Below are 144,179 nucleotides of genomic sequence, written 5' to 3' on the forward strand. Positions count from 1 at the left end.
TTGTTCTGCACCAGCCTTGACAATTGCTATTGAGGACCTGCAATCTGCTTTTAAAATTATTCAGATGAATCTGCAGAAATTGAGACTTATACTAAACTCAGATGAAACTAAAATGATGTGCTTTTCTAAATCAAGGAAAACAGAAGATGCTTGTCCAATTGCTACACTAGATGAGAAAGTAATTGAACGAGTATCAGCCTATAAATATCTTGGTTTCCTTTTAGAAGAAAATTTGTCCTTCAAACAGCATATAGAGGGTCTAACAAAAAAACTAAAAGTAAAGTTGGGTTTCTATTATAGAAACAAAGGTTGTTTCTCTTTTAGTACGAGAAAAACACTTATACAAACAACATTTATGTCAATGCTGGATTATGGTGATATTTTATACATGCATGCAAATAAATCTTCTTTGAAAATGCTGGATTCAGTATATCACGCAGCACTAAGATTTGTAAATAATTCCAGTTTCCGTACTCATCATTGTAGCTTGTATGAGAGTGTTGGTTGGCCATCTCTGCACAATCGCAGGCTGGAGCACTGGTATATTTTTCTTTTTAAGGCCATCCTTTGTAAACTGCCTTCTTACTTATGCTCTCTTTTGACTATTAAAGTCACTACCAGGAAATGTAATCTTAGATCATATGGGCAAATCATGTATGAAATCCCACGAATGCAAACTGTCTTCGGTGACAGTGCCTTTAAAGTTTTTTGCACCGTTTTCCTGGTATAAATTGCAAAATCAGCTAAAATTTGACTGTTTACCGACAATGACACAATTTAAACTGAGGATAAAGGACTGTTTGAGTACTAGATGCACATGTGCTGTTACTGAGAGTGGCTGGTGATTGTGTTCAGAGTATGTTAAATTGCCAAAATGTATTCTTTTTTTCTTTTTTTTTTGTCTTGTTTTTGTTAATGTTTGTATATGTACTTTTTAATATGGAACTATTATTCTGCTGTCTTGGCCAGGACTCCCTTGAAAAAGAGATTCTGAATCTCAGTGGGACTATTTCCTGGTAAAATAAAGGTAAAAAAAATATATATATATATATATATACACACACACACAGTGCTGTGAAAAAAGTATCTGCCCTTCCTGATTTCTTCCTAAATTGTTTTTCAAACGAGATATAACACAAAACAAAGGTAGCCTGAGTAATCACAAAATACAGTTTTCATATATATATGAAAATATATATAATTTTATTGAAGCAAAAATGTTATTCACGCTGTGGCAGGGCGGAGGGCGGGGCCGGGTCGTGATACTACACACCGGTCCCGTATTAGGCTAATTATGCCTCCGCCCTGCCACACACGCCTCTATCACCCATGTGAAACATGAACTGCCCCCGAACTTAATAGCTCATTGTACCACCTTTAGCAGCAACAACTACAACTAAATGCTTTCAATAACTGGAGATCATCTCAGGTTACTTGACTGTAACCCTTGTTCCCTGAAAAAGCGTAACGAGATGCTGTACTTGATTCAGCACTTTTGGAATGTATTTAGGAGTGACCAGCTGTGAATATGTGTGCAACACGTCAATTAAATTAACTAGAACCTTTATAGCCTCTGTTGGTGACATCATCAGAATGCGCCAGTACCAGGAGCTATAAATAGATGTGCCACAGGTGCATCATCAGGTATATTTGTGTGAAGAGCAGTCCTGGGACATCCTCAGTGCAGCAATGAAGCACAGCATCTAGTTCTGCTTTTTCAGGGAACAAGGGTTACAGTCAAGTAACCTGAGGTTCCCTGTCAGAAGCTACACCTAATGCTGCGCTTGATTCAGCTCTTTGGGAATGAGAATACCCACGCTGCTGCACTGTGGGTGTCTGGACCACTTACGGTTGTGTAGTTTGGGCTCACAAGAATGCGAAAGGTCTCAGACATGAGCGTGTGAGCCCGGAGTGGCATGAAAATCCAAACTGTCAAAATCTTATGAATGTGTGCGTAGAGGACCAGCCTGCCGAATTACAAACATTCTGCAGAGGGGCAACCCCCATAGCTTATAGAAGAAGCGACTGATCCCTGATGCCTACTGGCGAAGCTTGACCGTGCACCTCACAGGCAAGGGCAATAGCATCCCTCAATGTGACATTGTCAGTTTTGTGGTGACCGCCCCCCCTGTTACGGCCCCCATGACAAATTAATAGTTGCTTTTAACTTTTATAATGGAGGGATACCTAGCACTCAGAATGGTCTCAATAACTTCAAGTGAAAACCCAGTGTCCCTCAGCTGTTACCCTTCAGGGCCCAAACATGAATGTTCCACAGCTCAGGCTGAAATATTGTCCCCTGCGCTTGTGACAGAAGGTCCCTCCTCCAAGGCGAGCTGTTGAGGAGAGATGTTATCTCCGAGAACCATACTCTGTTCAGCCAACTCGGCGCTATCAGTAAGAGGCAAGATCCTTGTTAGCAAACTCTGACTAGAACTCCCGGGAGCAGAGAAACTGGAGGAAACGCATACAGGCGCATTTTGGGCCATGTATGCGCCATCTCAGAAAATCTGCTGTGCTAGTCTATTTAGCTGGCGTGAACGCAGACCTCCTTGGAGATTTATGTAAGAAACTGCCGCTGTGTTGTACACCCGCACCAGGACATAGCAGCCTCTCAGATGCTGGAGGAAGTACTTCAGGGCCAGAAATACAGCCATCAATTCTAGACAGTTGATGTGCCAATCGAGCTGATGACCCTCCCATTCCCCTTGAGCTGGATGACCACTTAAGACCGCTCCCCAGCCCATAAGGGAGATGTCTGTTGTTAACAATCTGCAATGGCAAGACGCACCAAGAGTGGGACCCAAGGTGAGGAACCAGGGTCTGAGCCACATGGGGGGTACGTAGAGAGGGTACGTAGCCCATGGCACGTAACCCTTTTCTGCCTTCGGGGATTGGCCCTTGGATGATATCCCCTGGCTTTGAGCAACAACTAGAGCTCATATGCAAAAGGCCCATAGTGATCACCGAGGACCCAGATGCCATGAGTCCTAACATCCGTTGATCCTGAAGAACAGTATTATCTTGGCCTAGCCTGACTTTGCAGAGTGTATTCTGAATGGCTCGATTCGAGTGGGAGACAGCTGTGTCTGCATTGTGATCGAATTCCATACGATCCCTAAATATGTCGTTCTCTGGGCAGGAGAGAGAACGCTTTTCTTGTCGTTGAGTCTCCACCCCAGAGAAATCAGATGAGCAAAGACAATATTTCTGTGGGTAATGCCAGTTCTTGCGATTGTGCTAGTGTCAGCCAGTCTGACACGATTGTCTTGACAGTTAGCATCTTGAACTTGAGCGCCTTGACTGAGCGGTTCAATCCTCGAAGATCTAAAATCGGACACAATCCCCCATCCTTCTTGGGAACCAGGAAGTATCTGCTGTAATAACCTGACTCTCTCTCTTGAAGGGGAACATGTTCTATGGTCCCTTTGACCATAAGATATTGCAGTTCTTGTGACAGTAAATGTGCTTGTTCTGGTTTCACGGTAGTGGGAAACATGCCGTTGAAATACGGAGGATGACGAACAAATTTATTTCTGTAGCCCTCTTCTACTGTCTTTAGGACCCACATAGTAATACCCGGCTGTAGCTTCCAAGCTGCCAGGTTCCCTGAAATTGTTACCAATTTTGATAATTCCCATTGAGGGGATGTCGGATGTTCCATGTCCTGGGCGACAACAGGAAGCAATGGAACACCCAACATTTCGATGGAAACCGCTGTCCCCCGAAACATCAGGAACAGTGGGGATGGAGAGGTTTCTTGGGGGTGTCGGGAAGGAGCAGGTAGATAATTTCCTTCCCCTGTCCCGAGGGTTTCTACCCCCACAAGTCTGGGCGCAAGACCATCAGGACTTCTTCTTTTTGGAAATAATGGTCCTGAGGTCTTGCTTTGAAGGCTGCTGAGGGTGATAAAGCGATCCCCAATCTTTACGATGGGGAGAGCGACTCACCACACTTTGTTTTTGTGCCTCCCTTCTAGAAGGACCGGGGCGAGGCTGGGTGGCCGACAGCCCCTCTCCCTGAGTGCAGCGAGGAAGGAATTGTACAAAGGCTTCCTGTGTTTTTTCTCTTCTACCTGTGGCATCATCGTATACCCCCGTGCTTAGCTCCCACGATAGTCGAATATGTCGACGTCGAAGGCACAAATATATGGGAAGTATAGGGTTTCCCCCATGAATGAGATAACTCGTGGAGTTCTTGTGCCAGAGCGCGCTTCGAGAACACGTGAGGGACCAACTGCTTGACCGTAGATATGATGATGTTTTTGTGGAATTCTGTGTTTGATTTACCCCAGATTCAAATCATCAGTCCATAAAACATTCTCCCAAAAGGTTTGAGGATCATCAAGTTGTTTTGGTAAAATTTAGACAAGCCTTAATGTGCTTCTGGGTTAGCAGTGATTTTCGTCAGATGGGCTGGTTTGAGTATTTCTGATTTTTCACGCACAACAGTCTCTAGAATTTACTCTGAATGATGCCAAAAACAAAAAAAACATCCAGTGAGTGGCAGTTCTGTGGATGGAAATGACGTTTTGATGAGAGAGGTCAACAGAGACTGGTGCAAATGGACAAAGTCTATGGTATCTCAGATAACAGCTCAACAATTGTGTTGAGATGAATAGCATCTCAGAATGCTATTCTAAGATGCAGGTAGGTGCTGATTAGGCAACAAGAGGGGGATCTACACAATATGAGGCAGGTAGTTTTAATGAATGTGTGTGTATATATATATATATATATATATATATATATATGTATGTAGCAGTGCTGATGTAGGACCATATAGCTCGATTGTGATATTGCTTACATACAAGTACATTTTCAAAAATTAGGAAAAAATTTGTATGGTCATAAAAAACACATTTGTGTATGGAACTACTTTCTTATGCCACAGATCAGAAACTGCCATTGCTGGTTCAAAACAAATGAAGTGTCCAAGCCTCACAAAAACATCAGTTTCGGACTACTAGTTTCATAGTTTGGACTGTTTCTAACACATTATTGGAGAAAAAATTATGTTTGTGTGTGTGTGTGTGTGTGTGTGTGTGTGAGAGAGAGAGAGAGAGAGAGAGAGAGAGAGAGAAAGATAGAGATGGAGCGTGTGTGATCACCTGTTGATGATGATGTAGTGTTAGTCAGCTTTTTGGTGAAATGCATCCTATTTTCTCAGTGGAAAAATAGCCTTCCGAGAGGGGGCATTCCTCCTTTCACGGTAGCTAGTGCGCAAGAGTCTTTCACTATTGAAACTGCAATGTTCTCCACAATTTTGAATAGTATTTTCTCTCCAGTGTGGAAACTCTGGTAAGAGGTAAGCACCTTGAGTTTGTGTAATTAATCAGTCTGTTGTGTCTCTCAGCTATAATGGGCCTTAATGCTGAAGCTGTTTGTTTAAAACTGTTTAAAGCTATTCCCTAGCTTTATTAGTGTAGTAGTAATACGAGCGATCACGGAGTGCTGCTGTATGTAAACGCTGACTGATGCTGACTCAATTCACATCACCAACTGGCTCATATTACACACAAAAATGGTCTTTTGCCTCCACTTGCTGGCTAAAATATGTAATGTATAAACAAAATATAAAGAGACAGATGGCTCTTAACACATTTGCACTGCTCTTAAACTTCAGTTTAGAATGGCACAAACACAATCAAAGTGATGTACATAGTGAACCATCAGTACTCATGGAACATCTCTCGTCCAATCAGATTCGAGGACTGGAACAAACTGTGGTGTGTGTGTGTGTGTGTGTGTGTGTGTGTGTATATCTTATGGAAGGAAATTGGTACTTTAATCCACCAAACTGGCATTCAACTGATCACAATGTATTTTCATGACATTAATAACATGAAGAATTACTATTACAATTTGAAAATAAATGTTCAGAACTTCAGGCATTCCAGCTGTGAGTTTGTCCAGATACTCAGGTGACATTTCACCCCACACTTCCTGTAGCACTTGCCATAGATGTAGATGTCTTGTCGGGCACTTCTCACGTACGTTATAGTCTAGCTGATCTCACAAAAGCTCAATGGTGTCAATATCTATAACACTCTTTTCCAATTATCTGTTGTCCGATGTCTGTGTTTCTTTTCCCATTCTAACATTTCTTTTTGTTTTTCTGTTTCAAATGTGGCTTTTTCTTTGCAATTCTTCCCATAAGGCCTGCACCCCAGAGCCTTATCTTTATCTGAAACTAGTGTTGAGCAGGTAGAATTCAATGAAGCTGTCAGCTGAGGACATGTGAGGTGTCTGTTTCTCAAACAATAGAATCTGATATGCATCCACATGCTTCCACATCTCTTTCTGTCCTTGTTAGAGCCAGTTGTCCTTTGTCTGTGAAGACTGTAGTGTACACCTTTGTGTGAAATCTTAAGTTTTTTGGCAATTTCAAGCATTGTATATCATTCATTCCTCAAAACAATGATTGATTAATGAGTTTCTAGAGAAAGTTGTTCCTTTTTTTCACATTTTTGAACTAATACTGTGGCAACTCAAAAACAAATAAAATGCTAAGCTTCATTTAATGAACCAAACAGCTTTCAGCAGTGTTTGATATAATGGCAAGTGATATTATATAACTAAATTAGATATTTAGCGTGATTACTCAAGGATAAGGTATTGGTGTGATGGCTGTTGGAAATGGGGCCTATCTAGATTTTATAATCTTCTATTTTTTATTTTTTTAAAGTGATTGTGCATTATTAAATAAGTAATGGTCCTGACTATACTTTGTGATCAGTTGAATGCCACTTTGGTGAATTAAAGTATAAATTTTCTTCTGTACAAATCTGTACATTATGTGTGTGCATGTGTATATATATATATATATATATATATATATATATATATATATATATATATATATATACATGCTTAGTGCAGAGTGATAAATGCTGTACTTGGGTGGAAGCGAGAGATGGGGCACTGAGCAGATATAATTTCCGCTATTGGGATGACTTCAGAAATAGGCAAGCCAGATCAGCTTCCGCTACCCATATGCTTTCTCTGTTTCTGCCTTATATGGTCAGCTGCATTTTATGTTTGTTTTTATTCTTTAGAATGTTTTTACTTCCTAAGGCTGACATACAGCTGTAATACCTTTTGTAATATTTTGTAGTTTATGTGAAAATAGTAAGTTTAGACATCATATTTAATTTCAACAAAGGTTGTTGAGGATTAGTCATACAATATGTTAAGTGGGTTGCTCTGTGATAAATGTGAACTAGGACCTTAAGGCTGTATGACCCATTGGATGGACTGTACTTCTTTCACTCACAGCCTTGATTTTGTTTTTGTTAAAAAGTATAGTTCAACAAAAATGTAAATTTTGTCTTCAACTATATTTGTGTTCCAAACCTGTAAGAATTGAGAAATATGAGGAAAGGAGATAATAGACAATATGTTAGTCCCGGTCACCATTTTCAAAAAAGAAAGATAGTCATACATGTGTGCAGCAACATGTGGTGAGTAAATGAGTTTTCTATTGTGGGTCTTAAATATGGCATATACCTTAACAAAGGCCCATTGTCTATACCTGGAGTTTTTTGTAGTAATTAATGAGAAAAAACATGTTAAAAGTGCAAATGCATTTGGAAAACATGCTGGGGATTTTGCTGTTTAACAGGATAAACAAGAAAAAATATGAAAAGGAATGCCGTTAGCCAACACCCAGTGAAATAAATCATAAAACAAGCCCATTATAATCGATCCAGTCTTTTATTTTATATATATATATATATATATATATATATATATTTAAAAAAATTATAATAATCACACACCATAAAAATTACATGTACAAAACTATAAGATTTTAAATTGATTTATGTACAGTTACAAAAGAAATGGCAAAATAAAAAGTGACTGAACAACTCAAAATAACAGGCCTATTATCTGTGCTCCCAAGTGGGACTGCTTGCCGCTGTATGTTTTTGGTCCTTTGAGTCCTTTGAGTTTCAGTTCCCACTGGTTGGATGGGTCGTGACTGATACTGCAAAGCCGGAGGAAGGCAGAATGATGGAAGTGCATAAGCACAAACATCCCGTTTACTTTGTCCCATGTGAATTTTCTCTCACTGGTGCAGTTTTCATGATTGAATGGGTGGAGGAGGATGAATATCTGCAGGAAACAGAGAAACATGATCAGGTCCCTTGGCAAAAAGGTGTTAAGCTTCTGGAAATCCAAGAAAAACCCCAACCCCTACTGAAACACTGCGTCAAATTGAAAGGAGTTCAATACCGAAAGCATGTCTCGAGATCCTTGCGTTTTGTTGCACTCAGTATAGCGTACTGTTTGAATAGCCCCTGTAGACTGGAACAATCAGGTTCTGGAAGTAAAATCCCATTCATTTTCCTACATAGGGTAATTGAGTTTTAACAATAACTTACAAAACTTCAACGACAGATGTAATGTGAGCTCCGAGGTTGTTAATCAATGGTTTATGCTTCAGATAAGTCTGGGTTATTTCAACAATTTCAAATAAAAATCTTGTTCAATATTGGAATGTATGGTGAAAACTACACTAAATATGATCCTGAAGGAAAACAATACACCAATCAGAGAATTGTGGTTGAAAAAGCTATTTAAAGGAGCCCAGCAGCGACGCCCACTCCCATTAAGCACTGTGAAAGACATAATCAATCTGTCTCTCTACACTATCAAACTACTTGTATATTTGCAAATATCAGAATAATCATAAAAAAAAAAAAAAATAATCTAAATATATTGTTTCTATACTTATCAACAACTTTTATACTATACAATTAATGGTGTCATGCTTTTCCATTTTTAATATGAGTAGATCATTTGCAATCAGAGTTTGTAATGTTCTGATTCATGGAGCTGGTTTGTTTGGTTCATGGCTTAGTACTAATGACGATTTTATGAAATCACTTTTGAAGAAATTAATGGGATAAATACTTCTGCAATCAAGATGGCTGAAAAAGTGGGCTCTCTATTAAAGCACTAGGCTCAGATACATGCTGTTACTGCGATGGGTACTATCTGGAATTGTTACTACTATATTGGTTTTATCGAGTAATCAGTGCCGATAGTTGCTCTTTGGAACTACCGGTTATCTATAAAATGTATGCCAATAGATTCCAATATATATTTTTTCTTTTAGGAAAAAACTAAGAAAATACTTTTTTTTTTTTTACTTTCTATAAATTAATATTAAAAACGATAGTTATTGTTATCGGCAAAATCCACAATCAGTCGACCTCTAGTCACTACCATAGATAGAAAAGTAATTATGGTATTACATATATATGGTACTACCATTTCAAAAAATGCTGTGGTATTGCCTGTACTCGGCACCAGTATACGGTTTTGTGGAGTTGCTCACAGGTGAGATAACACACAATATGTAGACTGAAGCCTTCAAAGAGCAGAGGGAACAAATAAAATTGGCTTTCATAAGTGATGATTGTAACATCTAACATTACATTGATCTAATATGCATTAAGGAACAAAAGGAATCAACAACAGCACTGGCATTCTCTCAAATCTAGTTTCCGAACACTTTGGTTGGAAGAACAGCTGATATAAATGTTAATTTGTTGGCAGGAGCAACAAATTATTTTGCCAAACATTGGGAAGCTTGAGAGACCACAAGAGCTGCCAGGATTAGACAACATCTCTGCCAGTCACTCGACCTCCAGTGAAAGTGATCCATTTCCGGTCTCATCTGTTTCCTGCCCGTTTGCCTGTTTCAAGCCACACTTAGTTACATCTAACACAATTTTAAACCAAGTGCCATCTGTAAACAAATTATGCTAGAGCTTTACTCAGAACTAGTTTAAATTGTATTATCCATATTTGCTGTTATTTTAAACTAACTGGTTCCACAGTGATTTGTAGTGGATATAAAAAATCAGCTCTTCTCAAGTTCACACAGGTTTCCTGTCAGAGTAACAACATATGTAGCTCAGCACACTAAAGGTGCACTTATTTATTTTTTCCTCATTAAAATAGGTTTACTCAAATAAATGTATAGTAATTTTGAAACATATGTATACAATCATGAGCACTCTCATGAGATGAAGACTCCAGTCATAGGCTATCAGTAACCTTATAAAAAGCTGTTTAATTCTACATCGGGTGGGCCCCTAATAAGGGCTGCCATGATAGCTGAATATTACTCCCTTTATCTCAGTTGTTGCCCTGTTTTGGACACTTTTACTCTTGGATAAGATTAATTATGGCTGACTGTGAAGAGTGAATTCCTACAATGTCATCATACCCAAACACTATTGATTTTGAATTAAGCAACATCCACGTAACTATTTGTCATTATGAGTCCAAGATGACAAAACCACAAAAGTTGGTGAGTGCACCTTTAACAATGGACATTTGTTTGATGACCAGAATGTCTCAAAATATAATGTCTCCAAATACTTTTTGGATTGTCCCTGTAATAAGTGCACTGTAAGTCGCTTTGGATAAAAGCGTCTGCCAAATGCATAAATGTAAATGTAAATGTACTTTTTAAAACAACAGATGAATGGTTCAGAATTAAAGAAAAAATCCGTGTTCAATACAAGTTAAGCTCAATCGACAGCATTTGAGACATAATGTTGATTACCACACAAAATAATTTTGACTCGTTCCTCGTTTTCTTAAAAAAAAAAAAGGAAAAATCTGGGTTACAAGTGAGGCACTTACAAAGGATGCAAATGGGACCAATCTGTAAATGTTAAAATACTCTTCCAAAAGTATATCCACAAGATGTAAACAAAATTTGTGTTAAAGGGATAGTCACTAATGAAAATTCTCTTCAGCTCTTTTTTCAGCTCTTCAGCTCTGTAGGTCCTCACAATCCAAAATTTTAAAGCTCCAAAATCCACATAAAGGGAGCATAAATGTAATCCATTCGACTCATTCACTAACATTGTATGGACCTACAGAGCTGAGATATTCGTCTTAAAGACTTTGTTTGTGTTCTGCAGAAGAAAGAAAGACATATACATCTAGGATGGCCTGAGGGTGAGTAAATGATGAACTAACCCTTTAACATGATTTTAGTGTTATAAAATCACATACAAATCTTTTCTGTATGAAGATATAGTCAACATTACAACTTTGTTGACATGACGATGTACTCAAAAAACCCTAAAACCTTGAGACGACTGTAACATTTACGATTTAAACAACTTGAACTTTTCTGTTAAAACTGAGTATTATTTGAGAGAAAAAAAAAATTGTGAACAGATAACCAGTTTTCTGATTTGTGTTCTGTTGAAATCTGAAATTCTCAAAAATTGGCAACAGGCCTCTGATGGGATGCAATGATGCTGCAAGTCAGAATTAGAATACTGTAATTACGAGATTTTTTTCAGGCTTTGTGAAATAAGGTACTTAAAGTGCACTTCTGCTATCGGTATACAAAACAAATGCCTCTTGAAATGTTATTTAATAAAATGCTTTTCAGATATTTAAACACATTACGTGGGGCCACTGCTTATGACGCTTCACAGATGAGGCACACGTGACCTGGCTTGCAGAAAAAAACTTAAATAGAAGTTTCAGAGAGATAAGATGGTAAAGTTGCCAGATAAAAAATAAAATAAAAATGTGAACAGATAACAAGTTTTCTGATTTGTGTTCTGTTGAAATCTGAAATTCTCAAAAATTTGAAACAGGCCACTAATGGGATGCAATGATGCTGCTAGTCAGAATTAGAATACTGTATTTACAAGATGGCGTCTCAGATATTTTTTTCAGGCTATTCACATCCTCGGACCTTGGATGTTTTTCATTTCTATGGTAACACTAATAACACGAAAATGGCTTCATTGTTCATAACGACAACAAATGTATCACTACATTAATTAAATAATTGCACTTTATATGCAGCATTCCTTTAAATTTTTAAGAACAAAAAAGCATAATATGGCATAATAAAATAGCATATCAAACAGAAATATGCCTTTGTGACAGCGGGGGGCGTGGTCGAACTTTCGTCTGGAGAGAGAGAAAGCGGTAATGGTGCTTACACCTGAGCCAGATTCCCTGTGTCCTCCTTGCCCTCCCAAACCTGTTGGTTTTTAAGTCAATATGCACTGGCGTTTACCATCCACAAACAGATGGGCTAAAACCCTAAAAAATATGATCTGTAAGTTTGTCCATGAGGATGCTAGATATTGGGACAAATGACTTGATCCCCTGTTATTCGCAGTGCGAGAGGTCCCTCAAGCCTCCACAGGGTTTTCCCCATTCGAGCTGCTGTACAAGCAATGCCCACACAGCATACTCGGTCATACGGGAAGCCTGGGAGGAGGGTCTTTCAAACAGTAAGAACAAAATTCAATACATTCTTGATCTTAGAGCAAAACTTCACACTTTGGGGCAACTAACACAGGAGAATTTGCTCCAAGCTCAGGAACATCAAAGCCGACTGTATAACAGGGGAACTCGGCTATGGGAATTTTCACCGGGAGACAAAGTGCTCGTATTACTTCCCACATCGAGCTCCAAATTACTCTCTAAGTGGCAAGGGCCCTTTAAGGTCACACATCGCATCTGAGATCGCTTCTGAGATCGCTGCAACAGCCGGGACTCACAGCAAACCCCAAGAATTGTGCAATTGGATGAGTGGAGGTACGTTATCTGGGGTTCCACTTTGGCCAAAGGTAGGTGCGTCCCCAAATTAACAAATCTGTGGCGACCTGCCCGAGACCTAAGACCACAGGTGGCGGAGGGGAAGGAGCGCTCGGTGCTGTACATTAGTCGCAAGTTCTCGTTGAGGGAGACGAAGTACAACACCATTAAAAAGGAGTGTCTTGGGGCCTTCACTCTCTGCTCAGATCACTCTCCACTCCAATGGCTCCACCGCATGAAATATACCAACTTGTGGATCACCTGTTGGTAACTGGCTCTTCAGCCATTTAAGTTCAAGGTGGTCCACAGACTGGGAGCACAGATGGCTGTCGCTGACATCCTGTCCAGAAATGGGGAGCCATGGTCTAGCATTCGTCCGGAGAGAGAAAGCAGTAAGGGTGCATACACCTGAGCCAGATAATGACTAACACCTGTTTCCAATTGCATTGAGCTTGGGGAGAGCGGTATAAAAGAGCAACAATGCCAGAGATGGGTGAGAGAGCTACCAGTCTGAAAGAGACTGTGTGTCTACCCAGAGACTGAATGTGTTTAAGCATTGCTGAAAAGCCATTTGAGTTTATTTTTTATTAAAGTCATACCTTGAGTTGAATAACCCTGTTCCCTGTGTCCTCCTTGCCCACCCAAACCTGAGTCTTACAGCCTTCACTTCCTTTAATTATTGAGGCTGCTGCCATATTGTTTTTCTAGTTCTATGAAGATGTGGACACTTTTTTTTACAAGTCAAATCTCGTAATTACGGTAATTTCGACATGACGTAAACATACCCCTAGAGCTGTTATCCAAACATCGTCCATTCTTTTTGACATAAAGAACCATTAACAGAACTGTCAAAGAACTATAATCATTAAATGGATACAAAAAGCATATCATTAAATGCCTTAAGATTATCAGCACTAACAATCAGGCTTATATCAAAATGGATCTAAATGAATCATCATCAAATGTGATCTATGCCACAATTTATTTATTTTTAGGTTGATCTTGACAAACGAAAATTCATTAGCACAAATTTGGTCTCCAGTGCATTCATACGTTCCAACAAAGTGCGTTCAATTCTGAGACAGACACTGGATGGATCACACCACATGTGGTCTTTGAGATAGATCTGTCTGAAGCCCTGTTGCTCTCAATGACACTGTAGACAAGACAGAAGACACACAAGCAAGATTATCCAAATGCTGCTAAGATCAACACTTTGGGCTTTCCATATAAGTAAAGTTTCTCTTGTTTGTTATTAATCTCAGTCTTTTTCTTCATCTCTCAGACCCCCCAAAAAAGCAGAGTGGTTCCAGTATCTTGTTTGGTGATAAATGAATGTTTTCACTTTTTGACTGTGCAGGCATAAACAGAATATTTAAGGTATATTAGAATTTACACAAACAGAGAAGATGTGCTTGTTGTTGCAGTGAGGAGGCTATTTTGGGTAAAGAAAGAAGACTTCAAAACTACAATCCTATTGAGTCATGTAAACCTAATCCCTCATCTATACAAATGGTTGGCCCCAAAATATCTATTTATAGTTAAAACAGTACGTTTGTTAAAATAACTCAAACTCATTAGTCTCTCCTACTTTTCATACCATATGTTTCCAAATAATAGCACTGTACACAAATATATTTTGCATTTGAAAATGTGCAGGCAAATTGATCTATTAATAAAACTGCATTCTTTTTTTCTTAAACCATATAACAAAATATTTTTTCACTATTGCTGTCCCATTTTTTTTGGATGATAATTCTGTGCATACATCTCATATACTATCAAAATCATCTTATATTCCTAAATTCTTCCAATTTATATTTTTCATGTCTCAAAAACAGGACATCAATCGGCAGTCTTTGTTTAATGTTTATGTTGCACAATACTGACTATTTCACTTTATAAAAGAATAAGAATAAATATATTTATCTATCTATCTATCTATCTATCTATCTATCTATCTATCTATCTATCTATCTATCCATCTATCCATCTATCTATCTATCTATCTATCTATCTATCTATATATATATAGAGAGAGAGAGAGAGAGAGAGAGAGAGAGAGAGAAATCAGCATATTTCATTATGAGTTATAACCACACCTTGTTTCTAATCAACACTATTGATTACGCAATGAAATACAGCCTGACCATTAAATATCAAATCAAGAGGTATTTCAATAGATTTTGTGCAAGCCCAGGGGCAAACGGTGAATGACAGCATAAATCACACAAACTCTTTAATAAAATTAGCAGTTGTCATGCAAATGGTACACTGGGAATTTTCCACCATTTTCATTTTCTAGCACTTTTTAAATGAGAGATACGTGTAAACTTATTTTGTGATCTCACATCCCAATAGTGCCAACCTATTAATTTCTGTGTTACATGTATATTTTACTAATTTTAAAGGGATTGTTCACCCCAAATGAAAATTTTCAAATCATTTACTCCCCCCATGCCATGCCAGATATATATGACTTTCTTTCTTCAGAAGAACACAAATCAATATTTAACCAGTTGATACGCACTCGGGTCAATGACAAATAAGATTTTCAAGATGAAAAAAAAAATATTTTAAGCAAAACAGTTTTAAAATGCATTTTTATGTCCAAAAAAATGTATGGTGTTGATTCATATTGGTTTTACAGCATTTTAGGCAGCATTAATTCATTATTTAACAAGATTTCTGATTTTACCACCCAGAAAATGTCAGGTGGTGCGACCATATATTAATTTAAAATAATATACATTTAATGTACTTAGCACTACTGAGACATGTAAATATTAATCATTGTAGTGTCTAAAATGCATATCACATGGTAAATTCCCTTTCTATTTCTTTATTTATTGCCCTTTTATTCCAAATCATATAAACGGCTGCTTTTCTGTGTGTTCAAACACCCATTTTTCCATAAGGACATTTTATGTCCTTTTGTTTTTAACTGTAAAACTGATTTGTATACGTTATATAAAGGTTTACAGTTATATTTATTACTTAATTTTGCAATTGCAGTGGGAATTAATACATTTAAATGTAAATTTGCTGGTTGCACCACCTGACCATGACCGGTCGCACCACCTGACATTGTGATTAATAATGATTGATATTCACAAAATAAAAAGAAAGATATGTCAATGAATTTTATTCAGGTTTCAATTTTTAATTTTAATCCTCTGACCAATTTATACTGTATCTCAATCATATAATTAAATTTAATTAACAAGAAAGTGCAAAACAATACTGCATGTTATGATAACATTTGATCATCGCTTCTATAAATCTAGAAATTTAAAACATCTCCGTGAACACATTTAAAAAACGAGAACATCTATTATAAAATGTCAATACAAAAAACGAAACTTGGTACATAATACATATACACTAAAAAATGATGGGTTGAAATAACCTAATTTGGGTTGTTTTGCAACCCATGGCTGGGTCAAATATGGACAAACCCAACCGTGGGTTATTTTAACCTAACATGTTGGGTTGTACAACCAACCCAACTCTATGGGTTGATTGTCTAACACATCTTATGGGTAGTGATAATTTTTTGCTGGGTTACAACAACCCAGTTGTAGGTAATGTCTCCCCATCCAGCTTGAAGCACTGCGCTGATCAGCTGTCTCCAGTGTTCACAGACATTTTCAACACCTCACTGGAGACATGTCACGTGCCAGCCTTCTTCAAGTCTTCAAATATCATCCCTGTTCCCAAGAAGTCAAGGACCACAGGACATAACGACTTCAGACCCGTCGCCCTGACCTCTGTGGTGATGAAGTCCTTTGAACGCCTTGTGCTTTCTCACCTCAAAGTCATCACCGACCCCCTCCTGGACCCCCTGAAGTTTGCATACAGAACCAACAGGTCTGTAAACGATGCAGTCAACTTGGCCCTCCACTACATCCTCCAGCACCTGGACTCCGCAGGAACCTACGCCAGGATTCTGTTTGTTGATTTCAGCTCTGCCTTTAACACCATCATCCCGGCTCTGCTCCAGGAGAAGCTCTCCCAGCTAAGTGTGCCTGACTCCACCAGCAGGTGGATCACTGACTTCCTGTCTGACAGGAAGCAGCATGTGAGGCTGGGGAAACACGTCTCCGACTCACAGTCCATTAGCACTGGATCCCCTCAGGGCTGCGTTCTTTCTCCTCTGCTCTTCTCCCTGTACACTAACAGTTGCACCTCCAGTCACCAGTCCGTCAAGCTTCTGAAGTTTGCGGACGACCCCCTCCCTCATCGGACGCATCTCTGATGGTGACGAGTCGGCCTACAGGTGGGAGGTCGACCACCTGGTGACCTGGTGCAACCAAAACAACCTAGAGCTCAACGCTCTAAAGACAGTGGAGATGGTTGTGGACTTCAGGAAGAACTCAGCCTCACCTGCACCTGCCCCCATCACCCTCTGCGACTCCACAATTGACACTGTGGATTCTTTCTGCTTCCTGGGAACTATCATCTCCCAGGACCTCATGTGGGAGCTGAACATCAGCACCCTCATCAAGAAAGCACAACAGAGGATGTACTTCCTGCGGCAGCTGAAGAAATTCAACCTATGTCAATGTCAATGATGGTGCACTTCTACATAGCCATCATCGAGTCCATCCTCACTTCCTCCATCACTATCTGGTACGCTGCTACTACTGCCAAGGACAAGGGCAGACTGCAGCGTGTCATCCGGTCTGCAAAGAAGGTGATTGGCTGCAATCTGCCACCGCTCCAGGACCTGTATGACTCCAGGACCCTGAAGCGTGCTGGAAAGATTGTGGCTGATCTCTCCCACCCTGGCCACAATCTCTTTGAATCATTTCCCTATGGCAGAAGGCTGAGGTCCATCAGGACAAAAACCTCACGCCACAAGAACAGTTTCTTCCCATCCGCCACTTGCCTTATCAACAATGCCCGGTACCCACCCTGACACTCTCCACACTTCACCTCTGGCTCTACATTTCACTGCACTACTGCTCTTTTTATTTTATACTTACTTTTAATTGATACTGCGTGGATATATTTATATTTATATTGCTTATATTTTTATTCTTGTTCATATATTTAGAGACTGTGTGAACGCACCTACAACACCACAACAAATTCCTTGTATGTGTAAAAAACTTACTTGGCAATAAAGCTTTTCTGATTCTGATTCTGATGTGTTTCAAGCTGTTTATAAAGGGTTTGAAAGGACCATATCAGTATTTTCTGCAGTTTTTGTGAATTTATAACTCAGGTGTACATTGCATTTCTGCAGAGAGTATGTCATAGTTTTATATTTCACTACCTTCACTTATTGTAACTATATACAGACAAAAAATAGAAAGCGTTCTTCATAGAGAAAGCATAAGATGTTTAAGATGGACAATGTGCTCTTTAAATTGTCACACATACCATAATAAAATAAAAAAATATATATATACATATGTAGATTGCACCTTTAAACAACTTAAAAGCTTTATATATTTATTAAAATGTATTTAATATATTCAAAAACATGAATTAACATGACTTTTTTTAGTTGGTTTAACTGTAACTCTGGTCGCGACACCTGACATTTCAAACTCAATTAGAATCTAACAGGCATTAACTTGGAAGCCTATACAAATGTTTGACCATGTGCTCAAGGTTATACATAAATTTTTTAAATCAATTACTCAAAAATGTCAAATTATCTAATATTTATGGGTGGGTGACTAATCTTGTTACTGCATCAAAGGGGTCCTCTGGAGTCTTCTGTGTGATGTCAAATGCCGTCACATGGTTTTCTTAAAGGAACGTTGCATAAAATTGCATTTTTATGTCGGTCGCCCTCCCTGACATTAGTAGAAGTCAATTTTTCAGACAAACGTTTTTTAAGTAATAGAATAGTTTTGAAATAGGTCCGATACACTATTTCCCCTCATTTATAAGGAATTTAACATAAAATCATGCCAAAATATTTGATTAAGAATGTTATTGAGAAAATGAACATTTATATCTCAGTTTTGTTCTCTGCTTGTACGTTCGGACGGTCGCACCACGTGACATTTTTGGTCTTTCAAACACCAAAACTCAAAAAATCTATTGAATTTCAATAAAATGAAAAGGGTTTCTTATAAAGGAGATATTGTAGATCCATTTGATGTATGACAAGAATTCATTCAAATTATTTTTAGGAAAATAATGAATTTGGACACAAAAAATACATGTCATGTCATTGACCCACCCCCTTTTTAAGCACAAACCATGAAAATGACATACCTGATCTTAAATGGTTGTATTTACTGGACCCTTTGGAGTATGGACACAGTTGTAGTATTTTGAAATAAGACACTATTGGCTTTATTTCCCAAGTTTTAGAATTAATATACTGTATGTTGTTATTTTTTAAAGTTAGAGAAGCTGAAGTTTATAGAAATAGAAATATTTTGTGCTGAACATGCATTTTAATAATCTAAAAAAAACAATAATAAAAGTACCAAGACAGCCCAGAAATACAATGTTCTCAAAGCCATAAGTCAAAGAAGTTATGTTTCAAATTTGAAGATGATCTAACAAAAACTGAGGTTCCTGCAAGCTTTTTTCTCTGTAAAATCGCTGGAAGTGTACAGAGTAAAATTAAGGCTCCGCCTTTCAGGACGACACAAAATCTGACTGCTCGTGTAAACAATGGAGAATATATCAATATTATCACTTTTATGGATAAAATGTGCTATTGGATGTTTTTCAATGAACACTTGTCATGGACAATTGAGCCAAGTGTGGCGGACTGGATTCATCTGGCAATCGCGTTTTCATAATAAAGATAATAAGTCCCGTTTAGATATGGCATGTTTTCATTTGTACTCAAGGCACAAATAACTAAATTGCTGCTTCTGGAGCATTGCTATTGTGAAACAGAGATCGGATATCAATGTTGAACACTTAGACCTTTGAAAAGTTGTATAATTTGTTAACATTAATTACATTTACAGACAATAAATTATATATTAAATGTAAGCAGAGTGACGTCACCACCGTGTGTGGGGAAATTGCGTATCAACAGGTTAAGTAATTTTTTTACTCAAAATCTCTGTTTTAACTTTTAGATGTGAAATTGTAACTAAACAAGCACCACAAGTGACTTTCAGATGAGTGAAAGTGAAAGTGGAGATTTAGAGGGAAAAAAGGACTGCTTAAATTTTGTTCTGTTTCTCACCCACAGCTTTTATATTGCTTGTGAATACACTATATGGATTTAATCACTGGATTATTGTGGATTACTTGTATGTTTCCTTTATGTGATTTTTGGAGCTAAAAAGTTCTGGCCACCATTCACTTACATTGTATGGACCTATAGAGTTGAGATATTTTTCAAAAAATCTTTGTTTGTGTTCTGCAGAAGAAAGAAAGTCATACACATATGGATGTGAGTAAATTAGAGAATTTTCATTTTTGGGTGAACTATCCCTTTAAATGAGAATAAAATCTCAAATGTGCATTAACTATTTTTACACTTTATACATGTGCTTGAGGTGGATAATTGTTTTTATTCAAAATGAAGAACTGCACATTAAATATGATGGAAACACATTTACCAAATAAACTCCTATTGAATTAATTAGGAATAGAAGATTTTCATAAACAAATGTGTCACTTAATAACGTGTTCATTACTGGACTAACCAGCGGACCAATCATCGCATCTGAAATGTTGCTCTGTTCATCCTTAAATAATGGTGTCTAGAAAATCCAAAGCCGGCATAGAGTAAGTTGAATACTGAATTGAAATGTGCTGAAGAGCAGGCTGGAGGAACGGACACACATAGTGCTTCCAGAACTTATGCAAATGTTTTACATAGTGGCATAGCTATGTCACAAAAGTAAAACTGCAAACCAGGCATTTCAGGCAGTTCAGGAGCAGTGTTTTCTGTGTTTCCCTTTGGCGTGGACTTTGAACTTTGTAACTTTGCAGACCTTTTACATGCACAAACATGATGAAATATTGTCCCTTGCACCTGGGACAGAAGGTCCCTCCTGTCCGGAATTGCCCAAGGTGAGCCATCGAGGAGAGACATTATCTCCGAGAACCATACCCTGTTCGGCCAACGCGGCGTTATCAGTAAGAGGCAAGAACCTTGCTGGTGAACTCTGGCCATGACTCCTGGGAGCAGAGAAACCAGAGGAAACGCATACAGGCGCATTCTGGGCCATGTGCCATCGCGTCCAGATCCAAGGGGGCTAAGTGACTCAAAGAGAAGTAGAGGGTACATTGCGCTGTCTGTTAGCTCTGTAAAATCTCAACCAGATTTGTTCCACTACCTCAGGGTGGAGTTTCCACTCCCCCGTCGGTATTTTCTGTCTGGACAGTAAATCTGCTCCCACATTCAGACATCAAGGGATATAAACTGCTCTGATTGACAGGAGCTTGCCCTGGGCCCAAGGGAGAATCTGCCATGCCACCTGTTGTGCAGGCGTGAACGTAGACTTCCTTGATGGTTTATGTAAGAGACTACTGCTGTATTGTCCACCCGCACAAGGACATGGCAGCCTCTCAAATACTGGAGGAAGTATTTCAGAGCCAGAAATACTGCCATCAACTCAAGGCAGTTGATGTGCCAATCGAGCTGATGACCCTCCCATTCCCCTTGAGCTGGAAGACCACTTAAGACCGCACCCCAGCCCGTCAGGGAGGCGTCTGTTGTTAACAATTTGTGATGACAAGATGCACCTAGTGTGGGACCCAAAGTGAGGAACCGGGGTCTGAACCACATGGAAAGGGTACGACACGTAACCCTTATAGGCGTTCCCTTCCCTTGGCCACCAGACAGACATTTGTCCTCACTTGGGGGTCTCTTGTTCACGTGGCCAATCTTATTGAAGCCTGGCCACCGCATGAGTAACCACCTCGAGTAATTCCTCCGTCAATTTATTATTATGCACGGAATGCTCAGTGGTGGGTAGCCCACAGACTCAAGAGATTCATGGTCCCCCTCAAGAACTGAAGAGGCGCCGGAGCACTTCAGGATCACGGGAGGGACCAGCTGGATCTGGGGAGAGAGAGCGAGCAATAGGGGCGGACCCGTCTCTCGCTCCTCAGCCAGATCCATACGAGAGCCCCACGACGTAAGAGTGGGTGCTGTCTCTCGGAAGTAAGCAAGACAAGTGCGAAGCATTTTGACTGAGAATAGATCACAATGCTCGCACCCGCCCCACCCCAACGCAAGAGCAGCATGCTCTTCTCCCAAACACATAAAACAAAACCGCTTGCTTTGTTTATCAGTCATTCTTTTTCTTCTTTTTTTAAAGAGAAAGAGAAAGGTTTCTGCGCATTGCCTAACAATTCTAACTCCTAACAGAGGAGAGTAGAAAGTTCTGACAGTCAAGAAGCACAAAACACACAGAGTGATCTGAAGACAAAAGATCCGACAATGCACCTATGGTGCATCTTGGCTCTATACATATACAGTACTTAACCATCTAGGTGTTCATTCTTGATTGGTCTTTTTGTCGTTTTTCCTAATTTAAAGATGTTTATCAAGTGTCACAACAACAGCAAAGTGGCTTAGATGCTGCATTTAATTTACTCAAAACCAAAGCCAGAATCTAAACTTAACTAAAAATGTAATGGTATACTCTGCTGCCTTGCAAGCACAGGTATTTCATTCAGGAAATGCAAATGTAGTTCATTTACGATCCTTAATCTAATGTCACGATTAAACATTATGTATAAACTTTTGAATCTGGTCTTGTTGGTGTAATTTCTGTTCTAATGGCACATCTGTGATTAAATGCCAAATAAGCAATCAAAATGGCCAACCTGCATTAGCGTCTGCAGCAGCAAAATGCTCAGTGAGCTTATCGCTATGTCATCAGAGTGGAGAAGTCATTAATCACGTAATTATTTTTTTAATTGGTTAAGAAATGAGACTCGACAAGTCAAAACAAAATGCTAAGGGTGGCGAAAGGGTGCTTAAAAATAATAATGTAATGAGTTTGACTTTTCCTAAAAAAGTTGTCACTTTGAAGCAACACTGAGGGCACTATGTCAGAGAGAGTGGTGTTGGGAAGGTCAGAGCTCATTCGTCATTTAATTTGACCAAAAGTAATTTATGCTTTGTTTAAGACAGACAGTGGAAATCTGCATTCACATTCTAGTCTGTCAATATATCTGGATTAAGAATGAAATATAATCAATATTTACTTTACAGCCAGAAACTATTAGCTACTGATACACCAGTGTTGAGAGAAGCCGGATGATCAGGGAACTGGGACTAGTTGTACATTTTTAACTTTTTACTCTCATGACTATCTATCAGGTTAGTTAAATGTTTTGAAAGCCAATTTATATACCTCCAAAGTCATGGCTACCTAACATGTATCAGGAAAATATGATGATATTAGAATTTTAGTTTGGAGCAAAGAATTCATAAAATGCAGTCTATAAAGCATGTCAAAATGAATGAAGACACCCTCTTCTAATGGTTTGGCTTTTCAACAACAGCCATTCCGATAGGTGCATATAGTTGAGCATACAGTTGTGTAATTCCATTTAAAGTTAAATGGGGTGCCTCTGTGCACAAAGCAAGCTGTCTATAAAAAAATGGTTTATTGAAATGCTGACTGTAAGCCAGATACACTACGTAACATATCTCATACACAACATAAACGGGAACTCAATAGAAATGGGAATAATAAGGAATAAAATATTTTTTGTACCAATTTCAATTCTGCTTAAAAAGTCTAGTTCCTTACCTGTTCCATTCATTTCGAGAAAGAAAAAAAAAAAGAAAGATAATATATTTTTTTATTTTTTATTCGATTTACTTCCCTAAGCAGTCTCTTACCAAATTAGATAATTTAAAATTTTAACAAAAGATTCTTTAAAATGTGATTTACATTTTTATTGGTTCATTTGGAGTTGGACATGAAGAAATTAATGATTTGCAGTTTTTGATTCACTAAAAATTAGTGGCTGACAATAGTCATTCATTCATTTAGCAGCTTATTATTTTTTGTGGTGTACATTCAAAACAAGCAATTCATGAGTTAGTTGTTTGGAAATTGGGCTACACGTTTCACGCTGTGTGTTTTACAGTATTGATTCAAAAGAACCGGCCCACAAAAGTAATTTGTTCAGAATCAGACTACACGGAGTGCGCTCTTTTTCACACTTTAGCATGTTGCAGTCCCGCTGAATGGTAGCTATAGGACTATCTTACACAGTGTTGCATCCACATCAAAGGAAGAAAGCATGTTCCAGAACCAATAATGGAATGGTTTACCAAAGCTAGACTTTTGATGCTCTTGTGTCTGAATGGAAGCCAATCTCTGCAGCCACATTCCAAATTTTAGTGAAGAGCTTTTCACAGAAATATACATAACTATAAAATGTTATGAATGGAAGTATCCCGAGGCTGTCAGTAGATTAAAAATGAATTGTGATGAATCCTATTGTTTGTTGTTAAAGTGTGATATGACTGTTCCCGGCAGCCCCCCACAGTGTTGGTCTGGTTTCAGACACACCATTCTGTTGAATCCCGGTGTTTTCCGTCATCAACTCACGTCATTACAAACATGCATATAATGGGAAAATACAATTCTGTTCGCTACATTAGTGTGTTTTTTTTTATTAATTTGGTGTCATTATGCACACCACCAAAGTGAGCAAAACTTGAACCTTTGTGCTTCGCAAGCCGTAATTCAGCAGTTGTAGATGTCTGGGAGAAGGCGACTATAACTGATTGCTCCCAAACTATCTTTTTTGAGGACACAGCTGGTTGTACGCTCACTCACAGCTTATATAAATGTTAAAGGTTTAGTTCACCCAAAAATGAAAATTCTCTCATCATTTACTCACCCTCATGCCATCCCAGATGTGAATGACTTACTTTCTTCTACTGAACTTAATCGAAGATTTTAGAAGTGTAGGTCCTCAATTTTTGAAGCTCCAAAATAAAATAAATAATAAAAAGTACTCCAGACAACTCTGGTGGTTAAATCCATGTATTCTGAAGCGATTTATAGGTGTGGATGAGAAACAGATCAAAATGTAAGACTATTAAACTTTACATTCTCCCCCATGCTCAGTTAATTTGCATTTTACATTCACTTTCTCAATCTACTTCTGTTTTTGGTGATTCACATCCGCTTTGCATATCGCCCCCTAATGCGCAGGGAGGACAATTTATGACAAATAAAAAAATTACTTAAATAGTCATATGGATTTATATGGATTAATTTTATGCTCCCCTATATGTGGATTTTGGAGTTTCAAAATGTTGGCACCCATTCACTTGCATTGTGAGGATCTACAGAGCTGAAATATTCTTCTAAATATCTTAATTTGGGTTCTGCAGAAGAAAGAAAGTCGTACACATCTGGGATGGAATGAGGGTGAGTAAAACATGAGAGAGTGTTAATTTTTGGGTGAACTATCCCTCTAAGAGCACATTTCCATTGCAATCGAGCTCAGACAACCTCCTACAGGTAGTCTTGGGTTTGGTAAAACAGTCCGCAAAAAAAACTTTCACATTACTTACTTTTCATGCAAACCGTGCTCTGTTTCGGACATTGTGAAAGCCCCTTAAGAAGATGGTCCTGCAGAATCAGATTTCTTGGGACGACGTGAATATGGGACGAGTTTGACCCAGAGCTTGAAACTGGAGTATAAACAACCCAATCCATCCTAATTTTGCCTTTTACTTTGCCCAGTCAAACTGTTAAGTACTCTCATTTCTCAAAGTCATGGACAGCAGTAGGTTTGATTTTATGATCAATAGATGAGTGAAACCAAAATTGTTGGTCAATCAATTTTTCCTTCTCGGCTCCTTTAACTGCCAGACTCTTGATCCGAGTCTTGCTGATTGCATCTGACATTGGCATCAAACACCTTTTTTTAAGGGTAAGGTCACACACACCCTGTCCGCAAATGTCTATAAACTCAATCAATATTTAATCAAATGACTTGCAAGTTAATCAACTGATACATTTTTTTGAGTGCCATTTATTCCCTGACAGCAAACTGTAGAAATAAAACACACCATTTGTAACATCTACATCTTCGCTCACGTGACATCCCTACATATACTGTTTTGTGTTTGTGCACGTAACATTCCCTGGTGCATTTTGTTTGCGTGCAGCATCCTGTTTATTTCCTTTATTTGGCATGCTCTGTCAAACCCTCCCTTCCAGGCAGCAGCAAGCTTGGAAGAGGCATTTTTAGCAACATTTAAGAACCAGCAGTCAATTCATGGGCCTGTTGCACTGCTTCAGAGCAATCCACACATCCACCTGCATGCTTCAGTCATCTAGTCATTACCTTCTAGCATAAATTGAGCACTTCTCTATCATAAACTCTGCATGATGTGTAACCATAATTAAGTTAAAACATTTACTTATACTGGCAATTGTCAAGAATCTGAGCTGATACTGTGGGGCGAAATGCAGATACTGATTTTGCAACCTTCATAGTAATTATTTTTCTTCATGAGTGATCATGAGTTTGGATTGAAGGTCTGGTACATGAAGCTGATGTGCAATCAGACATAAGCTGATAACCTAATTATACTGAGTGCTTTCTAATCTCTGATGCTGCTGTCATTTGTTGCATATGCAAAGTTCACAATTATAAAATGGATAGTTCACCCCAAAATGAAAATAATGTATTCTCCCAAAAGCTCCAAAGCTGTAGAACTTCTTCTGTGGAATGAAAAATAGTGATGTTAGGAAATTGTAGGGACCGACAGTCTCAGTCACCATTCACTTTCATTGCATCTTTTGTTTATGCAATGATAGTAAGTGGTGACTAAGACTGAAAACCTGCCTAGCATCTTATTTTCCAAACAAAGGAAATCTTACAGGTTTGGGGAAACATGAGGATAAATTATTATTTATCTTTTCATTTTTTGGTATAAACTATTTATTTAAAGGAATATTCCATGTTTAATATAGGTTAACCTCAATCAGCAGCAGTTGTGGCATAATATTGATTGCACAAAATAAAATTTGACCGGTCACTCCATTTCTTTAACAAAAAAAGCATAAATTGAGGTTACAGTGAGGCATTTACAATGGAAGTAAGAGGGGAATATCTTTGAAAGGTTTAAAGGCAGAAATGTGACATGTAATTTTATAAAAGCACTTACATTCATAATTTTGTTAAAAGTTGTGTATTATTTGAGCTGTAATATTTAAGGGTTTACAGTGTTACATTGCCATGGCAACAAAGTATAATTAATTGGTGGTGGTGGCGTAGTGGTCTAAAGCACATAACTGGTAATCAGAAGGTTGCTAGTTTGAACCCCACTGCCACCACCATTGTGTCCTTGAGCAAGGCACTTAACTCCAGGTTGCTCCGGGGGGATTGTCCCTGTAATAAATGCACTGTAAGTCACTTTGGATAAAAGCGTCTGCCAAAATGCATAAATGTAAATGTAAAAAAACCAGTTAAACCTTTAATCAATAAAGCTATTTTATCACACACAAATCATGTTAACATGCATATTGTTTGAATCTTGTGGCTATACTTTTGAAACTGAGTATTTCATGGAAAAATGTCTTAATGTAAAGTAGTAAGTGCATACTCACTCTCCAAGCGAAGTGCCATTCTTGAACCCAGACCATCCAGTAAACAATTACCATATTATTGTTGGCTGCAAAACAGATAGACAGTACTGGCCGCAGGGGTGTAAATGGCAATATGTTTCAAAAGCCAGCAATGGAGAAGAAATATGTGATCCATTTCATTCGATGCAGTGGTGGATTGAGTTCTCAAATATGTCCTGGTAGGAAATGTATGGATAATCCTTGGAATAAAGAATGATGGGTGACAAACTCAAGGGAGAAAGTCCAGTAGAGGTTTGGACAAATTATTCCATATTCTTCCCTGTAATCTGATGACCTGGTGCACTCTGGAGGGGGTTGAAAACAGAAAGAGGGAGGCCAACAATAAACAAAATACTCCCATAACCCAAATGAAGTACATATGTCTTAACTGGCACAATTTTTTTTTTTTTGGAGCTCCAAACCAGAATAGAGAATAAGTGCATCTGCCATACTAAACATTACTGGGATGTAAAAGAGCGGCTATTTGCACCAGGCAAGTCTGTAGAATCTATGCCAGCCAACTTGTAAAAAAAATTATAAAAAGTTGTTGCTATGAATATCACGTAGCATCTTATTTCATCTCACACAGCTCTCTTTCTCTCATCCACTATACATTTTTTTTTCCACATTCCACATAGCACATGAATGAGGAAGAATAGGGGGAAAATGCTATTACTCTTTAGGGTTGATGGCTGCCTCTTGAGGGACAGCAAATGGAGTCATCAAATTTTAAAGTCACTCCAGTCTCGTTGAACCTTCTTCTCATCGCTGACCTGCGGGCTAGCCGTATCTGAGGTGGAAAGAAAAATAGCCGTGAGGGATGGGCAGGGTTGTGTTAGTGACAAGAGAGAGTGGTCTTGTAGCTCACTCATAAGCTCAAGGGCAGTGTGCTTTCTGAGGTGAAGAATGGTACACAGGCTGTTGGTGGTAGAAATAGCCTTATGTCTTAAAAGACACAAAAATAGGTGTTTTTGGAGATCATCTATTTTATGTTAGTGTATCAAGTTGACAAAATATATGATGCACATTTTCTTTTAAAAAATCTAGTTTTTCACTTCTGGACCAACATGTTTATGAAATTAAATTAAAAGAAATTGCATTTGTCAAGCCATTTCGTGGGCTCTTTATGTAGGCACAGATATCCACTAAAGGAAATAAGAATCTAAGGCGTTCATGTGTTAGTAAGGGATAATGTATGGTTTATACCATATGGCCATTATATGATGGTCATTATTGCAAAATAAACTCTGACAAGATGATCAGGACCCCAATGTGAAGTGGTAACAACTGGCTGACTGTATATTATTCCACTCATTACATGGCTACTTAGCAAATAAATAAATGATTGGACTTAATATATTGATTGATTTAGAGACTGTGAAGTCATATAAGAGACATGAAACTAGCACAGCCAAGAATAAAATTCGGTCTTCCGTGCAATTATGACACCTGCAGTGTTTAATGAGTACCAGTAAATAACCAAAGATCACAAAATAAGATGACTATTAAAAAATATTATCCTTACAACAATAATAAAAAGTACATGAATTATGTTTGTTGTTTTTATTGTAGGCATAATTTTTGAATCAATGTAAAAATAGGCCTAATAGAACACTTAAACTTGATTTTTTTTTTTTACTTGGTTCAATTATAAAGTAAATTAATATGAACATTCAAAATATTATAGTATTGTGTGCTTATTAATAGTGTGAGTTAAATGGCATTCCATATTCCTGAAAAATATGGAAAGGTCAAATGGAACTGAAATATGAATTTACATTGGACTAAAATAAAAAATAAATAAATAAACTCTGAGATAGCACTTTGCCTCCTTATTTCAAAAGTCCACCACATGCCACTGGAAAACAGTCAGCCTGTTCTCATGAACATGGTTCCTTACACGTATCACTGCAGTTCCACTGTCCACTGTGTGGCACTACAACAAAACCTGCCTTCCTAGCCTAAACCTTAAACCTAAACAGATTGTATCATAAACAGGACTCATAAACTGGGTTATTTGCATCGTAAGATCAACACAGTCCAACACAACACACTTCTAAATGTAGTTGGTTATGTAATAAAAACGTTAAAATATATCGCCTTACAAGTCATGCCCCTATAGTAAAAAAGTTTAGATGTCATAAGATTGAGCTTTGTAATAAAGAGATTAACAGGTGTCTTCCTGACTCATATGCAGCGGCTGGGGAAAAAATGCTGATGCTGATGCCTTTTGATTTACTAGAAGAAAAGGTTTTTATTTTTTCTGATGTCGAGATCTTGTACTAGCTGTTTACAGCTAATCAGGAGTCTATGTGTTGAACATGCGGAAAAGACAATAAATACAACATTTCCAGAACATTCAAAACCCAGATTCCTCTGATGTATTGTGTAATGCACACAGCCATTTCGCATAGCTCTGTGCTATTTATCGAGGAGCTGTTGGTGGGATTCCATTTTTGGATCCTAAGTTTTACAGAAACCCAAGCAAATGGTAATATTTGAATATATGGACTTAATCCATTTAATGATTTAAGGTTGAGGTTCTCTTGAATTCCATCATCATTCAACTAGAAACTGCAATTACCTGACTACGCACGCCCGGCCCTCAATCGGGCTAATCAGCCGAGGAGAGGGATAAGTGCAGCAGGACGCACAAGTTCGAGAGAGAGAGCCACACGCAGCTGCCATGTGTGTATATGTGTTTGTGTCTTTTTGCCTCTTAAAATATTATTTTGACTGTTCAGCCGGTTCCCACCTCCTCCTTTCCCATTTGAACCCTTGTTACATTCCGTAAATCTAAATTCCACAAAGGAAAAGCTCTTTAAAAAAACACTTGGATGTGGCTCACTGAATCAGGTGAATAGCTCTATTCCTGGCAATTACAGGAGTCTATGTATATAGATGCACTCTGAGCTACAATAAAGTGCCCGGGTATTGTTAAAAGTAGACTGTCAAGGGGTTATGTGAAACGTGTTAAATCCCAAAAGTTTTTCCTTTGGATTTTAATGCACATTCTTTCTCATACTTGCTTAAAATTTTGTTTTGCTCTCTGTTGTGACATTTAACTTACCTTCTGGCATTTCTATGCTTGCCCCCTCTTTAGGGGACAGCGAAGGCCGTCTCTTGAGCTCTATACAAGTCCTGGGATGGTGCCTTTGAGTAGGGGATACTATGTCATCTGAGGTCATTGCAGAGTCTGTGACTAGCACCATGGCTGTGGAGTCTTTTAAACTAGGAACAACACCTGAGGCCCCTACTAAACTTGCTCCTGGTGCATCCTGCACCTCCATAATTTTGGAGCTCAAGCGCAGGACCTGCCCCGCTGCTTGCCCCCCATTTGTCTGTGAGCGTACATTCGTCATGGCGGTTCCCTTTGTGGAATCCGCCCCATAATGGCTGTAGACTTTATATCGGATCATTAGAATGATGATGAAAACGAGGACAGAAGCCACAATGATGCCTCCGATGATGATGATCATGGTGCCACCCAGGAAATGGCTGCGCAGAGACTGGCACTGGTTGTATTCTGTCTCCGTGACAAATGTGACGCAGCCCACCTGCCGTGTGGCTGTCAGCGAGGTCAAGCCCTCGTCATAGATGGCCAACACACACAGATCATACTCCCGACCGGATACCAGGTCTCGCACCAGGAAGTCATAACTTGTGGAGGGAATCATTCTGCAAGACAAGAGTTGAAAATTTGCATGCATTCCACAAATAATACATCAACATAATTAAGATTATACTTGTCCAGCAAGTGCATCTATGGCCATGTAATAAAGAAGAAACAGTAAAGAAACATCAATGATCATAATTGTGAAAATTCTTAATATTATATACATTTTGAATAATACATTTGTGCCTTCCTTTATTAGTGTATTACTGAACAAATGAGCACTTTACACTATACTATCAAACCTCTCTTCTACTGTCAGAGGGGATCTATTGCTCATTATGGAATATGTTCAGCAGGCAAATGTGTACCATTTATTAAAATGCTCCATTAACACATTAACTGATGTCAAAATCAATACCCAAGGCTTTAAATTGATTTCCACTGGAATTTACAATGAAATAATTGCACCATAAGTGGAAAGGTCCTTGGACAGCGTGTTTGTGTCTAAAAAGTGCACACTGTACAGTAAGTAATTTAGAGACTGTTACTCTCACATAAATAGCCATTTATACACCTGACCTCACCTCATCAATGGCGTGATTTTAATCCAGCATTCTGGGAATTAAATGTGTATGGAATAATTGATGACAGACCGTTGAATTGTTGAAAAATAATGCACACCCGAGGTCACTGTCGTGACTGCATTACTACCGTGGGTGTGCATTATTTTTCAACTATTCAAAGGGCCGGAGTCAATTATTCCACTTATACCACAGTTGCCACACCTTAAGACATTGTTCAGGGTTTTATCTCAAGACATTCTCTGGTTTTCGTCCCTAAAAACGCTGTTATGAGAGGAACTACTTTCTTTTCTCTATGGATTCAGCGTCTTGCTTTAATACAGTCCAAAACTTTGTTGCTAGGTCGAAAACGTCACTTTAGAACTAGCATGGAGGATAGAGAGGCTTTCGCTGCTTTACTGGAGCACTTACTGGAATAACAAGTTAGTAAGTTTGTGCGTGTGTGAGAGAGTTTGTGTGTGACTATGTGGGACTGAAAGATAGAAACCCAGAATATGAGAGAGATTGCTTCTGGGATTACCTATTTTGTTGTAGCTCTCATCAGAAGTAACCGCTTAAAAATCGCCAAGATGTAAGTTTAAGCATATCTCAGTAGCAGCGAGTATCGCCATATTTCCGTTGTAAACCTTAACAACTTTTTTCAACCCTACTGAGATGCAGGAGTGACGGTTCTGACAAGACAGCTCTGTTTATCTCTTGCGAGTAAGTGTGTGCGAATGCGTATAATATACAGTATGTGTGTCCACGTGTGTGGGAGTGTGTGTGTGAGATGAGGAGGGGAGACTGTTGTATTGATCAAGTGTATCTTGCCTTTTTTGCTCAAGCCTCAAGCCTTTTTTGCTAATTCGAAAATGTTACTTTAGAACTAGCAATGGATGATGCGCTGCTTTTCGGCATAGGAGTAAACTGGTAGTGCATGCACGCGCGTGCGCGCACGTGTGTGTGTGTGTGTGTGTGAGATTGCCTGTGTTTAAAGTGGCTCTCGTCAGGACAACATCGCTTCAAATTGCCAAAAGTGTAAGTTTAAGTCTCAGCAGCAGGGAGTGTTGCCATTCTTGTAAATAGCTATTCTATTGCTAAACAAATATTTACAATCACAGTGAGTCGAGGGGGAGCGCTGACTTTGCTACCAAAGGAGTTTGTGTGAGAGCGAAAGAGAGCGAGAGGGGTAGCCGTGCGTTTACTCAATTGCACGCCTTAAAATGTCTGTCAACCAATCAGAATCAAGCATTCAACAGACCCGTGTTATACGATTTTATAATGTGTGGAGAGAAAGGACAGAGTGATTAAAGATAAAATGACAGGAAAGAGATAGTATCCATTCAAGGCGAGAACTGCTACATGTAAAATGTATCAAATTATCTTTTTAAAGGTTTTTGTTGGCAAATCTACGTTTGAATATGATGACTGTTTGGTACAACATTACAAGAGTACCATTTGGAATCATGAACTAACAATTTTTGTATTTTTTATTTTTATTTGAATCATTCTTTTAATTCTTTTAAAAATCTTAGTTAATTCATTTATAAATATAATACTGTTCATTGTTAGTTCCATGTAAGTATAAACACATTTAATTATGTTAATGTATAAAATTAAGTTAAAACTGCTAGTTAAAATGTAATTAACTGTTAAAATTAAAAAGTATTAAAAGATTATTTATTAGAACTTTATTAGAATAAAAATAAATTCTACAATATTTATGTAGAAATTAATATTTACCAATAAAAATAAATGCTGTAAATGTATTTTTCATTGTTAGTTCATGTTAATCATCTTAAGCCACTGCCTATATAGTCTAATCAATGCTTTATTTGTCAGCCACAACAATTTAATAATCTGAATATTATATTTATTACATATTAATCATATGTTACATTTTTATACATACAGTTATATTTAGTTGTTCTCAGCAAATATTGATGTGTGCACTTAATTGCAATTAATTTGATTAAACATTTAAATCAACTGAAAGTCCTAAAACACACACACACATATGCTGATGTGGCTATCCTTATGAGGACTCTCCACAGACATAATGATTTTTATACTATATGAACTATAGATTATATCCCCAAACACTACTCCTAAACCCAACCCTCACAAAGACCTTTCTGCAATTTTACATTTAAAAAAAAAAAATTAAATAAACATTCTTTAGGATGTTTTTAAGCGATTTGAATTATGGGAACACTAGAAATGTACTCGTAAACCATATATATAGCATAATACCCTTGTAATTACCAGTTTGTAACCTAAAAAATATGGTCCTTGTAAACCACCCAAACCCACACACCCACACATATATATGTATATCATATATATATATATCATATATATATATATATATATATATATATATATATATATATATATATATAAAATAAAACAATTGCTTATGTTTATGTATTTCTTAGAAATATAAATGATTTTTTTAAGCAATTATTGTGGTAATTTGGAAAAGGTACTACTCTTGGGCATATATTTGTGTGGACTGCACCTTAATATACTACATATGAGAGAGCATGTGTATCTTATTTGTGCTGGATCCTCAAGGCTCAGATCATTATTATATTCAGTCTTTCTAAGCTGTTCCGTTTATCCTCAAAATAAATATAACATGGACTTTCTCATAGAATTATCAAAAGCTTATATTATATGTGCTGTGGCCTTATCCTGGGGGCCAGAGTGATGTTGACAAGATAAAAGTAGTTATTTTTTTCCCCAGATAAATGGAGTTTCCTGATACAATTAAACCATTACAAATTTTACTGCTACAAATTAGCATTTGAAAAGTCACTACTGTTCATAGTGGGTAATTGAAAATTAATTTGTCTATGAATATCTTTTGGTAAAACACTCAACTACACAGAGATTAAGATTAATTTTAATTTAAAAGTCTTTGAGTCTTGTTAATCTCTCCATTTTCCAAACATGCATGGTAAAACCCACAGATTATAATCCAACAAATAGTGACTATGCATTACGCATAGCATCCATTACCCAAAGTAGTGGAAAAACAGTGTTAATCTCCATGAAAATGCATTGATATTAATATGGCACATCTGTGTACATTGCATTTCTATATTTCATATACAATAAAAAGATATTAAGGCACATTTTAATATGAAATGTATAATCTTAGGACAGATTAAGTATGTTTACATTATTACATTATATGTATTACCTAACTGTAATAAATGTCAGTATTTTAACAGTAAAATAATAATGTATGGTAAAAATAATAATATATATATATATATATATATATATATATATATATATATATATATATATATATATATATATATATATATATATATATATATATGTTTAACAATATGTTTTTGAAGAAACAATGAGAAGACTAGCAGAAGACTGTGGCAAACCATTTTTGTATGATATAAAAGTAAAACATGGGGAAAGTTATTTAATTATATTTCAGATTTGGATTGAATTCAGTGTTTGCATGTTCTATGCATGAAAATACAGCACCACTATATATTCAAAGTAAAAAGAAAACTGTTTATTTTCTTTGGTGTTGTCTGTAGAACAGAACTCTATGCACTCTGGAACTCTACAAGCATGAACTTTGTTACAGAATAAGCTACAATATGAGGATATAGTAATGATGATATTGTAATTTATGCCAATAGTTAAAGACTTTGTTTGACATATTTAATTTGAGCACTAAATGTATTTAAAAATGACAAAAATTGTCAAATTAATAAACAGTCGGGGTTGTTCTAAAAAACGTTGTATTTAGTGCTGCCATGTCAATACCGATGTACTAGAGGCCGATATCAACCCCAAAGCCAAATTTTGATCCAACCATAGTGCTCAGCAGAGGCTAGCAAATCTACAGGTAAAAAGTAGATCTTACTGTCAGATTTGTGCAGATTGAGTAAGCCTACAAAATCACAATAGTGTGAACTTTTGAAACAGAGAGCAGAAGAAAACATCCCTCCCTTAATTCCAAGGTGGTTACTGAAAAGTCTGTTTTTTTAAGATGTTATATTTTCTTTTTCTTCTTCCTTTGTCTTGTTGTTGAGGATTTGGTATTGTTAAAGCTCATGTCTTAGAATCTCAAATCTCAGAGGAGATTGCATCATGTTGCAATGTAAGTGTTGCAACTTCTGGCTATCAGTTTTCAAACCCTCTTTTGAACTGCTTCATTTGTGTCTTTGGTTATGTTCATTTGAAAATAATCTACGAGTGTTTCTTTGTTTTTCTCACTGAATATGACATGTGTCAGATCCCCTTGTGCCTTAATTCATTCCTCAAACACACTTCACACAGTCTCGTTTCAATTGAATGCAGTCAAGGGCCTTTTCTTTCTGTGTTTCCTTCCTGGATGATATTAGAGCCACCACTGGAGTCTCGACTGTTCTGAGTTATTACAGAGGTATTCTGGGCCTAGAAAAATGAATTTCAAAAGGAATGAGCTGCTAATGAAGAAACAGAAAGATAATACAATAGAGCACTATTGTGCAGCTGTGGCACTATAAAAATGTTCAAATGAAAAGACCCATAATTTAGTGAACAACTGAATTCTTTTCTCTCTCGTGTGCTACATAAATCAAAGTTGGTCTTCATTTTTGTGGTGTGGTTTAATATTTTTTTAATAAAATGAATAGTTACGACTGTACATTTCTTACTGGATGTACCACATTTGATGCCATTGTGACATTGTAACTCACGGCCTTGAGTGACATATTTCTTTATTCGATTATGTTTCAATATTACATATTTGATCAAGAAAAATGAATGCAGTTTAGTACTGAACAGGGAATATTTCGGAGTTTTTATAGCATACACTTCACTTATCAAGGTGAAGTATGTCCTTGAAATGTTAGTCTTTCAAAAACATGCATTTGAAAACAGGATATTTAAAAAAAAATGCCCTTGAGGGAACTGCTTTCCCCCCATTCTGCATCCAACCAACAGAAATAAAACATATTACACTGCAGCATCAATGCTGCATTGCATTGAGTAAATCTAAGATGCATACTAAGCTTCCTAAAAACTATTAATGCACATCTGCCACAAACCAATCAGTGATTTGATAACTTCACTGACAGGAAACTGAAAAAATACATATACTCTCAAGGAGGAATTTAAATGATATTCTGTGGGAATTTTTATTTTATTTTTGGTGAGCTGAAACATAACCATAAAAATGTATCCTAAAGTAAAGTAAAGCGTTTAGAAATAGTAATGAACTGTGTTATATGTTTACAGACCAATGATGCACAAATGACAACTTATTTGAAATCTCTTGATAGCCAGAGGTGTGTTGTGGAAGTTACTTAGAAACTCTAATTTGCCAAGCTACTCATATTTTAGAGTGGTAAAACTACAGTCATGCTAGCATTTGAAAGAGTAGGTGTGCTATAGCCTGCTAAGTTAATAACTACAATAGCTTATTATGTTGTTGTTAGTGTTATGTTCTTTGTGTTGCCAAGGCTAATATTATAACTAACATTTTATGTATCCTGAATACACAATTTAAATAATAATTGCAACATTTTTTCATAATTCTTTCAAAATTACAGTTTAATTTGAAATTATATCCTATAAGTGCAAGTGATGTTTACCTTGATTTTTCTTTTTTTTTCTTGAAACATCACTTTTTCATCTAACAACATGCTTTTCACTGGCTGATATAAATAATTGGTATTTAAATATTGAAATGTTTTGTTTGTATATGTAGCCAAGTGGAGAAATTTAAAGTAATTTAACTCTAGTCTTAAATTGGATGTGTCCCTTTTAAGAGTCTCGCGTTAGAAACGTGAGAACTTATATTGCACAATAGAGCTCAAATTTTTGTTCGTCGGTTGAGAATTATTTGGGTAAATATAAAATGTTACACAAAATGCTTATAAAATGCATTAAATATGTTTTCAGAAGAGTCAAATGTTAAAATTGAGTGTTTGTTTTGGATAATTGTTGAAGGATGCATATGGATTGCGATGTGGAGTTTGACTACGTTTTGGTGCACATGCAAGGACTGGGTATGTAAATTTAGTATGAATCATATCTAATTGAATGATTTATAGTCCAGAGTGTTTCCCAGTTTTGTGAATAAGTGCAATTCATGTTATATGTGAAAATATGACATTTTTTTTTGTTTTAAACTGTTATACATGTCCTTAAAACTTTGTTAAAAATGCATGAACTGCTTTGAGTGATTTAAGCATGTGTTAAATGCATAAAATTCTGTTTCCTGTTGTGATTATTTTCAACCCACCGGCTGCATATAGATTATTTTAAACATGTAATCAGTTGTATTTTATAATGTATTTTCATACTTCAATAATTAAATTCTGGGACAAGGATAAAACTGTGAAATCAGTACATTCAGGCAATTAGAAAATTACAGAAAATAAATAATTAATGCCTGGTAAAATTTTGTGTAGTTTTAATGTGACCTCCAAAAAAAGAAAAGAAAAATAAATCAGAAAATCTGTGTTTTAATCAAAATCAACCCCTGAGACATGAAATTGACCGAAGTCGAAGAAACTAATACTAATATTATATAAGAAACCCATACTAATATTTAAATACATATTTATTTCAATACAAATGATGAACAACAAGGACTTTAATGGCAATTCCACCAGGTTGCAGCGTTTTGTGGGCACAGGTGCATAGCAATCGCATTCTCCATCTGAGGAAACTCTGTGTACCCCCTGGCCACCCCACCATCAAGGTTAGTAAGAATGGAGGAATTCAGAACCTGGGCCCGGGCAGTAAAAGGTGCCTGCCACGACTTTGTGTGTTCCTCATGCACCTCCACAGAAAATGGAACTGGGGTAGAGCGTGGCTGTGAGTGGTGTTCTGAGCCCAGGAACCAGTCATCAAGCCGCAAGGGCTCAGGGCAGGGTGGAGGGTTCCACTCGAGCCGAAGCTCCTGGCAGCCTGGGCAAGCATGCATTTGCATTTGCATTTATGCATTTATGCATTTGGCAGACGCTTTTATCCAAAGCGACTTACAATTATTACAGGGACAATCCCCCCGGAACAACCTGGAGTTAAGTGCCTTGCTCAAGGACACAATGGTGGTGGCTGTGGGGTTAGAACCTGTGACCTTCTGATTAACAGCCCTGTGCTTTAGCCACTACACCACCACCACTAGCATGGCCACCAGCTCCGTGTCGGCCTCAGACTGGTCGACCACACCCGAAGGTGGGAGCCCCACCTAGTCCTCCACGTCCAACTGTAGCAGCTGGCTCTCCGATGAAGCTTTTCAACCTCCCGAGCCATGAATGAGACATTAAGCCCACCCTAGGGCGAGCCGCCTGACCCATCAATTAACTCGACCAATGGAAATGGGCGTGCTGGTGAATGGGATGTTCACTATTATGTTCACTTGTATTGTCAATTTAGGATGCAAATTGTAGTATAACAATGTAGTGTAAATAGCTCTGCAGGTAAATATCTCAAACCATGATATTCATACGCACAGAAGAGCAGTGCCAAATCACAACTCACGAAAGTAGTTCCTTCTCAAGTAACTTGAAGTTTTATGCTTCAACTGCTAGAGGGCAAAAACGTACATAGTGTAGCTTTAAGCTGAAGAATGTAATTTATAAGCCACTAATGCCACTAAACAGAATTGTAAAAACTGAGAATTTGTTTTTAAAAAGCTTTCCCAAATACTCCAACCATCTTCAGTTGACTGATTAAATACAGTAGAAAGTCCAGCCTCAAACTTAAACAATTGGTTGAGGCAATGTTGCTGTGTTGGGCTTGATGGGCAGCTCAAAAACAAACAGAGCCTCTTCTGTAGTGCCACAGAGATGTTTTTTTTTAGTTTTCAAGGAAATTAACCTACAACTGGTTGGACCAAATGAGTCATTTTCACAGAATCTTTATCTATTTCAGTGCAGCAGCTATCCAAAACAAACAGAGTCCACTAGAGACTAAATTAATTAAATAAATAAATTAATAAATGGCACGTGCACTTGTACCAAAATCTCATGCCTTCCTATGTTCGGGTGTATAATAAAATCTATGGTTTATGGCTGTGTAGTACAACAGTTGCCACCCACTCTAGAGTAGAGGTATTGACCTAAAAACTCAATAATTATGTTAGCATCTAATACGGTTATTTATTCGCAGAACTATCAGAGCTGTATTCTCTTGCGTATAGGGTTGCCAACCATTCCTTATAATACAGAATCATCCCGTATTTAAAACATCAAAGCAGTGTTCTATATTAAACCCATACGGAATGTCTCGGGTTATTTAAATGTAACCCTTGTTCCCTGAAAAAGCGGAACAAGATGCTGCGCTTGATTTAGCGCTTTGGGAACGTCTTTTAGGAGTGGCCAGCTGTTAATATGTATACAACAATGAAATTGAATGAAATTTATAGCCTCTGCTGGTGACATCATCAGGATGCGCCGGTACCAGGGGCTATAAATAGATGTGCCACAGGTCCATCGTCAGGTATTTTTGTCTGAAGAGCAGTCCTGGGGCATCCTCAGTGCGGCAATTAATCGCAGCATCTCGTTCTGCTTTTTCAGGGAACAAAGGTTACAGTTAAGTAACCCGAGACGTTCCCTATAAAAAGCTACACTTAATGCTGCGCTTGATTTAGCGCTTTGGGAAAGAGAATACCCACTCCACCGCACTGTGGATGTCTGGGTTTGACCCCTTACGGTTGTATAGTTTGTGCTCACAAGAACGCGAGAGGTCTCAGACATGAGCTTGTGATGTTGACTCAAGGACGTAAGGGCCCGGAGTGTCATGACCATCCAAACTATAAAATCTTATGTACGTATGCGGAGGACCAGCCTGCCGCATTACAAACATGCTGTAGACACCTACATTCAAAGCTTTAGAGGAATTGACCCCCTTCTGGTAGAATGAGCCCTGATACCTACTGGCGAAGCTTGACCACGCGCCTCATAGGCCAGAGCAATAGCATCCCTCACCCAATGTGACATTGTTTGTTTGGTGCGGCCGCCCCTGTTACGGCCCCCATGACAAATGAATAGTTGCCCTGACTTACACCACTGGCTAGTGCGGTGGACATAAGCCTGAAGGGCACAGACTGGATACAGTCTGTGAAATTTCTCCTGGACAGGAGGCCTCAAGAGTGACTGGATATATGGTCGAGAAAGGATCTTTAGGCAGGTAGTTAGGATGAAAATGCAATATCGCGTTTGCCATTCTTGGGGCAAAGTCTAAGTAGGATGGTAAGACGGACAGAGCCTGCAAATCCCCAATTCTTCTTAAAGAAGTAATAGCCATAAGAAAACCATCATAGAGTCAGAAGCTTGTAAAACGCTGACTCTAGAGGTTCAAAGGGGGTCTCAACCAGACCCTCAAGGACTATAGCTAAATCCGATAAAGGGATCCTGGTTCTAACGGGAGGTTTTTGCATTGCCTCACAATCAAAAGTGAGCAGGCAAAGGATGTTTCCCCAGTGGTAGCAAGCCAATCAAGCGTGGCAAGCCGACAGAGCGGCCCCATAAACCCTGAGAGTGGTGGGGCGTGTGCCTGCTGATAATTTGTCCTGCAGGATGTCCAGAACTGAAGCAATCTGGCAGTTAACTGCATCTGCATTAAGTGCAGTGCAACACCTTTCAAAGACACCCCATTTATTAGCATAACTTTTCCCAGTGGAAGGAGCCCTAGTACTGAGAATGGTCTCGATAACTTCAGGTGAAAGCCCAGTGTCCCTCAGTTGGTACCCTTCAGGGGCCAAACATGAAGGTTCCACAACTCGGGCCTGGGATGAAATATCGTCCCCTGCACCTGAGACAGAAGGTCCCTCTTGTCCTGAATCACCCAAGGCGAGCCGTCTAGGAGAGTGATTATCTCCGAAAACCATACCCTGTTTGGCCAACACGGCGCTATCAGTAAGAGGCAAAACTCTTGCTGGCTAACACTATCTAGAACTCCTGGGAGCAGAGAAACCGGAGATACAGGCACATTTTGGGCCATGTATGTGCCATCGCGCCCAGACCCAGGGGGGCTGGGTGACTCAGGGAGAAGTAGAGGGGACATTGCGCTGTCTGTTGGGAGGTGAAGAGGTCCACTTCTGCCTTGTAAAATCTCAACCAGATTTGTCTCACTACCTCGGGGTGGAGTTTCCACTCCGCCGTTGGTACTTTCTGTCTGGACAGTAAATCTGCTCCCATATTCAGGCATCTGGGGATATAAACTGCTCTGATTGACAGGAGCTTGCCCTGGGTCCAAAGGAGAATCTGCCGTGCCAGTCTGTTTAGCTGGCATGACCGTAGACCTCCTTGATGGTTTATGTAAGAGACTGCCACTGTGTTGTCCACCTGCACCAGGACATTGCAGCCTCTCAAATGCTGGAGGAAGTATTTCAGGGCCAGAAATACAGCCATCAATCGAGACAGTTGATGTGCCAATCGAGCTGATGACCCTCCCATTCCCTTTGAGCTGGACGATCACTTAAGACCGCTACCCAGCCCGACAGGGAGGCATCTATCATTAACAATCTGCGATGGCAAGACGTACCTAGAGTGGGACCCAATGTGAGGAACTGGGATCTGAACCACATAGAGAGGGTACGTAGCCTGTGGCGCGTAACCCTTATCTGCCTTAGGGGACTGGCCCTTGGATGAAATCCCATGGCTTTGAGCCACAACTGAAACGGTCACATATGCAGAAGGCCCAAAGTAATCAAAGAGGACGCAGATGCCATGAGACCTAGTATTCGTTGATACTGAAGAACAGTGCAACCTTGGCCTAGCCTAACTTTTCTCAGGGTGTTCTGAATGGTCTCAATCTCAAAAACGGGAGACAATTGTGCCCGTATCATGATCGAATTCCATACGATCCCTAGATATGTAGTTTTTGTTGAGTTTCAAACCCAGAGAAACAAGATGAGCTAAGACAATTTTCCTGTGCTGTAATGCCAGTTCTTGTGACTGTGCTAGTATCAGCCAGTCGTCTATATAATTCAGAATGCGGATGCCCTGGAGTCGCAGAGGAGCCAGTGCTGCATCCATACACTTCGTGAATGTGCGAGATGATAAGGCTAGGCCGAATGGAAGAACCTGATATTGGAAAGCTTCGCCCTTGAAAGTGAACCTCAGGAACTTCCTGTGTTGTGGCAGAATTTCTATATGAAAATATGCATCCATGAGTTTGATGGTGACCAAACAATTGTGATGTTGGAATTGAGACACGACCGTCTTGGCGGTTAGCATCTTGAACTTGAGCGCCTTGACAGAGCGATTCAAGCCTCGAAGGTCTAATATCGGACGCAATACCCCATCCTTCTTGGGAACCAGGAAGTATCTGCTGTAGTAACCTGACTCTCATTCTGGAAGGGCAACATGTTCTTTGGCCCCTTTGACCAAGAGATTTTGCAGTTCTTTCAACAACAGATGTGCTTGTTCCGGTTTTCATGGAAGTGGGAACCACGCCATTGAAACACAGAGGACGGTGAACGAATTGAATTCTGTAGCCTTTTTCTGCTGTCCTTAGGACCCACATAGAAACACCCGATAGCAGCTTCCATGGTGCCAGGTTCTCTGAGATAGGTATCAATTTTGAAACTTCCTGTTGAGGGAATGCTGAGTGTTCCCTGTCCTGGACTACGGCAGGATGCAACTGAACACCCAACATTTAGCTGAAAACCACTAACTCCCAAAACACCAGAGGCGGGAATGGAGAGGTTTCGTGGGGTTATCGGGAAGGTGCAGGTGAATGTTTCATGTGAACCGTCCTGAGGGGGCTACCCCCACAAGGCAGGTGCAAGACTGTCAGTACTTTATCTAACTGGAGATAATGGTCCTGAGGTCTTGCTTTGGTGGCTGCTGAGGTCAACAAATCGGTCCCCAGTCCGTACGAGGGGGAGCACGATCTGCCACACTTTGTTTCTGAGCCTCCCTTCATTTCTGAGCCTCCCTTCTAGAAGGACCGGGGCGGGGCTGGGTGGCCGGCGGCCCCTTCCCCTGAGTGCGGCGAGGAAGGAATTGCCCGAAAGCTTCCTCATGACTCTTCACCTCCTGAAACCTGGTGATGACTGTGTTCATCGAGTCACCGAACAGGCCAGAAGGTGAAACTGGGGCATCAAGAAGGAACACTTTGTCCTTAACTCTTATGCCCAAAAGGTTCAGCCATAAACATCTCTCCATGCTAACCAAAGCAGTCATCGACCAGCCAATGGCACGGTCCATTTGATTGGTCGCACTGAGAGACAGATACGTGGCTCGACAAAGCTCTGAATATGCCTCCTCATCGACCGTACTGCCCGCACTCATGTCCTTCAACAGGTCAGCCTGGTATGCCTGAAACACTGTGATAGTGTGCAGGGCAGCACCAGCCTGACCTGCTGCCTGATAAGCTTTCCCCACAAGCGTAGAGGTAGTCCTACACAGCTTTGTGGGGAGAGTGGGTCTCTTTAGAGATGATGCTGAGCCAGGCGAGAAATAACCCGCAAGTGTCTCTTCTACCCGCAGCATCATGGAATAACCCCGGGCCTCAGCACCCATGATAGTCGAATATGTCGACGTCAAAGGCACAAAGACACGGTAAGTATAAGCTGTCCTCCATGAACGAGAAAGCTCGTCATGGAGGTCATCAAAGAAAGGAAGGGACTGATGTAGCTTTCCCTTCCTTTGGCCACCAAACAGAAATCTGTCTTCCAACTTGGAACATTTGGGGGTCTCTTGTTCGCGTGGCCAGTATAGCTGTAGTCTTGCCTCCGCCCGAGTAACCACCTCAAGCAATTCCTCAGCCGCTTTATTATCGTGCGAGGAAAGCTCAGAAGTGGGTAGTTCAAAGTCTGCAGAGTCAAGAGATTCGATGTCACATTTCCTTAAATACCCATACCATGAACAAAAGGAATTTTGGGAGGGGTTAGTTTTGGAAGTCCTGGGGACATACCTCACTAACATACAGGCAGGGATGGGGACAGACCTCCAGAATTATACAGCATTTTGCAAAGACCTTATAACTTTGAAAAAAGGGCAAGCTTGAGCAGCCATCTAATTAGTATTTAGTCAATTACTGTTTTAATGACCAATACTGGCGTATTTGTGACCGTGAGATCCACGTACAGGGCCGTCGTGAGACTCTCTAAGTGACAGGAATCCGAATGAACGAGTACAATATAAAATAGAGTTAAATACGATGATTAAATGTTAAATCAAATTTAATAATAATAACTAAGATTAGAACATTAACATATCCTTACAAACTTTTATAATTGGAGTCAGATATAATAAACGAGGATCATAAAATGAATAATGTAGTTATTTAACAGAAACAAAATGTATTAAACTGAATGCGTATGATAAGACAGAACATGCAGGAGACCTTCAGCCATGCCATTGGATACCGTCCTTGGGCCAGATGGGTGGCTTCCCTATCCCTCCTTCACCTTATCCCCCTTCCCCCTTCCAGAATAATGTGCACTGATTAATCGTGCACAATAAGACTAGGAACTTGTGTTAAGAAAGAAAATGGGGTCAGTTTGGTTTCATAATGACATTTCAAAATGTTACTGAAGGACAGACAAAAACTGTAAAAGTTGGTTCTTGTTAAAGTTATGGCGGGAAAACACAAGTTAAACCAAACCAAAATATAACACTTCACGACACAGAGCTTCATCAAATATATTTATATGGTGCTGATGTTGAGTTGTCACATGGCTGGCAGGTCTGCAGAGTGGCGGGATGGAAGGACGGGGGGTTTTGCCCATCGCTCACTCCCAGAAGAGCACCAAAGAGAGCATGAGCCTCAGGCAACTCAAGATGCACTCTGTCTGTCTTCCCAGCTCCTCCTCCTATATAGGAGCAGCTCTGTTTCCACTTTGCATGTGACAGACAGAATCAAAATGCAATTTGCAAGTCTCACAATTTCAGAAAATCCCTTGGAATGGGGTAATGTACTATACGAATATGATTCCCAAAGATGAAGACATCCAGAACGCCGCTAGGAATTAATTTTCTAGGCCTTACCCTGATCCACGATACTTCTTTATCATTGGCTCCCTCCTCATTTGAATTTAGTGATATATAATTTATGCTGGTGCATAACAACTTCCTCATTACAAACACAATGTAACGTAGAGCCAGTGACCTTTGTCGCCAGTGCGTATTGCACATCGACAATCCTCTGCGTGTCTACATCTACCTCATGCATTGTGCCAGGGCTTGAATTATTGATGTGTGGTGAGTTTCTTAAGAGCTTTGCGGAGGTTAGCAGTGTGGCAAACAGAACCTTTGTCTCCAAGTCCTCAATGTCCCTCATCTACAAGTGACTGCACTGAAACACCAGGCATTGCTGAAAGAGGTCCTAAAATATTCACTTATCACTTATTCATATGCTCACCTCAGAGTTCTTTACCTAGCAAACATGATCTCAGTAATGGAGGTCTATGCTTGGGGTAGAAGGTCCCTTGAATATTGATCTCAGTCCAGCTGGCTTCTCTTGAATTAAACCCGTAAGCCTTATAAAATGTCTCATAAAACAGATCTAGGGAACAGACTGAAAATCGCCTTAAACATAGCTTCTCAGATACTGCATACGACCCATGGGCTGCAAACATTTATTTTAAAAATATAGTTCATCCAAAAAAGGAAAATTCTGTCATTTTTTTACTCATCCTCAAGTCTTTCTAAACCTCATGACAGAAAAAATTTATTTTTCTGTGGAACCCAAAAGATAAATTTCTGAAGAATGTCCTGGTTGCCTTTTTTCCAATAATGTAAGTGAATGGGGAAGGGGGCTGCCAAGCTCAAAAATGGCAGAAAAGAACCATTTATGTTTTATAAAATGGGTCCAGATGACCATGTGCTTCATTCAAAGCCTTCTGAAGTCATGTGGTTGCTGAGGAATTTCACAAATCTATTTAGTTTTGTGATCAATTCATTGGAAAGAGCTGGTTCAAAAGAATTATTCATTCTCAAATTGGACATCACTACTTCTCTCATGAACATGCGATAGCTGGGGCTGATGTCAAGATTTTCAATGAATTTCGGTCTGTTCCTCACACAAAGCTAATGCATGATGCCAGCACACTTGGTATGCTGCACACAAGTTGTATGGATTGCTTTTATATTACTTTTATGGTCCAAGTAAAACTTGTATGGTCATTTTGGAGCTTGACAGTCCCAGTTCCCTTTAACTTTAATTATATGGAAAAGAATGGCCAAGATATTCTCTTTTTGTTTTCCACAGAAGAGAGAAAGTCAAATGGCTGCAAAACAGCATGACTGACTGTAAGTAAATGAATTATTGGGTGAACTATTCCTTTAAGAGTGAAAAACATGGATGTTGATGGAAATGTAAATCCACATTAATAATTAATGCAATACATTTCCACTTTGCTCGGACACTCCCTTGCTTGTAAATGGACACCACTGCTAATTCACCCTCTTGCTCCTGTGTACAACTCAATGGACTGTGTTGGTTTTAGAAAGCAATTTGAATGACCGCATGGTGAACTGAATGATGTTTAAGGCATGTGTGTGCAGGTCTACATATAAATACAAGCAAACACATTTACGTTAAGACCAGTCATGTACTGTAAGAGCTTGTTATGGAATCTCTAAAATCTCTGAAATGTTTTCATTGAATATAAGGTTCCCCTTCTGTCGCTCTCTCCACGTTGTGTCGGAGAAGCGACACTAGGGGTCTCTCTTGAGCGCCGATATTCACCTCTGACCTATTGAAAAGGGCCAATGAGAGTTGGCAGTCAGTATTTGCATACCCGCCCCGCATACGGGTATTTAAGCGGGGCAAATACGGAAGTTTAGTCAGAAAATTTCTTCGGAGCCGATGGTCTGTTTGCAGTCTGCTGCGAGAATACAGAAGCCTGAACGTTCCCGTTTCTCTGACGATCTGCCTGCTGTTGGATTTGACGGCGCACAACAGCGGCTTTCTCCTACTTTGCACGTCGTGCATTGTTGCCCCTGAGTGCTTCGACAGCGCAGACACACACACACACACACTGTGTATTAAAAGAGCAAATTTCCCTAAAAGAGCAAATTTCTCTAAAAGAGCAAACACAGCGGCGTTGAACGTCCTTTTCAGGATGCATCTTTTTCAAGATGCCCTTCCGCCCCTGTGTCGTTCCTGGATGCGGTAGAAGCCTCTCTGCTTCAGACGGCCACAGACGCTGTCTCGTGTGTTTGGGCCGCGATCACACCGAGGCGGCGTTTGTGGATGGTTCATGTTCTCACTGCGAGAACATGACCATGACCACGTTGCAGTCGCGGCTTGCTTTCAACAGAAGGCAAGCCACCCCAGCTGCACCCCGCATTGCTCCTTCTTCCCACAGGATTGAGGACGATGCGGTTGGCGCTGGGGGCGATTTGGAGGCGGCAGCGGGTGCAGTTTCGCCAGGTAGCCCCCCGTGAACCTCCCGTTCCCCGACACGCTCGCTGGTCCCCGTCCAAGCTCGCAGCGATAGCGGCTCGCCTCACGGCCTGGCCGTCTATCCTCCCGAGTCCGAAGCAGATGAGCTCGCCGCTGCATCGGAGAGTGCGGTGTCTGATGCCGAGGACTCCCCTGGACTGCCGCCTTTGGGCCAGCAGGCCCAGGCAGAGGCCGACGCTCAGATGTCCGACATGCTTTCCCAGGCCGCCGCGAGCGTGGGGTTGGACTGGAACCCTCCGTCCTCCCCACAGCCTTCGCGGTTGGATGATTGGTTCCTGGGGGCAGCGCGCCGTTCGCGGCCTCGCATCCCCCCGGTCCCGTTTTCCGAAGGTGCATGATGAGCTGGCGTCTATGTGGAGAGCCCGCTCTCCGCTCGTCTAGGTGCCACCCGCTCCACTCTCTCCACCCTCGGCGGCGAGGCGCCACAGATACTGGCGCGATTCCCCATACCATCTATGCCCTGGTAGCCCTACCTCCTGGCGTGGTCTCCCGTACTCCCGTCCAAGCCCTGTCGGACAACATCCTCAGCTCAACGCGAAGGCCTACAGTCGCGGCTGGGCGGCTGCCTCCACCCTCCATGCGATGGCCCTCCTGCAAGTCCACCAGGCCAAAGCTCTCAGAAACATGCACGGGGTGGACCTGATCCTGATGTGCTGCAGGAACTGCGCTCAGCGACCGACCTCACCCTGAGAGCGACGAAGGCCACAGCGCGAGGCACTTCGGACAGGCGATGGCCACCCTAGTGGTCCAGGAGCGCCATCTTTGGCTCAACCTGGTCGAGATGCGTGAGGCTGATAAGAACCGCTTCCTGGACGCACCTGTCTCCCAGATTGGCCTTTTCGGCGACAACGTCGAGGACTTCGCCCAACAGTTCTCCGCGGTGAAGAAGCAGACGGAGGCCATCAGTCACATCATGCCCCGTCGCAGACCTGCCGCTACGGGCCCCGCCCCGTCTGCCCGCCGAGGGCGTCCCCCTGCGAAGAAACCAGCTCCTGCTCCGCCTCAACCCGGGCCCAGCTCTCAGCCCCAGCGTCGAGCACCCCGCAGGCAGCGCACGTCCCCTGTCTCACGAACCCCCTCTAGGACCCGGAAGGCTCCCAAGCGTTCCTGAGACAGCCGACCCAGAAACGAAGACGTTAGCTCCGGAGGTGGTAAGACCGCTCCATCCCCCGGTGGAGGGCCGGGAGGAGAATCCTATGTTTTTTCATTTGCCACACCCCCTGACGGGGGCTGTGGTACCCACATTCTCAATAAAAGAGCTATTTCCTTTGCCTCTGGGTCACCTGGCCCGCAAAAGCCGTTCTCACGGCAATCTGCTTTCAGATTATGACAGTCCCGGTACACCGGCCGTGGTGATCCCACCTTCCGCCTGCCCACGACTGTCCCCCGGCCGGCCGGTTCAGACGAGTCCAGAGGACGCCAGCATCAGACCTCCTCCTCAGTCACGAACCCGCCCCCTGCCGGGTCCGCGGAGCAAGGTAAGTGCTTTGAGTCTATTCTCAGCACCTCAGCCTCAGGCCGCAACGAAGCCGCCCGACGCTGCACTACCTGTTCCGCCCACCGGACCATTCGACTCTGTTACGCAATTCAGTTTGCCCGGCTCCCGCCCCCCTTCAGGGGTGTCCGCTTTTCCGCAGTACACGGCGAGCATGCCAGTTCCCTGCGCACGGAAATCGCGACCCTCTTAGCTAAGGGCGCGGTGGAGCCCGTCACTCCAACCGAAATGAGGAAGGGTTTCTACAGCCCTTACTTCATTGTACCCAAGAAAGGCAGCGGCTTACGACCAATCCTGGACCTGCGAGTTTTCAATCGGGCCTTGTTAAAACTCCCGTTCAAAATGCTCACGCAGAGAAATATTCTGGCTGGCGTTCAGCATCTAGATTGGTTCGCAGCGGTAGACCTGAAGGACGCGTACTTCCACGTCTCAATTCTGCCACGACACCGACCCTTCTTACGGTTCGCGTTCGACGGCCAGGCGTTTCAGTACAAAGTCCTCCCCTTCGGCCTGTCTCTGTCCCCTCGCATCTTCATGAAGGTCGCAGAGGCGGCCCTTGCCCCGCTACGAGTAGCCGACATCCGTATTCTCAACTACCTCGATGACTGGCTCATCCTAGCACACTCTCGAGAGTTACTATGCACACACAGAGACCAGGTGCTCCAGCACCTCAGCCGCTTGGGGCTTCAGGTCAACTGGGAAAAGAGCAAGCTCACTCCGGTTCAGAGCATCTCTTTTCTCAGGTTGGAGTTAGACTCAGTCTCAATGACAGCACGTCTCACGAGCGAGCGTGCTCAGTCGGTGCTGGACTGCCTCGCTTCCTTCAAGCCAGGCACAGTGGTCCCTCTAAAACTTTTCCAGAGGCTCCTGGGGCATATGGCGTCTTCCGCGGCGGTCGCACCGCTGGGGTTGATGCATATGAGACCACTCCAGCACTGGCTCCAGACTCGAGTCCCGAGACAAGCATGGCACCACGGCATGCATCGGGTAAGGATCACCCCCGCCTGCCTCAAAACACTCCGACCCTGGACAGACCTCTGCTTTTTACGGGCAGGAGTGCCCCTGCAGCAGGTGTCCCGACGCGTTCTGGTAACAACCGACACCTCCCGGTCCAGGTGGGGTGCTGTGTGCAGCGGGCACGCAGCAGTGGGCCGTTGGAAAGGGGCCCCGCTGCATTGGCACATCAACTGCCTGGAGTTGCTGACCGTCCTTCTTGCTCTCAGGAAGTTCCTCCCGTTAGTTCGGGACAAACACGTCCTCGTGAGATCGGACAGCACCACAGTGGTGACGTACATAAATCACCAAGGCGGCGTACGCTCCCGCCACATGTCACAACTCGCCCGCCGTCTCCTCCTATGGAGCCAGCAGCGACTCAAGTTGCTGCGTGCCACTCACATCCCCGGCAAGCTCAACGTCGTAGCGGACGGCTATCACGACAACGCCTGCCCGGCGGGGAGTGGAGGCTTCACCCCCAGTCGGTCCAGCTGATTTGGGAACGGTTTGGCAAGGCCCAGGTAGACCTGTTTGCCTTCCAGGAAACCTTCCACTGCCCACTCTGGTACGCCCTAACAGAGGCTCCCCTCGGGACAGACTCGCTGGCACACAGCTGGCCCTCGGGGCTGCGCAAGTACGCATTTCCCCCAGTGAGCCTTCTTGCTGTGCAAGGTCAGGGAGGACGAGGAGCAAGTCACATTAGTGGCCCCCTACTGGCCCACTCGGACTTGGTTCTCGGAACTCAGTCTTCTCGCGACAGCTCCTCCCTGGCAAATTCCCCTGAGAAAGGACCTCCTCTCTCAGGGACGGGGCACGCTCTGGCACCCGCGCCCAGACCTCTGGAACCTCCACGTCTGGTCCCTGGACGGGATGCAGAAGAGCTAGCCGGCTTACCGGCGACCGTTGTGAATACAATCAACCAAGCCAGAGCCCCCTCTACCAGGCACCTTTATGCCCTAAAGTGGCGCTTGTTCGCAGATCTTCCCGAACTGAAGACCCGCAGAGATGCGCGATCAAGACAGTGCTCCTGTTCCTACAGGAGAGGCTGGACAGGAGGCTGTCCCCGTCCACCCTCAAGGTGTATGTTGCCGCCATTGCTGCCCACCACGATCCTGTAGACGGCAAGTCTTTGGGTAAGCACAACCTGATCCTCAGGTTCCTGAGAGGCGCCCAGAGGTTGAATCCCTCCCGGCCAGGCCTAGTTCCCTCCTGGGATCTCTCCGTAGTCTTAGCAGGACTCCAGAGACCTCCCTTCGAGCCGCTTGAATCAATTGGACTCAGGGCCCTCTCTCTTGAGATGGCCCTGCTGATCGCGCTCGCCTCTATCAAGAGGGTCGGGGACCTGCAAGCGTTCTCTGTCAGTGACACTAGCCTGGAGTTCGGTCCGGCAGATACGTCTGTGATCCTAAGTCCGCGACCGGGCTATGTGCCCAAGGTTCCTACCACACCCTTCCGAGATCAGGTAGTGAACCTGCAAGCGCTGCCCCGGGAGGAGGCAGATGCAGCCCTTTCGTTGCTATGTCCAGTGTGCGCCCTGCGCATTTACCTGGACCGCACACAGAGCACCAGACGCTCTGAGCAGCTCTTTGTCTGCTTTGGGGGACGGCAGAAAGGGAATGCCGTCTCCAAACAGAGGCTCACCCACTGGGTTGTCGACGCCATCACACTGGCTTATCACACCCAGGCCGTGCCCCTACCCTTGCGGGTCCGAGCTCACTCAACAAAGGGTGTTGCGTCCTCGTGGGCACTGGCCAAGGGCACCTCCCTAGCAGACATCTGTAGAGCCGCGGGTTGGGCAACACCCAACACCTTCGCGAGGTTTTACAACCTCCGCGTTGAGTTGTTGCGTCTCGTGTTTTGTCAGGTCCGAGCCCGTAAAACTCAGTAACACGTAGACCGACCGGCTGGGTGGATCGCTTGCGCCCAGCGCCCTTTTCCTGACGTCAAGGTAAAGTAGTGCGCCTTCTTCCCAGGGCGCCCCACTCCGAGTCGGGACCCTGGTCGATTCCTCCTCAGCCCTCCGGGTCCGCGGTTCAGCGGAGGAACTCGCCGACCCAGGCCACTGTGGGTACCCTGATGGCTACCCTGTACTGGTATAGGTGCTCCACAGGTAAGGCCTCCTGCGCGGACTCCCCTGTGTGTAATTCCACGGTTCTGTCCCCTTACGAGCGGACCCCCGTGTCTCCCTTAGGCAGTTACAGCTGCCCCGGTCGCCGTGCTGTAGCAACTCCCCCCTTTCGAGGCTGGATCTACCACCGCACCATACTTTCCACACGAGCTCTAAGACGGCCGTGTGACGTGTCTACCACTTTTCCTCCCCGAGAAAAAGGGCAGGTGTGGTCTCCGCAGGGTCTGGGTAAGACCCCCTTCCTTATATGCGTGTAAGGGCCCCGGCCGTGATTGCTCTATGCGAGAAACATAGAGAGAAAAGTGGCCCAGCCAGGCTGGCCCGTTCCCATGTGGGCAAACATCACCTTGTTCCCCCCCTAGGGTAACTAGAAGGATTCCGATGTTCTTATGGGGCATTGGGGAAGGGTACGTGCAGCCAGGTACAGACGATGCGCGGCACTGTATGAAATCCCTGCCCGCCTCTGTATCGGCGGTTCACGTACACGGTTCAGCGCATGGCAAGATTGGATTGGGTCCCCTAGTGTCGCTTCTCCGACACAACGTGGAGAGAGCGACAGAAGGGGAACGTTTGGTTACGTATGTAACCTCCGTTCCCCGAGGGAGGGAACGACACGTTGTGTCTTTCCTCCGCCATGTCGCTGAACCGAGCCACTGTTGTGGCCGGACCATTTCCGGCTCCTCAGAAAAATCCTGACTAAACTTCCGTATTTGCCCCGCTTAAATACCCGTATGCGGGGCGGGGTATGCAAATACTGACTGCCAACTCTCATTGGCCCTTTTCAATAGGTCAGAGGTGAATATCGGCGCTCAAGAGAGACCCCTAGTGTCGCTTCTCCGACACAACGTGTCGTTCCCTCCCTCGGGGAACTGTAAACCAAACGGTTTACAGTCTGAATTTATTGCTTATAAAACATGCATTTATATTTGAATTTCCTCCCACACTTTATTCCCATGCGTTTTATGTTTGCCTGCTGAATATTTTGTGGTCTAACAATGTGTAAAATGTTAGCATCTATTGCATGCCGATATATATATATATATAATATTCACGAGTATTCTTTAGTCTTTGATGCATGTATGTACAAAATGATATCGGCAAAACATAGTTCCACTAAGCCTATTTTGTGAGAAAGGAAAAATAAGAAATATATAAGCACTCGTACGGGGCGTTATAGGTGTCCCATATGGGCCGTCTTTATTTAGGCTAAAATATGGGACGTCCCATCTAATAGAGGACAACTGGCAACCCTAACACATTGTCTGCATTGCTTTAGCATTCGATTGCAGGCTGAATGGGGGGATGTGGAGAATGCATGAGACTACTGTAAACTATACTTTACTGGGACTATGCAGTATTGTTTTGCCACTTTTTACCCTCTGTTTCTCATTGGCTGCAAAAGCACAACATTAATTGCATCAGAAAAACAGTGCTGACTTTTCACTGCAATCTTGTATAATAAGCCATAGAAAAGTGTGTTTGCACTGAATGTCTATGGCTTAATTATAATTATCATAGTGCAGCACTACACAGACATCGTGCCTAGTAAAAACTGGATTGCAGGTGAAATGCAGCATGCAAAAGTGCAACTGTTTATTGAATTCACCCCTCTACATTTTATTTGCTGCTAGCCTTAAAAGAAAAAATATATATTCTTTCAAAGCTGATACAACACTTTTATTTGCATTCCAACCAATGCATGGCCAATGCACTAGCACACTAGCTAACCTCAATGGATAGAATCGTTAAAAAAATCTTTCTTTTTTCACTAAAAGTGTTTTTTTTTTTCCTGCAGGCAAACAGTGGCTTGTTGTCACAACAATCTGACATCTGTTCAAAGCGTTCTACTGTAGTCTAATAATCACTGCAAATTAAGGTGTAATACCAGCCAAATTCCAGAGGATGCCTGATTCGCGTATTATTACATTTAGTCAGAGAGAATATATCTGTATTGACACGCGAATGCAGCTGAAATTGGATTTAGGTGTGTCAGCAGGTAAGGAGGTGAGGACATGTCAATGCTTTCCTCTGAGAAATGTCAATTCTGTCCTCACATGGTCCACGGTCCTCTGGGCGCTGCTCACGCTGGTGTGAGTTAGTGCTGTCTCTGAGCTAATGTGTTGTAAAGTGAATCAGGCCTAATATAGCGTGGAGGAATAAGAGCCGACAGACTCGAGAGCCATCAAGGAGTGGGCCAGGCAAGTGAGATGCACTGATTTCTGCTATATTAATCAAACAATACATGGCTATAACCTAAATTGTCTCATTTGTGTTTGTTTGTCTATTTTGCAGACAACTCTGGGACTTCCTGAAAATCATTCTTAAAGTTTTATAAGTGTTTCTTTAAACTTCAGGTGATTTTATGTCCCAAAAGGTCACATTAAAACTGACTTTTAAACCTTTTGCCATGCCTTCATCAGTAATTTTTGGTACTTTTCAAATGCCTTTAATATATAGATTTGATTGTTTTAGCTTTGTCCCAGACTGAGACTTTCAACATTAAACTATGAAAATCCATTAAAAAAGACAGATTATTACATGTTAAAAACTGATAATCTAAACAATGAGTGAAATAAACAAACCATTTAAATATATTTATTTATTTCAAAAATTAGAACTGTCCAACAGTTGTGGCGTCATTTCCACCACACCAAATAATTTTGCACCTATAAAGTTTTTCCAAATGTTACTTTAAGAGCACGCTTGGAATTAAATATAAGACACATTATGTTTGAAGAAAACAAAGGAAAATATTTTTATTGGTTGTTATTTCCAGTTAAGCAATAATTTTGCCAAATAATGCAAAAAGTGGTAAATTATTATTTTAACTGTGTGTACATGTACATGCACTGTTGGACATTGTAATACAATAGTAAGAATGTGCAAAATATTTGAATGATAATTTACTTTTCCTGACAACTACAGTGCATAAAGTGTCTGAATTTAAAATAACACACATTTACATGTCCCATCCCCTTAATACCAATGACTAACAATTGCAAGTAGCAAATGATGTAAACTAAAAACTTTGGCTATTTGAAAAAGGAAAATGCCTTCAATATGTCCACAGCCTGTTTCCAATGGAAATGCATCAACACAGGGAAAAATCTGTGTTCATCAAACTATTTCATCGGGTATTTAAGTGCTACCATTGCAGAGAGGACAAAAAGAGCTTTCAAACTAAAGAGAATATTGCTTTTCATCTCTGAAAACTTAATTCCTATTCTTGTCCTTTTATTTATTTGTCCATTGGCCCAGAGTCAAGAGAGGTTCTCATTCATTATATTTTCAAATGTATTCAGCTTCATTTTGACCACTATTCATGCACACAGAAATGCTAACAAAACAACTACACCAGTGGGCTAAGCTTCAAGCTGAGGTTTCTCCTCCTTATTTCATAAAATGTATTTATACATCCCCTAACTGCCTAAATTGAATATTAGAAGAGCATATTTACTGCCATTCTTCTCTCAACACCAGAATCTAATGGGATTCCATCTTTTCTCTATCAGCCCATGGACATTTGAGCAGGCTATAATTGGAAGAAATATATAATTGGAAAAGACACCAGAGGAGGAGGTAGCAGAGAGCTATGATAACAGAGAGTCACACTGCTGTGTCTCATCTTTCTGTGTAAACGCCGTGGGCGATCGGGCCACACTGGGAAGGATGCATACCCGCAATTAAATCGGTACATGCTTAAACAGACCTGCTGACTCCTCTCTCCATTTCTGAATGCTATCTCCTGCTCAGCCAGGGGATGAAACTGTTTGCTGTAACTGCCTGACAGACTAGAGGAGAGGAGGATTAAACTGTGTTTCACAATACAGGATAAATGGCTTTCTTTCAATGCCAGTGTTATGGATAGATAGGGCTTTTGTGGCAAAGCAACTGTCCGACAATCAACTAGATTCAAATTATGGCTTTTCAACTTGCAGACTTGCGTATGTTTTTATAGTTATATTTGCAGCTGAAATAGCCATTATTTTACACAGCGTGGGGAAAATATATGGCCTATTGGATTCAGGTCAAGATCAAATGCTCAACAAACTAGCCTCATTTGCAAACCAGTCACATTGAACATTTCCATCAGAATGCCCTCAAAAACTAGCTCAGAAACAGCCCACTCTTCTTCTTTAGAATATTAACTGGCTTTTCTTTTTACTACAGCTTCAGAAATGAAGGCGGTATCCTAAGAATTAATTGCACCTGTTAAAGTGCACTTGACTAGGTTTTCTTTATTTTATTTTATTTTTTTCCAATATTTGATCATCATTTGATGAAGTACTTCTGCCATGATTTATAGAATGTATCTCCTTCAGTTTACATTCTGCTTTCCATGGGCTGTAATTTCACAATGTATATTGCACCATGGATATTGTGCTGACTTTTGTGAATGAGGCACAATCTAAAATCTAAAACCAAACTTGCACAGTAAACAAAATGCTGAGAGAAAAAAAAAGAATAGAGAGAGAGAGAGAGAGAGAGAGAGAGAGACTTGACTTTTAGTTCTCCTTTATATACACAATACAAACCAAAACACAAAAAAAAGCTAATAATGTTAATTATAAATATATTATTTGAAAAATATATTTAATTTAAAACCTCCACTCTCACCAGGTTCACATAAAAATCATCACATCTCCAAAGATGGAAAAAAAAAGAGTAATAAGCATATTTCAGAGTCAGTCTTTTTTTTACAATGCAATTTACCATCAAGACAGGATCAATTCCTCCTCTTCTTTCCACCCTATTTTTTTCTAGTACACCAAATCGCCAATTTGACCATTCCATAAAGAAAATTTAGAATAAAGTTTCTTATTTTCTAGTGAATATTTTGGTCCATAAATAAATAATGATAAGTTGTGATAAGATAAGTGACCCATTATGCTCTGACCCCAAGTTTTCACTAATTGCATAATATTTTCCAAACGAGAACATTCCATAAATGCATGAATTAAATTTTCAAGTACATCATAAAAAGAACAACCCTCCCCGACTAAAGGATCCAGCCATGCAATGTGTCTGTTTGTAGCTTGTACCCCATGTACAGTTCTACCTTGGAGGTCTCCAACTCTCCTTTCAATGGGTCTTTTGTACATGGATGGACAGCTACCTTTCGGGGAAGAGTCTGACCCCAACATCACAGTCCATTTGCCTTCTGACAAATCCTTGAGAAAATGATGGTTCCCTGTCTGTCACACACGTTGTGTCAATGTATTGGATCTTGATATTGATCTTGAGAGCCCCAATCACCTTTGCTTTAAATAGAAAAGGTCAATGAGAATTGACGATTGGAATTTGCATGCCACTCTCCACCCCCGGACATAAGGGTATAAAAAGAGATGTCGTGCATCACTCATTCAGATTTTTTCTTCGGAACCGAATGCATGCTTGTGTTCATCCTATCACCTTTCGCTCATGCTTCTAGATTCTACGCCGCATATCAGTGGTCACCCTCTCATGGTCAAGTGTTGTGCTTCCCCTGGGCGCAGGTGCTAAAAGAGTTTTCCTTCTAAAATAGCTTGCACAATCAACTGCCGTCTTTTTAGAGATGACTATCCGCATTTGTGCTACAAGATTTGGCCGTTATCTCCCCCCTCCAGACAGCCATGAAATCTGTCTCCAGTGCATGGGGTGCCAGCAGCCCGAGGCAGCTTTTGTGGAAGGGTCATGTTCTCGCTGTGAGAACATGCCATTGAGAATGTTGTGGTCGCGGCTCATGACTCGCGACGAGGATGAACTTTTGGTCGCAGAATCGAAGGGTGGGCTTCTGCTATAGGAAGCGTACAAATATTCTAAACTCTTGCCCATGGGCAGTAGAGCACAGGATGAGTCTGATACTGAGAGGCCGTGCTTGCCCAGGCGGCTGCGAACATCGGGCTAAAGTGGAACCCTCCACCCTACCCTGAGCGTTCACGCCTGGATGATTAGTTTCTGGGCTGGGAGCGTGACTCACTCATTGCCTTTGAGATGCCCCGCCCCATTGCCTTTCTTCCCGGAAGTGCAGGAGGAGCTAATGAAGTCATGGAAGGTACCTTTTTCTGTCCGTACACACTTTGAGGGCTCGTCCATTCTGACTACCCTCGACGGCGTAGTGGCTGAGGGATATGACGAGCTTCCTGAGGTAGAGCGTGCACGACTTGGCTGCCTTCAGGCCTCCAAAGTCCCATGCCCTTCTCTGGCTTCTCACCAGAGCCGTTCCCCTGAGGTGCCAGCCCTGGCTCCTGTACCATCGGAGTCTGTAAAGTCTGTAAACTGGGAAGTCGGCTCCATCTTTCATGTCAGCTGGCCCTCAAGATCCCCAAATGGGCTTCGAGGTAGTCCTGAAATGGGCAGCCCAGGGATGAGGCAACTGCTTCTAACTGGTCCCTTGAGTATTCCATCGCAGAGTGCCCTCTAGGCCCTCTGAGTCTGGGCGCACTCCACTAGAGGTGTTGCATCCTCCTGGGCACTCACAAGGGGGGCCTCTCTAGCAGACATATGCAGAGCTGTGGGTTGGGCTACACCCAATACCTTCACAAGGTTTTACAACCTACGCGTATAGGGGGCTTTGAGTGTTACGTGGTTACAGCAGGTAGGCCGGGTGGCCGGTTGGGTGTACCGTTTGCATTGTGTCTTTCCCCTATTTCAAAGGTGATAATCTGCACCTTTTGTCCACAACAGTGCCCCATATCCAGAGAACCCTGGACGCCCCTTTAATTCTTATACACTGTTCGGTGACGAATTGGTGGAGGAGTTATGGCACCAGGCCCTGTACTCATGCCCCTTTTCAGGTGAGCCTGTGTACTTGGGCTCAGTGCTCCATACGTGGCAATTCCCCTCTGAGTAATTCCGTGTGATTCATTTCCACTGTTCAGGTTTCCCCTCTGATGAACCCTGTGTTTCCCCTCATCAGAGCATCGTTCTGCTTCAGCCACTGATGCTGTGTACCATCTCATTAGATAGGGTCCTTCCGGTGGCATCAATCCATATGTGAACTTCCCTGTTGGTAAGTCCATGTGAGGTATTCTCCACATGTTAACCTACCTCGGGTAGGATGTGGTCTCTGTAGTACCCTCCATCATGGAGAGGGAAGAGCACTTCCCAGCGTTATTCTATAAGGTGCTCGACGGAAAATTGCTTAACAGCAAATATCAGGAAAGGATGTAGACTACTTGGGTAAGTGCCTTCCCCCTTATAGGGACTAGGGTGACGCCTTAACTAAATTCGCTGGAAGATCACAACGTGGTCATGCACTCGCTGTGAGGCATTGAGCAGTTTGCCCATGTCTACTCTTCCGTACCTCGTGACATGGTTCAGCGCCTATGGTGTTTCCTATAGGAACCCCTAGTGTCACTACATCGGCACAACGTAAAGTGAGAGAAAAACAGGGAATGTCTGGGTTACTGGTGTAACACCTGTTCCCTGATTTGCTAAACCTGCTACTGACATGGCTCTCGATTGGCTCCTCAGAATAAATCTGAATGAGTGATGCACGCCATATTCTTTTATACCTGTATGTCAGGGGCGGAGAGTGGCATGCAAATTCCACTCTCCAATTCTCATGGGCCTTTTCTATTTTAAGAAAAGGTGATTTGGGCTCTCAAGATCGAACCCCTAGTGTCACTGCATTGACACAACATCTCGTTCCATCCATTAGGGAACAGGGGTTACTCCAGTAACCCAAACATTTATTTGTCTTTTTTGATAAACTTCCGAATAACACCAGTTCTGTAATATTCAAAGAAAATAACTTCCCAGGTTCTTCCTGCCAATCATCCTTCTTCATCAATAAATCAAAACCAGAATAAAGAAAGAAAAAAAAAGCTTTTTCTTGGTCCAGGATGAAATGAGACCAACATCAACATTATAGACTTTTTAAAATTCTAAAGACTTTTCATAGATAAATGTTTTGGGTATACAATATGACTTGTCTTCATGAATCAAAACACCCAAGACCTTTTTACAATGATTTGCAATACATTTAGACTATATCTTGAAATCAGAGCTGAGAACAGCGACAGGCCTCCAGTATTTTAGCAGACACAAGACTCCTTTCTTTGGGAGAAGAGAAAGAACTGCTGTTTGACAACTTTTAGGAAGTACCTTCAATCTGCAGATTTCCAATAGTATTTTCCAGTAACACTGCAAAAGGTTTTATAGAATTATCTTGGTAATCCATCAAACCCTAATGCTCATCCAGATGAGAGTTGTCTCACTGCATCTGTTATTTCCCCAAAAGTAAGATTTGAGTCTATGTACTGTCTTTCTTTTTTCATTAAGACCAGGTTGAATTGCACAGATCGGTGTCTTCTTTTCAATTGAATATAATTTAGAATATAAAGCAACATCATGTATTCTTATCTCTAAGTGTTATGAAGCAGTAAACTTTCTAATTAAGTTAAAGTATTTTTTATGAGCATCCATATAATTTAAATAAATGAAACTTGTTCTAACAAGTGCTGATTTAACATTTTCATGTAAAATTGTGCTAAGTTCTTGTTTCTTTTGATTTATCAAACACTCTTGTAACACAGAAATGTCATCTTCTAATTTAGACATAGCTTTCTCTAAACTCTATTCATAGCCTGTGATGAAAACTGTTGACAATAAAGTTTTATTTAAATCTTTCCCAGCTCCCACCATTGCAGAATATATTCATAATCGCTTTTATGTTCTATCTATTGATTCCAAAATATTTTTTTTAATGAAAATCAATGTCCTCTAACAACTTGTTATTGAAATGCCAATAAAATTGCCTAGGGGTTTTAAGATTATGTGTAAAGAAATAAGGTAATGATCAGAAATAATACTTGGGTTTATATGGGTTCTTTTTACCCTGCTACTTAGTTTATATTGTACATAAAATCTATCCAAACATGCTGCACTTACTCTATTTTCTGTCACTTTAACCCATGTATATATTTTTTTGTCCTTTATTTTTCTCCCTCCAAATATCAACAAGCTTAATAACATATTTTAATAATGTTACAGACAAGAGATGAGGTTCTTCCCCATTTCTATAGATAAAATCTAAAATTCAATTCTAGTACCCTCCAATGATTAGAAATTACTCATGCACATAAGAACACATGACATTTTTAAGTTTATGAAAAAAACCTGTTTCCATCTCTACCTAGTATAGGAGCATAAACAAAACAAATCTAAAACATCTAAAACTAAAACATGTTTTTTATCTCAACCCTGATAACAAGTAAACGTCCCTTCTCTACCTCACATTTAGACAAAACATTTACTTTGTGTCTAGGTGAAAAAGAATTGCCACACCTACACTAAGGTTGGTGCCATGACCCAGAGCACAATCCCCCTTCCACCACATACCCCAGTATACTTATTATTATTTTATGATGATTATTATAAATTATATTTTATGAGGGCAAGTAAATCTCTAATATCTTCACACTCAAAACAGCGCAAATTGTCAGTGCTGGCATAAACCATGTATGAGCTCTCAACAATGACACATCCAGTTTTAGTGGGAGAGGTCAAAACATGAAAACTTGTCATCTGAAAGATGCACATGTTTGAGCACTGCAGATTTACAACCCATAGGAATCACCTTACAGCATTTATCACTTTACCAAATTGAGACAGTTCTTTAAATATCGCATCATCTCTGACAAACTGAGATTGAGGAAATTGACAGACAGTGGTGTGATAGCAAAAATTTCTATAACCCAGATGCCGCTTTCAATTATTCTGTTAACAAGTTGTTCGTTTTTAAGAAAAACGACAATTGCTTTATTCATACGAGATGCAGAGACTATATTTTCATGGCCTACCTGTTCTCCTGCTGGTAACAGCACATCTTCGATAGCTGCCCCCGCCTCTGGAATGCACCTGAATCCATTCCGAAGCGAAAGAGGTGACGCTTCCCCCACAGGGGCAGACAGCATCAAGCTTTACACACCGCGCAACTGTATGGCACTAAAATCTACACTAATTTAATTTGCAACTACAGTGATCTGAAAAAGTGAGGAAAAAGAAATAGAAATAAAACCTGATGGGGAAAAAATGGGGAAAAACAGTTTATTAACTCCTGCACGCAACTCAGACACAAACACACCCACATACACACACCCCAGAGATGCAATACACCAGAGAGAGTGAGGAGAGAGAGAGAGAGAGAGAGAGAGAGAGAGAGAGAGAGAGAGAGAGAGATCAAAAAGCTGCTTAAACAGACAGAAGAGCATAGCCTCATAAATCTCTCCTCTATCCTTCTAAGGATCGATTGATTTGATAAACTGGGAAAATATGGTGATGCTAGTCACTTCTTCAAATCTTCCTGGTTTCATTGTAAGCACAGGGACTTTAAGTAGCTCTAGGATGAGATGGTCTGGCTCAGAAAATGCTGTTATTGCATTAAAGTGAAATCCCAGTCACACATGCTAGCTAAAGGGCTCGCTGTTTGGCTTAAGCAAGGGCGTGTACTTACATTACAATGGACACATTTCAGCCTACATAGTATTCTTTTGATCGCTGTACAGCAGTATGAATTTGAACACTTTAATATGAAGACCTCCATGATGCAACGTTATTATTTCTTGCAAATTCTGGTTCTGAAATGAACCACTGACACCCTTACAGATGCCTCGGTGCGGGAGGGCCCCAACCTTATGTAGGGGGGTCCCCCCTCGTGGTGTTATAAGCCAATTATTTTATAGTTAAATTTGCCTTTCTAGAGCAGTTGCAAATCTCCAGAACTAACCCGCAGTAGACTTGCTGTAGCAGATGACCAGATAGACAAATTCTATACACAGAAATCTTCAATGACTTACTAAAACTATTTTAATGATTTACCCAAACATGAGAATTCTGTCATCAAATTACCCTCATGTTGTTTCAAACACGTATGACTTTCATTCTTATGCAGAACACAAAGGAGCTGTTTTAATGAATATCCCAGTCTATCTTTTCAATATAATGGCAGTGAAGTTTTTAACTAATTGTCCACAGTTTGAAAGCAACAGGACAATTTGCGGCCATTTTCAGTTCAAATATTTCTCTGGTCTCTTCATCCTCTCTTATCTTGGCTCCTTCTTGCTCTTCTCTCTTCTGCTTGCACGTGCTGGTTGCGCCGCTGACTGCCAGGTCCATGCCATGTGAGGAAAGCTCATCACTCTCTATGGCCTCGCTTCAAAGCTAACCCCATAATTCATACAGACAATAACACTTCGATCATACAGAGCTTAAAAACATGAACGAAACGAACTATCGACCAAGCGCAAAGAATCAAGCAACACAAAGAACGCAAAAAACACCACAAAGATACGCAAGTACATCTCCTATATTGTGCTCAAAGTGCTGGTGTATTAATTAAATAATTTGGGTAATCCGATAGCAAATCGATGTAGACTCAAAGAAGGATGAAATGGTTCTTAAGGTATTTTCAACAGACTCCATAAAGTTAATTTTCACTGTACTGATTATTTATTTCACATTCTGTCACTTTTCACCAACTTGTATTATGTATATATGTGTTAGATTAGAATTATGTTTAGAATAATAATAAAGTTTGTCGGTGTTCGAAGAGGACGTGACTGTGGTATATTTTGATAAATAATCTCATCCCTGTTTCTAAAAGATTTGGCTTCAAAGCTGTACCTAAATATGTGTGATATTATTTTCAATAAGCCATGAGAATAATATCACTCCAATAAGTGAATTAATCATAATTCACTTATTAAAGCTAATTCCTTAAGGTAGAAATTGTGAGCTGATACAACTAGACATGTATTACGATTCAAAATTTTTGAAAATCTATTAAGACAAATAATCTATTTATATAATGGTTGTCGAACGTGACTAATTCCGTTACACATTTCATTACCTAATAAGGTACAATAAGGACAGTTAATTTAGTCCATAGCTCACATACAGTGGGTACGGAAAGTATTCAGACCCCTTAAATTTTTCACTCTTTGTTATATTGCAGCCATTTGCTAAAATCATTTAAGTTCATTTTTTTTCATCATTATTGTACACACAGCACCCCATATTGACAGAAAAACACAGAATTGTTGACATTTTTGCACATTTATTAAAAAAGAAAAACTGAAATATCACATGGTCCTAAGTATTCAGACCCTTTGTTCAGTATTTAGTAGAAGCACCCTTTTGATATAATACAGCCTTGAGTCTTTTTTGGGAAAGATGCAACAAGTTTTTCACTTCTGGATTTGGGTATCCTCTGCCATTCCTCCTTGCAGATCCTCTCCAGTTCTGTCAGGTTGGATGGTAAACGTTGGTGGACAGCCATTTTCAGGTCTCTCCAGAGATGCTCAATTGGGTTTAAGCTCTGGCTGGGCCATTCAAGAACAGTCACGGAGTTGTTGTGAAGCCACTCCTTCCTTATTTTAGCGGTGTGCTTAGGGTCATTGTCTTGTTGGAAGTTGAACCTTCGGCCCAGTCTGAGGTCCAGAGCACTCTGGAGAAGGTTTTCGTCCAGGATATCCCTGTACTTGGCCGCATTCATCTTTCCCTCGATTGCAACCAGTCGTCCTGTCCCTGCAGCTGAAAAACACCCCCACAGCATGATGCTGCCACCACCATGCTTCACTGTTGAGACTGTATTGGACAGGTGATGAGCAGTGCCTGGTTTTCTCCACACATACCGCTTAGAATTAAGGACAAAAAGTTCTATCTTGGTCTCATCAGACCAGAGAATCTTATTTATCACCATCTTGGAGTCCTATGGGTGTTTTTTAGCAAACTCCATGAGGGCTTTCATGTGTCTTGCACTGAGGAGAGGCTTCCGTCGGGCCACTCTGCCATAAAGCCCCAACTGGTGGATGGCTGCAGTGATGGTTGACTTACTACAACTTTCTCCCATCTCCCGACTGCATCTCTGGAGCTCAGCCACAGTGATCTTTGGGTTCTTCTTTACCTCTCTCACCAAGGCTGTTCTCCCCCGATAGCTCAGTTTGGCCGGACGGCCAGCTCTAGGAAGGGTTCTGGTCATCCCAAACGTCTTCCATTTAAGGATTATGGAGGTCACTGTGCTCTTATGAACCTTAAGGGCAGCAGAAATTTTTTTGTAACCTTGGCCAGATCTGTGCCTTGCCACAATTCTGTCTCTGAGCTCTTCAGGCAGTTCCTTTGACCTCATGATTCTCATTTGCTCTGACATGCACTGTGAGCTGTAAGGTCTTATATAGACAGGTGTGTGGCTTTCCTAATCAAGTCCAATCAGTATAATCAAACACAGCTGGACTCAATTGAAGGTGTAGAACCATCTCAAGGATGATCAGAAGAAATGGACAGCACCTGAGTTAAATATATGAGTGTCACAGCAAAGGGTCTGAATACTTAGGACCATGTGATATTTCAGTTTTTCTTTTTTAATAAATGTGCAAAAATGTCAACAATTCTGTGTTTTTCTGTCAATATGGGGTGCTGTGTGTACAATAATGAGGAAAAACAATTAACTTAAATGATTTTAGCATATGGCTGCAATATAACAAAGAGTGAAAAATTTAAGGGGGTCTGAATACTTTCCGTAACCACTGTATATCAAGACACTGGATATCTAAATTTAGCATACCAAATACCCTTACATATAATGGTGTGAGAATGAGATCAATTTAAAGTTCCCTCCTAAATGTCGCACTTCCTATATTCCCTACATGTAACTGTAGTGTCATTATTCAATAAATATAAAGGACTCTGTAAAATTACTGTTCTTGTGAAAAAGTATTTCTAGCATTATATTTAAGGCCACATCCACACTAATATGTTTTCATTTGACAGCACATCTTTTTCTCTTTTGGCCTTCCGTCCACACTAAGATGACATTTTTTCCAGTGAAAACTGAGCTTTTCGAAAACACTCTCCCAAGTGGATAACATATAGCAATAAAGTTTGTCTGTATTCAAAGATGATTTGACTGTGGTATATTTTGATAAATAATCTCATCCCTGTTTCTAAAAGGTTTTGCTTCAAATCTGTACCTAAATACGTGTGATATTATTTTCAATAAGCCATGAGTATAATATCACTCCAATAAGTGAATTAATCATAATTCACATATTAAAGCTAATTCCTTACAGTAGAAATTGTGAGCGGATACAACGAGACATTGTATTGGATTTTAATGGTGGAGATGGTTAATGGTTGGCGAACGTGACTGATTCCATTACAAATGCCCTTACAGAGTAATGTAGAATCAGGACAGTTTAATTTAGTTCATAGCTCACAAATTTAGAGACCCTAAATTTCCTTCTAAATTTAGCATACCAAAGACCCTTACATATAATGGTCTGAGAATGCAGGCACTGAGAATGTGTTTCAGAACGTACATGAAAACGATGCAGTGCCACGCTTCTTTACATGTTTTTTCCACACATGCAGTAAAGGGAGTTTTCATACATTTCACTGTGGACTTCAACTCATCTTTGCCTTTTTTCAAATTAGTTTTTCTAAAGATGCAATTATTAAAAAGATGGCTAAAGTACTTTATCTATCTCCACCGGCAATACTTTTACACTCAGTATATTACAACTCTTGATTAAAGCCGATAGATAATTTGAGAATGATGTCATATTTAAGGGCGGGGCCCCCTTGTCATGGTTGTGAGGCTGGCTACCAAGATTTGTGTTATGCCACTGCCTCCAAAAATATGAAATGTCCTATATCTAAATAGAAAGCCCCAGTGCCGCACCTAACTAATCAATGCTAATTAAACCCCCTCAAGGAAAATTAATTTTCAGCTTCATTTAGAATCACTGCAGTATGGAGGATGGAAATGAAAACAGACATCTTTTCAAAATCAATCTCCATCTGTTGGGCGATTTGGCGATAATGGCAAATTAAAAGGTATTTAGTAGGAGTATATAAAGAAGAGGTTACAGAAATCTCTGAAGCTTAATTTATCAGACTACTGTGTATTCAAAGAAAGCAACATGGTTTGGTGGAAGGAGAAGTCCTGATCTTAACTTTCACAACATTGATTTTCTTTTCTTTTGTTTTGCTTTATTGGCTCTTTTTTGAAGGCTACCTGTTGTTGACAGTCATTAAATCACTATCTAGACCAGGGAGTGCTGTTTTATCTATAGGGCTGTGGCACATCACTTTAATTAAAGCATGCAGTCTCACTCCGGTAAAGGGAGGGGAGGCATAGTGATGTCCTTAATTAAAAATTGATCTGGGGCACTGCAGGAATTATGAAATTCCTGTGAGGGATGTAAGAGGGGGAACACTTGAGCGAAATGCAAATTCAACATTTTGACAGTCTGCAGCTTAAGGTGGGACATTGGTTTAAAAAGGAACATACTGTAGGGAAGTGGTTCTGAAATGTATGACATTTATAATCATCATTGAAAGTGATCAAATGCACAAGATTAACAGCATTTTCTTTTATCTTCATATTACATTAAAACATTTTATTTACAAACTATGAAAACTGAAAAAATACATTTCACTGAAAAATAATCTGAATGAATGAACATTTGTTAATTTGTGTATAATATCTGTATTACATAAATATATAAAACATATGTCTATATGCCTATTCCTATGCCTATTATGCCTATACACTTTCAAACCATGCAAAACAGAAAGAAAAATAAATAAATAAAAAGTGATACTGCTGCAGGAGTGAACACTGGGCATGAACACATTGAAAACCAAATCCTCCATTCATCTGCATTTAAATAGCAGAATGTATTTCCCACAGTGGAGACATTTACACTTGATAGGTTTTTTTTAAAGATAATAATAATAATTGCAAGGATTCGTACCTGTGAATGTTAATCCGTCTTAGTAGTAACTATAAAGGCATATAGATGAGATATGCGCCAAAGTTTAATAAAATTAGAGGGTTAGGATTGTTTATATCCATACCCTAAAGAAGAGAAAGTAATAGACAGCTAGTGGGATGTAGTGCAATTCATAAATATTAGGACTGTAAGCTTTTACAATGAGCAAGATTGACTACTGTATTATTCCATTACAAGATCACTGACAAATTGATAATCTTGCATAAATAAGAATTTAGATACTGGAATTTGTAAAACAACGAGTCATCTAGATTACAGCCCTTAATTTTATACAGATAATGAATAGCCTTTTGTCCCAATACATGCGCCATGATAGGCAGTGGTATCACACTTCCATGACAACATGCAGTCAATTTGGTATGTATAACTTGAAGGAATGATTCTGATTATGGCTTCCATGAGCTTCATGCTTTCTGCCACTGTAGTCCAGAGATGACCTTGCTGGGAGTCATCTTAATCAGCTCATCAGTCATTCACGATGGATGAGACATTAGCCCTTTTCTACCTCCCAGTTCACAGCTAATCAGGACTGATTGAGCAGAGCTACTCTTAATCTTGCCCAGGGAAACATGCTCATTACATATATGTACATTATCACCATCTGCGCTGTTTTAAGAAAGCATGACATCAGCTGACCACAAGATGATGAGGGAGATTTGTTATGGTCACTTGTCCTCTACTACCACTTCTAGTAAATTACATAATCTTCTTTTATTTAAAATGTAATGTGGATTATAAAATCACAATATAACTCTGACCCCCAAAAGGAGAGGTTATTCTCGTGATCACTGCAGGTGTATATAATTAATGTTAAGGTATCAAATAGGACGTCTGAGTCCAGTCAAATGGCAACATCTAAAATAGTTTAAGACAGCACAATTTTTATTTATTTTATTAACTAAGGCCCTATGTAACAAATTGTTTGAAGACACACAGATTAATGGTTGATTAATTTATGGTTACAATCAAGCAGTTATTGAACACAAAGGGGTATGAGATGAACAGGTTGCATCCACCATCTGTCCTGCTGTTAGCATATCCACCTTTTCATCCAAAAGTGCAATTCAAATGGCCTGCTTTTAAAGCACACATTAACTCTGATCTGTTTAAGATTTTGGGGTAGCTCTGGATTTTGGTTTTGTCTTGCAGTAAGTGGATAATTTACGTTTCATTAAAAGCATCTGCTGTGGGCCAAAAAGAGAATACAACCCTGAATTTATTGGTGCTGGTTTAATATTCATTAAGAAAGCAATTAGCACATTGCGAAGAGTAAAAACTTTCTTACATTTACATTAGCAGAACATCCATAAATTCTTCTGGGGGGTTATTAATTAAAAGTAGCAACGTTACCAACTTTGTAGTCCCAAACCGCCCATCCACAGTCTGATGCATATTGCACACAAAAGACTGCTTAAAAAATACATCTGAAACCTAGCATTAGCTGGTTTGCTGGTCTTAGCTGGTTTAAGGTGGCCTCCTCCTGTCTAAGAAATCTGTCTAGTCATAGTCTTTTATCATGACCAATTTGTCTGAATTTTATTTTATAAAATAAAAAAAAACTGATATTTGTATATGAACATGCTACACCTGCAACTGTTACATCTATTTATGTAGTTTCTCATATTTATTTTATATAATTTAGCCAGTCTTAATAATAATAATACATAAAAAAAAATAAATAAAAAAGGTTTGTCAATTGGAATAGAAACGCAAAGGAAATCATAAAGCATAATTTAGCACATAATTTGGCTCTTAGCACAGTGTTCAGTCCTTAATTTATTGGGCTGATGTGAACCACTTTTGGAACACAATATGAGGGTAAGCTTATTTTCTGCAGTTTCAAACATAAGGCTTTCTAATTTCTTTTTATTTAAGGAACACAGCTGTGCTCTTTTCTTCCAAAAAAAGAAAGTCTGTAAAAGTATCACTCACACAGTATAAACTTTAAAGACAAATACATGACACATGCTGCTGCTCAAAGCATTCTCTTTTCTCTTTGGAAAATTACAACTGAACTTAAAGCTACATTATGTAAATTCTATTGGTTATAAAATAAAACTGCATGCATCTTGCAGAAGAACATTGTTTTGGTAATGACTAGGGTTGCAGCGGTATACCGGTTTCACGGTATACCACGGTTTGAAAATTGACAGTTATTATACCATGTACATTTGCTTATCTACAGTATTGAAAAAAAAATGCAAACAGATGGAGAATCTCACATGCGCGTGCGCATCTCCGTTATTCCTTGTCTGCCTGTCAGACTTGTCAACTTATGAGACACACACACACAAATGCAGCGGAGAAAATGTCAGAGAGAAGCGAGCGAAGGAGTCCCTTCACGCCTGTATGTTAATCTAACTGTTGCAGTATTCATTTATCATAGTGATGCAGTCTGTGTTATTCAGTTGTGTGATGAAAGTCAAACGTTGACATCAACAACAAAAATAATGTCACTTGATGCTTATCCTTGTACTGGAAAACCATGAACAATACTATGCAACATAAAAGGAAATGCAACCCAAGATACATTAAATACAGGTTATGTTTAATCTATGGCAGGTCGACACTTGGTCCAATGTAAAATCTGTCCTGAAGCAAAACCAGTTGAGAACCACTGAGTTAAAGGGACAGACAGGAGCAGTCTGGCTGTGCTGTTGCACACCTACAGTATATGTAAACTGTTAATAATAATAGGACATTACTTTAAAAGCTCACACAGCTGATGTTATTTTTCATTTAGCAGTTAATTTAACATATAAACTAACATGCTTTAGTTATATAACATGTTATAGTTACATGCTATTTTTTATCATGTTTATAATTCGATTTATTATTATAATTCTGTTAGCTTTCTTATTTTTTCTGTTAATTTTATTTTCTAAAGGGAGAAAATAAAAATTACACATACTTCAATAAAATAAATGATTTCAAGTTTCAATTATAATAAAGTGTTTGCTCAAAAAAAATAAATAAAAAAAAATAACCCTTCTGTTTTCACTAATAATAGTAATTGTGTAATACCGTATACCGTGATACCGTGAAACCGTGATATTTTCTGAGACTGTTATCATACCGTGAAAATCTCATACCGTTGCAACCATAGTAATGACATAAGTTGTGCTTCGGCTCTGCTCCTCTGCACGGATGAATGTGGTTCAAAGACTAAAAATGCTAGATAGTGGCGCCTGCATACCATGAGCACTCCGAAAGACCTGAGAAAAATTTACTCTCAGAATATTTAACCAACCGCGAAATGTGTCCTGTATTTCTGTTGGCTGTTTAAAAGAACTGGCAATACCCAATTTGCGAATTAATAATTATTTTGAGTCTGTTCTTTTCAGTGAATTAGCCAAACGGGCTTGCAAAATGGTCTGAATCAATTTATGATTCAGTACAATTAGTTCAGAACGTTCTCTCACGGAATCATTTGGAGCGGTTTCTCACACAGAACCAGAAACAGTATCAGGATATTTACGATTACAGCGCTGGATACAGTGTAAATTTACCTACAGTCAGCTGAAACAAAAGGCTTTCTTTAGAAAGCTAACTTGAAAGTCATGTGAACAAGGGGCAGTACAAACTGAACGTGTTTTTGCGTCCACTCGTGCTGATGTAAACATTCGCTACTCTGATGTCTTTTGACAACTGCGTCACGTTTCACTGTGTTTTTACCATCATGGGAGCGCTGCATTTTTAGATGCTTTGTCAAGTTAAAAAGAACTTTTTCAACTGATAAAAATGCGTTTTGAGACCCCTGTGTGTTTCTGGAAGAAATGCTTTAGCCAATAGTTACATGAATGCTACTCATACTCGAGAAAATAAATAAATGCTTATCTCAAAGTCACCAGAATTGAGTGCTTTGGTGTTGTTTTTTGCAATAACCAAAAAATCTCACTGGGGAGCATGCCCCCGGACCCCCCAGATATAAGGTATATTAGGCAAATTTAGAGGTCTGCAACCCGACAGGTTTCGGGACAGGTTCAGGTTTATAATTAATGAAGAAATAAACAGGCCTACCAATCTTGTTTTGCACACGCACTCTCAATCACAGACACAAGTGAATGGACGAGTTAGGGGCCATTCACACTGAATGTGTTTTTTCGTACATCTGTTCTGTTTTCCCATTGTTTAAATCCTTGCATGGATGAATTTGCACCATGTCTCGCACCAGGTTGTTTGGTATAATGTGGCGGCCCGTTTCTGCTTATCGCTGCCCGTTCGGCCTCGTTTCACAACCAGCCCACCCAAACTTTTCCGGTTCTTCCTATGACCGGTCCGCCCCTGCACATCAGCCTACAAAAGCCTGTACTAGCACACAATATTAGTCAGAGCAACATTCCACTGACTGATGTTACTTATAATTGCTTGGCTTTCCATGAAAACTGCCTACTTCAAGAAACAAGTGTATTTTAATGTACAGACCAACTAAAGTTCCAAAACTTTAATAGCTGTCCTCTGTCTACAGAGGCAGTTGCCTAGGAACCTCATAAGTGGCAAATCTGGATCGCATTACAAAGGTAGCAACTCAAGGCGGTACACAAAGCACTCTGCAGAAGAAACTTGACAAAAACAAAAAAAAAGATAGAATATTCAACCATTAGAAACACACCTTGAGACACCTGTGTTCTGTTACATATGTTAAAGCTTTTATTTTAGTGAAAGAATGCTGCTCACTCTAGTTTTTGGAACGGAGCAAAGGTTTCACAGCAAATCAGAACCTTGGCTCTATGTTAGATAGCAGAATATTATCTCCACTATCCCCAAGAGTAAAAATGAAGTAAATCCTATTTTGATATGTCTGTCTCCATTGGTCTGAACTTCTGGAGAGGTTGTTCAAGGTGTTAGAGTGAGCTGTCAGTGGTACAGCAACTTCCTGTAACATCCAGTCACAGTGAAGTGTGGCCAACTTCATCAATGAAAATAGAGCCGAGACCCAAAGCAGCCCTTATGGAGCTTACTGAGTGTTAGCTGTTTACGTTAAGCTATTTACCACTAACATGAGTAACCTGCATTGACCTTTATATGGCAACATGGTACATCTACAATATATGCACCCTGGAAAAGCCTATTGACACTCTTATTTGGTCAGAAAGAGGGACATTGTGGACATGTGGTTAAAAGGTCAGGAGGGAAAAGAGTAGGCTCAAGCAAAAATGACTGGATGCCCATTTTAGAATAAATCGCTATGCTTTAATGCACATGAGGCTTGTGAAGCGGGACCTCTACTTGGGCAGACCAAGTTTCTCATTACTTATAATCATTTTGAGTCCTCTTTATATTCATTGCAGAGACCTAGCAATGTTTGCTTGCAAGGCAGCACTGTATTGATATTCCTCATAAATAATGGCTAGGGATTTCTTCTAAACCCTTACCTCGAAGGATTAAACGTCTGCAATTATTTCAGCATGAACTGCTTGTACGAAAGACCAATCCCTATTCATTTTGCAAATATTACTCTATTTGTCTTCTGAATTGTGATTGGTCTTCTTTCCTCAGATCCATTTTACCAGTTGTAGCCACTGCAACAGCATATTGAGCACAAAAACTGATTAAAAAAGTTTTAAACTTGAAACCACATCTTAAAATGTGCCACACGTGGTGGGAAATACAGGAACAAAAACAAAACAACCTTTATAAATTTACAAGGCAGAATATTCTAGTTTTACGTTTACTAAATAATTTTGTTCACACAGCCAATGCAGCCTAACCTTTAAACATTCAATTGTTTATTGCAGGGCAATTTGTTAGCTTTTGTGGGTATTTTTTTCAAGTGTAGCAGTTAATTTATAAATGTTATCATGATTGTCCCCAACACTCAGACTAATTAAACATATCAGACCACTGTGAATGATGAGATATCCCTAAAAGGTGTGTATTGTAAACATTAGCAAAGACTAATTACCCTGTGCCCACCTCTCCCAGCACACATTTGATGACGGTCTTTGACGTGAAATAGAATCATCTGTTAACCTGACTATAGTCATCACCTTTGATAGTTCAGTTTTCTTTCATGAATGGGATTTAGGAAGCTCAAAGGAAAATTGTGAAAAAAGCTTTAACCTGAACAAACAAAAGCACCCTAGGCGAACAAAGCCTGCTTTCATACTATGCACAGCACTGTTTTAAAATTAGCTTTGTTGAGGGTAACGTCACTGAAGGTTGTCAACTTTTGCTGTGTTTAAAGTGCAGTTCAACTATGTAAGTAATGCCAAATATGCAGGTCTTTCTCTCCTTGGATTGGTGCTTACTTTGCCTTATAGTCAAAAAGCCCTTTCCACTTATGTACAAGTAAAGTAATCTGATTCCATAAACACTGAAATCTCTCTTTTTGTGTTGAAGATCATATAAAAAGTGTGCTTTTTAACAACCTAGGAGAGAAAATAATATACAATAGTAACCAAACAAGCAACAATCTCTTCTGCTGGCCGAGTTTTTCGACTAGCCAAGTTATTTTAGAACATGAATATCTGTGCAAGTACATGAGAAATATCATGAAACAAATACTTTTGGAGAACAAAAACCTCATTACACTTCGCTATCATTTTTAGGTGACCTAATTAGACATTCATTTCACAAATTAATTTAACATCTTACCTGTAGACCAAGGTATCATCCACTGAGCTGTTGTACTGAATCTGATACATCCTGATTCCAGGGAAATGTTGTTGTGAAGGCCACCTGATGAGTGCAGAATTAGCTGTAAACTCTGCAAGAACCAACTTTCTCTCCAGAGTCCTGGTCTCATTGCTAGCTGAAGAAGTTGACTTGGCAGAGGTAAGAATATCAGATGGTCCTGGATCAGGTTCACGGATCCGATTAGTGCTGTTAGCTAAGTGTGGCAGTGGATTGACCACCAGCTCCACTGTGCCAGTAGACTCCCCTGCGGCATTAGAAGCAATGCAGGTGAAGACTCCTGTGTCCTTCAGAGAGGTGATGTTGATCTCCAAGCTCCCATTGCTAAAGCTTAAAGTTCGAGAGGTGTTGGCGATTAGACGACTCTCTGGAGAGATCCAGTGAATGTCAGGGTCTGGGTCCCCATTGGCCTTGCATTTCAAGCTGGTGGGCTGGCCCTCCATGATGAAGGTTTTGGGAGATTTCCTTATAATCACAGGAGGATCACAGATAAACTCCTCCTCTGGGATGGTCCAGAAGTATTTAGCTGTAAGATCAGTAGGTGAGGCGCAGGTTTCGAGGTCATCCTCTCGTGTTAGCCTTCTCAGCCAAAGTAGCTCGCAGTTGCAATGAAGTGGGTTTCCTCCAAAGCTCAGGACGAGAGAGGAAAGAGGTGACCCTTTTGACTTGGCATAAACTGGTATCCTAAGAAACAAAGGATCAGGGGGTATTTTCTTTAGCTTATTGGATGTCATGTCTAGACGGGCTAGTTTGTGTAGGTTTGAGAAGACTCCTAAGGGGACATGCTCTATGAGGTTATGGTCCATATTGAGAGTGTTCACATTGGTGAGCCGTCCAATAGTCTCCCACGGTATGTCCACCAGGTTATTGTATGAAAGATCAAGGTCTTCCAGAGTCCCCAAAAAGTCATCAAAAGCATGTGGGGAGATGCTATGCAGTTGATTGTTGGCTAGGATAAGATGCCTCAGATTGGTGAGTCCTCGGAAGTGGTCATCCTTGATGACGCTCAGGCGGTTGCTGTCCAGGTGCAGTGCCCGCAGCCGCTTGAGGTCAGCAAATGTGTAAGACATAATTTGGCTGATGGTGTTGCGGGAGAGTGTCAGATGGAGGAGACTGGTCATGTTTGCAAAGTCCCTCCTCCTTACTGTCGTGATGAAGTTCTCTGTAAGGCGCAGCTCCACCGTACGCCGATCGATGACTGTTGGCACGAAAAGCAGGCCGGTCTTGGCGCAGAGGATAGCCAGGGATGGTGACAGGTTCTGGCACATGCAACGCTTGGGGCACAGCTGCCCTGATACAGACACAGCCAGCACCAGCAGGGAGAAGATCAGCCGCTCCATCTCTCTGAGGAACTGCAAGACAAAAAAACACAGTTTGAAGATATGCAAATAAACTCTTCACTTGTATGTTCAAGGCCAATGGCTTTCCAAATGCACTGTCATATATGACGAATAGCCCTAAACATCATAAGTATATTGCTGAGAATGTTCTGGAGTGGGTAAGATGGTCTGTAAGGTAGATTTATGGCACTATTGTACTCTGTTTACAAATTCAATAAATTTTCACAATTAAAGAGGTCTTTACTTTTACCATGTACTTTATCACAGCTGCCTACAGACATTGACGTAAAAAGTAAGAACCCTTAATCTTCCCCTCCCCTGAAGTTTGTATCTAGCCTGCATTTGAGACCAGGATTCAAAAATAGCTGTTCCCCTTCTGTCACTCACTCAACATTGTGTCGATGTAGTGACACTATTGGTCTCTCTTGATAGACTCAGTTACCTCTTATCTTTGAGAAAAGGCCAATGAGAATTGGCAAACATAATTTTCATGCCCCTCCCCCGGACATATGGGTATAAAAGGAGGGAAGTGTGCGTCTTTTCAGACAAATTTTTTCTTCAGAGCTGAGCGGTTGTGTTCCACTCACCTCTATAAGAGCGTGCAGACTATGCCCCTGGGTGATTCAACAGCCACCTAAAATAGATTTATTTCTCTAAAAGAGTATATTTCTCTAAAAGAGAAAGCACTTGGGCGTTGAACGTCTTTTTAAAAACGTATCTTTTTCAAGATGCCCTTCCGTCCTTGTGTTATTCCTGGATGCGTTCGTTACCTCTCCGCTTCAGATGGCCACGGGTGCTGCCTCACGTGTATGGGCAGAGAACTCACTGAGGCAGCATTTGTGGATGTTCATGTTCTCATTGCGAGGAAGGCTGGTGCCTTCGGGTGTACCCGCCCTGACTGAGGCCGATGCCGAGCTGTCCGCTATGCTTGCCCGGGCCGCTGCGAATGTTTCGCTGGAATGGAACCCTCCATCCTCCCCTCAGCCCTTGCAGCTAGACGATTGGTTCTTGGGCACGGGGCGCTGCTCACAGCCAATCCCCCAGTTCCTTTCTTCCCGGAGGTGCACGATGAGTTGACGAAGTCGTGGAGGGCACCTTTTACTGCCCGAAACCGACTACCTTGATCGTCCGCACTCACAACCTTTGACCGCAGGTCAGTCCATGGATACACATAATTCCCTCAGTTGGATAAGTCTGTTGCGGTGCACCTGTGCCCGCAAAATGCCGCCACCTGGCGGGATTGACCGTTGCACCCCTCCAAGGCCTGTAGGTTGACGTTGTCTCTGGCGACCAAGGCCTACAGTACCGCTGGACAGGCCACCAATGCCCTGCACGCCATGGCCCTCCTGCAAGTCAACCAGGCCTAGGCGCTAAGAGATCTGCACTTGGGTAGTCCTGATCCTGATGTGCTGCAGGAACTGTGCTCGGCGACCAACCTTTATCTCCGGGCCACCAAGGACATGCACTTGGAGAGGCGATGGCCACCCTCGTGGTCCAGGAACTTCATCTGTGGCTGAATCTGGTCAAGATGCGGGACCCCGACAAGGCTCGCTTTCTCAACACCCCCATCTCCCAGATCGGCATATTCGGTGACACCGTAGAGTACTTTGCCCAGCAGTTCTCGGTGGTGAAGAAGCAGATGGAGGCCATCCAAAATATCTTTCCCTGCCGCAGCTGAAGATCCTGCACCCCGTCTGTCACCGAGGGCGTCCCCCTGCAGCAGTAAAACCCCAGGCAGCTCTGCCCCATCCCAGACCCAGCTCTCAGCCCCAGAGTAGGAGGAGCCACAAGAGGCGAATGCCACCCATCTCATGGACCTCCTCCCGGACACGGAGGGCTCCCAAAAACTCCTAAGATGGGCAACCCAGGAAGAGAGATGTCTGCCGCGGAGCTAGTGCTCAGACCACTGGAGAATCTTTTGTTCCTTTTCTTTGTTTGCCGCACCCCCAATGGGCTGCGGTACCTACATTGTCAAAAAAAGAGCAGTTTCCTCACTCCCTGGGTCACTTAGCCAGTGCCCACAACTGCCGTTCTCACAGCGATCAGACACGATCACCTGGAGCTGGGCCCCCATGAATGCGGATCCTCTGCCTTCACGTGCCCAACTGCACCACACCCCCGCCTCAGGCTGGCAGGTGGTGATGAGTCCAGAGGTCATCACTACAGAACCTCCTCCTCAGTCGCCTACCCGCCCCAGGCCGGGTACACGGAGCAAGTTAAGTGCTTTGAGTCTCTCCTCAGCACAACTACCTCGGGACAAAGCAACGCTCCCGACGTGCTGTTGCCTGCTCCCCCCGCCTTGAGGCCCCTTCTTCAGGTATGTCACACGTGATCGTCCCCTTAGTGCCCCTCGCCCGGAGCTTGGACGCGTGGATTACACTTTCCAACCCAGCTCGGTGGCTGGCCAGGACCTTCCGACTCGGATGCACGATTCAGCTCACAACGCGCCCGCCCCGTTTAGAGGTGTCCACTTTAGCTGGGCAAAAATGCCTCTACTCTGCATGTGGAGATCTCAACCCTTCTGCGCAAGGATGCGATAGAGCCTGTCTCTCCAACCGAGATGGAGAAGGGTTTCTGCAGCCCTTACTTCATCGTACCCAAGGAAGGAGGTGGGTTGCGGCCAGTCTTGGACCTTCGAGTTCTAAACCGGACCTTATACAGACTCCCGTTCAAGATGCTGAAGCAGAAACGTATTCTGACAAGCATCCGGCATAAAGACTGGTTCGCTGCATTAGACCTGAAGGATGCGTACTTTCACATCTCAATATTACCCCCATCACAGTCACTTTGTACGGCTCGGTTTTGACAGCCAGGCGTATCAGTACAAAGTCTCCCACCCCTTCTGTCTGTCCCTGTCCCCTCACATCTTCACGAAAGTCGCAGAGGCATCTTTTGCCCGTTAAGGGAAGTGGGCATTCACATACTCAACTACCTTGATGACTGGCTAATCTTAGCACACCCTTGATAGTTGCTCTGTGTACACAGGGACCTGGTGCTCACGCACCTCAGCCGTTTAGGGCTTCGGGCCAACTAGGAAAAGAGCAAGCTCTCCCCAGTTCAGAGCATCTCTTTTCTCGGAATGGAGTTAGACTCAGTCTTAATGACAGTGCACCTCACAAGCGAGCACCCGCAGTCGGTGCTAAACTGCCTGAGTACATTCAGACCGGGCACAGCGGTTCCATTGAAACAATTTCACAGGCTCCTGGGGCAAATGGCATCCTCAGCGGTGGTTGCGCAGCTTGGGTTGATGCATATGAGAACGCTTCAGCACTGGCTTCAGACTTGAGTCCTGAGATGTGCATGGCGCTGCGGCACATGTGACCCTCAACCCCTGTGACCCTCACCCCTTCCTGCTGTCACTTATTCAGCCCTTGGACAGACCTCTGTTTTCTACAGGCAGGAGTCCCCCTGCAGCAGGTGTCCAGACACGTCGTAGTTACCATGGAGGCCTCCCAGTTGGGCTGGGGTGCCATGTGCAACGAGCACGCAGCTGCAGGCTCCTGGATGGGGCCCTGGCTGGGTTGGCACATCAACTGCCTAGAGTTGCTGGCTGTATTTCTCAGCAGGTCTTGAAGTAAGCTTCAAAGAAAGATGAATCACAATTGTATGCTACAGAGCTGAAACAACCACATTACAGAAGAAAATCTGTCCTGATGAAACAAAGCTGTAAATTCCCCCTTGTTTTGTTTAGACATCTCTCAAAAACGATTTAATAGATCTATAGCTGTTATTTGGTGGTTATGCTGTGAAATCATGAACCTGCATCCCTTGTTGACAATATTATAAAATAATTTACACAACTTTAGCCATTGGCTTTAAAAGATAACTATGTATGTGAGATTGTTAAAGACCATTAAATGTTCATTTAGAGTAAGTTTTAAAAAGGGAATCTTACAAAGTCATGTCTTTAATACAATTCCAAGTGAATTAATGCCACTCACTGTTGAAATGCCTTAGAAGAACAGATCAGTACAGAAATAGCTCTCATGCGTAGACAATTGTGACAAAATGGAGATATTCCAAGCAATAAAATACTTTGTGCACCCCTGCTGAAAAAAACAAACAAACAAAAAACTTTAAAATATAAAGTAGAGGGCATTTGTTAAAAATCAGTTCATGTCAATAAACAGTTAAATACACTTCAAAATGGTAACCAGTCCTTTTCCTAAATTTTCTCTGCAATCTGTAAATAGCTTATGTTTGAGGAACTAGTACTGCTGGATAAAACCACCTGAGGTTAAAGGAGTGCATCTCCTCTTTACTGATGTTACTGTAGTGAGAGGCAGCAAGTGAGTCTTTTTAGTTTTCTGAGCCTCTGCTACTGACAGAATTCCTGGCCCCCAGAGTTCAGATGCAATGGAGATGAATTAGCACATCCATGAGTTAGTTTTATACAGGAGGACACATAGGATCTGTGAGGCTAAGGTGCGGTGAATCAATCCCAACTTCCTTTTTGCAGCAAGGAATGGGGGAAAATATGGTCTTTTCTTCACAGACTGTGAATGCCGCTTCAATTTCCTGTCTGCTGTGACCAGCTGCGACACACTGCAACATGGTTTGATGACATTATTTGCTTGTTTTTTTTTTTTGTCCCTCTATTGAAAGCAGGTACAACGAACTTGGAATTACAGTACATTGTTGCCAGTGTTGGAGGGTAACTAACCAATTGCAACACTACTAACTTAAATAAACTGTATATTTGTAACAATATTTTTTAAGTTACATGCCAGATGTTTAGCTATTTTTAAAATAGTGTAGCTTTTCCATTAACAAATTACTTTTTCTAATAAGTAGTGCTGTAGCGTCACAAAATGTTACAACGCTTTTTTGTCATACTGTGCCTTAGAATAAGGCAAACTGAGGGAATAATTACATTTCTCACCTAAACTATCCTCTGGCTCTCATATGTAGCTATGGAAAGTCATAAATAATTAAAGTTTAATGTTCATGTTCATGGATTATTCAAATTAATCTGTTTAATTATATGATTCACTAATATGAGTTTAAGTCAAATTCATTTTAGTGAATCGAATCATACTGATGTTTCATGTAAATGAACCAGTTCTAAAAAATTATGTACTGATTTACTTGAGCCCCTATATAGTTCTGCATTCTCTTTTTGAAAAGCTTTATAATATGTTAAAAGCACTATGTGGTGTGTTTGTTTATTTTGGTCTTTCTCAATTCTCTCTTTTCCATCTTCAATTGGTTCAAAATGCTGCAGCCAGAATTTTGACATCATCTAAAAAAAGGGATCATATTACACCAATCCTGGACTCTCTGCACTGGCTTCCTGTTTATTTTAGGATTCAATTAAACATACTGTTGTTTTTTTTTTTAAAGCTCTTAATCACCAGGCCCCTTCATATATTAGGGATTTAATACAGCCATATTTACCAGGTCTTTAAGGTCTGCAGACAAAATGTTAATACATATTCCTCGGTCACGTTGTATACGCAAGGGTGATAGAGCATTTGCAGTTGCTGTCCCTAGGCTGTGGAATCAGCTACCACTTGACATTAGACAAGCTTCATCACTGTCTATTATTCAACATAGGCTTAAAACGTACTTGTATTCTCTAGCGTTTTGCAGTATTAAATTTTTTATTTTATTGTATTGTAGATTAATCTGTACAGAACTTCGGTCAGCTTTGCTGTGTTTGAGTGTGCTTTAGAAATAAATTTTACTTACATTACTTACACAATTTTATAATATAGTGGGAGGAATTCACTAAGAATGATTTGCGCCTGGTAAAAGCAGCTTTCTTATTTTATTTGTATTTTTTAAAGCACTGTCTGAACTGGTTTAGCGGACAATTAACTAAAGGAATTATGTTTATTAGGCAACGGCGCAAACGCATTCAAAAAAATATTTGCAGAACACAATTTGCTTATTTAATTCTGATCTTGCAGGCCATTTCTAAGCACTGATTGCACCTTGTAAAACTACATTGCTAGTGTTTAGTGAATAAGACGCAGGTATTTTGCACAGAAATACCATGCGCAAAACTGGCGCAACTGTTTAGTGATTTCAAGTTTTATTGTTTGTTTTATAGTACTGTCAGGCTCCGATGCTTGTTTGAACTGTCAGATCCCGCCAGAGGCGATGGCGAGGGGAGCTGAGCTTACCCCTGCCCAGGATGGGACCTAAACAGGTTGTGGGGGGTATAGAAACAAATAGAGGTAACTGAGCAGGCTTATGTAGTGGAGGCTTTATTGTGATTGGATGAGATGCCTAATGAAAGAAACTCAAGATCTTCCTGCTAGGACTATGCTTACGCTTACATTTCAATCAGAATGAGTCAAGATTATTGGAATAGATATGAACAAAAAGATACTTATATAATTTGTCGGAAACCCTGTCGTACGGTTCAGCCCTCCAATGCTTGCTTGAACCTTCAGATCCTTCACGATGCAATGACAGCAGGGGAGCGGAGCTTACCCCAAAAGGAATTAGAACCTCAAACTAATTTACCTATGCCCCAAAAGAAAATACAAAACCAAATAATTAAAATCAGGGACAAATCTGAAGAAGAAATATAAATAAATTATGCAAATATAAGACTGTATATGACTGTATGACATGCTAATTATGTGCCACATCCTGCAGAAGGGTGAAAAGGCAAGCATAGTAGTGCAATTCCCCTGCAAGAGGGCACAATTAATTTTGCATTTGATCCTAAGATATGGGTGACGTTGTTTGTGCAATGCCTTTGCAAAGAATAAGCAACATTTTGTATTTGTGAAAAAACACCACAGTTGCAGTGTTGTGGGATGTTTAGTCATACATCAAGAAAGATTAGCAACAGTTGCAATGCCTGGACAGCACATTTGTGATGCCAGCATTTTTTTATATACCAATAAAGTAATGCAATTACCTTACTTACCTACTACTAAATGTTGCTGTCCCGACCACGAGCATATATAGTAAAGATATATGTTGATGTACTAACATAGAGAGCATGATGAGGTGCATGAATTTTGGATCTTGATTGCTAGATGAGGGTTACACTTAAACATGCAAACAGCGAGTAAACAGATAAAAATGTGAACCCCCACTACGGAACGCAGAATTACCTAACATGACCGCTAAGAACCGAGTACTCTTTTAAAATGAAATATTGCCACTTGAAAAGCAATATTTAGGCAGTGTAAGATATATAAATGTATTATTGAGAACATCGATTGCAGAAAGATTGAAACTCCATCAAGCACCAGCTATATGCATTGATGATTGTTCTTTCAAAAGAAGAATAGATTGAGAATTTTGCCTATTTTCCTGATGATATGGTTGTGTGTTTCACTCACATGCATGTAAATAAGACATGGATTTATGCAAACAATGAGAGGCAGCTGAGCAAGCTTATGAAGCGGAGGTTGTATTGTGAATAGATGAGATGCCTGATGAATGAATCTCGAAATCTTCCTGTTAGAACTAGGTTACGCTTACATTTCTCATTGCAGATTTAAATAGTATCATCTGACAACTGTATATTCAAAATATATTTATTTATATACTGTAGCTACAATGTTTAACTTTATAGTGTATAACTGTAGTCCAACTTCTTTAAATTACGAGTAGCTTGGAAAGTTACCGTTTCAAAGTCGCTTCCCCAACATTATTTGTTGCAGTATTGTTACCTATTATCATGTGACTAAAGATCTTTTGTGCTTCAATCAATGTCATCCTGTGGAGAGCTCTAGAATCAAGCAATCAAAGTAATAATATGCTGCCTTGGGACTTGCGATGTGACCTGCAGGGTGGATGTCATACTTGTCTGTCTCTCACAGTGTGTAATGAATAATCAAGAGAACTAAAAGCTACTGTATAGTGCATTTCAATTTAAAAAAATTATAATAAAATCACAACAGACACACATTAAACAGATTTAATATGGCACAATGGTAGCCTAGTTGGGTGTAATCAGAGGTGGAGACCTCTATGAGTCGAACCAAATTGGCTTGAGAAACAGTGAGAGAGGTATTAAAAAATTAATAAAACACAACAACCAGCAAAGATATCGAACAAGCTTATTAGATTGGATATCAGCTGTCTCCTCCACTCATTCATCTTGGGTAAAATTATTCTCATTAGTTCATGTTGCTATGATGACACAAAATGGAGAGTGCATTAATCACATCCCATTATCAGGCATTTTATCTTAACAGTGGGCATGTGGTTTGATTCTCAGTATTGAACACTGATCTGAGTTAGATCATCACAGTGAAAATGTACGGTTACAGCCGTTTTCCACGTCTCTTCCAAGCAAAACCAGATGCTTTGTGTAAGACTGGGCAATGTATTAAATATATTTATAAATAACTATATATGTATACTATATATGAATATTTTGACAGTATTTATTATGAATATTCAATATCCTCATACCTAGATCCGAGTACATATTCACATGACAGGTGGTAATCATTTCTACTGTTTCCAAGGCCTCTGTATCAAACACAATTCTCATAGTTAGGTCCCATTTGCCTGCAGATGTTCATCGTTCCATTAAACATGGCTTGTTTCTTCAAATGAAACACAGGCAATAAATTCATAACCAAACCACTGTATTACTTCACAGTATGAAAGTTTTATTTATGAGTATATCATAGAAATTACACACATGCAGGATGAGCTGCTAATTGTTTGTGCTGTGTTAAAACTCACAGGGAGAACTACAATGAGATGATGTCCTGAATGTCCTTTCCACTGGAGTGTAACTAACTAGTCAACATGTTTAGAATGTGATAACATCTTGGTTATTGTTGTAACCTCCATTGCCTGATGGAGGGAACGAGACGTTATGTCGATGTACTGACTGTAGGGAACTTTAGTGTAAATGTACATGAAAGGGTAAAGTGCCCGCGTACATCAAGCATTATATGTAAGGGACATTTACAAGGTTTGGGTTAAAGTGTTGTGTACCTCACCATTATTTGTATGGAAACAGTAGGTGTGAGCAAGGAATTAAATCAAACTGTCCTTATTATACGTTATCATGTAAGGACATTTATAATGGAATTAGTCGCGTTCGACAACCATTATAAATTAGATAAATGACAAATAACTGATTAGTAGTCTGAATAAAATTCTCCACCATTAAATTCATAATACAACGTCTTGTTATATCCACCCACAATTTCTATTCTAAGGACTTAGCTTTAATAAGGGAATTATGATTAATTAACTTATTGTAGTTATATTGTTATCATGGCTTATTGAAAATAACATTACACAAACATTTAGGTACAGCTTTGAAGCAAAATCTTTTAAAAACCGAGATGAGATTATTTATTAAAATATACCACAGTCAAATTATCATTGAATGCAGACAAACTTTATTGCTATTCTAAACACAAAACTAATCTAACACATACAACATGAAAACATGTTGGTGAGTAGTGACTGAATGTGAAATAAATTATCAATACAGTGAAAATGAACTCTGTTGACAATGCCTTAAGAACCATTTATCCTTCTTTGAGACTAAATTGATTTGCAATCGGATTAAGTATTTAACTAATATACCAGCACTTTGAGCAAAAGTCTGGAGATATACTTGCGTGTTGTTCTGTTTCTTTGCATTGCGTTCTTTGGCATTAGAAGAAAGTTTGTTCCGTCGATGTTTTGGACTCTGATGATCGCGGAAAGTTATTGACTGGATGAAGCAAGGCCTTCTGCAAGGAGGACTCGTGACTCCTGTTGGGTGTATGAACTGTAGAGTGTGAGGTTTCCTCGGGACTTTGTGTCCTGAGTATTCCTTTGACTCTATAAGGCACGAAGGACCTGGAAGCATCAAGATTTCCATTGCAAGAGAAAGGTTTAGCTGAAGAGAAGAGCCGGAAAAGAGAGAAGAGTCGAGAGAGAGTTCTTTCTGTTTGGAGACATTTGAAATGAAATTGACTGCGCCCCCAAAGGTGCCCTGCGCCAATCAGAAGTGACTTTTCAGAGTCACGTGGTCGACTGGTCTGTCCCTTTTCAGAATTGATTTACAACCCTTTGTTTGGGTGATTTTTGGGACTACCTGCTCAAAAATAATGCATGTTCGATCTTGAAAATGGTGCAAGAGACATGAGATCCGTTGCCATCAACATTCTCTACTTAATATATTTTATGCATATTGATGCTTGAAATGCTCTTGATGCTCTTTTATTATGTAGATGTGTCATACTGCATGGCACTGAATAATATTCACATTAGCATTCAAAATCTATTTTTAAAGGGTAAAGCTTAAAATTTCTTAAATTACAAGCCTGAAAAATATTCTGATATTTTCAAGGATTCTCAGAAGATTTTAATTTAAAGAGTAATCTCAGAGGACAATGTTTTACAAGATGCATGTAAATTCATAGATAATTGCAAATATATTTAAATTCTATCCATACATACTATACATAAACTTAAAATGCAATTAGAACAGATCGTTTTATGTTTATTGAAAATCTGGTATCTTCACTTGCAAACAAAACAATGAAAAGAAAGTGATATGTCATGTCAACTGTCTCTCTATATACAAATTCTAGCTGGAAAATAGACTGAATGAATAGTCAAATGTGGCAGTAATGGCAGTTTTCTGAATTACTTATTTCTAAATTAATTCTCAGGCTAGTCAAATTAGACAGCCATGAAAACGCAATGCTGTTGACAAAATGTATTTTGCCATTTACAACACTTGCTTGATGACACAAAGTAAATTACAGTGGCCATTCTTAAAGAGCTCTTTAATACTCAAAGTGCTAGAGGAAAAGAAAACACACAAACAACAACACATACAGAAACACATAATTGGCTATGACCTTTTCACAGCGCTCCTGCAGAACTGGCCAGCTCTTCAAAAGAGCGGTTTGACGGAGACAGGAAACGCAGTGGCATGCTCTGCGAGAAAGACTTCTTTTCACGATCCCCGCATGCAGCTTTTCCTTTAGGCCATTCTCTTTGATGTGATAAGAAATATAGTTTAAAGATATATGCTGCCTTTTTAAAGATAAGTTTTATTTGTATTTTTATTTTGGAATGTTCCTTTTGCTGTTCTTACGGAGATTTAATTGTCTGGTTTCAGTATAGTTTGTGTTAATTAAAATCTTTAATTAAGCTCAAGTGTTGAGAATATGCCAACATTTGATGTTTAACTGTATACTGAAAGGGATAATTCACAAAAAAATAAATAAAACAATTATAATTTACTCACACATGAAAACTACCTGGTCTCATAGAAATGCATTAATATGCCTACAGTTTTGCAAATGTTTACGTGGTTAATTGTACGCATTGCAACACTTTCCTTGTGAAATAGCATGGCACTAAAACAACAATGAATTTTATTCACTTTAGCAAAAATCACAGTAAAAGGGCATTTTATACGTTTTTATACCATGGTCTGTTCAAAAACTCGATAATGACTGGATGGACTGTGTGCGCGTTAAAACCATTTAATTCACTGGTAGTTCCAGTCAGTTTTAATCACCATTCTCTATTCGTGTGCCTACTCTGCTGTCCTCCATAATGAGACATTGCAAGAGTTTTATGCCTCTGTTCAAATTACCTCCGGATGCGAATATAATCTCAAAGCTGGGATTAACCATCACATCACAAAACAACATCATGTCTTGCAGTGCCGTCTTTATAAGGGGGAGAGAAGATTTAGCCGGAACCCATCAAATGCATCTTTTGCTGTCCGGCAAGACGATTTATATTGTAACATGATAAACCATCTAAATAACTGCACTCTCACATGTGTTTCTATAACCACTAGACTCGAGGATGCTCCGCGATCACACATCGCTTACTAAAGCTCTGAAGGTGAGTGTTTTATAACAAAGCGTTTTGCTGTTTTGAAATTGAGCAAGGCCACATTGTGATTTCATTCTTAATTCAAGCAATAGTGCAGCCTTAATGGAAACCATATGGTCTCAGAGGTCAAAGTCCATTTAGTTTAGGATGGTTTTCTCATAGTCTTGTACAGTAAGTGCTACTTTTATGACTGTCATGTCAGCAACGTTGGTTCCCAGTCTGTTGCTCACTTCGACGTTGTGTCGAGTGAAGTGACACTAGGGGACTGTCTTGAAGGCCTAGGTTACATTTGAACTTGAGAAAAGGCCAATGAGAATTTGGCAGACAGAATTTGCATGTCCCTCCCCTGGACATACGGGTATAAAGGGAGGGAATCATGCCTCTTCATGCCGTTTCTTCTTCGGAGCTGAGCGGTTGTGCAATCAGCGAGCTGAAATCACTTACTGTTCCACTCACCTCTGCAGAACTTATGCTGTTGGTGCATATCAGCGGCTTTCTCCTTCTCTGCACGGCAGTGCAGCTTTCCCCTGGGTGCTTCGACAGCACTGCTAAAAGAGAGTATTTTTTCTAAAAGAGTTAATTTCTCTAAAAGAGCAATACACAGCTGGCGAGGACGCATCATTATAAAGATGCCCTTCTTTCCCTGTATAGTTCCCATGTATAGTTTCCCTGTATGGATGCGGTCAATTTCCCTCATCTCCTGATGGTCACAGGTGCTGCCTCATGTGTCTGGGCAGTGATCACATTAGGTGAGTGCGGCTCACCTCTTGGCCAGTCTGTTTAACTCATCATGCCCCCCGAGCTGGATGATGAGTTTGCCGCTGCATTGGAGAGCGTTCCTGCATCTGCGATGACTCGACTGGACTGCTGCCTTCAGGTCGGCACTCCCAGTCTGAGGCTGAAGCCCAGATGGCCGACATGCTTGCCCCGGCCGCCGTCAGCGTGGGGTTGGACTGGAACCCTCCGTCCTCCCCACAGCCTTCACGGCTAGACGCAGCCTCGCCCCAACCCATTTCGTTTCTTCCCAGAGGTGCCTGATGAGGTCGTGGAGGGCACCTATCACTGCCCGCAACCAACCTCCTCTCTCATCCGCTCTCACTACCATCGACAGTGGGGTGGCCCACGGGTACTCGGAGGTCCCCCAGGTGGAAACAGCAGTTGTGATCCACCTGTGTCCCGAGAATGCCACCACATGGTGGGATCGTCCGGTGCTCCCCGCCAAGGTCTGTAGGATGACGTTGTTACTGACCGCCAAAGCCAACAGCGCCACTGGACAGGCCAACTCCACCCTGCATGCCATGGCCCTACTGAAAGTTCACCAGGCCAAGGCACTCAAAGATCTGCACTTTGGTAGTCCTGATCCATGTGTTACAGGAACTGCGCTCGGCGACCGACCTCGCCCTCCAGACCATGAAGGTCACAGCGTGGACACTCGGACAGGCGATGGCCTCCCTCATGGTCCAGGAGCACCATCTATGGCTGAACCTGATCGAGATGCGGGAAGTAGACAAAGCATGCTTTCTCAATGCCCCTATCTCCCAGCTAGGTCTATTCGGCAACACCATTGATGACTTCGCCCAGCAGTTCTCAGCAGTGAAGAGACAGACGCAGGCCATTTCCCACATCATGGGAAGCACATGCCCCCCAACATCCTCCAAACATCCTCAAGGACCCGGAAGACTCTCAAGCATTCCTGAGACGGACAACCCAGGGAATGAGACGTTTGCACCGGAGCTGGTAAGCAGAACTCTCCGTCCCCCGGTGGAGGGCCGGGAGGAGAATCTTCAGTCAAAATGATTTCCCTTGCCACACCCCCTTCGTGCTGTGGTACCCACATTCTCATTAATAGAGCAATTTCCTCTTTTCCTGGATCATATGGCCCGCAAATGCCACACTGCTGCAGTCCCGGCTCCCGGCTCCCTGGACGCGGACCCCTCACCTCCAGACCCATGACTGCTGCCTCCCAGCTGGCCGGCTCTGACGATTTCAGAGGAATGTGACTGCCAGGTGTGCGGAGGGAGGTAAGTGCTTCGAGTCTTCTCTCAGCACCAAAGACTCAGGACGCGCTTTTGCCTCCCGACGCCACACTACCTGCTCCGCCCGCTACGAAGCCTCGCCAGGTACGTAAAAAATTATTTTCCCATTAGTGCCCCTCGCACGGAGCTTGGACGTGTGCTCTCACTTCCCAACCCGTCAAGCTGGCTGGCCAGGACCATCTGACTCCACTACATGATTCGTCAGGCCCCCGCCCCTTTTCGCCGGCATCCGCTTTACTGCGGTGCACGGCGAAGACGCCAACACCCTGCATGCGGCGATCAAGATGCGATAGAGCCTGTCCCTCCAGCCGAGAAGAAGAAGGGTTTCTACAGACCTTACTTTATAATACCCAAGAAAGGTGGCGGCTTATGACCGATCTTGGACTTGAAGGTTTTTAACCGGACCTTGCATAAACTCCCGTTCAAGATGCTCACGCAAAGACACATTCTAACTTCCAGCATCAAGATTGGTTCGCAGCGATAGATGTGAAGGACGCATACATCCACATCTCTATCTTGCCTTGACACCGTCCCTTCCTACGGTTCTCGTTCGACGGCCAGGCGTATCAGTATAAGGTCCTCCCCTTCGGCATATCCCTGTCCCCTCGTGTCTTCACAAAGGTCGCAGTGGAAGCCCTTGCCCCGCTAAGGGAAGTGGGCATCCGCAAACTCAACTACCTCGACGAATTGCTCATCTTAGCCCACTCTCGAGAGTCACTCTGCGCCCACAGGGACCAGGTGCTCAGGCACCTTAGCTGTCTAGCAATTCATGTCAACTGGGAAAAGAGCAAGCTCACCCCAGTTCAGAGCATCTTGTTTCTCGGCATGGAGTTTGACTGAGTCGCAATGACAGTGCGCCTCACCAACGAGCGTGCGCAGTCGGTGCTGAAATGCCTCACCTTATTCAAGCCAGGCAGAGCTGTTCCTCTAAAACAATTACAGAGGCTCCTGGGGCATATGGCATCCTCCGCGGCGGTTGCGCCACTGGGGTTGTTGCATAAGAAACCATCTCAGCACTGGCTTCAGACTTGAGTCTCGAGATGCGCATGGCTAATACTGGGCAAGCACGTCTTGATTCTCTAAGACAGCATATAAATATATAAATAGCCAAGGCGGTGTGCGCTCTCATTATATGTCACAACTCGCCCGCCATCTCCTCCTTTGGATCCAGCAGTGACTCAGGTCCACTCTGGTGGTTCCCTACTAGCCCACACAGACTTGGTTCTGGGATCTCATGCTCCTTGGACCTTCTTTCTCAGGTACGGGGCACTCTCTGGCATCTGCGCCCAGACCTCTGGAATCTCCATGTCTGGCCCTGGATGGGATGCGGAAGATCTAAGTGACCTACCACCTGCTGTCGTAGACACGATCAAGCAAGCCAGAGGTCCCTCTACCAGGCAACTTAATGCCCTAAAGTGGCGCTTGTTTGCAAATTGGTGTTCTTCCCGATCTGAAGACCTGCAGAGATGCGACATATGGGTTGCACCATGATGCAGTGGATGGTAAGTTCCTAGGGAAGCACGATCTGATTATCAGGTTCCTTAGAGGCACCCGGAGGCTGAAACCTCCCAGGCATTGCCTGTTCCCCTAATGGGATCTCTCATGGTCCTTTTAGGCCTTCAGAGACCCCACTTCGAGCCACTAGAATCAGTCAAGCTCAAAGCCCTCTCCTTGAAGACAGCCCTCCTGATCGCACTTGCTTCCATCAAGAGGTTTGGGGACCTACAAGCATCAGAGAGTCAGAGACACTTGCCTGGAGTTTGGTCCAGCATACACCAATGTCGTCCTAAGACCGCGACTGGGCTACGTGCCCAAGGTTCCTAAGACCCCCTTCAGGGACCAGGTAGTGAACCTGCAAGCACTGCCCCAGGAGGAGGCAGACCCAGCCTTTTCGTTGCTGTGTCCGGTGCGTGCTTTGCACTATTGTGAAATCACAATGTGGCCTTGCTCAATTTCAAAACAGCAAAACGCTTTGTTTTAAAACACTTACCTTCAGAGCTTTAGTAATGTCTTTGTCTGCTTTGGTGGACAGCAGAAAGGGAATGCTGTCTCCAAACAGAGGCTTTACCACTGAATGTTCTTCCTCCCTAGCCCTCTAGTCTGCGAATTCAGCGGAGGAATTCCCCAACCAGACCCACTACGGGTACTAAAATTACTCTGTACTGGAATAGGCGCCCTTGTGGATTAATACCCTGTGTATTTTCTGCGGTACGGTCCCCCTACGGGAGGACCCGTGTCTCCCTTGGGCAGTCCCCGCTGCCCCCAGTCTCTGTGTCTGTAGCAACTCCTCCCTCTCAGCAGGTAGGATCTACCATCGCGACATTTCCACATGTGGCCTGAAAACCCATGTGACGTATTTCGACACTCTTTACCTCCCCCCAGCCTGGGCAGGTGGTGGACTCCGCGGGTCTTTTCCCCCTGAAAGAATAGGAACTGGAAAAGAACACCTTCCTCGATGCGTGTGATAGCGTTAAGATGGTCCCAGCCACTTTAACTCTATGCAAAGTTTATGATGATTTTATTGGGCGTTGGGGAAGGGTACGTGCAGTCTGACACAGCCTGTCACTTTGGCACGCAACTGCTTCAGCAGCGCATGTACATGGTTCAGTGCATGGCGTGATTGAATAGGGACCCCTAGTGTTGCTTCACTCGTCACAACGTCGAAGTGAGCAACAGACGGGGAACGGAGATTAAAACAGTAACGTAGATGCGTTTCCTCATTATTGTGAAAATTACAAAGAATATGTATTAAATAATACATGTTCTGAGGAGTGCCAATCCTTCTAAATGATGTGGCTATTATTAGTTATGAATTGAGTATTCAAATTCACAGTTTTTAAAGAGTATTTGGTCTCCAAAAAACCTATAATATTGTATTTATCTCTGTGTTTGATTTAGAATGAGAAGAACTCTAGATCTAATGACCCATAAAGTTACCTGTCATTGTTATTCTTCCAGTCAAAATTTGCACTGTAAAAATCAATGATAGCTGTGACTAATCAATGCTGGCACGTGACCTTGGTATAAGTCAAGTCAAGTCATTTTTATTTGTATAGCACCTTTCACAACACACATCGTTTCAAAGCAGCTTTACAGAATATCATGCATTAACAGAAAATGAAACTGTAATATCTATAATGTCTTAGAGTCATCATTGTGTAGTAAATTTTAAGGGTCAGTATTTAAACTAATATTTTGTATGAACTGTAAAATTAATGACTGTCTTTGAAGTCCATCCTGGATTAACAGCAGAAGTTCACATAGATGCAATTGTCCTGGTTAGTTGGCTGATAAAGGGTTTTGTTGGCAATTAATTGATAGTCTATGTATTCCATTTCAAGAATGTAGTCCATCATTAGACCGAGGTGATGCAGGCAGAGATCAGATAGGTGCATCGCAGTGATATTTGGTTGGCACTTGCTGCTATTAGTCATCATCACACAACGACACGTAGCAGTGGAGTCCAACACAAAGCAGGAATGGAGCTGGATCAAGCTGGTTCTGCTGACCTCAAGATAGGAGTCATGAGGTTGAGGCATGGAAACATAAAATATTATTAGCAAAGATGCCATTCAATGTATTGCAGAGATATAGATCACGATCAATGTTTCTGGTTCCAGCAGACATAACTAAAGCAGCCTAATTGTGAATTGAAAGATAAATTAGGTGTATGCCTGGCTAAATAGATGAGTCTTTAGTCTAGACTTAAACTGAGTGAGTGTGTCTGGAATAGTCTCCCTAACACTGCATAGTTTAGGAGCCAAATATGAAAAGGATTTACCTCCTTTTGTGGATTTTGATATTCTAGGAACTATTAACAGGACAGAATTCTCACTCCTTGTATATGCTTCCCCTGGGAGATATTTGTCAGGAATCATGGAATGACTTTCCACTTTTATGCCAAGGATACCCAACTTTATATTCCTTCAAAACCTGATGAGATTTCACAATTCTCCAAATTAGCAGAGTGTATCAATGAAATAAAAGAGTGGATGGCCAAAAATGTCCTTCTACTTAATTCCGACAAAACAGAGGTACTAATTATTGGACTAAAAACCTTGAAAAATTAGGCACAATTAGACTCTCAATGGATATACAGTTACATCATCTTCAACAGCGAATAATTTAGGTGTTATAGTTGATACCAATCTGTCCTTTCAAAATCAAATTACCAATGTCAATCTATAAACTTCAATTGGTTCAAAATGGAGCAGCCAGTGTGCTGACGAGATCCAAGAAATATGATCATATTAGCCTAGTTTTATCATTGTTACATTGGCTACCTGTTTAATTTCGTACAAAGCTTTGAATGGTCTAACTCCGCAGTACTTAAGTGACCGTCTACCATGCTATATTCCATCATGTTCATTATGATTGCAAAATTCTGGCCTGTTAATAGTTCCTATTGGCTCCTAAACTACGGAATAGTCTCCCTAACACTGTTCAGGATGCAGACACACTCACTCAGTTTAAGTCTAGACTATACACCTAATTTATCCTTCAAATCACAATTAAGCTGCTTTAGTTAGGTCTGCCGGAACCAGAAACAGTGATTATGATTGCAGTACTCTGCAATATATTGAATGGCATCTACACTAATATTATTTTAATTGTTTCCGTCTCAACCTTGGAACTCCTATCCAGAGATCACCAGAACCGGCTGGATCCAGATCCATTCCTGCTTCATGTTGGACTCCACTGCTACATGTCGCTGTGTGATGATGACTAATAGCAGCCGGTGCCAGCCAAACATCACTTCAGTCTTTTACGTGATAAACTGATGTCAACTCCAACCATAAGACATGGGATATGTCATATGGCATTGCCTGAACCTTGGACTGAACCCTCACTAAAATGACTGGCCAGCTTGATAATGAACGACTTCTACGCTCGGTTTGAAGTGCAGAACGACGTGATGGCGAGGAAGTCCACCCCTCCTCCCAACGACCAGGTGCTCTGTCTTACCACGGCAGATGTGAGGAAAACTCTACGTAGAGTCAACCCACGGAAGGCTGCTGGACCAGACAACATTCCTGGCAGAGTGCTCAGAGGATGTGCAGACCAGCTAGCAGATGTTCTTACCGACATCTTCAACATCTCTCTGAGCAGCGCCGTTGTTCCAACGTGCTTCAAGGCCACCACCATCATCCCCATGCCAAAGAAGTCTTCAGTGTCCTGCCTCAACGACTACCGTCCCGTCAGCACTTACACCCATCATCATGAAGTGCTTCGAGAGGCTCGTCATGAGGCAGATTAAGACCCAGCTGCCCCCTCACTAGACCCACTGCAGTTTGCGTATCGTTCAAACCGTTCAACGGACGATGCCATCACCACAACCCTCCATCTGGCCCTCACCCACCTAGACAATAAGGACTCATACGTTCGAATGCTGTTCATAGATTTCAGCTCAGCATTCAACACAATCATTCCCCAGCACCTGATTGGAAAGCTGAACCTGCTGGGCCTGGACACCTCCCTCTGCAACTGGATCCTGGACTTCCTGACTGGGAGACCTCAGTCAGTCCGGATCGGGAACAGCATCTCCACCACCACCACACTGAGCACTGGGGCCCCCAGGGCTGTGTGCTCAGTCCACTGCTGTTCACTCTGCTGACTCACGACTGTGCAGCAATGCACAGCTCGAATCACATCATCAAGTTCGCCGATGACACGACCGTGGTGGGTCTCATCGGCAAGAACAACGAGTCAGCATACAGAGAGGAGGTGCAGCGGCTGACGAACTGGTGTAGAGCCAACAACCTGTCCCTGAATGTCGACAAAACAAAAGAGATGGTTGTTGACTTTAGGAGAGCACAAGGTGAACACGCTCCGCTGAACATCGACGGCTCCTCTGTGGAGATCGTCAAGAGCACCAAATTTCTTGGTGTTCACCTGGCGGAGAACCTCACCTGGTCCCTCAACACCAGCTCTATCACCAAGAAAGCCCAGCAGCGTCTCTACTTTCTTTGAAGGCTGAGGAAAGCACATCTCCCAACCCCCATCCTCACTACATTCTATAGAGGGACTATTGAGAGCATCCTGAGCAGCTGCATCACTGCCTGGTTTGGGACTTGCACCGCTTCGGACCGCAAAGCCCTGCAGAGGATAGTGAGGACAGCTGAGAAGATCATTGGGGTCTCTCTTCCCTCCATCAAAGACATTTACAAAAAACACTGTATCCGCAAAGCAACCAGCATTGTGGACGACCCCACACACCCCTCACACAAACTCTTTACCCTCCTCCCATCTGGCAAGAGGTACCGAAGCATTCGGGCCCTCACGGCCAGACTGTGTAACAGCTTCTTCCCCAAGCCATCAGACGTCTCAATACTCAGAGACTGGTTTGACACACACGTGTCCTGAGTTGCACTTTAATAACTGTCACTTTATAACTGTCTGCTACCTCAATAACTGCTATGTGCATAGAACATTATCTCATAGTATGTTATGTTTACATTTTTAGAAACTGTCATCTTTTTGCACTACTGAGTACTGGTCGGCGCTGCACTGTCTATTGTCCTGTTCATTGTCAGTAATTTGTTGTACTGTCCTGTACTTTTTGCACATGTTTGCACGTGCACTTTATATAGGTATATATAGGTAGTTTATATAGGTATTTTATTTCGTTGTGTAGTCTCATGTGGTCCTATGTTGGTCCTTTGTTGTTTTTATGTAGCACCATGGTCCTGGAGGAACGTTGTCTCGTTTTGCTGTGTACTGTACTAACTGTATATGGTTGAAACGACAATAAAAACCACTTGACTTGACTTGACTTGACTTGAACTGTGATGCACCTAACTGAGTAAAAAAATGTGTCGTAATTTGGCAATATTTCTTAGGTGGAAGAATTCTGTTCTACAAACATTGGTCATTTGATTTTCAAAGGACAGATTTGTATAAAATGTAACAACTCAATTCTTTGCTGTTGAAGACAATGTAACAGTACATCCATCAAGAGTCAAATTATATTTTAGCGGCTTATTTTTAGAGGTTTTTGGTCCAATAATTAGTATCTCTCTTTTGTCGGAATTGAGTAGAAGGAAATTTCTGACCATACAATCTTTTATTTCATTAATACACTCTGCTAATTTGGAGAATTGTGAAATCTCATCAGGTTTTGAAGAAATATAAAGTTGGATATTATCGGCATAACAGTGGAAACTTATTCTACGATTCCTGATAATATCTCCCAGGGGAAGCATATACAAGGAGAAAAGCAGAGGCCCTAATACTGATCCCTGTGGCACAATTTTGTTTGCTTTGACAATTCCTCATTTACATAGACAAAGTGGTAGCGGTCTGCTAAATAGGACCTAAACCATGCCAATGCAACTCCACAAATGCCAACATAAATCTCTAGCCTATTCAAGAGAATGTTGTGATCAATCGTGTCAAATGCAGCACTAAGATCTAAAAGCACTAGAAGTGAAATGCAGCCGCGATCAGATGATAAGAGCAAGTAATTTGTAAGTCTCATAAGTACAGTATCTGTATTGTGATGAGGCCTAAATCCTTATTTAAATTGTTGAAATATAGAATTATATTCTCCAGACACCACTCAGACATCAGCCATTCAGTGACACTAATCTATTAGAAACCTTGTCACCACGACGAGCAGGGAGGGTGCAAGAGCATATTATAGTATCTAACATAATTTTTCCAAATTCACACACCTCTTTAACATTATCTCTAGTGATTTTCAACTGGCAAAGCCGGATATCATTAGTTCCGACATGAATAACAATTTGAGAAAATCTACGTTAAGCATTTGCCAGCTCTTGAAAATTTGATCTGTTGGTTAGAGTCTCTATTTCCATGTTCCTTATAATAGAATCTCCTATAACAAGGGCTCTTTCAACACGATTCTCAGTGGGTGCATCACTGAGTGGGGAGAATCGACTGGAAACCCTAACAGGAATGGTATAGTGGTGTCACTTTGCTGAGTGAGTATGCTCACTCTGGAGTGGTGGTGGCGTAGGGGGCTAAAGCACATAACTGTTAATCAGGAGGTCAATGGTTCGATCCCCATGGCCACCACCATTGTGTCCTTGAGCAAGCACTTAACTCCAGGTTGCTCTGGGGGGATTGTCTCTTTAATAATTGGATAAAAGTGTCTGCCAAATGCATATAAATGTACGCTGTCAAGATGTCACACAAACACCCTGCTGCGGAGGCTCTACAGTGTGTGTGTTGCTCTCTGTACTGTCCGCAGTGTCTACCGGCTTCTCTTTCTCACTGACCTCCACTTGCATACGGATGCGTGTCTCTAGCTCATTAACCTTCTCTGTCAGCCTAACTAATTCCTTACATTTATCACATGTGTATCCCTCACTGCTGACGGAAGAGTCTATTGTTAAAATGTGACATGCAATGCAGGAAGAAATAACATGAGTGGAAGCCATGACTTACCGCAGTTGTTTGTTGTTGTTGTTGGTTGTTCCTGAGTGGAGAGGGTTTGAGATTGATGTGAATCCCTCATGCAATTGTTTGTTGTTATGGTTGTTCTTGATAAGCGGTGCTTTGAAATCGATGCAATAATCCATGTAACACAGAGGAGAAAATGGGTGTCTAAGATGCACTGTCTAAGTGGTATAATCAACTGCTAGGTGTGCATTAAACGATTTGAATGCGCTTTGCTTTGCCTTGGGTGGTTCTTAACATCCACGTCATGCATCAAAATTGTTTAACGTGGTGGATCCCTTAAACACATACTTTTTACCCTTTTCCACACAATGCTATCTCATAACATCAAACACGTTTAAATTTGTTTTTTTGCATAACTTGTAAGGCAATATATTTTAGCATTTGCATTATATAACCAACTACACTTAAAAGTTTATTCAAGCGTGATTCAGTTGCATGGTAGGTCAACTGTTAGAGCATTGCACTTTTGCAAAAGAAAACATGAGTGGACACATTAATCGAAATAGTCATAAACTTACCACAAAATGATGTGGTTACTTCAGCAATGGACCCTTTTCACACTTTTGTAATTAACAAAAGTTGTAATAAACTTTGTTTCCATCCAAGGATTTTTTTGCGAAAAAAGTTTTAGCGCATCAAAATAAAGCTGATGGAAACACAAATTATCACTAAAATTTCACAAGTGTCGACATAACAATTTTCTGTTTAACTCTAGTGCATAAACTCAAAAAGTGAATTTTTCACTTTTCACTTTAACTCAAGAAGACACTTCCATGAATGCCAACACAAATATATCGTAGAATGCACATCAACAAGTGCACAGAGAACAAATGAATGGCCACTCTATGCGATTAATTGAAACCATCTGTTTATTTATTTCAAATTGCTTTTCCACACCATTAAAAATAACAGGCGGCAGTCATGGAATTAGCTCATAATACAGAAAAACATATAGTTTCTATGCACAAAGATTTTTTAAATTAAAAATAATTACACATTACTAGGAGAAAAGCATCAGTGTGCTTTTTTGGAATACTAACATAACCCAACTCTATAAAATCATTGTTTAGCTTACTTTTGAAAAAAATATAAAAATTCCCTGTGTTAAATTTAAATAAATTAGCCTACCAAATGAATAAAACATTAAATTAAATAATTTATTACCAATATTTTTAGACCTATATCATTTTTTAGACCTTTTCATTACAAACTTAAATTAGCCTTAAAAGGGTAACAACATTCTTTCTGTAAATGAAAAAAGTCAGCTGAATGACATTCTCAGAATGTCACTTTTTTCAAGACTATAAACTTTCAGAACTATTTGTCCAATTCCGAGTTCACTTTCAGAAATTGAGCTTTTGAACATTTTAAAACTTTTAATTATTTTAAATCTAAGCCTCTTTACCTCAGATCACATTTGCTGAGCTTCTTCAGAAAATGTAAATTGCATTATGAAGCTAAAATTAATTTGAGATAAAAATTTCTGTTGGTCGTAAAAAGTTGCTGTAAAAATATGCGGGACATACAGTAATGCAGTTGTGAGCAAAAACTGTTTGCAGCTCGAGTTAAAAGCTTGTATTAAACATCTTATATATTGTGGAATTTGAGATTTTAAATAAGGATTATTTATAAGGTAGTTTTAAATAACAACCATTATATTTCTGTTCTGTCCTTATTTCAGTGTATATTTCTGTAGCATAATCTCTTTCCCTGCAGGATTTTAAAGACACGTTAGGGGCTGTTGAACATTCTGTCATGTAGGTTTATTAGCTGCTACCTTCATTGATTGGCAAACCTGCCGCTGCAGGCCCTAAACATACATTCCTATGTGCATCAACAACTCCATATTTTTATCTATTTTAGTAGGATTGTTGCAAATTCTTACCCCAATGACCTTGCAAAATTCCAAAGCACTTGCAAATAAAACTTCCAACTTCTAATTTCAATGGATTTTGCATGTTTGAATTATGGTAACTTTGTTGCCCTAAAGGAATTTGTTTAACTTTTTACATTTGCTAGTACCTATTTTTAGTTTAAAATAAGATGATAATTACTTTACAGTTTTAATAATCTTGTTTGTAAAATGTATATTATTTGTGTCACGCGATGATGTCACTCCGTGTTAGGTGCTTCCTGGTTCTGTGGAAAAGAGAAGAGACTGTCATGTTATGCTCGCTCTAATATTACATTTACATTCGCTATGAAGCATCATAGAGGCAATGTCGTAAGTTCATTTATTTGACATTAGACGTGTTGAAGATCGTATGCTAGTAATGTTTTTGTTAAGGAAAAATAATGTTCGATAAGTTATTAAAAGAACGGTTTGTTTACTATTGTGTACTAGCTAACAGTAATTCTAGTAGCCATGATATCATGGTAATTGGTACCTCAATTGCTGCTTATAGTGCTAGTAATGTTTAGTGAAGAACACGATTACTGAATATTTTGTATTGTTTTTATTTACAGTTTTCACCAGCATGTTAATGAGGAAGTGTGACAGTAAATGGTCAAACTTACTATGACTATGTCTTCATTGGCTATGGTTTAACTTGGTGTTTAGTCAGAGTTTCAACATACTGCACAAGAACACTACAGTAACTTTTGGCTGAGTTTTGGGGTGATATTTTCAACATCTTGTTTACTACACATTTAATTTGTCCCAGCTTTTGTAATAATTTCTTGTTCACTCCACTTGTTTGCTCAACATTCTGAATATCAAAGAGAGAGGCCCATTTAGACTAGAAAAGTTTGAAAAACTGGCACTGATCTCAGAATCAGATTTGGCAATATGACCTCCAAACGAAACCATATTTATCAATGCAGATTTGCCTTTAGCAGGTGTCATATTATCTTAGTGTGGCCTCCAGATATTTGTTTTTCTTGATTATGCAATATTATAAGCGATTAACTATCTTCTTTTTCAATTAAACAATAAACGCAGTGACAATTTGTTATTAAAAAACACTGCAGCAAGTTGGACAATTTGAATATATCCACATTGTAATTGTTATGTTATTGCCATGAAGTGTAACATGGACATTAGTGGTACCATTAAAATCTAAACTGTTAGAGTCAAGAGTTTGCTCAGCCATAAAATATGAGGTTTAACTTCATTGCACACACACACACACACACACACACACACACACACACACACACACACACACACACACACACAAATAAGATGTTATCAGATCTTGAGACAGTAATGCAACACTGCACTAACCATGTTGATTTAAACCCCAAACATTCCCTCTTACAGTGCATTAATCTTTTCCTAAATGACGGTGGCCAAATCACTGATTTACTGTCAGGCATGTAAACAGAGCATAACATCATCAGAAAGGACATTTGGCAGAATCTAAATAAGTTTCATGTGGAATGCAGTATGTATTTTCTTTGTACTGCTCAACAAATTCAGCTATATTTTAGAATAATACAATTTTAAAATGACTTATTTTAACCTCAAATTAAATAATTAATAAACTCTGTAAATCAAATGTGGAGGTAGCGTCAATATCATCATGATGTCAACTTTGCATTTGTGATGCAAAGGACTGGAGTACGAGTCCAGTAGAGCATGTGAGTTGACACGTGTTGAAAGTTTCAAAGAAGAAACATAAAATGGCATGGTTGTTTCAGAAATTGCTTTTTTTGAAAAACGTCATGGTTACTGTTGTAACCTCCATTCCCCGAGGGAGGGAACAAGACATTGTGTCGAATGAAGTGACACAAGGGGTCTTCCTGGGACACCAAACGTACCTCTGAACCTGAGAAAAGGCCAATGTAAAGTTGGCAGACAGAATTTGCATGTCCCGCTCCGGACATACGGGTATAAAGGGAAGCGGGAGAAAGAAGGTACTTCCACAGGGGAATTTTCCAGGGAGGTGCTGTCACAATAAGCATAAGATCTGATAACCAGGCCTGGGTGGGCCAGTAAGGGGCCACCAGGATGACCTGTTCCTCGTCCTCCCTGATCTTGCACAGCACCGGTGCAAGAAGGCTCACTGGGGGAAATACGTACTTGCGCAGCCCCAAGGCCCAGCTGTGTGCCAGTGCATCTGTCCCGAGAGGAGCTCCTGTCAGGGAGTACCAGAGCAGGCAGTGGGAGTTGTCTTGGGAGGCAAAGAGATCTATCTGTGCCTTGCCGAATTGGTCCCATATCAGCTGGACCACCTGGGGGTGGTGCCTCCACTCTCTACAGGGCAAAACCTGCCGCGACAGCGCATCCGCCATCGTGTTGCGGTTGCCAGGGATGTGAGTGGAACGCAGTGACCTGATTCACGGCTGACTCCAAAGGAGGAGATGGTGGGCGAGTTGTGACATATGACGAGAGCGCACGCCACCATGGTGATTTATGTACGCTACCGTTGCGGTGCTGTCTGAATGGATCAACAGTGCTTGCCCCGGATTAGTGGGAGAAACCTCCGTAGGGCAAGAGATACAGCCAACAACTCTTGTCAGTTGATGTACCAATGCTGCCAGGGTCCTTTCCAGGGGCCAACAGCAGCGTAGCCATTGCACACGGCGCCCCAACCCTGTTCGAAGAGAGTGAGGCACCTGAGATTGTTCGCCGGTCCAAGATTGGTCGCAACCCGGCGCTTTTTTTTGGGTATGATGAAGTAAGGGCTTTAGAATCCCTTCTCCATCTCGGTTGGAGGGACGGACTCTATCGCATCCTTGAGGAGCAGGGTTGTGATCTCTGCTTGTAAGGCACTGGCTTTCTCGCTGTGCACGGACGTGGAGCGAACACCGCTGAAACGTGGTGGTAGCCGTGCCAACTGAATCATGTAGACGAGACGGATGGTCCTGGCCAGCCAGCACTACGGGAAGTGAAAGCCACGCATCCAAGCTCCACGCGAGGAGCACTAACGGGATGATCGCTTTTGACGTACCGGGCGGGGGGAGCAGGTAATAGCGCGTCGGGGGGCAGAAGAGCATCCCGAGGCTTGGGTGCTGAGAAAAGACTCAAAACACTTACCTTGTTCCGCGCACCCTGCAGGGGGTGGGTTAGAGACTGAGGAAGAGGTCCTAGAGAGGTGTCTTCGGAACTCAACAGCGCTGGCCTGTGGGGACTGACTGCGTCCGGGGAGACTGTAGAGTTTTGGGGCCGGGGTGCCATGAGAATGGCACGCACTGGCTTGATGACCCAGGAAGTGAGGAAATCGCTCTTTTATTAAGAATGTGGGTACCGTAGCCCGAAGGCGGTGCAGCAAATTAAAGTAATGAAAACAAGGATTCTCATCCCGGCCCTCCACCGGGGGACGGAGTGGTCTTGGTACCAGCTCCGGAGCGAACATCTGACTGCCTGGGTCGCCCGTCTCAGGAGTGCTTCTGAGCTTTCCTGGTCCTGGAAAGGGTCCTGAGACGGGGGGCATACGCCGCCTGCGTAGTGCTCGATGCTGGGGCTGAGAGCTAGGCCCAAGTTGAGGCGGAGCTACCTGTTGTTTGGTTGCAGGGGGACGCCCTCGGCGAGCAGGCGGGGCGCGCTGGTTGGGCGGCACCACGGCATGATGTGAGAAATCGCATCCATCTGCTTCTTCACAGCCGAGAAATTCTGGGCGAAGTCGTCGAAGAGTCCAAGCTGGAAGACGGGGGCATTGAGAAATCGTGACTTGTCAATGTTGCACATCTCGACCATGTTCAGCCAGAGGTGGCGCTCCTGGACCATGAGGGTGGCCATCGCCAGCACGAGTGCCTGCGCTGTGACCTTCGTGGCTCTGTGAGCGAGGTCGGTGGCAGAGTGCAGTTCCTGCAGCACGTTGGGGTCGGGACTACCCAGGTGCAGGTCTTTAAGTGCCTTGGCTTGATGGACCTGCAGGAGAGCCATGGCATGCAGGGCAGAGGCAGCCTGTCGGGTTGCGCTGTAGGCTTTGAAGGTCAATGATGACGTCATCCTACAGGCTCTGGAGGAGAGTACTGGGTCCCGCCAGGTGGCGGCGTTCTCGGGACACAGGTGGATCGCAACCGCCCTCTCCACCTGGCTTCATTACGGGAGGGGATGGGATGTGGGGGGATTGGTACCAAAACCAAACAAAATGAAATTGTAATCAGGTGAATTTTAAATGGGGGTTTTAATAAGTAAAACGTACCTCCTAACCTAAAACTTTACCCTAAACCTAAGCAATACTGTCAGAAAAGATAAATGAGAGTTTAACAAAATAGACATTGTTACCCTTAAGCAAAACCTAACCCTAACCGATAGTGTTTTAAAATGCAAATAAAAAAAAGAGAGAAAGGAAACACACATTTGCTGAAGCAACCACGTAATTTTGTGGCACTTCTATGCCACTTTCTCTTTCAAGCTCAAAGTCCAACACTCTCTCAAATGAGCTACCAAGCAAGCAAATGACAAAGGAATAAGTATGCATTTGTATATGGGTCTGTTATAGAAGTGTTAAAATGTTTTGCTTTTCATATCATGTGTTAAAGTAAAAGTGATTTGATATCATAACATAGTGGTTGGTGAGTAATAGAGTGAAAAATAAGTTTTAAATAAAATCAAAATCAGTAATTGTATTTGTAATTTGTGTGACAACGATTAAACCACACAGTTGTTGTAGCTTCTCTAGTGTTAATTTCACCATGAAACTGCAGCTAAACGTAGAAAGTGGCACGTACAAGTCAGTTTGCAAAAATGTATATACTGTACAGTTTCATTCATTCTATGAGACCAGGTTGGCTTTTTTCATTACATATTTTCTTTTTATGACACTATCTATTGGGTTAAGGTTTAAGGTGGGGACATCAGTTTTGTCAATTTAAAACTCTTATGTTGCACTGACTTTGTCGTACACTGACACAACAGACACTTTTATATTACCAAATGCATCTAATTCAAAACCTACTTTCTACACAAATTTAATTTTGAAATCATAGTCAAATGAGTTCAAGGGGCTTTGCAGTGAGGAAATCACCACAAGAAGTGCATAATTGTTATGATTGATCACTTATATGAGTGTGCTCTAACAGCAAGGCGCTATACCAAATGGTAATTATATCATCTCACTTCTCTTTCATCAAAATTGCTGAGATAATTTAATCCGACCCAGTTTGAGTGATTCATTTTTCTAGGTCTTGAACTCAGGCTGAAAATATGAAGTAAATAATCCATCTTGAGATGCTTAACGATCATGCCCTACCAACAATCAATGTCCTCTTAGTTTTGCTAACTCTTCATGATGTGTTATTTTGATTGTGAGATTAAACATAAGGAATACATAACCAGCGAATGAAAATTCTGTGCCCTTGAATGACTAAAATCTGCCGGGCGTTCTGCTGATTTTTGCCTTAATTAGTGCAGTACCGCATGGATACCCTCAGGAAAATAAACTTGGCCATGGAGCTATGGGTTTGATTTCCGAGCTGCACTGTTCTGAGATAACCTCTCTCAGTCAGAGAATAATATCAGGCAGCTCCCAGCTCTACAGCCTAAATGACCCTGAAATGGTCTGCTGCCCACCCGCTCCAGACGCTATCATCATCTAACCTCTTCTATAGCAACTAGACAAGTTTGTGAAGCTGTACTGCTGAATGAGGTCAGCTTGACAGATGTGGTTTTTACACATTAATGCTGAATAGCATAGACAACCTTTCAAACTCCTACTGCTATTCATTTGCTGCCTGCGTTGTGATGTGTGAGGTGCAGGTGTGCTGGCCTGGTTTAATTAAAAAGTCCAAAAGTCTGAGACCACCACAAATAACAACTTAAATGATGGTTTTTATCTTCTAATCTAATGGCACAGGCAGCATTACAAGACTGCTGATATATAGAATAACTGGGACGGTTCACTGTTTGTATCTGTGTTTTTAGACAAGGCAGAAAAGTCTGTGCGTTGCTCAGTAACACTACAATTGATACTACTTTGGTTTTGTTTGGAAAGATTTTCATTACGGGATCAAAAGTAGACACAGTATCTGTTATTAATGTCTAAATGTCTGAAATGCCCTCATGTGATCTCATAATCAAAGGTGTTTAAGAGAATGAAAATGGAAGTTGAATCAACTGTGAAATTTTTGTTAAATGTAATAAATGACTTGTGTTTTAAATCACAAAGAAAATGCTCTGACGAACGTCATGTTTGCTGGCCTTAGGTCTGGGAGAGAATGCATGTCAGACAATTTTAAGAGGTAATAGTAGTCAATATTTTGACGACAAGATTTTTCATTTTTGAATAACCAGAGCAACATTTGAGATGCTTTGCAACTATTGATAATAATAATTTTTTGCACATTTTGTAGTTTTAATTTGCAAAATACAAAACAACGTCCTATTGGTTGACACTATTAACTCACGCATCAAAATTTACTTGAACCCCATGCAGACTTCGCATAGGGAAATTATTCTCCACCGAAGTCCATCAGGGGAAATTCCTGATTTCACAGACTCCCATTCAAATGCATCTGTGCAAAAGTAAATGGGATTGAGCCTTAAGGCTGAATCACATTAATGTTGTAATTCAGTACAGCAGCACTCTAGCTTGAGTGATATCACTTAATTCTATTAATAGCATCAAAATGTTGAATAAAAAGTTTTGAAAAGAATTGATGAGTTTGATAATGTCTTGGTATGCTTTCATTTTATTAATGACCTGAACTTTTTATTTTTCCAAGTTTAAATTAAAAATATCCTGGATTTATAATGTAGTCTCAGACCATGCCTACAGACATAGGTGTCACAGTCTTCCACGATAAAATAATGTACAAAACAATGTTCGGCACTGTGCCAATGAATACCACTTCATTACTCTCAACACATCAGGTTCCATCTCAATTTCCTTCCTATTGACCTTTTTTCATGTGACGTCACTATATGACCGTGCTGCCATGTTTGTGACCAAAATTCCATATAGACGGGATCATCACAGACATTCTTTTAATAGTGACTAAGTCAGACCAGAAAACAATACAAAAACATTTGTAACTTCTGAATGAGTGATGTTTACGCTGATGTACTGCTTGGCTTGTTACTTTTGAAATGTATCCCACTACAGATTACAGAATAAATGCTGTAAAATGTAATTTGTAACATATTTCATTGGATTACTCAAGGTCAGTAATGTATTCTAAATACTTTGGATTACTTCTTCATCACTGGTAGATTTTTTCATTTGTTTTGACTAAAAAAACTCTGCCAAGAGTTTGTAGAATGCAAAAATTATTATCAATGATCCGACTTTTGCCATAATATTAAAGGTCTTACTAGAAACAAGAAATTATGATCAAACGTGAATATTCTAGACAAAAAAAATATGATTGTGCCTAGAAATATTTGTATATTTGGCAATATTTGGGCTGCCATCAGACTTGTATGAACTTTTCCTGTGACTTAGGGTTTTTCTTGATATCGATTCTCGGGTGTTTTTACAATCAACTCCATTGTTACCTCTCGCTGATGGTCACAAATATGGCGGCTGCAGGGAAAAGTGATGTCACTAAAACAGGTCAATACCAATTTAAAGATATTCAAGCACAATAAAATGGCTTTATACAATCTCCTTCCCACAACATGCCACATCTTCAGTCTATCCAGATGTTCATACCTGTGCCCCCTCAGAAAATTAAGATTGGAAAGTCTGAGAATTAGATTGTACAAAAATATGTGTGGTGTAAAAAAAAAAAAATGAAAGTTATCAACATTTTGGTACCTTATTCTTAGAAGAAAAAATACTTTTAAATGCACATCTGCTAAAAGTGAATTTTGCCAATGTTAAAGAGTACACTAACATGTAGATGACCTCAAAAGAAGCTAAAATACGTGTACTAAAAGAGGATTAAAAGACACAGAACTATAATTTTGATTTCATGAGTTCTTCAAAAAAATTGGATGATAGACAAGGTAATGACTATCTATAAATGAATCTATCATTGGAGAATCATTAACTGTGCAGTATTTAAGTAGTATCTTCACTCAATGCATTCACATCACAAAGATGGACTTAAATAGTGTCTTCACTCAATGCATTCACAGCACCAAGATGGACTTTGTGTGTGTGTCTTTGACCTGTCGGTCAAATCAATCAAGAAGAAAAATTATGTTTCAGTCCACCGATTTAGAATCAGCTGCCAATAAAATGCTCTAGACTGGGGCTATTACCCAAAGTGCCTGAGCAGTCAGCTCTGAAAGCAAGTGTCTTTCTGTTGCCTTAAAGGACCCTTCACCTTGAACTAGGCCAGGCAGGATATGTGCTAGATTGTGGTAGACCTGTTTCCTGGAAGAAACACATACTTCTTGGCTGCAGCTTCCAATTTTCCACTATGGTTGACCTCTGACCACAACTGTTACATTGATGTGTGCTAGGTAAGGCTGGTGACATCCATCCATCCATCTACATAGCACTTGGACACTTTACTGTGTGTATCACTCTGCTTGTGTTCGTCATCCTAAACTAAAGTGTTAGAGCAGTGCATATGTGCTAAGAGCTAATGTAGGCTATGTGTTTAGATTACATATGTTCGCCAGTAGGTGGTGGAAAAAGATAATTTTTGTGTGAATTATGAGCCAGTTAAGTGAGGTGAAGTGAATCTGTTTATCTGTTTACAAAGAACAGCACTCTGTGATCACTCGTATTGCTACTACATCACTAAAGCTAGGAAATAGCTTTAAATGGGTTTAAACTCACAACTTCAGCATTAAGGCTCATCACATCTGAGAGACACAACAGACTAATTGATTACAAAACTCAAGGTGCTTACCACTTACCGGAGTTTCCACGTTGGATACATACTTTTAAATGGCATAGGACATTGCAGTTTCTATAGGGAATGACTCTTGCGCACTCTTTAGCTGACAGCATCTCTGCTTGGGTGTGGCAACAGGTGATCGCAAACGCTCCATCTCTCTCTCTCTCTCTCTCTCTCTCTCTCTCGCTCTCTCTCTCACACACACACACACATGCATCCTTGTTTATCCAATAACTTGTTAGAAACAGCACAAGCCATGATACTATTTCTGAAGTGACATTTTTGAATTACTAACGAAGGCTTGGACACTTCATTTGTTTTGAACCAGCAACTGCAGATTCTGATCGGTCACGTAAAAAAGTAGTTTCATGCACAAATGCGTTTTTATGACCATACGCTTTTTTTTATTTACTTGTTCATTGAACTGTTGTATAAAAGCAATATCACACTCGCAATCTTGCTATATGGATTACCTATGGCATCACAGCAGTGCTGATTTAGGGCCATATGGCACGATTGCGAGTGTGATGATCAAACTTATATTTCTAATGGCATTTCACAATTGAACTTTAAATCAGTGATCATTTAAACATATCTGTGTAATGCTGTCATACTTGTGAGTAACAAGATGATTGTGAGTAACAAGATGACGAAGGATCATCTAGTCTATTGACCAATTACTAATGGCCAAATAAAATGTGCATTGAAATCATTGCAATGTTGCTTAATTTTATATCGCCAGCAAAATAACTGCGGAAATATTGTAAATATGCAATCTATCGCCCAGTTCTAGTGCTAGGCAGTAAGTAGAATGTGATATGTGGTGTGTTTATGGGTTGTCTTATAAGACTATTAAAGCTAAATATTAATATCTATGCCTCATAAGTATGAATTATGACAAATTACTGTGGCTAAGTAACAGTTAGAAATCTGTGGGATGATATGTAATAACAAAAATATTAAAATTAGTGAGCAGACTGAGTTAAATATAATACATGGCTGTTCTGAAACATACATATATAAATTATGGAAACCATTAGGCATAAGAATGTGAGCTCGGGGGGAATAGTTATTTTTTTAATTATTATTAACTTTATAAATTCCTATTATAATGGAAGAGTAAACTCTTCAAAACCCCTTTTTCTTTTTTTTTTTGTCCATTACATTGCCACTTACAAACAGCATTATGCACCAAGTCAGATCAAAATTGAATCATGTGTGTACAGCTTGGCTTACAACTCGATTATGTACACTAGATGCACATATCTAGATGATTAGATGCCAGGAAATATTGTTTAATATTAAAGTGTTTCCGACCACAGAACTATAATCTTATGACCCCCCCAAGTAATTCTGAAATAATAAGAAATATATATACTTTGTATGCATGTAAGAATTTGTTCGACACCCAATTGTGATCTATTTTTCAAATCTGATATTGGACATACTGTCCACGCTAAGTTCAATTGTGCAAGTAATGTAATGAAATCTATTTGTTCATACAGTTTAGTCAGTATAAGGTATATCTATATCAGTTGCCATAGTAATGACTACCGCGCTTTGAGTATGATGTTGATGCATAAGGAAAAAGTTGCTTGAAATCCGATCTGACTATTCAGAACGAAACACATTTCCAAAAATCCAGTTTTAATCAGATTTTCAAACAACATGTGAATGTGGTTTGGATTGGGTTTGTTCACATCTAGCCTATATGTCTCATAGAGTGTTCATATAGTTACCTCTCTGAAGGGGAAATTCACTAGGAATAAATTGTGCTTGTTAATTTGCACATGCTGCCTCCATTGTCTGAGTATTGTTTCTGCGATTCACTAGGAATTATGCTATTCATAATTTGTGTCATACAATTAAAATTTTAAGTTGTTATTCACTGTCAAATCCATACAAATCATTGATCAACTCGTGTACACAGAGCCTAAGTCAAATGTGGCAAAGAGTTAATAACATTAAACCTCACTGGTACTTGCACAATTACATAAGAACATTTTATCATAACATGTCACATGTGTTTGATCTGAGAGTGAATAAAGACTTACATTTCAGCCTGTTGATCATACATATTTATATTTTACCTTCAGAGGACTTGGAATATGATGTCACATAGATACATTTTTTGTTTTTTTTTACCCTCCTATTCTGTTAAATATCATATGTTAAATAGTATCGACAGTTGGCCAGTTAACATTTCAATTGGTACTTCTTTTCTGAGTGGGAAGTTCTTGTCAGGAATGAATGAACATAAAAATAGACACTGTTTGATGCACAGAGAGCAGAATTGCAGATTTTATTTTTCTGAGCATATTAAAACTCAGAAAAACAATAAAAGCATTTGGGGCTTTTCCTAAAACATTCGGGGCTTAAGGCCGTTAAGCTCACCCCTAGCGCTGCCCCAGCTCACAAAGGCTATTTCAGAGCAGAAGTGTCTGGTTAAAATATATTGCAGGTGATTGGTGAAAAAAGATCCAGGTTTTTGCACCACAATACTGTGAGCAAAACAGGTGCAACTGAATCTCACAGTCTCATCAAATCTGGGCATCACAGCAGCCAACAATAAAATCCATACCACTTTATAATTTCTAGTATATGAAAATCTATATCTAGGGCACTGTTAGCACTTTTTACCTCTTCACTGTGGTGTGAATTAAACTGTACCTCTATCTTAGTGTGGACTGGCTGACGATGCTCCTGAAGTCTTCACAGGCAGTGTTTGAGCTGAGCAGAGGTGCAGACTGAGGCTGCTACATTTGGACAGGCTTCCGGAGAGCAGAGACTGTAGGCATCGGGCCCAGGAACATAAGTGTATGTGAGGCTTAGAGCCAGGACTGACAGCACTGCTGATGTTGGAGCTCCATCCACCTGTGAAAGGAGAAGAGCAGGAGAGACATTTACACGAGACACGAAGCATGTCTGTCTGTATTTTTTGCCTCTTGGGACAGGAGCTTGACAGCAGATTTGCACTTGGAAAACACATTGAAAGCAAAGAAAATGGAATGCGTGAAGTGAGGACATTAATAACAACCCAGATGTGTCACACTGGTTAAACGTTCCTACCATCCCTCTTGATAATAGCTGCCATACACAATATTTTTTATTATTTAATTTAAATTTTTATTTTGCTACAGTCACTTTGGAAACAAATACTTCTTATAATTTCCCGTATTTGTTTTACAGTAATCTGCCGCTTGAAGTGTTTAGGGTTAAATATGTCCCGTTGGGCCAAAGTACAATTACAGTTTGTTCTATTTTATTTTACGAATCCATGCCACTGTACATTAAAAATGCTGAATGCACTGGCACATGTTTTTTTCCCCTAGTGATTGCACCCAGGGCCAGATTAACATCTGAAAGGCCCATGGGCCAACACAACAAAGACACTCCCCCACCCCCCAAACTACTGTATACAGTCAATACTAAACCATGACTTATAAAAGGAAAATCTAATTTTTTAATGTAAGGAAAAGCATTTCCCAAAATAGCAATATCTAGCTTTTTCATCCAAATTTTACAGCTAGATAGCTTATCCTCATCGTATACATGCTTGTTGTTCTTACTCCCATTCTCCTCTGTCCCTATGTCATCACTCCCTATGCCCTTTTCCACACACACTGATGTCGCTCTCACATTGCCAGCTGTTCCTGTCACACAATAAATTGTTTTTTATTTTTCTAAGTAAAAATAATCGAAGTTAGCAAGTCAAAGACATCTAGGTAATCTTACTTTGGGAAGCTAAAATATGATAGGAGGTGAATAAGCTATCTATCTTTCTCTCTAAGTCGATGGGGCTGGAGTCAACATGAATTATATTTTCCTTTTTTTATATAGATAATTTGAGATGTTTGGCACTGCTGCCAACACTACAGCCCCTTTTGCTTCTCTTTCTATCTTTCCTTTTCTTTTTTTATTGGCTCCACTACAGCACTGCCAAATCTCTTTTGCGTTCGAACCCCTACAAACATCAATATGAAGTACCACTAATGGAACAAATGTGCACGGTGCTAAATACTGCCCTCTGAATGGTCTATACTATTCCTGGGAAACGAAAGCCACTAAGAAGCTATTTATTCATGAAATTTTCATAAAATGCCATCCATTGGCTAAGAGAAAGCGTTAGCATCTCATACTGAATCTCTGCAGGTGGGATTCCGCTATTTTAGAACATTGCGTTAATTATTTCCACTCGTCAGCCAGAGGCCCCTTAGACATCAGATATCCATTAGAGATCCGGCTTTGATTGCACCATTTGAATTACTTGTTTTAGGGTGATCTTGAAGTGGGAGTTCTGTAGAAATGTAATACCACTGTGACTCTGAGATACCACCGATGAGTCACGAAACTTCAAAAACTTGTGCAGGTCTTATTTCACCCCACAATCAAAAGAAAGGAATAAGTTACATTTTGTTTAAAGAAAATGAAGCCTACTTTTGTAGGCTACTATTAAGAATTTTATGGATCATGGCATTATTTTCATCACAACTAATCACATCCCTGCCATTCTCATAAACATAATGCACAAAAATGGCATTCTCATTACTGCAATGCAACAAATATTAGTATCATTAATGTAATGTAAAAATACCATTTCCATTACTGTTATGCAAAATAAAATCTCATTCTTATACTGTTAAAAAAAAATCACATTATCATTACTTTCACACACACACACACACACACACACACACACACACACACACACACACACACACACACACACACACACACACACGATGTTGGTCTACATATCATTATGAGGACTTACCATAGACATAATGATTTTATACTGTACAAACTATAGATTAAACCTAAACCTAACCTTCACAAAAAACTTCTGCATTTTTACATTTTCAATAAAACATAATTTAAGCTATTAAGTGTTTTAAGCTATTTAAATTATGGGGACACTAGAAATGTCCTCATAAACTACATTTATAGCATAATACCTTTGTAATTACCAGTTTGTAACCTAAACAATTGTCCTCGTTAACCACACACACACACACACACACACACACACACACACACATAATCTACCTTACTGTTATGCAATTTATCATGCAAAACTGTTATGATTTAAACCATGGTAGTGGTACTGGTAGTACTACCTTTAAATTAAGCTGATTGGAACAAACAAATAACCGTATTACAGTAGAGAGTCCTAAAGGTATGGATATTGTAGTGAGCACATGGTGTTGAAAATATTAATTGTCATAAAAATGCTCTCTCTCTCTCTCTCTCTCTCTCTTTTTTTTTTCTCAACCTCATGATCTCTCCACTCCATGAACCTAATTAAAACATCTTAATTAGACATTTATGTCCCTTGCTGGGATGAAAGCCAAGCTACAAAATAAAATCCTCTTATTCAGATATCTTCTGATTTTGTGCAGCCACTGTAGTGTGCTAATTTTGTTCCTGCATATATGTTTTATTATTCTCTTTTTTCTTTTCTTTTGGAAATTGAGGGAACATACCGTATTGTTGTATTTACATAAGCTAAAATATGTTCCATCATTTATTTTATACATCTAAATATGGTGTCTCTTGCAAGAGGAATACATATGTACTGACTCTAAAGCTGATATGGCAGATGCTCAGCTTAACAATGCAATATCCTCTCATCATACCAGCTTTAGATCACCGAGCTCTCTCTCTTTCTCTCTGTCCTTCTCCCTCTTCCTCTATCTAGTATGACACAGGGCACAGATTAGTGTCTACACAGAGTACATGGCCGTTCTTTCTGCAATGCATCGTCAGAATGAGCCCAGCTGCCTGGGGAGAACAGGCATTTCTTTGTCAAGTCTCTGACTCACTTTTGGCTTGGCCTCAGTGATTCTGTGTTATCATCCTGTTTTTTTTGTGCCCCAGCATGAGGTTAAAAAGACAGAGAAGCAAAGAGCTGTGTCCAATATTCTAGTGGGGTTTCACGGCGCTGTTTGATCATTCCATTCCTCAACACAACACTTCTTGATTTAACAGCCACTTTAGAAAGTTATTTACTTTTAGCTCCTCTTTTTTTGACCAGAGGCAGTGCTAGGAAGCTGTTAGTATCCCATGTACTACACCTGTTTATAGAGTGGAGGAGGGCGGGGCCAGGCTAGAACAATGCACACCCAGTCCCAAATCAGCCTGATGGGGTGTGTGCGGGATAAAGGCGGCCGGTGACACCATTTCAGCAGAGAGAGGATTACGGGCAACTGCCCTGTATGTGTTTGTGTGCTCCCCTGGGTGGACGGCAGTGTCGAGGACTCTACGACGGGCATCCCTCCTCCGTCCTAAGTTTTGGCACCAATGTAAATGGGTTAAAGGGAAAGGAGGAGGCGATAACCAGCTCGACAATATAAATAATATTTAATTCAATAAAAAGACATTCACCAAAACATACAGGGCAGCTCCCAGTAATTCTCTCTCTCCCGAACTATTGTCACTGGCCGCCTTTATCCCTCGCGTGCCCAATCATGCTTATTGTTCTAGCCTGGCCATGCCCTCCTCCGCTCTACACTGTTATATCCTCATATTTATAATCAGCTATTTATTTTCCCAAATGTGGGTAAAAATCAATCGTGAACATTAACAGTGTCAGCTCACTAGCCAATATGGCAGCTTAATCTATAGTGCTACAATGATACATAATTTTTTCCTGACAGTATTTAAACAAACAACCATATGTCCTGTAATATCCCTCAGCTGTTTAGAATCAAATGTTATGTTCGAATTGTGACCAAATCACTCTTTTCAGTCGGTTCTTTTTAACTTTAATCATTCAAACTGCTTAGAAAAATCTAAATTGGCTGTAATTGGAGTAATTCTGGCAGCTCACACATGCACATTGAATTGGTAATTTATTTGATAAGTATCAATATTAATTTCTTGTAACATTTTATAGCCTAAAAATTTAGTATTTTAAATGTGCATATTTACAAACACGGATGAAAACTGTGTGCTACCCTGAAAATACAGGTGGACCCATTGATGCCATCCCACTTAAAATGTTCTGGAGCAGCCACTGCTTTTGCCTTAAAGCTAACAGTGTTGGGGGGATGACATATTACCATATTGCATAACTCATTATTATAGTAAATAATCCTATGGCAAATTAACTCAAATAACTATATTTGCTTTGAACTTGTACTTTCATTAATGATGTTGTTGCAAAAAGAAGGAATCCTTGTATATATATATATATATATATATACTCACCTAAAGGATTATTAGTAACACCATACTAATACTGTGTTTGACCCCCTTTCGCCTTCAGAACTGCCTTAATTCTACGTGGCATTGATTCAACAAGGTGCTGAAAGCATTCTTTAAAAATGGCCCATATTGATAGGATAGCATCTTGCAGATGATGGAGATTTGTGGGATGCACATCCAGGGCACGAAGCTCCCGTTCCACCACATCCCAAAGATGCTCTATTGGGTTGAGATCTGGTAACTGTAGGGGCCATTTTAGTACAGTGAACTCATTGTCATGTTCAAGAAACCAATTTGAAATGATTCGAGCTTTGTGACATGGTGCATTATCCTGCTGGAAGTAGCCATCAGAGGATGGGTACATGGTGGCCATAAAGGGATGGACATGGTCAGAAACAATGCTCAGGTAGGCCGTGGCATTTAAACGATGCCCAATTGGCACTAAGGGCCTAAAGTGTGCCAAGAAAACATCGCCCACACCATTACACCACCACCACCAGCCTGCACAGTGGTAACAAGGCATGATGGATCCATGTTCTCATTCTGTTTACACCAAATTCTGACTCTACCATCTGAATGTCTCAACAGAAATCGAGACTCATCAGACCAGGCAACATTTTTCCAGTCTTCAACTGTCCAATTTTGGTGAGCTCTTGCAAATTGCAGCCTGTTTTTCCTATTTGTAGTGGAGATGAGTGGTACCCGGTGGGGTCTTCTGCTGTTGTAGCCCATCCGCCTCAAGGTTGTGCGTGTTGTGGCTTCACAAATGCTTTGCTGCATACCTCGGTTGTAACGAGTGGTTATTTCAGGCAAAGTTGCTCTTCTATCAGCTTGAACCAGTCGGCCCATTCTCCTCTGACCTCTAGCATCAACAAGGCATTTTCAGCCCACAGGACTGCCGCATACTGGATGTTTTTCCTCTTCACACCATTCTTTGTAAACCCTAGAAATGGTTGTGCGTGAAAATCCCAGTAACTGAGCAGATTGTGAAATACTCAGACCGGCCCGTCTGGCACCAACAACCATGCCACGCTCAAAATTGCTTAAATCACCTTTCTTTCCCATTCTGACATTCAGTTTGGAGTTCAGGAGATTGTCTTGACCAGGACCACACCCCTAAATGCATTGAAGCAACTGCCATGTGATTGGTTGATTAGATAATTGCATTAATGAGAAATTGAACAGGTGTTCCTAATAATCCTTTAGGTGTGTGTATATGTATATATATATATATATATATATATATATATATATATATATACATACACACACCTCTGATCTTTGAGAAAAGTCCAATGGGAATTGGTGAGTAGAAATTGCATGCCACTCCCCCTGACATCCATAAAAGGAGTTGGCATGCAATCAGGCTTTGCAATGAGGGGCCGAGACATTTCAGCGGGTAGTACAGTGTTGTGGCAAGAGGGACACAATGTCTCGTTCCCTCCATCAGGGAATGGAGGTTAAAACAGTAACCAAGATGTTCCCTATATGTCTCTCACTCAACGATGTGTTGATGTAGTGACACTAGTGTTCCCTATATGAAACACCATAACAAGCTGAACTGTGTTATGTGGACTGTCGGTGGAGGTGCAAGCAAACCACCGCGTGCCTAAAAGCAGGTGCACTCAAATGCACGTAGCCTCCCCCAAAACTCCAAAAACCCTCACACACAATTTGGGGGAAGGAGGTGAGACGTATCTACTATGGGAACAGGTCACGCCAGCCGTAGCCTTTTCTCTCTATTTCTCCTCACAGTGTGAAAACACATTTTTGGCTGGGGACAAACGTATTCGCATCGGGGAAGGTGTTCGTTCCAGGAGGAAAAGACACTGCCGAGACCACATCCTGCCCGAAGGGAAGGTTAAAATGTGGCAATACGTCACATGGGCTTACCAGCTACACGTGGTAGAGGAGCATGGTAGGTCCTACACGGAGGAGAGGAGATCTACAAATGCAGCGACCGGTGACAAAGGAAGCTCTAACCAAGGGAGACATGATCTACCGATAGGGAAACTGTACCATGGAAAATACAAACCAGAGGGTTACCACAGGTAAACAGCAGATGTTGAGCACCTACCTCAGTATAGGGCATCCTAGCACACGTACTGGGCCTGGCTAAGAATTTCTCTGCCAAATTAGCCAGCCACAAGGCTAGGGAGGAAGGACATCCAGGGTCCATGGACTCATGAACTCGCATGGGGGAAAAAAGTGCACGTCTTCCCCTCCCGGAAGGTAAAGGCACTGTACGCAAGCGGTACACTCTGCCAGCTGCCCCGGATACTTACCTGTTCGCAACTGACAACACATGGGACGAAACCGGCTCAACACAGAGATTGCAAAGGTATTGGGTGTTGCCCAGCCTGCTGCCCTGCAGATGTCTGTTAGAGAAGCGCCACTAGCTAGTGTCCTCGACGAGTGTGCTCGTAATCCCAAAGGGGCGGGCATGTCCTGGGCCTGGTATGCCAATGCGATGGCATCCACGATAGAGTGGGCAAGCCTCTGTTTGGGGACAGCATTCCCTTTCTACTGTCTGCCAAAGCAGACAAAGAGCTGCTCAGCATCTAATGCTCTGCGTGCGATCCAAGTAGATGCACAAAGCATGCACCGGACACAGCAACGATAAGGCTGGGTCTGCCTCCTCCCGGGGCGCTTGCAGGCTCACCACCTGATCCCTAAAAGGGGTCGTGGGAACCTTGGGTACATAGCCCGGTCAGGGTCTCAAGACCACATGAGAGTACTCCGCACCAAACTCCAGGCAGGTGTCGCTGACAGTGAACGCCTGCAGGTCCCCAACCCTCTTGATGGACGTGAGTGCAGTCAGGAGGACAGCCTATATGCCTTGAATGTCACTTCAAGGCATATAGCTGCCTTGTAGAGGGAGCCCTGGCCTGAGTGATTGTGTCTACCACTGCTGGAGGTAGGCCACTTAGATCCACTGCGTTCCTTCCAGGGGCCAGACATGGCATCTTTAAAAAGACACTGTCCGTCAGTGCACACTCTTTTAGAGGAAATATACTCTTTTATCTGCAAGAATATATAATCTTCTAGCTGTCCAAGCGCCCAAGGGCGTACTCTCCATCAATCACGCAGAGGGAAGAAAGCTCCTGAAATGGTCATATATCCAACAGCATACACTTCTCATTGTGAGGTGAACAGAACGGCAGTGGAACTCGCTGCTAAACACCGCTCAGCTCCAAAGAAAAAATCTGAATGAGTGGTTGAAAATTCCACTCACCAATTCCCATTGGCCTTTTCTCAAAGATCAGAGGTGTCTGGGGCTCCCAAGAGCATCCCCTAGTGTAACTACACTGACACAACATTAAATAAAAAATATATTTTTATTTTTTTGTATGAAAATTACTGTGCATGAAAAAGCTTTAAAGATATAAATGAACTGATTTAAGGAATGGTTAAACCAATGCCCAAAAACTAAAACCCTGTGATAATCTGCTCCCCCTCATGACATTCCAAGCCCCTTTGATTTTCTAATGCAGAACAAAAAAGGATATCACAGTTGTCTTTTAAATAGAATGGCAATGGATAGTGTCTCACTTTAAACCAAAATAATAATAAAAGTAGTCCATGCAATTTCTGCAACATACTCTGTATTCTGAAGACATACAATAGGGTTTGGTGAGAAACAACTCAAAATGTAAGTTATTTTTATCCAATACCTTAATGTCTGTTTATTGCACACATAGATGTGAACCACTATGAACAAGTATGAGCTAATACTTGTTTAATTATTGTTGATGATAATTGATATGCAAAAAAGGAGTCTGATCAATTGCAGATGAGCCATACATATTTAATGCCATGAGATATAATAAAGTTCATAATGGTCAAAAGCACATTCTCATGTTTGAGATTCATCTAATTGGCCCAAATTAGTGAGTGAATTATGAGTTGTCATTTATGGTCCATTTTCTTGTAAGAGAGAGATTGAACATTTTAAAGCTGAAGTGTGTGTATTTCTGTGCAACTAGCTTCATGAAACTTTTCACATTTTTCAAACAAATTCCAACACTGGAAACATACGTTTTTTGTTTTTTTCAGGTGACTGAACTGAGTTCAACCCACTCGCCACTGCTAATTCTAACATGCTCAAACATGTGCTCATGCCCAGCTGGCATAAAGTCTAGAAATCACACAAATGCTCTCAGTGGGGGCTGCTGATCGTGGACTTGGTTTGTGAAGCCAAACTGCTTTGATTTGAGGAGTCTTTGCTTTATGTCACATACGATATTCATCCAGACACACGGCATTAACATTTCTCCCTTTATGAAATGAGAGAAAATATATAATTGAGAGGATCCGTCCTCTAATGATGGGGAGTAGTGGTAATTGGTGAGTAAACATGGCACTCAAGTCTCTCGAAGGAAATAAAAGTGAGAGCACAACAAGCCAAACAGAGAGTGCATTAAGCTGGGATAATGATCCCAGCTTGACTTAGATATTTAAGCCTTCATCCTGCCCACCCACACTCCAGGCATCGGCTGAGCTGCTCTGCTGTGACTTGTGCGTGGAGTTCAGTCTTCTCTAAATGTTCCTTGGTGACATGGTCCTCCCTCCAAACTAGTCCATTAGAGACTGTTCAATACCACACAGTAGGTGGGAAGAGGGTGTGTGAGAGCACGTCTACTTGTGTCATCTGCTTTTATTCCGAGAGTGTGTGTTCATGAGTGTGCATGCTCCAATGTCAGTGCACTGCCTTTAAAAGCAATCATAAGTATGGCTGTAGATACAGCTGCCATATTATACACCAAAATTTGATTTTCAAGCACAATGTAGTGGACAGCCAGCAAAACGATACACTTCAAATACAGCATATTTGTCAAAAGCACTTGAAAGGTTCAGGTAGTTCTGTCTCTTTCTCATACTCTGTTCTAGCTAAGGCATTTTGAGCCACTATATTTACACCAACTCTGCCTGAAAGTGGACAACCCATGTGTAACTTGGTGAAGCAGTATTTTTGGTGGTAAATCATTTTAAAAGGGTTCAGGGTTTGGCTGATTAGGCTCTGCTGGTAGATGCTATAACTACACCACTTCTGGGGGTAAAAAGCATGTTTCTCCATTGACAACAACTCATTTGAATCTGTAGAAATGAAAATTGTTAGAGACAATATTTACATTTCAAATATGGACTGTGTACATTCCTTTAGTTTCCACTGGCCAATAACCATTGTCACAATATATAACAACAAGCAACAGTGTATTGCCCCTATTTCAGCCATCTTGTTTCCAACCATATTTCTCCTATTCATTTTTTTTCTATAGGGATTTCGTAAAATCCTACATGAAAGAGTTCTAAACAATGAACCAAATTAACCAGCTCGATGGTGAATCACAATATTACAAACTTTGATTTGAAGCAAAGAGTAAAAGCAATTGGACAAAGAGACAAAGGTACACGATTGTATACTTAACGTCTGTAATGAGGGGATGAACAACAATACAACAATGCATTGGGAATTATGTATTTAAATTTAAAAAAAGTATATTTAAGTTTATTGCAAAATATTCAGCTACATACAAATACGTAAGTAGTTTTAGAGAGTAGGAAGAACGATTTGATTGCGACATTTACAGTTGTTCAGGCGGTCGTTGAGGAGCTTGTGCAATTTGTTTGCCATGATTCTCTAATTGGTGAATCTTTATCTTCAGGATCATGGATAGTGTAGTTATTCACAGCTAATTCTGCTATTAACTGGGATTTTTTTAAAAAAGGTTGATTTAACATGAACAAATTGGCTTCAACAGAAGCATACAGTATATTATTGATTAAAAACCTTAGAGGTCTGGTAGGTCTGTATTTAAAAGTTTATAATGTATCATTAAAAATACATTATTATAAAAAATCATATTTTATTTTTACTTTCGGGAACCTGGATTTTGTGCTCTATTGTCCTCCAGCTCCAGAATGATTAGTCACATGGCATTTATGGCTAAGATTTTTGAGTGCCCATGAGCAAAGATGGCAGTAAGCTGTTTGCTAAATTTTGGGGGGCCCTGTACCAGTTGAGCAGTATGCCATTGGGATGAATGGGAAAGCTAACATACAGTATAGTTATCTTCAGGCACTATACAGTAGACCTCCTTGGTTTGGATATGCATTGCTGTATGGCAAAAATGGTGTTGCTCTTAGAGTAGTCCTTTTAATGAACTGCTGCAACTATTTTCTCAGCTCAAAGTTTCTGCACTAACATAGCAATGCTTTCAAATAGTTCACGCTAAAAGCACTCATAATGAACAGCACAGCATTTGAAAAGTCCCTCATTATTGTTCCATTCTTTCTCATGCATCTCAGTTCCAGGCAGCAGATGAGCTGTGGTTGATAACCAGTAGATCTAGGCTCTCTGTAACAGACATAAATTTGGTCAGATAAGAGAACTCGATTCATAAAAGAGAGTTTAATGAAATGTAAGTATATACGTGTATACATACACCTTCAGCATTTACTAAGATATGATTTTGAACTTTAATCTCTTTAAACGATAATATAATTAATATAAGTATTGCTAAGGTTTTATTGGTAAGGTGCTCAGAGTAATTTTTGTCTACTGCCTTCCACCGAGTCTTATCTGAACCCAAGCACCCTCTCCACACTGCTAATCATATGCACTTTATTTAGTTCTGCCTGCCTGCCCATGTCTTTGCATTTGGCCTTATCCCTCGGCACACTGTAATTGTGAAACATGTTTAGTAAAAACAGTTCCACCAGAGGAAAAATAAACAAGTCCTTCTGCAATGTAGAGATTTTTGGCAGGTGGTCATGTTTCGTAATCGCAGGGGGAAATTGGAGCAAGATCACCTCACAGCCAACTGCAAGGGGCTTACAGGATGACTCACTGTTTGTGTGCGTACAAAATAAAAACTAAAATAAAAAAAGAAGCCACCATCATTTCCAATTCACTAAGCACATATTGCTGAAGGCTCTATTTTTCTACCACATTCTAGACGTTTCCAGAACAGACAGCATAGACCCCTGAAATACAATTTTCAGCTTATGTTTGTATGATAACGCTGTAAGATTTTTTCCAAAACAAACCCAAATGCGACTTTGAGAAATAACACTACAAATGACTTTTCAGCACTTCAATTTTATTTTATTTTCAATTCTTGCTCCACAAGATTTTTTCCCTCACTTTATTTAACTGACAATGGTACCTCACTCATTTAAGCTTATTTTGAAGAGCTAATCTGAATTTTGTGACCAAAATGCTTGTGATTTTAGTAGTATTTGAAGGTATGCATACATAAAGTGTGCTTCTACACATTTTTACCTTTTAGGTGAAGCCAATACTGTGATGTGATGTGATGTGTATGTTTATCCAAACATACAAATCTGCACATGTATGCTTTGCATTTGGATACTTACGAATACAAATGAGATCTCCCTGCAGTGGAGTCCAAATAGAAACAGACAGTGAAAAGACTCACTAAGACAGCACTGATTGAAAGCCTGAAAATCACTGGTCTAAATGCTTAATCATTAGCATGACACAGCATTCCAGGATGCACAGGGCCAGAGTTGCCTGGGGGAGAGGATTGGAGAAATTCCCGGTGAGTCAGTCAAACATTAGGCCAGCAGGTCCACATGTTGATGAATAAACTTTCATCATGTATTGCATAAGAGTTGCCAACCATCAGTATCATCTGTTATAAAGGATCATAATTGCATTCCATATTAATGCAGACCCAGTCTCTACTGTATCGTCTCACATACAGCAGGGGAATGATCATGGAATATCCAGTGAGAACAGATACTACTAGCTGAATGAATGAACATGCAACAGGTACAATATTATCACAAGTTTAATACTGACTATAGTCTCACAATCGTGTTCAGATAATCTCTGAAATCCTAATTCCTGGCATTACAGAATAATAACAATATTCTTTATAATCACAAAATAACAGAATCCTTAAGGTTAACGAATACAGATGCAACAGCACGACACAGTACAAAAATAATGGGACTTTACATCTCTCAAAAGATTAAACTCAATCAAAAAATCTACACAAGAGTGCCTTCAATATGGTTTAGCCCAGAGACGAATCCAAGATGGTGGCATGTCTTTTCTATGCTGTGTTTGTTTTACGTGTGTTTGTCTAAATTTTGACTTTTTTTTTTTTTTTACTTTGTCGTGTTTTGGAATTTGGATCTTATAAAAATCTAGGCTTTTTTTGGCTGGTTGGACCTTTTTGGAATAGTTTTATCTTTGGATTATTGCCATGAAGCTGATCATCAATGATCAGATCCAGCTCTGTTCCTACTTGGTGTCAGACTATGGCCGGTGCTAGCCAGACATCACTTCATTAAGTCTTTTGACTTCAGAAGATAAACTGATGTCTACTCAAACTGCCACTGCCTGAACTTTGGACTTGGACAAGGATGGACCCCACCGAACCTCACTGATCTCTGCCTGCATCACCTTTGTCTATTGATGGACTACAGTCTTGAAATTGAATACATAGACTATCATTTAATTACCAACAAAAGCCTTCATCAGCCAACTAACAAAGGACAATGAATCTATGTTAACTTCTACAGTTAATCCAGGATGGACTTCAAAGACATTAGTCATTAATCTTAAAGTTAATAAAACATCCAAAGGTTATTTTACAGGGGATCTAAATACAATTATTATTTAATTATGTACATTTTTATACACAATTTACAATCATATTTAATCAAACTGCACAATGATCACTCTAAGACTTTATAGAGATTACAGTTTCATTTATGATTTTTTGGTAAAGCATGATTTCCTGTAAAGTTGCTTTGAAACGATGTGTGTTGTGAAAAGTGCTATACAAATAAAAATGTCTTGACAGACTGTTTACCGCCACAGCTCTATGTGCTGATATTTCTCTGTGTGAAACCATGGATTCTTTGCTATAATAACCGGCCGGCACTCCAAGAATGTTAATGTTTGGAACTCGGTGTAGACTTGCAAAGACAGCTTGTGAGCCATCATGCTAATGTAGACTAAGAGGGACTGCTATATGGAACCCCCCAGCAAGCCTCCTCGTTATTACTGTGAGGAGACCAGAGCACATGCCTAATGGGTGCTCCTACTAGAAGCCATCATTCATAAATTCCTTTATCACGTATCACCATAGCACAGCTCATTCGCACAAAGATCCAACACAAGAGCTTAAAGGGGTTGAGATCAACATGTTAATGCTAATGAGACAGTGTGTGGCCACACAGAGTCGTCTGTGTGATAATGGCTGTATAGTCACTCGAAAAGTGTGTAATAGTGTAAAACTGTAGTGATGGGGTAGAAAATACACATAATTATTATTTTATGCTTCAACAAGCTCAGATCTGCACTGTTGGTTCAAAGATTAATTTTTAGTGAAGGAGAAGAAATAGAAATGATCAGTAGATCACTGGCCCATTAGATATATTGTAGCTATAATATGTAAGGATGGCTATATGTTCGAATTTCCATGATTTCCCTTTAACCTTTAAGGCATTTGTGACTACTGAATGCAGATTATTAAAAATTATTTAGATTTATACAGATTTGCAAATTAATATTATTGACAGATTTGTGAACCTTTTCGACTAATTCATAAAAAAAAATACTTAAAAGAATGATTCACAGACAAATCGGACATAACTATGGGTTGCAAGGAAGTTTACCCTTTATACAAGAGCAACATTATTTATTTAGAATTGTTTTAGAGTAGAGTTATTTTAGAATAGAGAAAAACTTGAAAAATATCTTCACTCAATTTACATTTTCAAAAAATGTCCATGACTTTTGAGATTTTATTACATTTCATGACTTTTCCAGGTCTGAAATCACAACTTCAAAATTTCCTGATTTTTCCTGTTTTCTCATGAATGTGGGAACCATGTATACAGCCTCAAGTCCAAACTGCATGCCTCTGGAATATTTACTGAGCATTGTATGCATATTGCACAAAAAAATGATAAGATTCGATAAGATAAAACCGCAAGATTTGATCTGATTTGCTGGCTTCAAGCAATTTAATGTAGTAGAACTGCTCTCGACTATTGGTCGCATGACAGATCATCACTTTCGCAAAACTTGCGTTTTCCCTTTCCATCCTTCTAATGCACCATCCCTATTAAAATCAATGCATTCGCAGCATTCTCTGACATATCGTAAATTGTAGTGTGTAGGCACCCTAAGACTTTATGCTGATAGTTGAAAGTCTGGCTCTATGAGACTACCTTATATGCATTAACATTTGTCTAAGCATAAAGTGGACTGCTAGCAAAGTCAAAATCCTAATTCTAACCCAAACTTGGAGGAGTCAAGACAAAGGTGAAAGAGAAACTGACTAACTACAGATTGGACAGAAGACCATTCAAACTGTCAGGACCAATGTAAAACCTGTATAAACAGACAAGATAATATACAGTGCCAGCAGAAAGCCCTTTTCCTGTATCTTTCTTTGTTGGGCTTGCGTCTGAGCTTCGTAAGATGGATGTTGTAATTAGAATTGCAATTGTGGTTATTGTTAAATACAATTGTCGTTATTGTTAAATACCTTAAAAATAACTTTCATCAGTCAAATGGTCATATATAATTTGTTTGTTTTAAATAAAACCAGTTACTCTACAGCTGTCTGGAATGTATGACTTTGACTGGTCTATTTGGACATTCTGCTCTCTAATATGTTCATTATATAACATAATGACTGCTGAAATATTTAATTGACCAATGTCCCGGTTGTGGATTTTCTACATAGCCAGGGCCAGAGTGGCTAATTGGGAGGACTGGGAAGATTCCCAGTGGGTAGCTCAAAACTTGAGCCAGCAAGTCTGCATGTTGATTAATAAACTTTCAGTCATGTTCCATATAACAGTTGCCAAACGTCCATATCATCTGGTATATAAGTGATCAGAATTGCATTCCGTATTATCACGGACGCAGTCTTTACCATATTTTATGACTTGGACATGAAATTCCTGAGCTAAAAATGAGTCCCACTCTGGCCCTGGGTCGCTCAAAACTTGAGCCAGCAATCTGCATGTTGATTAATAAACTTTCAGTCATGTTCCGTATAACAGTTGGAAAACGTCCTTATCATCTGGTATAAGGAATCAGAACTGCATTCCGTATTATCGCGGACTCGGTCTTCACCATATTTTATGACTATGAGTCCCACTCCGGCCCTGCACATAGCTGAGCTAGTTTACTGTCTTTGCATCACTACACTCTCTCTTCCTTAAAACATAATAAAATATTTCAACTCAAATCAATATGCTATGTTCATTTATGTATTTCTTTGGCAGGCAGCCCTGTAATAGGCAGAATATTGTACAGTCAGCCGGTCATTGTCATAAAATAAACCTCTTCAGGGTAATCCGCTTTATGTTTGGGTTCTGAGCACCTTGTTGACGCTTATTTTGCAACAATAATCAGCTGACTGTACATTATCCTCTATTTAGAAGTATATTTTCATCTGTTTTTTAGAATCATGCTTTTAGGTTATCTCTTAAAACATATTTTAGAGTGAGGATTTCAAGAAGTACTGTATTTCTAAACATTCCATGTAATTGTCGAATCTCTTTACACACTTCTAAAAAGTGAAACAAGGTGATGTTAGAGGAAAAAGTAACCACAATATAGTAAATTATGTTTGGATGTCAGAGAATACCACAGGCATGAATGAACTTTGAGGGCAAAAGGTTTTGCTTTTGTCACTCAAGGGATATTAGATGTTAAAGGTCACCACATAGTGACACCACATAGAAGACAAAATAAAATAAAATAGACCTCTCTTTTCACAAACTTCACATCATGCTCTCAACAGACAGATGTGATTCTCCCCAGAGTCAAAAGAGTGGAAAGAGCAAATGTTTAAAATTAAACTTGAAAATTAAAATGGCTTGGCAGATATTACGCCTCATAAAACATGTGTTACTTAGATATTGAGCTTCATATCTCCTTTTTCTAAGGTGTTCACTTCTCATATATAATAAATATACACTCTTTTTTGCTAATTGCTAAACTTGTAAACAAAAGGAAAGGTATCACTGAATAGTGTTTTTGAAAAATATCATTAACATGAAGATACTAATCATATCAGTCTTAGAGGGGGAAAAAACTGCCTTATTCTACAAATGGTGCTTCATGAGTGCCACCATTTCGAGATAAAATGACCAGCCGAATATTTCTCGCTTTAACTCGATAATCCCTTGTAATTGGATGCCTTTACTCGCTGAACAAATTAATCATGGCTGAATCCGAACAGTGCAAATCTAAACACATATTTTCTGAGTGCACCTTGAATATATAGAGGAGATGAAACATAACGATCACACAAGAAGTCAACATGTTGCTACTGAATGCTCCACTACCCTGACATCGACCCCATTCTGCCCAGTTACTGACAAGCGGCATATCCTATCAGAGAATTGTGCATCAATTCAAGTGCATTTACCTTCTCCTGGGCCGCAACCAATGTATGTTGAGTCAGCAGCATTGGGGACCTTGGTTCTCATCCTGCATGGAAACCTGGAAGTATTTTTTTGGCATAATCAGTGATGAGCACAATTTGGATTTGGATAACACTGATGGTTAGGTTTAGGGCTGGGGCTTGGGGACAGAGTTAATAAAATATCCTCTTTCCTTCGTACCACATCAACTAAAAACTCCTCGCATTTACAACTAAAAACACTCAGTAAGCACTGTCCGAGTTTAGCTAAAGAACTGTCGACCCACTGTCAACAAATTCATAGTGAGATCAATCTGATGAAAGATGTTGGTACTTGACAAATAGATATTAACTTTTTAATTTTGTCATCATCAAGATTTCAGGTTAATATATATATATATATATATATATATATATATATATATATATATATATATGCATATGGGAAAGTGTATATTTAAGTGTTAACACTGGTCACCTTCCTTTTATGTTACAGTTTTAATCAACTTTATGATTTCATTAGTTTGTTTATCGGTCCTGTGATGTCAATTGAATTTACTAATACTATTACACATAGTCTCTCAGATAATATGGGATAATGAAAACACAATAATGTGTGCACATTAACGGTAGTATAATTTGAAAAATTATGTTTAGTATGTAATAGCATTAGTAGCACTCGCATGACTCACATCACAGGACAGGCTGAGTAGCTACGTATTTAATAGCTTTTAAGCTAACAATTAGCATTTGACTTCAATGTATTTTGATGATGTACTTATATTTATAAATTTTATTTATTTATATATTTATTTATTAATGTATTTTATGAAGAAACATTAAAAGCATGTCATGGCAACCATACACTGACGAGTCAATCATATCACCCAACTGTACTTTGCACGTGTCAGAATTGCACCCTGCAATACAGTGTTACATTAGCACAGTGTTGCCTGAGAAATTCTAAATGGCAGTTTCTACTTGTTATGATGACTGGGAAAGTCAGTACAGTTTGAATTATGAAATCAGCCCCTTAGCAACTTGCCACAGAAATAATAGCTCTTTTTCATTTTAGTGGGGTGGGGAAAGCAGTGAAGGCGAGTAAAATACATCTCAGAGGGGAGACGTGGTTCTACTATAAACCAGCATAACCTCATTCTCAGCTTTAGCATGCTCCTCCAGGAGCTGACGAATAGGAGGATACATGGAGTAAGAGACACCAAAAGAAGCAAAACACATCATCCGCACACCTATTCCTTAGGCTTAACCAGCATGGGATCTTGTTACTAATTATTTCATTATTTTGGCATCGTCGTAACAGAAGGAAAGAAATTGAATGTGTCCTGAGGCACATCTTCAAAGCAATCTCACCTTCAGGCTAGCATGGCATACTTAGAGGAAATTGCACTGTTTTTATTTACACTAGAGCTATTTTACTTGTTTTAAACAGTTATTATTGGCTCCGTTGAGGAATGAGAGTGATTACTGTAATATTATGAATTGCTTATTGTTTAAACTTTTACATTCACCTGATATATATATATATATATATATATATATATATATATATATATATATATCATACACTGTCTATACAGTGCTGGGTAGGAACAGATTACATGTTAAAAATCAAGTACTGGTAATTTTATACAATTACATTTTAAAATACACATAAACAGAATACAAGGCAACAGCAGTAAATGTATAATAATTTATTGATTACCCTAATCATTCTCTTTTTTCAATCTTTTACATTTTTCCATTCTAAATCAGCACACCGCTGATATACGTTTGGTAAGTCCTTGAGTGTTTTCAGCAGAGAGGGGGAGGGTTATGTGTATTTGCACTTAGAACTGATTCTCGCTACTAGCCAGTCAGGTGAAGATGGAGTGGTCTACCTCAGCATTTAACCACTGGATCTATAGATAATTACATTTTTAAAGAGACATGGGCAAAAACATCACTGTGCAATGTAAACTCTGCTTCCAAAAGTTAATACTCTGTCAACTGCAAAGGATACTATGTCAAATCTAAAGAAGCGTTTCGTGGAATGTTTTATGTTTTATGTTTTTCTTTTACTTTACATTGAAAATCAAACCAACTCAAACAATTGTTTTAATTATTATTTGAATTATCACTCTGTGTATAATATAACCATGTATCTTTGGATTTTGAAAGAGTTTTGTCCATCAAATGCATCAATGTTTAATTGTACAAATTACAAACAAATGTCATGTTTAATTGTGCTTCATACCAATTAGCCTAATAGTTCATTGGGGTGGGAAATATTGTTTGTATATTCAAATAGTCTCTTTGAAAAAAAAATGAAAGAAAGGTTTTCTGATTATTCTGTTGATAAAAACAACACAGCAAGCTAAAATATAAAGTGGGCCTGATATTGTTTCACAATATTTATTGTACATGCAACTGACAGTGACCCTATGTGACATGTATGCTTTTAGTAGCTGCCTTCTGTCACTTTTTTGACACAGGCTGCATACATTTTCCAATGTTATGTGAAAGATCTTGTGTAATGGTAGGCAAACACAAAAGGACAAATATGCAGAACACAAAAATAAGAATCCAGCATTGGGTTTAGCCATATAAGCAAATTGATATTAAATGTTTTTGGTTAACAATGAGCAATTATATAAAGTATATAAACATAATACCATCTTAAGGTATTAGACACAAAGTCATATACAGTAGTTTCCATCACTGTGGTATTTTAATTAAGTATTTTAAAAGAGACATCAGAACATCTGATAAAATTTGTTGATTTAGTGTTGGTTTTTAAGATTCTGAATGGTTTTGCTCCACCTATATTCAAGGAGTATATTTATAAAATAACAAGAGAGCTGGTACAAGTAGTGATTGTAACATACCATTGAGAAAAAATATGTTTTAGTCAATAATAATGGAATAGACTTCCAATAGAATTAAAAGATCAAACAAGTCATTGTGGTTTCTCTAAACAATTAAACATTTGGTTGATGTCAAATCAAAACTGTCAACATTTATAGGTAATTAGTGTAATTTTGAGGTTTTGTTTTTATGTGATCTGTGATTGTGTTCTCTCTCTCTCTCATCAACCTGCCCAAGGACTACTGAAAATTACCCTTCTTGGCTAAATCTGGCAAATTTTACATTGATTTTATGTTTTTAATGTGTATGGTCCCTGATAAATAAATAAATCACACACGCACACCTGGTTGAAACATTTGCAAAAAGGCCTAAAAGTATTGCAGCAAATGAAGCAAATGAGATTGCTCCTGCTCCGCTGGAGACCAAAGTCTCCTCTGCACCTGAGTCCAGGGAACCCCCGCCTCTTTCATGAGATACATCTAATGCTGGCCGCTCAACCTTCTCCCATGGAACCTCTTCCCTCCTACAGCAACCTTCTGCTAGGCCTGTAAGCCCACAGGTACCTGTTATCTTCCCTCTAACGGTAACTGACGTATCAGATATTGGCAAATTTAAAGCAGATGAGCTTAAATTGGCCACTGATCCGTTAAACTCAGTGCAATGCAAAGTAAATTCAGAACAGCCAGAGGGCCGCTCTGTCAAGATCCATTTTTGAAAAGCAAAGAAAAATCCCTGATGAGCTTTTCCAATGAGACTTTATATCCAACATTAAGATACAGCATATCACAGGATAGCCTGCTCTGTGTGGCCTGCATAATTTTCTCATCTGGCTCTCTGGACAAAACCGCTTAGTGACTGGAGTAATGCCAAAAAAATAGTCACAAAGCATCTATCCACACAAGCACATCAGAGTGCTCAGTTACGAGCAACACCAAGACACAACAGAACGCAACAGATATGGTGTCAAAGCAATAATTGATTTAATTGCTATTTGCGGACAGCAAAATATACCTCATAGAGGTCATACAAACGAATGCAGCAATTTTCATACATTCCTTAACTTTCATTCAGATGGTGATGCACCCTTAAAACATTATTTGTAGCTAGCACCTTCAAACACAAATTACTGTGGACATCAAATACAAAACAAACTAATTGAGCTGTGTGGGAAAAAGATTCAGAACACAATTCTTGAGAAATGTAAACAAGTCTGGTGGTTTTCTGTGCTGTTGGATGAAAGGCTGAATTCAGCAATTCAGAACTAGTCTCATCATTAGTCTGCTATGTGGATCGTGACTCTGGAAACTATTCAGTATGAGAGGACTTGTTGTGCTTAATTTCCACTGCTGAGACCATGACAAACATGTTGCAGGACAAGCTAGAATAATTTAATTTTCAATCTGTTAATGTGGTGGGACAGGAATATGATGGGGCTGGGAACGTATGTGGCAAGTTGCGAGGTGTATCTCATTGGTTCGAAACACTGAATGCTGTACAAGACATCGTGTCTTTCATAACAGCTTCACCAAAACTGCTGCAAATCTTTTTAAGTGACAGCAGCACAAATCAGCATTTACAAAAGTTTTTCAATACACGCTGGTCTCAGCATGATGTTTGCATTAGCTGAAAATATGAGAACGTCTATGTGACAATGGATCGACTAAAGACCGAGGGGACCCCAAAAGCTGCAATACAGCGATGTCTATAAGCAGAACAAAGGAGTCATTTGGAGTCGTTAAGCAGAACAAAGGAGTCATTTGGAGTCGTTCATTATCAGCATTATTGTGATTCTTCATATCAATCCCTCGGTCCCTCACATAGTAACAATGTAGTCAAAAAGGTCAAACACACCAGCAACAACCCCAGAGGACTATTGGTGACAGAATCTTTTCCTATCATTCATCGACTACCTCGCATCTGAAGTGAGAGACTGAGTTTCCCTGGCACTTCCACGACTAAAAGGCCAGTATTTGCTGCCAGACAAAGACCTAAAGACATAGGGCGTTGCTCTATGCATAATCTGAGATTAAAACCTGTAGGCGCCCCTAGGGTGTAAATATGAGATAACGCACAGGCCAAATTCCCTAAATCATAAATCCTAGCGGGTTAGACTAAACAAAATAGATTTGATGTGCTTCAAAAAGGTTGTTGAGCTTCACAAAATACAAGTGGCAATAAGAAAATAGCCAAAGCATTGAAAATGCCCATTTCCACCATCAGGGCAATAATTAACAAGTTCCAATCAACTGGAGATCTTAAGAATCGGCCTGGAAAAGGACTATGTATAAAGGATGTGTCTATATTGTCTCCACGCACAGTGAGGAGGATGGTTCAACTGGCCAAAGAGTCTCCAAGGATCACAGATGGAGAATTGCAGAAATTAGTTGGGTCTTGTGGTGATGTCTGATATTTTTTTTGAGACTTTCTGACCCCAAGTTGTTTGGGACGGTTTCAAGAAAAAAGCCTCTGCTCTCATCCAACTACAAATTCAAGCGTCTTCAGTTTGCCAGACACTACTGGAACTTCAAATTTGTTAGTGTTCTATGGTCAGATGAAACAAATAAAGAGCTTTTTGGCAGCAAACACCAAAGATGGGTTTGGCGCACACAGAGATGAAGAAGTACCCAATGACCACAGTTAAATGTGGTGCTGGATCTTCAATATTGTGGGGCTGTTTTCTTGCAGAGGTCCTGGACATCTTGTTCGGATACATGGTGTCATGGACTCTATCAAATACCAGATTAAAACTCAAAACCTAGCTGCCTCTGCCAGAAAGTTTACAATGGGCCCTGGTTATATCTTCCAGCAGGACAATGATCCAAAACAACATCAAAATCAACACAAACTGACCACAAAATCAAGTTTCTGCCATGGAAATCCAAGTCTCCTGTCCTGAACCTAGGGTGATCTGAAGAGGGGAGTCCACCAACATGGACCTCTGAATTTGAAGGATCTGTAGAGATTATTTTTGGAGGAATGGTCTCAGATTCCTTGCCAGGTGTTCTGCAACCTCATTAGGCATTAGGAGAGTAGACTCAGAGCTGTTCTCTTGGCAAAGGGAGGTTGCAAAATGGTGCCAATAATACAATGGTGTCAATAATTATGGCCAATGCGTTTTGGAGAAAAATATTTATTTAATAATGATTCAATAGTTGTACTTCAATTAAAGGTTAGATTTTTTTTGATTTACCAAGGGTGCCAATATTTTTGGCCCCAACTTTATACATTATATATATATATACATACACTGGATATAAAAAGTCTACTATACAAGTTATAACAGCAGGTTTTTGTGATGTAAAAAATTAAATGAAGATAAATAATATCAGAATTTTTGCCCCTTTAATGTAAAAATGACTACCTATGCAATACCACTGAAAACAAGTGACACATTTCAGAGAAAAAGATCAAAATAAAAAACTTAGAATAATCTAACTGCAAAAGTGTGCACATCCCTGAACCTAATACTTAGTTGAAGCACCCTTTGATTTTATTACAGCACTCAGTCTGTTTGGATAAGAGTCTATTAGCTTGGCACATCTTGACTTGGGAATATTTCCCACTCTTCTTTGCAAAAACGTTCCAGATCTGTCAAATTGTGAGGGCATCTCCTGTGTTCGGCACTCTTCAGGTCCCCCCACATATTTTCTATAGGATTCAGGTCTGGGCTCTGGGCCATTTCAAAACATTAATCTTTTTTTGCTGAAGCCATTCTTTTGTTGATTTGGATGTGTGCTTTGGATCATTGTCATGCTGAAAGGTGAAAGTTATCTTCATTTTCAGCTTTCTAGCAGACGCCAGAAGGTTCTGTGCCAAAATTGACTGGTTCTTGGAGCTATTCATGTTTCCTCTCTACCTTTACTAAAGCCCCAGTTCCAGCTGAAGAAAAGCAGCCCCAAAGCATGATGCTACCACCACCATACTTCACCGTGAGTATGGTGTTCTTTTGCTGATGATTGGATATAGGTTTTTGCTAGGCTTGGATGTTTTTTTTTGCAAGGCTTGGTCTTGCCTTCCTGCCCCATAGCCCAGACAGATGAAGAATTCAGGAGATAGTTGTCACATGTATGGAGCAACCAGTACTTGCCAGAAAGAGCTGCAGCTTCTTTAATGCTGCTGTAGGCCTCTTGACATCCTCCCTGGTCAATTTTCTCTTTGTCTTCTCATCAATTTTGGAGGGGCATCTTGTTCTTGATAATGTAACTGTTGTGCCATACTTTCTCCACTTGTTGATGACTGCCTCACTGTGTTCACTGGACTGTGTTCCATGGTATATCTAATGCCTTGGAATTTGTTTTGTAGCGCTCACCTGAGCCCATGGCTCTTGTAGCAGCATGCAACCAAGAAGATGTCAGAAAAATCCAACAAGAACTGCTGAGATTTTTAAAAAGTTAATCAGAGTCAATTCAGGTAAAGACATGTGTGTACTATTTCACATGAGCTTGATGATTGGTTGATTCTGAACACAGCCACATACCCAATTATAAAAGGGTGTGCACACTTACACAGCTGTTATGCTAAGTTTTTTTTTTCTTTTTTTTTTTCTCTGAAATGTGTCACTTTGTTTTTCAGTGGCATTGCATAGGTTGTAATTTTTACATTAAAGGTGCAAAAAGTCTGATATGAAACATTTTTTACTTCACAAAAACCTGCTGTTTTTATACGGGTGTGCAGACTTTTTTATATCCACTGTGTGTATATATGTATATATATTAGGGCTGTCAATCGATTACAATTTTTAATCAAATTAATTACATGATGTTCCGATTAATTAATAATAATTAATTAAAAAGCCCCTCATATAACAATAATTAAATATATAATTATGAAATAATTATACAAAGTAATCTTTAAATATTTAAAAATTACAGAAATCCATTTCGCAAGTGAATTTGTCAATCAGTTGGAGATTTATTATGAGGGCTTGTTTAAGGACCCGTCAATTTCAACAAGCATCAGACATGCTTGAGTCTCGGGTGTGTTGTGTCATAAACTCTTGTAAAAAAATGTAGGTCACCGTGTCAAGTTAAATATAGTTTAATACTTAGAAGACATCTTGAGATCCCTTAGTTGGAATATGCACTCCATCGAGTGTTTTGAACGCAAGAACATAACGAATGTCTGTTTTGTGCTGTCTGGTTGTTTTCTTCACTGAAATTTCCTTTATTGCCCTCTGGAGAAAACAGGTGGTACTACGAGCTTGCATTTCTCAGGAATCTTCCTTATTACAATCTGGGGACATTGCGATTAATTGCGTTCATTTTTTTTTACACGTTATTTTTAATACAATTACTATTAGTAGCAGTAGTAGTAGTAGTTGTAGTATTTATTTATTTATTTAATCAGGGACAATACACATTAAGAAACATAATATCAATGTAAAATGTGCCAGATTTAGCCAATATGGCTAATTTTCATCTGTAGTCATTGGGCAGGTTGATGTTAAAAAAGGAGAAATAAGGAAAAGAAAAAACTATATATACTGATATACATATACTGTATATTGTATAACCTCATTGTCAACAAATATTTTTGAAAATCGCAGGTCAATATTTATTTGCGTGTTACTATGTCCACAATTTTGCACCACCATTATTAGAAATAACTGAAAAATATTCATAGAAATAATAATGTTTTATTACTTGACTTAAAACAATGTTAAAACTAAAGGTAGTAAAATCAGGATATGATTTAAAATTTCATTAGAAACATAAATACGTAAATGCAGTAAATTGCAATGAAACAAAAAGGCCTATAAAAATTATTAAAAACTAAAACAATAGGTTTGTTTATTCAAACAATATATTTAAAACAAATAATGATAAGTACAATTACTTTAAAACATGCAATTTGATGTATATATTAAGGCTTTTCTCTTTTTTTTACATAAAATACTTAACATGTTTGGCACAATTTCATATTTTTGATGTAACCTTTGAATGTAGCTTATTCAGTAATTTGTTGCTGACAATATACAGTATAGTTATTAAATATGAATGCACTGTTAATACAAATAGTATTTAATCATTCTAAATTTAACTGACATAATTTACTCAAACAGATCATTTTGGTTTGTCGCATGTAGTCTAAACATACAGTAAAGTGACTGGAATATCCATTCCTTGCCATGCAGCTCTATTATGCATGACAATAATTGAAATTATGCTTATAGTGGGTGTCTGATTTGTTCCAGTTTATTGTTTCAGTCATTATATTGTCCATTACTACGCTAATACCAACAATTTATACAACTGTTTATAGTAGGCCTGTTATCCTCTTTCAATCTTCAAAAGGTCACATGGTTAACATGGTTCACCTCCCTACCTGGCCAAACTAGTCCCCTTCAAATCTTTCAACCAGCATTACATTTTTGAATATTGAGAACAAACAAGATTACAGCCCCTCTCCACGACATTCTTTTGAACCAAAATCTACAAAGAGACATGACATCAATTCCATGTCAACATCTGGCTCGGTATTAAGGATGACGTTGGCAGTTCGATGCGATTTAACTCCGCTGAGGCTTACTCCCCACAGAGGAAAATGACTTCAGCACCAACTTACTTTTAACTTAATGGATTTTGCCTTTGCTTGCACTGAGGCATCTTCATGTTTCGTGCACTGTGTTAAAACCCTTTACTCTAACCTAATACTCTTCTTTAGAGCCAGTGCACCCAAGACACCACTTAGCCATGGCAGTCTTAACAACCCCCTACAATTTTTGCCTGCAGGAGGAGGAAACCTTCACTGAAGAACAGACTATCTGAGATTATAAAGAAAGGCATATATACAGTATTTGACCCGCTCAGCTATAAAAGTTTATGAATGAAGGAAAAGTTTACCCAAAAATGAACATTCTGTCATTATTTACTTACCCTAAATACATATGACCTTTTTTTTATATTATTTTATTTTTATTTCCACTGTGGAGCACAAAAGGAAATATTAGGTGTCAGCCTCAGTCACCATTCACTTTCATTGTATGAAAAAAAAAATAAAGGATGCTGTGAAAGTGATTGAGGGTGATTGAGGGTCATTATGCCTGGAACAACATGTTCTAGTAAAAGAAAGAACGCTAGGGGTTGTAACAACATGCAAGGTGAATAAATGCTGACAGAATTGTATTTTCGGTCAACTATCCCATTAAGGAATATCCCAAATAATGTTTAAAATAGTTGGACAACAAATACTGTGATTCTTTTGCATCAAGAGGGTTTTTCATAGCCTTGAATTATTATAGCCCTGAATGTATTATCACCATTTAATCTGTGGGGAATTATGGGGCTGAATATGCAGTTGTGGCAAACCCTGATAATCTCCCCTGAATGACACAAACTCCAACGGGAATAAGGTTTGCACCATGTTTCTCATCACCCAGCAATTGCCTTTTCTCTGTTTGCCATTTATAACAGTTCTTGCAGTCTTCAGGAGCTATATTTAGCTTGGTGCAGTCACGTTTGTGATGTCTAGTGCCTGCTTTAAGCACAGACTTGCCAAGGACTGTGAAGATGTGTCACTGATTCTATTGAACCATATATGCATCATACTGTACTCTTTAAAATAAAATAATGGTTGAACTTGATTCAATCATATGTATGAAATTAGCTTTCTTACATTTGAATTACCATGTAATTTCAATTTAAATACTTTAAATTAAAGCAGTCACCAAACTGAATTAAGTAAACCCAGAAAAACTACACATGCTGAACTCAAATTAGTCTCATTTAGTGATAGGCTAGATAGTGATGGTAAATGTGACTATGCTAAATACATGCTGATGGGAAGCTCTGCTGAGAGTAACTTTGCTATGTTAAGCACATCGATTGCTCGACTGATAAAGCAATATTATATTTGAAATAGTTTGGTCTTCACTCTTCACCATGATGGTAACCCGCAAAATATACAAAAACAAATCATGATTGAGGTGCTGAAATGAGCGGCAAAGATGATGAAATGAGATGAAGATATGAAGAAAGAAAAAGGAAAACAGCACTACACAGTCCGGGACCAGAAACATGTTAGAAACAGTCTGAAAATAAGAGTATTTGCACCTCTACTAACATACAATATGATATTTGCATTTTATAGATATAGGTTTTTATAAACAGACAAAGGAGTTTATTGCTATATATTGTTTATAACAATTACTATATTGTTATTATTAATACTATGTATTTTATAGTCATTGCAAGCAGGACAAAGTCATGTAAAAAAAAAAATCATACCAAATAATATTAAAAATAATAATTACATATAAAGTGACCATGCCCATATAATAAAATGCAACTAATAAGAAGAGTTGGCTTTTACACTGATACACTTTACAATCCATTCCTGCCTGTCATTTTTCAAGTTAAATAATCAAAAATGACAGATGTGACTAGGGCAGAGACATATTTTGAAATGCTGTTTTAGAGCCTTTGATTTACCTGTCCTACTGTATCTTATGAAATATTCAGAAACATGTTTGAAGTAGGAGTAAACAGATACCTCAGGATGTTTATTTTATTGAGAAGCATTACAAATGTATCTACATATCACAAACACCTGAACCTTAATTTAAATACCATATTCACTAGACATGGTTACCTAGTTGCAGCAACGTCTGTAATGCAAATGCTGGTTAATTAACTGAACGTAGCCTTAGAACTGCCTAAACTGTCTGCCATATGCTTACAGTTTGTAAGTATGTAGTTTTCAAGCAAATGTCCTTCGCATTTAAACCAATAAAATGCTAATTAAAAAGTAGATTATATATATATCGTATATATACTGTATATACTGTATATACTGTGCAAGACCACCAACAAAATTAGTGGTGAACTAATCTGTCCATCTTCTATAGTCGCTTCTCCTATGCAGTGTCGGAAGGAGTGCTGGACCCTATCCGAGCTGTCTCTGGCTAAAGGCAGGGAAACCCTGGACAGGTGGCTAGTCTAACACAAAAAGCATGCAAACTCCGCAACACATAAAGGCTCGAACTGGGGATCTACTTGATTTGAGGAGACAGTGCTAACCACTGAGCCACGTGCCACCCTGAACGCATTGTGCACTGCGCAATTTCCAATTTTGCAGGTCGATTCTAAAATATGTTGTTGTTTGGTTTTGTTAGTGTTTTCTTGTGCACATCTTGCACACTCTTGTGCATTGTTACAAAACTCCTGCCACAGCGCTATTGGAGCACATTTAATGACTGGTTAAATTGGATTTTGGGTGGTTAGTGAATTTGCCCCAGTATGTTTATGGTGTGCACTTCCTCTCCAGAATGTTCCACTTTGTGTATTTGCATTTCAGACTATATCACAAATTTGACTTGACACATTTGTTTAACCTGTGGGCTGTTCTTACCTCATCTCACTTCCTTATAATTTAATGTATCAGGACATGACGAGAGAAAACTGTTCCTAAATCACAATTCTTACTTCAAGTCTTGGATCAGCAACAAGGCAATGCATCAACTCAGCCAAAAGCTATTTAATCAACTGATGTGAGTCACAGCTGACCACTTATTTGTTTAACTGGCAGTTAATGCTTCTTAAGTGCTGGGCTGGCCCATGGGTCTTTTACCTATGCTTTAGGCTGAATGAAACGAGAACTATATAGTGTTTTGGACTGCACTAGAGCACCTTAGATTTCAACAGCTACTTCTTTTTTCCCTCCCTGAACTCTAACATCTGTCTATGAGTTGTTCATCCAACCACACAAACAAATAAGTAACTGTGTTAGATTCCTCTAGTGATTTTTGAAATGCTTTATTTATCATGCTGATTTTGAATACTTGCACTGCAGAGAACTGATTATATACTGAGTTCCAAAATACTCCTGAAAATTTTTAAAGAATAATAATTAAAAATAAAAGCAATAGCAATAAAATCTTAAATGCAAAGGATGTTTGATGTGTAACCAGTATTTAATAGAAAATAATTTAAGAAAATTTCTGTAAAGTGTCCTTTATGTTGGATCCTGAACATAGCTTTTTCATGCTTTCCCCAACTTTCTAAACATTATGTTTACAAAAGGGAGATATCATGGGTCTTACGACACATTTTAACCAAAAGGGTATGAAACGTTTAAAGAAAAGTTACCAAGAGCTCGGTTTTAATGCATACAGTTTTTTAGAGGCCATCTTTAGATTCCAATGAGTATGCTCATGAGAGGAATATTCTGGGTTAAAAACAGCTTAAGCTTTGTCGACAGCATCTGAGGCATTCTGATGATTTCCAGGATAAATCATTTTGACTCATCTCTCTGTTTATAAAAACTCTGTTTCTGTACTTTTTTACAGTAATGCAGTGTCTGTGGGTTGATCGTATCAATGTTTAAAAGCAAAAAAAGCAGAAAATATTCAGTACAAAATGTTTTATTATCTGCATAGATAGATAGATAGATAGAAATAAAAATACACGAAACCCAAGTAATATACAGTACTTACAAGTAATTAACTTAATTCAAAGTCAGTAACTGTAATCTGATTACAATAATTTAAAATGTAACTTTTTGTATTTATTTATGGATCTATTTTTTATTAAAATATTTAGATTACAGTAATTTATTACTCTGTATACTCGCTGTACATTTTAAAATAGTATGATTAATTCTATAGATTTAATGCTTACTCTGGTGGTGTGCACTTCCTTCAAACAGATGGCTTTCATTAAAAGTGCATTACTGTACACCTTTAGTTTTTTTTCAAACTGAGGGACAAGACGAAATTATTTTCTGTGGTAATCAATGATCACACAAATTGTATTTAACCCATGATATACCTTTAATACTTAAAAACTACACAGTAAAAATTATTAATGTTAATGATAAAAGACTGTAATGAATGTAAAAATGCTACAGAAAAAAAACATTAATTGATTAATAAGTATTAACTGTAAAATAAACAGTAAAGTTTTTTAATATATTTTAAAAGACAATACAGTCTTAAATAAAATTTTAAAATTTTAGATGTAAAAAGTATGATTTTCCTGTATAATTAATGGTAAATATTTACATTATGTTTAACAAGAGAGTTCATGTACTTTTTACAGTATTGTTAAAATTACAGTAAAAACCAATAATCGAGCGTTCCCACAATTCCCTGCATGAGCCATCATATTTCATTATATTTTATGGGAATAGTTATGTTTCTTCTTATTTTTAATATCAGTTACATACATTGGGGTGTTCTGTTTTATATTTAATTTATTTTAATTCATGTTTACAGAATTATTTAAATTTCACATGTGTTAACCGGATGGTGTTTAGTATTTGTGTGAGTGAAAAAAGCAGCTTTTTTACAGTTTCAGAAGGTTAATATAAAGTTTATAACTTTTTACTGTGAATTAATTTTTTTTTACAGTGCCAGTATGGTCATGTACATTACAACAGTTTTAAACTGTAAAATTTAAAGGTTTTTCTGTAAAGTTGTTTACATTTTTACAGTATTTTTTAAATAATTATTCTGGCAACCATAGCTGCCTATTTTTTTTTTTCTTGTAAAAACAACAGGATATTATTATAGTGTACAAGGAGAATGATTTCTAAGAACTTTAAATGATAAACAAGTTCAGTGTTTTAGTGACGCTGAAATATATTACATAAGATAAGTTAAAATAAGATAAGACAAGACAAGCTAAATGAAAAAAAAATTAAGGGAGAAGACAAAAAAATAAATCTCCCTCTTGAGAGTGACACAAAGTGTTTTAGTCACCAAAAAAACAGAGGCCAAATTAAAAGTGCTGTTTAACTCTAATTGGTTAATAGTTTTGTTGTGTTTGTTTATTGTTTTCTTTAGTTGAGGGATAATTCTAGTATGGCAAATAATTTTCCTGTCAGTAATTAATGCATCAGAAATGAACTATAATTATTTGCAAAGTTAATGCACATATCTTAATTATAGATTTCCAATTTGCACTGTAACTAAACAATTATTATTTCAATGTCAGACATTGTCTTAGTATTCTACCACAGATAAACATTTCAAAAGACTCCTCGACATAAGAAACCTTTCAGTTACTGTTCTCATTTAGAAATGTGTGACGGATAAATAACTGGATGAGTAACAACTCTTGTTGGTGCATTAAAAGCACAACTTAAGTCATCTTGAATATGCAATACCAATAAGAGAAACAATCTTTTCTTGCACGTAATCTGATGAGTAATGTTTTCTGACTTTCCCCTTTTAAGCAGGTTACAAAACAAGCCCAAAGCACAGAAGCTTATGCCATAAATTCTGCTTCCTTCGTGTGTCACGTAAGCCATGATTCTACATATTTTATGATCCTTTAGGCCTTTCAAGCACCCGTGCATTTTGTGTTCGTCTGATTTTATATTCTCTTGCATGCTTGCATGGAAGGACACATACAGCACACAATTGCCCCATATTGCAAGGTTTCTAGTAATGTCTGCATTCTAACTTGTTTTCTTAAAATGTAGTCTCGTCTGTAATTTCTGTTGGCTAGACACTGAAATGTATAATATCAACATATTGACAGAGGAAGAAAAGCATAAACACGTTTATGCGCAAACCATTTTTAAATTTTAAATTTAAGCATTACAATTATTAAATTAATAGGTTGATTTTACTGTGTCTATAATGAATTAGACTAAATTAAATATGTTTAACCCCATCATATTTACACTGTTAACACATTT

General features: G+C 40.0%; 1 protein-coding gene across 1 annotated transcript; it reads right to left on the reverse strand.

Moving 5' to 3' along the window:
- Positions 1 to 7,941: 7,941 nt before the first annotated feature.
- LOC127631947 (leucine-rich repeat and fibronectin type III domain-containing protein 1-like protein) lies at positions 7,942 to 76,108 on the reverse strand. The gene is made up of 5 exons (XM_052110367.1): positions 74,727 to 76,108; positions 30,231 to 30,838; positions 27,837 to 27,950; positions 27,143 to 27,465; positions 7,942 to 8,117 (listed from the first exon to the last, which is right to left on the reverse strand). Exons 1-3 carry the CDS (start codon positions 76,103 to 76,105, stop codon positions 27,883 to 27,885), a joined length of 2,055 nt encoding a protein of 684 aa, XP_051966327.1. The 5' UTR covers positions 76,106 to 76,108; the 3' UTR covers positions 7,942 to 8,117; positions 27,143 to 27,465; positions 27,837 to 27,882.
- Between the last annotated feature and the right edge of the window lie 68,071 nt (positions 76,109 to 144,179).

This window comes from Xyrauchen texanus, chromosome 38, assembly GCF_025860055.1.
Source record: "Xyrauchen texanus isolate HMW12.3.18 chromosome 38, RBS_HiC_50CHRs, whole genome shotgun sequence".
NCBI lineage: Eukaryota > Metazoa > Chordata > Actinopteri > Cypriniformes > Catostomidae > Xyrauchen > Xyrauchen texanus.

Coding starts and splice junctions, on each gene's coding strand:
- LOC127631947 (XM_052110367.1), bottom strand. CDS start 76,105: ATGGAGCGGCTGATCTTCTCCCTGCTGGTGCTGGCTGTGTCTGTATCA. Junction 30,839..74,726: donor GATGATACCTTGGTCTACAG/GTAAGATGTTAA, acceptor CTTGTCTTGCAG/AATGATTCCCTCCACAAGTT. Junction 27,951..30,230: donor AAGCATAGAAATGCCAGAAG/GTAAGTTAAATG, acceptor TTTCCACCTCAG/ATACGGCTAGCCCGCAGGTC.